General features: G+C 29.2%; 5 protein-coding genes and 1 long non-coding RNA gene across 20 annotated transcripts in view; 3 read left to right on the forward strand and 3 right to left on the reverse strand.

Annotated features, from left to right (window-relative positions):
* The first annotated feature begins 7,578 nt into the window (after positions 1–7,578).
* Positions 7,579–12,326, forward strand: LOC127287703 (mucin-17-like). Of its 14 annotated transcripts, XM_051314765.1 has the most exons (16): positions 7,579–7,869; positions 8,051–8,221; positions 8,294–8,443; positions 8,748–8,888; positions 9,036–9,167; positions 9,305–9,436; positions 9,585–9,725; positions 9,863–9,994; positions 10,140–10,271; positions 10,417–10,548; positions 10,691–10,822; positions 10,968–11,099; positions 11,243–11,374; positions 11,523–11,663; positions 11,806–11,937; positions 12,078–12,326. In XM_051314765.1, the coding sequence occupies exons 1-16, from the start codon at positions 7,794–7,796 to the stop codon at positions 12,110–12,112; spliced, it is 2,043 nt and encodes a 680-aa protein (XP_051170722.1). In that variant the 5' UTR covers positions 7,579–7,793; the 3' UTR covers positions 12,113–12,326. The 14 variants fall into 14 exon arrangements, with proteins under 14 accessions (XP_051170722.1, XP_051170727.1, XP_051170724.1 ...); XM_051314770.1 differs by lacking the exon at positions 10,968–11,099; XM_051314767.1 differs by lacking the exon at positions 10,691–10,822.
* A 2,438-nt stretch (positions 12,327–14,764) lies between these two features.
* LOC127287746 (chondroitin sulfate N-acetylgalactosaminyltransferase 1) lies at positions 14,765–72,429 on the forward strand. Its single transcript, XM_051314841.1, has 10 exons — positions 14,765–14,774; positions 33,765–33,824; positions 50,765–50,814; positions 56,481–56,629; positions 67,520–67,639; positions 69,466–70,129; positions 70,212–70,394; positions 70,554–70,736; positions 70,991–71,138; positions 71,523–72,429. Exons 3-10 carry the CDS (start codon positions 50,780–50,782, stop codon positions 71,799–71,801), a joined length of 1,761 nt encoding a protein of 586 aa, XP_051170798.1. The 5' UTR covers positions 14,765–14,774; positions 33,765–33,824; positions 50,765–50,779; the 3' UTR covers positions 71,802–72,429.
* LOC127287751 (uncharacterized) lies at positions 17,470–18,413 on the forward strand. The gene is made up of 2 exons (XR_007843921.1): positions 17,470–17,918; positions 18,248–18,413. It is a non-coding gene; the product is annotated as an uncharacterized LOC127287751 (long non-coding RNA).
* On the reverse strand, positions 23,368–24,864 carry LOC127287747 (uncharacterized). Its single transcript, XM_051314842.1, has 5 exons — positions 24,746–24,864; positions 24,551–24,616; positions 24,127–24,468; positions 23,848–23,992; positions 23,368–23,741 (listed from the first exon to the last, which is right to left on the reverse strand). The coding sequence occupies exons 1-5, from the start codon at positions 24,780–24,782 to the stop codon at positions 23,603–23,605; spliced, it is 729 nt and encodes a 242-aa protein (XP_051170799.1). The 5' UTR covers positions 24,783–24,864; the 3' UTR covers positions 23,368–23,602.
* A 36,152-nt stretch (positions 72,430–108,581) lies between the features above and the next one.
* LOC127287638 (cytochrome P450 4C1-like) lies at positions 108,582–111,219 on the reverse strand. The gene is made up of 12 exons (XM_051314676.1): positions 111,054–111,219; positions 110,886–110,992; positions 110,686–110,776; positions 110,303–110,488; positions 110,122–110,194; positions 109,908–110,034; positions 109,790–109,844; positions 109,606–109,721; positions 109,456–109,524; positions 109,171–109,348; positions 108,910–109,089; positions 108,582–108,830 (listed from the first exon to the last, which is right to left on the reverse strand). Exons 1-12 carry the CDS (start codon positions 111,217–111,219, stop codon positions 108,628–108,630), a joined length of 1,551 nt encoding a protein of 516 aa, XP_051170633.1. The 3' UTR covers positions 108,582–108,627.
* Positions 111,220–126,207: 14,988 nt separating this feature from the next.
* LOC127287744 (furin-like protease 1) overlaps positions 126,208–129,674 on the reverse strand; it is a 6,122-nt gene continuing 2,655 nt past the window's right edge. For both annotated transcript variants that reach the window (XM_051314839.1, XM_051314840.1), the window contains exon 3: positions 126,208–129,653. In XM_051314839.1, coding sequence (XP_051170796.1) covers positions 126,413–128,776 — 2,364 coding nt within the window. In that variant the 5' untranslated portion in view covers positions 128,777–129,653 and the 3' untranslated portion in view covers positions 126,208–126,412. The remainder of the gene's footprint in view (positions 129,654–129,674) is intronic.

Here is a 129,674-nt window from a genome sequence, read left to right on the forward strand (position 1 = left end):
TTTTCGAGACAATGCTTAAAGAGAATCAAGAAAATTTTGAAGAGAGAAAATGAGCTCGATTGGAAAATGGAAACCATACTGTAATTGAAAAGGATGAAAGGGAAAACAAACAGGAAAACCATGAGAGCGTTAAAGGGAAATAACTGAGTTGAGAGTGGGAGTACAAGAGTAAAGTGAAGGAATAGAGACGTAACGAAGGTAGAGTAAGTTTGGTGCTGAATTTCAATGGGTAGATATCCAATTACGAGGAAGCGAGAGCATGGGCAAAAGTGATCCTTGTGGAGAGGAACGACAACAATAATTAGTTTCTTACACGGTGAAGTAAGACTAGAAGCAAACGAATCTTCAAAGGGCTCAAGAAAGAGAACCTTATTTTCACAATATAACGGAGTTGTAAAGAGATTTCCCTTTTGCGACATAAGAATCAAGTTTCCTCTTCACGTACGCTTTTGTACATAAAGGTTTTCCTGATGCTTTCATTTTTCAGTTAAGACAAGTTCTTCAGATATAAAATAATGGATTTTCTTTAAATAAAATTCAATTTATTTATAAATAAATCTTAAATTTTCATAGTAAATAAATTATTTAGCTTTAAGAGTTTTTAATGTTTTTAAGGAGTGAATAAATTTAATTTTTAAAACTAGTTAGAAAGACCAATGTCCAAAAATATTGGGATAGAAAGAAGGTTTTGTGTAGAGATTTGCTCGAATTCACTCTCTCTCTCGTCGAGTTCGAAGCAATCATGTAATCGTACCCAAGTTTTCCAATTTCGCCACATACAAGGAATAGAATGTCGTTTGCAGAAAAAGCATGAGTTTCATCTTGATTATATTACTTTAGTGTAACCTAGTTTTAAAAAATTTTTAATTATTTTTATTTCAATGACCACTATGAAAATGATCGTTATCACTATAATTTTTTTTATTAAATCATCACTTGTCTCTGTAAATCACAAAAAAATAACTGGTTCTAGTGAGTTGTCACTTGTCATTTTTGTACAAAGCTATTACTTACATCATGTCAGATCTGTTAAAATTCAACTGAAATTGATTTTGAACCAATTGGAAAACTTTCGTTCAATTGTGATTTGTCACATAAAAGGGCCATTTAATGGTAGAGACCGACCCGTGACAATGCTGTGCTTACAAGGATCCAAATCAACAAAAAAAGTGTATCGCGAGCACTGGACTTGAACATTGTTCTTTATGGGGAAAATCTTAAAATAATTCATCTGTCATAGAGAGTTGTCAATTGTCTTTCTTGTACAAAGTCATCATTTGTCTTTATAAATCACGAAAAAAATTACTAGTACCAGTGAGTTGTCATTTGTCTTTTTTATACAAAGTATCCTTTGCTTTCTTACAAAGTTAGACAAGTGATAATTTTGTATATAAAAGACAAGTGACAACTCACTAGTATTAGTTATTTTTTCATGATTCATAAAAAAAAGTGATGACTTTGTACAAAAAAGACAAATGACAACTCTCTGTGACAGATGAATTATTTTGAGATTTTCCCCATAAAGAACAATGTTCAAGTCCAGTTATCGCGATACACTTTTTTTGTTGATTTGGTTCCTTGTAAACACAGCATTGTCACGGGTCAGTGTTGAAATGGCCCTTATGTGACAAATTTCTTCTATTTAAAAAATAATTAAATTTATTTCTTGTACCTTGATTAATAAAAAAAAGTGACAACTTTCTTTGACATACGTATTCAAAGCAATTCGGAGACTTTGCCAGCAAAACGTTTATGTTCTTATTTAATTACCTATCGCTTGCAGATATTATAATAAAGACTGGTTTACTTGTTTGTGATGTGTTAAATAATCACTTTTACCAAGTTGATTTACATATGACTCAAAATGCCTATATATATACAGTAGGTAAACTAAGTGCACCAGATGTTGACTTTTCATAAAATGAGAACTCTCTCTCTTCATTTGTAAGTCGAATGCCAATTTTCATATAAATTGTTTAATCCATGCTGACGTATATTTTAATGTTTCTGTTATATTATAATTTCAAAGAGCAAACAGATTGTGTTACGTTGCATGCTTTTAGTTTGTTGGGAAATTTTATTTTTCTAATAAAAAAAAGTTCTAAGAGTGTAAAAAGATTGAAGTCTGACTAAACTACTTCAGTAGTTTTAGATTTCTTAGAATATAAAAATTTTCTAATTCCGAAACACATCAGAAATGCCTTTTCGTTATAAATAGATAATCCATTTTGCATTAAATTCTGTTGAGGTTATAAAGTTCTTCTCTAATATCTATTCTGTTATGCGGTTGCATTGGTATCCAGACAATTGATTTTCTGCAACTATAGAATCGATTAGCTGGGATATTTTGAGAATGCAGGAATTCGATAAGCTTGAGCTCGAAATGGTGAATGATTTTGTTATTATTAAAGAATGACAATTTTCATTATAGTAGTTATTATTCCTCATATTTAGTATTTAGTCATCAAATCTAAGTATTTTTTAATACAACATTAAACATTTTGTCAAGTGATGAAACGATGAAATAAGATGTAAGTTAGATGCTAACGTGAGACAAATAAATGCAAATCGGCTAATTTTGATAAAACTTATTTGAAACTATTTCCATTTATGTAGTTTCGTGGTTTTTGTTTTTGCTCGTCCTTGTTGTATATATATATATATATATATATAGATCTAGAATTCGCCTCAGTGCTTTCATAGTAGGGAAGTTAAGGCCAAGGAGAGGAACATTGTTTCCGCCTGTGATTGTGGTTGGAACGAAACTTTGTGCATTTAGCCTGTCACTGGCGTTGTAGTATTCTGTACAAGCTAAGAAAATTAATTTCGAATAATAAGTAACATTCTGAGCTGTAAGTCGTCGTCGACTTTATAATTGAAATTCGTCACGTGTGTCATTTGCATAAATAACATTTACTTTTGTTTTGAAATTATTTTTCATATTGCATTTGATGTTTATAAAACAAAATCTTTTTTTTATGTATACATTTATGTTTAAAGAAAAAAAAAAACCCAATTGGCAGGAAAGTGGAGTCTTGCATAAGGTGCTATATTTTCTCTATTATTCAGTATTCAAAGGATGTAACTCACAAACTATTTACGTATTTTGGTGTATTTTCCTGGAAATTTTCAAACTAAATTTTAAAGCTTTTTAACATTTTAGTGCAAAAGCGAACGGGAAATTAAGGCTTTTAGTTACTTGCCAATTGAAGCAACATTTTTACACAGTGTATAACTGTATTTGAAATTGTACGTGAATCGAGAAAATCAGCGGTGAGAGATAAAACGATTTCATCAATTCAGTGGTAATTCGAAAAAAATAAAAAAAATTTTCAAAAAGCAACGACATTCGAATGGAAAATAACATAACGATATTGAGTACACCTGAAAAGGACTGTACATAAAAGTTTAGATGCTTTTTTTTTATATTGATTGGATGTGCTTTCATTTAAAAATTGAGTCAATTTGCCAATTCTCCAATACATATATATATATATGAAAACATATATACAATAGAAATGAAAATTTTTGTCATCGAAAAAAGATTTAACTTTTAATTATTTAAAAACTACTATCAATTTTAATGTCTATGGTTACAATATATATGGTATAGATGAAAATAACGGAAATTCACGTATACAGAGAAGGCGAGCAATGGTAAACAAAATAAGCACCACATTTGCGCTGAACAGAAGCAATAAGCGCGCGAGGATCAATGTTGCCGCAGCAATTCAACCGGCCAGAAGCATTATTCAAATAATACCATCATTTATGCGACCAACGAATTCACTACGAGTACCAAACTCGATCCTGACAAAGAGCAAAAGTTCATCGCACCATTTGCAACCTTTTTTTTCCATTTTACTTTTTGGAATAATCATCTTTTAATCTTAAATAGAAAAAAAAAAATTTCAATTTTACATAGTACATGTGAAATATAATTTATTTATAAATAAATGATAGAGATTAATTAAATTAAAAACAATGTAAAATAATATTTTTCATAACGCGGTGCAAAAAAGAGGCACTTTTTTAGCACGCCGTGCTAAAAAGTGCGTTTTTTTGCACCTTGTCATGAAAAGTATCGTTCGTAACTTGTGTTAATATTTGCAGATTTTTGAAAAAGTGTTTTTTTTGGTACAAGCTGTAGGCAAAGCTTCGCTTCGCCTACAGCTCGTCCCAAAAAAAACACTTTTTCAAAAATCTGCAAATATTCACACTCGTTACGAAATATACTATTAATAAAGAAGATTAAAAAAAAATTTTAAAGCTTTATGAATTCAATGGAAAAGTCAGTTTAAAGGATGAAGCATTGTATTTTTATGAAAATAATTTTCTCTATTATTACTAAAATGTATATATAGTGACCGTTGGTATAGCAAAGAGGGTTATCATCGTTAATAGTTCTTTGTTTTCCTTGTTACCGTCGTTCTTTCATACAATTCATATGATTTCATCGTGTTCAGAGGTGGTGCCCTCGGCACACAAGACGACGTTAACGAAGTGAAAAGGAAGATAAAACATAATGCCCGCGTAATCCGACAAACGTCCGGGGCGTTAAATTCAATGAAAATCAGATTTTCACACTTTTTTGTCTCATAATTTTTCATTTTTATCACGCCAAGTTGCCTAGAGATGCTTCATTTTAATTTTAAAATTCTCCTGAATAAAGAGACGTATTATTTTATTTCAGAGGGAGAAAAAAAAAAAAATTTCAAAAAATATAATATATTCTGACAATTTTTAGTTTAATGAAAATTTAAATTATAATTCTATATTATATGAAGAATAATAATTTTTAGATTTTCATTACTTAGAAATGTCGTATAATATTTGATTTTCTGGAATTTCACAGATGGTGGCCCTTTTTCCGAATTAACGAATTGGACAATCCCTTTAAAGTGCAGGGGGCACTAAAATCAATTGGAAGATATTTCGAAGACTCAGACTGATCGAATCTATAGAGAATCGTTAGTCATGAGTTTTCATTGGATCGAATCCTATTACTTACAGTCTGCTTCAATATTTTAAAGGACTATTTTAGTTGCTTTCAAAATGAAGAGATAACGAAATTTTATAGTTAATTATAGAAAATATAGTTCTCGTGATGAATTTCTTTAGTGTAACAATTATTAATAAAGGTTTACGATTACAATAATCGTCAGCAAACTTTATGGCAAATCTTTGATATTGTTGTATAATATATACAAAAGTCTATATACCTCGATATACATATATACAGCATTGAACAGAATATACCAAAATTATCTTGTATGCATCTTTCTCGAGCAAAATGAGATAAACTTGTCGGGGCGCATAAGTTCTATTTACCAGGAAGTTCTCAACTCCCATAATGATACGACATTGCAATTTCAAACTATAGTTTTCAATAGAAAATGTATACTCAATGCAAAACGTATGTTTCGTACCCAACAGTTTTCTATTGTCCCTGTTTCCAGTTCTATAAATGTAGTTTCCTCCATCGATTTTCAATTTCTGTCTCAATTTGTAGATATTCGATAGAGCAACAAAAAAAAAATATTGCAAAATTCTTCAACTATTTACAAGAATTGACTTTAAATATTAATACTTTAGAATATAAATCTCATTAAGGATGGTAAACAAATTTTAATTGAGATAAAATCATTTTATTAGTAAAATTAATTTCACTTACTGTTGAATAATTATAAATATGTAAATAAATTTATTTCTATGAAAGAAAAATTTATACTTTATCACAAAGTATGGAGATCACGTGGTATGTTTTAATCACGCGATCTACTAGTTTTCATAAAATGTGTGTTGCATTTATATACACTGGCTTGAGTTCTTCACGCTAGATCACGTGTGTAAGCTTCCTTATTCGCTAGCACGTCCAATAAACGGCGCTTTGTACCTTATCGCGGAAACATTGAAAGCCTAAGCGTTAAACGTGCTTAACCACAAGTATATGAAGGGAGAAAATAGAACGTCTCGTTTCACAACTTAATAAAAAGATTTTATAATGAAACGTCAGACTTGCTGTTAACTATACAGTACACTTGTCAGTCAATTTTTTAAATACAATTTTAATTTAATATAATGGTTCTCCATGCAAAATGAAGAATTTTTTTTTTATTAAATTGATGTGCTTACAAGGATCCAAATTGACAAAAAAAGTGTATCGCGAGCACTGGACTTGAATATTATTCTTTATAGGCATTATCTCAAAATAATTTATCTGTCACTGAGAGTTGTCATTTGTCTTTTTTGTACAAAGTCATCACTTGTCTAAATTTGCCAGAAAGCAAAGGATAGTAATAACTTTGTACGAAAAAAGACAAGTGACAACTCACTAGTACCAATTATTATTTTTTTTCGTGATTCATAAAGACAAGTGATGACTTTATTATTTGGAGGACAAGTGACAACTCTGCTACAAATGATCATTAGCAATAAAAATCAGTGATGATTTTATACGAGAAAGACAACTTTCTATGAATAATTTGGAGATATTGACAATTATTTTTATTTCTAAAATATTTACAAAAGTAAAATAATCTGATCCTAAAAGTAGAGAAATATTTTAGTTTTCTAAATTCCATCAGTGGAAAGTAAAGTTCATTTTCCAATTCTCGATGTTCTCTCAGCTGTACAAGAGAGAAGCTTAACTGAACGACCTCGTTAGTGTCAAAGGTACTTATACGTTCGATGCATTTATCCGACGTCAAATAAATAGACGTAACTGCACCAGAGCTTCTACTTTTATATATATATATATAAAGTGTACTATTAGAATGTTAAGCAAAAAAATAAAGATTAAGATGAACCGTTTCTTTGATAATTCCACCAAGACCTTTAATTTTACTTCTAGAAAATAGAGACAAGAAATACCAAATTGCGTATAATTGGTTCTAATTGAATTTGACTTAAAGAACTTTCCAATCTATTTCTTAAGACTTCTTTATTTTTTGATTGAGGAACAAGGTGATAAAAACGACCGCCTTTGCAGTTTCACTTGGGATTAGATTGAGTACGACTGAATCATACTATATATATATATACTTTGTCGAATGCACTATGTTGGTCATTGCTGACGTGTTCGACACGAAAAGGGACTTTCCTTTTTACAGAAAACTTTGTGCAGCAATTAAAAAAAGTCTTTTCTTTATATTACAAATTGAAATCAGAATTTTTGCAATGTTAACAATCTAATATTATCAGTTTGTTGAAAAATTTATTCAATTTACTTTTTTTGGTCTTTTTTTGTTTTAAATATATGTTTCAATTTTTTTAATTCAAAATAAAGAAATATTTAAAAAGCGTATTATATATAAAGATAAATGTTTTAAAAAAAAATAATTTAAAAACTTATTTCTACTTAAATTAAAAAGTTTATTAAAAAAAATTCTTTTGATAAAAATATATTATTAAAAAATTATTCATCTTTCTTCACTTCTTTATGAATAAAATAATGCAAATCATTTAGATTACGTGGAAAAATATTTTTTGTATTACGTGATGTGTTTAAAGCTTTTTGATGTAATCCATTCTGTATAAAATGTCACGTTCATTATATTTTAAAATAAAACAATACTATCAAGTGAGTAATAGGAAAAACAGTTTTTTTTTATGCTTATGAAATATAACAATAATCTTTAATATTATTTTCTTCAACAATACACAGTCATATCAATGAAAAATTTGACAAAATATTTTATAAATATATGATAAGGTATGCATATAAAGTTTCGCGTGCAATTAACAATGTTTCAGTTTAATTCAATATTCGAAACCTTTTTTTTTACTTTTTAATGAAGAATAAAATGTTTGTAAAAGTTGCAATTTTATTAACAGTTTTAATAATTGTTCAATCTGTGCCATTAAAAGGTAAACATTATAACGGTATTAGAATAAATTAAAACTATTCTAATAATAATAATTTTGTAATTTTGTCATACATTTTATTTCTTTCAAAAAATATTGAATATTTAGTAAAAAAAAAAAAAAAAATCAGCTATTACACTTTCTTAAATAAAGCCTGAGAATGAACAATTAAATTTGATTATAGATGGAAAAAATAGCGAAAAGGGAAATTCCCATCAAACATTGCTTAAAAACTCCAAAACAACAAATGAAGAAAATTGTCAGAATAGTCTATTGACAAAAGTGAAAGATTTCTTTAACTGTATAGGTAATTCAATAAAGAATGGATTACAAAAAGTATGCCAATGGATAAAAGGTAAATTATCATTTTACTAATATAATGGAAAACAAATTATAAAAAAATATTAAAATTTTTAATTTTTATAAGAAAAATGCTCCAATTCAACAAGGACAAAAAATAATCAATCAAACAAAAGTAATGACAAAAAGAATATACAGCATAAAGAAAAAGAAACTAAATCTGAAAAGAATCAAAAAGGAACAGCAAATAAAATACATCCTTCCAAATCTGAGAAAAGTAAGAATAAATTTTTATGAGATTCTTTAAAAATTTAATTTCCAAATGAATAATGTAATAATAAACGTACAAAATTATCACTAAAAAGAGTGTGCAATGAAAAACCTAGTAGTCAAGATTCATAAAAGCCACTAAATACAATACTGTTTTATTAATAACAATATTAATATGAAAATCAATTTTAAATTAAATATCTTAGGAAATAAGACAAAATAATTATTCAAAGGATTACAAAAATTTAAAAAAGATGCATATAAATTCCTTATTAGCAATTAACATTATTTTCTTATGCCATCAAATTCAGATGAATCATCTCCGACATCTACAACTATCGAACCTTCTTCAGTTGTTACTGATGCAGCTGCAGGAGACTCTACAACAATCTCTTCTGATGAAAGTGGTACAACAGAAGAAAGTAGTAGTCCACCTTCAGATAAGACCGAAGGTATGGTCTTGTTACATTAATGATATTGTTCAAATCAAGATCAATCATTAATAAAATTTCTAATAAATTAAGAAGAATTAAAATTTAATTAAGCAAATAGATGCGTTATTAGCAATTAACCTTATTTTGTTATGCAATCAAATGCAGATTTGGCTTCAACAACTATCGAACCTTCTGCAGTTAGTACTGATACACCTGCTGAAAAGACTACGACAAACGCTTCTGATAAAAGTGAGACAACAGTAGAAAGTAGTAGTCCAGCTTCAGATAAGACTCAAGGTATGGTTTTGTTAAATTAATTATACTGTTTACATCAACGATTAATTAAATTTCCAATAAATTAAGAATAAATTAAATTCAAGCAAATAGATGCATTATTAGCAATTAAACTTATTTTGTTATGCAATCAAATGCAGATTTGGCTTCAACAACTATCGAACCTTCTGCAGTTAGTACTGATACACCTGCTCAACAGACTACAACAAACGCTTCTGATATAAGTGATACAACAGTAGAGACTAGTAGTCCAGATTCAGATAAGACCCAAGGTAAGGTTTTGTTAAATTAATGATATTGATCAAATCAACATCAATCATTAATTATATTCCCAATAAATTAGGAGAAACAATATTTAAATATATGCAAATAAATGCCTTAGTAACAATTAATCTTATTTTGTGATGCAATAAAATGCAGCTACAGCATCTCCGGCTTCAACAACTATCGAACCTTCTTCAGTTGTTACTGATAGACCTGCACAAAACTCTACATCAACTTCTTCTGATAAAAGTGGTGCAACAGTAGATAGTAGTAGTCCAGTTTCAGAACAGCCCAAAGGTATGGTTTTGTTAAATTAATTATACTATTTACATCAACCATTAATTAAATTTCTAATAAATTAAAAAGAAATTCAATTCAAGCAAATAGATGAATTATAAGTAATTAACATTATTTTGTTATGCAATCAAATGCAGATTCGGCTTCAACAACTATAGAACCTTCTGCAGTTATTACTGACACACCTGCTCAACAGACTACAACAAACGCTTCTGATAAAAGTGAGACATCAGTAGAAAGTAGTACTCCAGCTTTAGATAAGACGCAAGGTATGGTTTTGTTAAATTAATTATATACTGTTTACATCAACATCAACCGTTAATTAAATTTGTCATAAATTAAGAAGAAATTAAATTCAAGCAAATAGATGCATTATTAGCAATTAACAATATTTTGTTATGCAAATAAAATCAGATGCGGCTTCAACAACTATAGAACCTTCTGCAGTTATTACTGATACACCTGCTAAACTGACTACAACAAACGATTCTAATAAAAATGATACAACAGTAGAGACTAGTACTCCAGATTCAGAAGAGACCCAAGGTATAATTTTGTTAAATTAATTATATAGTGTTCAAATCATCATCAATCATTAATTAAATTTCTGTTAAATTAAGAAGAAATTAAATTCAAGCAAATAGATGCGTTATTAGCAATTAACATTATTTTGTTATGCAAATAAAATCAGATGCGGCTTCAACAACTATAGAACCTTCTGCAGTTATGACTGATACACCTGCTCAACTGACTACAACAAACGATTCTAATAAAAATGATACAACAGTAGAGACTAGTACTCCAGATTCAGAAGAGACCCAAGGTATGATTTTGTTAAATTAATTATATACTGTTGAAATCATCATCAACCATTAATTAAATTTCTGTTAAATTAAGAAGAAATTAAATTCAAGCAAGATGCGTTATTAGCAATTAACCTTATTTTGTTATGCAAATAAAATCAGATGCGGCTTCAACAACTATAGAACCTTCTGCAGTTATTACTGATACACCTGCTAAACTGACTACAACAAACGATTCTAATAAAAATGATACAACAGTAGAGACTAGTACTCCAGATTCAGAAGAGACCCAAGGTATGATTTTGTTAAATTAATTATATACTGTTCATATCATCATCAACCATTAATTAAATTTCTGTTAAATTAAGAATAAATTAAATTTAAGCAAATAGATGCATTATTAGCAATTAACAATATTTTGTTATGCAAATAAAATCAGATGCGGCTTCAACAACTATAGAACCTTCTGCAGTTATTACTGATACACCTGCTAAACTGACTACAACAAACGATTCTAATAAAAATGATACAACAGTAGAGACTAGTACTCCAGATTCAGAAGAGACCCAAGGTATGATTTTGTTAAATTAATTATATACTGTTGAAATCATCATCAACCATTAATTAAATTTCTGTTAAATTAAGAAGAAATTAAATTCAAGCAAGATGCGTTATTAGCAATTAACCTTATTTTTGTTATGCAAATAAAATCAGATGCGGATTCAACAACTATAGAACCTTCTGCACTTATAACTGATGCACCTGCTCAACAGACTACAACAAACGCTTCTGATGAAAGTGAGACAACAGTAGAGACTAGTAGTCCAGATGCAGAAAAGACCCAAGGTAAGGTTTTGTTAAATTAATGATTTTGATCAAATCAACATCAATCATTAAGTATATTCCCAATAAATTATGAGACACAATATTTAAATATATGCAAATAAATGTCTTATTAACAATAAATCTTATTTTGTTATGCAATCAAATTCAGATGCATCATCTCCGGCTTTGACAAATATCGATCCTTCTGCAGTTGTTAAAGATGCAATTGCATTAGTCTCTACAACAAACGATTCTAATAAAAATGATACAACAGTAGATAGTAGTAGTCCAAATTCAGAAGATACCCAAGGTATGATTTTGTTAAATTAATTATATACTGTTCAAATCATCATCAACCATTAATTAAATTTCTGTTAAATTAAGAAGAAATTAAATTCAAGCAAGATGCGTTATTAGCAATTAACATTATTTTGTTATGCAAATAAAATCAGATGCGGCTTCAACAACTATAGAACCTTCTGCACTTATAACTGATACACATGCTCAACAGACTACAACAAACGCTTCTGATGAAAGTTTGACAACAGTAGAAAGTAGTAGTCCATATTCAGAAATGCCCACAGGTATGGTTTTGTTAAATTATTGATATTTATGAAATCATCATCAATTGTTAATTATATAAATAATAAATTTAGGGGGAAAGTAAATTTAAATATATGCAATTAATTGTCTTATTAACAATTAACCTTATTTTGATATGCAGATGTACCTTCTGTGGCAGCTGAAGGTGACGCTTAATAGAATACAACAAACGTTTGTACTGCAATATATGTGTTAGTATGAATTAGTAATTCTTTTCTATAAAAGCTGACGATATTGCTTATGATTATCAGTTTTATATTTATTCGCTGATTACTATAAATGCTATAATTTAGAACTATTAGAAATATTGTAGTCTGTATGAATAACTGTAGTCTTTTTTTACTTTTTAATAAATAATTTATTATATTGATAGGATTTTTTATCTCCCTTCTCCTAAATTTCGTTTTATTTTTTACAATTATACAAACAAGATTGCATAAAATTTGTTAGGATGACGTTTCACAATTTAAAATGCACATGTCGCTTAGCAGAAAATGAAGAGTTAGAGGTGAAGAGAAATTGCAAAAAATGAGAGATAAAAAAATATTCAATTGAGAAAAAAGAGTACTCGTTGCTTCGTTACAAATGTATCTACGGTTTACAATTGGGATGTTAACCATCGGCCAGCTGTTACATGATGAACGAATTGTACCAGCCGATACTGACATTTCGACCATGTAATTGCCTTGTACTTTCGTGTTTCCATTATTTTATTCATGATCGAGAAAATTATTCTTAAGGGTGAATTAAATATTTAAAAAATTCATTTAAAAATAAAAAAAAATTTTTTTTGAATAATTGATAATTTGCTTTACGCAATTCTATTTTTAATATGAATACAAACGTCATTGTATTTAAAAGATTAAAATAATAAACGAGAATTTAATTCTCAGTTTTGTATATATAATAGATGTTTTTGTTTAATTTTCAATTTAACAATAAATAAATCATATTCTCATTTCTGACAAACTGAAATTAATAAAACCCTGCAGGGTAGTGCTGATAATTAAAAAAAAAACAAACAAACTGACAGTTACAAGTGGAAACAACAATTTGATTATATTTATAAAATTTTAATTATTGAATATCGATTCATGAAGTATAATTGGAAAATAAAAACAATTAAATAGGTTATTAATTTTTTTTTTTTTTTTTTTTAAATTTTTGCGTCCAATGTCATATTTACATGCAATTGTGGGAATTCGATAATGGTAAATGCGACATAAAAGTTAATCACCCCTCCAATACAAAATTGTAACGAAATAGATGAACGCGGCGTAAAATTTGTCGAAATTTGCACTATCCAAAAAGTCGATTTGGCGTTAAAAGCTTTCCACATCAAGTCATAAACTCTATACAATGTTACGTATTGTGTCGTTAAAAATGTTTTACGCTTTGCTGCCAACGCGACATAGAGAGAAATCCATTAGGAAATTACACTCCACAAAATAATTCCAATATTGCTTTATAACTTTTAAAAATCTTTTCAACTTCTTATATTTAAAAGTGAGATTCAAAAATTCATACAAAAAATAAAATCAATATTTATTAAAGGAAAATAAAAATAGTAAAATTGCTATTAATTATATTAGTTTTTAGTTTCGATTGATGAAAAAAACTATATTAAAAAATGTTGAAATTAGAAAAAAGTTCATTGTATCGTTTTAACAACTCACTTTTAATATATTTAATCATGTAATAATAATTTAAAATAATATTGTTTTGAACCATTTTAGTGATGATTATTATCATCTATTATGTTCTCGAATATTTTCTAAAGCGAAAATTTTTGAGTACTCTTAATTCTGAATTGCTCCTTTTGACGTTGGTGAACGAAAATTTCCGAAGTCATATCCCAATGGATTGCGACGCGCAAACTCTGCGGCTTCATCCCACATTTAAAGCTGTAGGAGAGAGAGAAAGCTTTCGAGGTTGTACAGCGGCCTCGGGGCCGACAGGTTTCTACGGGCCGTGCCACCGGCAACCTCGATCTCTCAAATCGTGATTCGTGTGGCGTAAAAACATGTGCTTGCAAAAGCTTCCTGTGAACAATTCCCAAACAGTGTTTTTTTAATATGAATATATATATATATTTGCCATCTCTAATCCAAATAAACAATTTAAATATCAAAATTTTTTTTAACATTACAAATTTTATTTTAAAAAATTACATTTTTTTTCTATAGAGAAGTGAGTGTTTATAATTAATAAAGGGGAATTTTTTATAATGATGATTATTTGATTCGTTTTTTTAAATTCGTTTTTTGTAACTGAATTTAATTGTGCGTAGAGTATAAATCGTATTAATGTCAGAATAAGATATATAAACTGTCTTCTTGTTCATTCAAGGTTTCTTTATTTATCAATTAGCCTTTTGTAATTGAAAGGGCAAGTTTAAGAGAGAAACTGATAAATTTTTCCATTATCAATTGAATGAAAATGGTGAATTTAATTTTTTCAAGATGAAATCATCAATGTTTTCTCATTGATGCTCACAGACCATGGGTGTGTCTCACAATTATTGAGTGGGTGCAAAAAAATTATTTCACAGATTGTGATTTGTGTGTGGGACTTGTACGAATGAGAGAAATAGAGAACGGAATAAACGAAAATGTAGAGAATGATAAAATCGAAAGTGAACCACGTGCTTTGAGCGGTATTTTAGAATATTTACGTTTTGTTGGATTAATGAGAAAATGCGAATTAAAAGAATGATATTTTTAAAAAAGGATATCCATAAACAGTGTCATTGTGATGAAAGGAACCTGCTTATGCGATCAGGCGAATTGCCAAGCGGACGTAGGAAGTTGTAATCAAGGTTAGTTTAGAAGCTTGACCTAGACCACTACATATAAATTGTCTCATAGTTTTGTTAATTATTTTCAATGTGACAAAACATTTTATTTCTTCTTTTAATAATTATTTGATTATATTTAATTAATAATATTTAAATTAATATTTAATTATTTGATGTTAAATTCTCATTTTAAATTTAATATATTTCTAATTTAAAATAATTTTTCTCCTCGTTTTAATTATCAATCATAAAAGAGAAATTAATCTTCCATAATTGGAAATAATTAAATACGTTAATTACCTTATTCAATACTGTAATAATAATGTCATAATAATAATAATTATTATCTCGTTATAAAATAGTAATTCAATATGGATAAAAAAAAACTTTTTTTTTTATTATAAATTTAAATTGTACATTTTATTCCTGGTAAAATTTACAAAAATATCAAATTAAAAGTAGCCTAAAAAAAAGATAATATATTAAAAAGCGGACTATTCTAATATTACGAAAACTAGAAAGCATTATTTTCTTATCACGTTGGTATTTCTACCTTTGCAGTATAAAGTACAACAATAAAATTTATGACTTTACGTGGGTAATATCTACAAACAGTCATAAAGTGTAAAATCATACTATTTACTGACTTTTATGTTTGTTTGTTTGTCATTATTATGCAAGTGCAACTCGTTTTGTTGAATTATTTCATTACGAGTATTAAATTATTTTTTTTGCTTTTAGAAATTATTTTTTATTAAACGAAATACACAAATAATATTTTTCAAATAAAGTCAATTGACTAAACATTATGAGGAAGAGGGATTAATGAGAATTTAATCAAATGAAATGAAAAAATATGAATTAACAAAGACTTTTAGTTGTAAATGCAATTCTATGATAGTAAAATTTATTGGAGGTAATTCGTAATCAAATTTTTATTTATTTAAATAGAAACCAAAAAAATTTTAATTCACTCAAAAATTTTATGTTTTTTTGAAATGAGATCCAATTATTAATTGATTAAAGTATTAATTATATTTGTTTTTTTTATTTAACGTATGATTGTACTGGATTTAATTAATTTCAATAGCTCAGAAATTCACCAAAGAATATTTATATTTCGAATATATATTCCAAAAATGATAAATCTAATAATTAATTTATTAAAAAATTAATTATTATTTGTTTTTTTAATTTAACGTATGATTGTATTGGCTTTAATTAATTTCAATAGCTCAGAAATTCACCAAAAAATATTTACAAACTGTCCGATGTTTACACTAGCTTGGTCGAACTAGAACTGAATTATCCCATCGAACACCACTGAAAGAAAAAGCAGATTATTTTTTAATAGAACTGTGAAAAAATAAAATGAAGATTTTAAAATAATTAAATAACTAAATAATTATCATAATATACAAAATTATTATTTACTAAATAATCAAAAATATTTATTTATTAAATATTTTTTTCCCTTAAAAAATTTTGTCGAATGCAGTGAAAGAATCATCAGAAAAGGAAGAAAAGCAAATATATGTATATATATACTGAACACACATTCCATCGAGTGGTTGAAATCTGATTGTGACGTAAATTCTCTTCCATAATGGTAAATTTGGCTGTCTCATTGCTCTCAGTAATGTCGTCTCATTATTAAGGAGAACCCTCTCGTCGAGAATCAAGACCAATCCCTTCTCTATTCTCTTCTTCGTCCTGTTTTCGTTTCCATCATACGCCCTCTCTTCCTATCTATATATAGTCTCATGGTACCTCTCGTGCGATATTAAAACGGATGACAGGGGTTCTAAGAGGTATTAAGGGCTGCTGACCTAGAAGAGGGTTAGACAACAAGGGATGCTGAATCCTGAATTTCCTACTTGTCCCTTGCTCTTTGAATTCCATCTCATTCGAGAATTCACAACGATCTTGTACAGATTACCACAAGTGTGATAAACGATGTCTAAATGCTTTATTAATTAAGCTCAAAATTTATGCACCAAATATATCAAACGATTTTTTTTTTAAATTATTCAATTATGTCTTTGTTTCAATTGTTTATTGATTAATATGTGTTGTTTTAAATTCAAAAAAATAGTTCAAGGGAACAATTATGAAAAAAAAATTTCGATATTTGCAAAAGTTGCACACTTTTGAAAAGCAAGATGACGCTGGGCTAATTACGAATTGATGAATTAAAACAGAAAGTTTATTTGCATAATAATAAGAAGTTGAATACATAACGTCACCTGCTTACTAAATTTTAATTAGAATTTCCATTAAGATGAATTTATAATTAATAACTGGTGGAAATACTAATTTAAATTACTAATTCGCTTTAATAATTTTGGAATATGTTAAAATAGTACAATTTCACGAAAGTTAATATTCATTATAAAAAAAATTTTTAAACTTTTTCTTTTTTGTATTGTAATAATTAGGTTTGCATTAAATAAAATACAATACAGTTTGCAATCAAGAAGTTTCTATATTTAATTATGTAAAAACGTTTTGAAAAACATTTTTCGCTAAAAAAATCTTTGTATCTGAAGTTTCATTTATTGCTTTATTAAACTTGAAGCAACAATCACAGAGGAGAAAGTTGGAAAACTTAAAATTGAAATGAAAATATAAATTGATTTCTATTTGTACACGTAGAATGTCAAGAGTAATATTATTTTTTTTTCTCCTCCTTTAAATACAAGAGAAGTATAAAACTTTTCCTTCTTTTGAAATTGCATTCGTTTTTATGAAAGTATAGAAAAATATTAAATAATGCATTATTGTGATAAAGGAGACATGGCAATATCGAACGCTATAGAATTACAAATGCTTTATAAATCGAATTATTTTTTTAAGGGGGGAACACCAGTTGTAACTTTCGAAAAATCAATTTTTTTTTTTGTGCATTTTCTTAAAGTACACATATTTAGAAATGTGTCTGTAAATTTCAAAGTTGATCCGGTGAAAAATAAATGAGATATACAGAACACTGCATCGGCGCGTCCCGTGGCTTCATACAAGGTGGCCAGCCATAACTGACCCTAACGACAGATGGCCTTTTCCTATGATTTAGAAACGGCAACCACTGCGGAAGAGTTATTATATGGTCCAAGAATCGATGACTCTTTGTAACTTGGAAACAAAATTTCTTCTGAACAAAAAAAAGTAAGTTGAAACTTTGAATGCGTTTTTCTCAAAATGACATTTTCCAAGTCGGTGACCACGATTACTCGAATACCATTAAACCGATTTATTTAAAATTTAGTGTGCTTCATTTACACATATAAGTCTAGTTCGTGATCGAAGGATTTTTTTTTTTTATGCAAAACTTTTTTTTATATAGCTGAAAATCGACTGTATTTTTTTAACGAAAATCATACTTTTGACTTTGACAGGTCGCCATTTTGTCAAATTTTTTTTTTTTTTTAAATCCTTCGATCACGAACTAGATAATCTTATAATAAATGTAAATCAATTTCATTTTTGTATTTCAGACGAAGTATACTTGCAGAATGCTGGTCACCGCAATTCGCCTTTTTTCTTAAGACGCCACTTCAATGGCTCATATCTCCAAAAGTTTTTGTTAAAAAAATTTTTTTTTTCTTTTAAATTACAGCTTTTTACATGTACTTTTAACTAATAAATAGTATTCTTTAAAAAGATTCATTGTTCTTTTGGAAAATATTCTTGAAAAAAGCATTATTTTTTGAGTTACAACTGGTGTTCCCCCCTTAAACTATGGTTAACATTCGTTTTATAAAATAAATTTTTTTCAAAACAAGAAATAATATTTACAAAATATATATTATTTGGAAAAATTTTTAAGTACTTTGGAAAGAAAAAGTAAACAAAAAAAAATTAATTTTCATTAATTACAGTGTCCGTTTACTGAGTCTTTTTGGCATTTTCCATGACATGAATGATAAAGAAAACTTTTCAAGAGGATTTTCCAATATCCCATTGTTGGATTTGAGTCTATCCTGTTTGATGGCATTTTCATCTAAAGAACTCAATTCAATGGAAAAGACTTCCATGTTCAGAATGTAAACAGAGATGAGATTCTTTTATATATATATATCCATATATATCTGAAGCCCTAGGACAGTAAACGGAATCAAAAATACGATGCCTTAGATAAGATCACTGGAAAATTCTGACATGGAACTTCAGAAAAATTGTATTCAAGTTTTTCAATTTCGATTCCACTGACATTCGTTGTGTTCTTTTATTTGTTCATAGTATTTTGTGAAAAATATATTTTTGTTTTTCTATTAACTTTTTAATTAAAGTATATAGTATTTTCAAGAGATTAGTTTCAATTATTAGTGGAATATTTATAATTTTTTAATTAAACAAAGACATGTTTTATTCACCTGACAAACTGTATGTATATATATCGTGTGACTGAATTCTATTGAGCGATGTAATCAACTAGATTTGAAGGGAGGTTAAAGGTATCGGTGTGATTTGTCATTTGGATAAACATGACGAATTCACATCCACGATGTTACATGATCGATTAATGCCCAAACGGAAGTTCATTGCGTTTTGACTAGCGATAATGATGTCGACGCGAGTAATGTTGACGCTAATATCAAATAATTAACAGTTTCACAAAGTCAATTCAAATCAGTATAATAATAATTGTATATAATCCATTCATCTACAATGTAGAAAAGAATGCAAAATTTGCATCTATTGTTTTGCACGAAACATTCATTCTTCGATTATTGTTTGTAAAAATGGAAAATTCCCACAAAAAAAATTATTAAATTATTCTCGTAAAGTTCGATAACAAAAAGTGAAATAAAATTTCATTTCAATTCTGTTCGTAAATTCGATATTTTTCTTTTGATGAATTAATACTATGAGTTTGGTTACGATTATATATATATATTTGCTTTATGAAAAATTATTCACTAGAGTCAAAGAGCGGAAGTATTCATCCCCATAACTTGAACGTGGTGACAAAGTGCTTGAAGTGCTTGAAAAGTCACGACTTCCTCTTGCAAGTTTTCACGCTGAGCAAGCGCGTGAGGCGTGAACGAATTCGCAACCATTCATTCACGTACAACTTTTTTTGCAACTTCATTTCCGTATTTTTTTTTTCGTTTTTTATAAGTACTGTTGTATTTTTTGTTTTATTTCACGAGATTGATGTTGACGACTAAGCGCACACAATTTGAATTTGTTTAATTAATTCTAATAGCTCAGAAATTCACCCAAGAAATTTTTTGTTTTGGATATGTCTTCTCTAAATGGAATCCAATGATTAATTAATCAGAGTATTAATCCTGGGATGAGCAATGGGGATCACGAAGTGTTAGTATTAATCAAATACTCATCCTGTACGGAACTTGGAATAATAAGTAAGAAGGAGTGATGATAGAAATTGTCATAAGGAAAACTCCGAAATAAGGATAGTGTATCGTCATAGGATAGAAAGATGTAAAGTAGGAATTAATTGCAACATTCTTTCTTGTCTAAACCCCAAAATTTTGATTGACCTTTACGGTCATCATCAATTGATATGGGAACATATATAAAATTACATGAAAATCACTTTTGAAAATGACAGATACTATTAAATTGCGTAAGTAGCTGTTTCAAACATTTATAGATGTCATTATTGGATACTCAGTAATGTAGTTCTCTATTCAGTTGGGAATTTGTGTTCATCAGGCCTTATTACAAAGTTCATGGTGGAGTCTATACGGCCTCATCGCTCAGAAGTTCTTGCAGGAGTTTCACATTCAAGAAGTTTACGATTATATTGTACATATATATATATACATATACGCAAAGATACTTGCTGTATCTGTCATGCATAGCATGTGTATGCGGTGCGCGCATTCCATAACTACTGTGAAACTTTGTTTACGAGCAGGGTCGACTGGCATTGAGTTTATTGTTCAGAGGGGTTGATACTGACCGGAAGTGTCTACAGAAGTGTGAAGCAGTATTGATTTACCTTCCTATCAGAAACATTCTGAAAAGCGACACATTGAAATGTGAATTTATAATAAGATACTAGAAGCAATTCCAGTAGAATTTCATAGTTCTCTTTCATATTTGGCAAGAATAATTAATTGCATCTAATAATGTGCAAATCCCACAGCTAATTTATCATGTGCTTATGAGATGTGGATTATTGCGTATATGAGATACATTTGGTGGAGGTCGAGATGTGCTGTATTAGCAATTAGAAACCTTCGATATACGTTGCTTTCATGTTTGCTTTACACAACCCTCATCAACGATGATAGACATTTAACGTTTCTATATACACAGTTGCCATTTACTCAGTTTATAATATTTACTCATATATGCAAAGATTTAATTTACCCTTCTAGACTCATTTAATAAATTTTACTGAACTCGTTAGTCCTGATGAAGGAATTTGAAATTAGATATATTTTTAAAATTCTAGGGTTAAACATTTATCAGAAATGATTTAGTGATGATGAATTGTTTCCTAGCACCTATTTTGGCTAGTTCATCCACTGCATCAGTAAATTTAATTCCACTAGACTTGAATAATATTTGAATTTCTCTTTCTGTTGAAGAAGATCAGCTTTTTCTTTTCACCTCGCCAAAGACAAAGCAGAAAGGATTCCTTTCAAAACGAAAACCAGCTTTACTCCTTCTATCCAAGAGTGACATAGAATGTTCCAGTGACATTTATTAACGCATCTCTTTCTCTAACTATTATTGCTATCTCTGATAACCCAGTAACAAAAAAATAATTACCAACTTCACTCTAAATATTAATTAAATATTTAAACAGCCTAGAATTAATTCAAATAATATATGGTTAGAGAGAAAAAAAAAATTCTATTAAGCTCCTTTTTCTTCAATATATTCCTCTTAACGAAAATGTCTATTTACTCATCTAACGAGCTTGAGTCTGCGTTCGTAGTTTGTTTGCGCAACAGTGAGTACCTAAATTCCAGCCCCCAACAATTTCTACATCAGCCGTAAACTTGCTGAATGATGGTACACATCGGGTTAATTCAGAAACCGCGCTTTAATGAACCGAAACGAAGCCAAAGCACAATAGAAACAGGTAACAGTAATGCACGCATCTCGGATTCTGAGTTCTCTTGCTGGAAACACGATTTGCAAAATCCCTGATAATGTTCGATGTCCATTACGATTTGTTATCAGGATTATATAGACACACTTGTTAAATGAAGTACTACCTAATCCATCACATATTAATTCATTAATCAGTTAATACATTTATGGATTATAATCAGTTTATATTAATTCAAACGAAATTTCCCCAAAAAAATTTAATTTCCTATATATAAACAAAAATTTGATAATTCTTGTCCCACTTTTTTTGTATCAGGTAAAATTTTTTTTTTTTTTTTGACACACGGAATATGTAACTGTATATACGAATTCCTATCTGAAATCAGCTATTATCATTCTCCTGCACTATGTTGTTGCCATTCGTTTTCCATCAGGAAATGCTATCGATTTTTACGATGATACCCTTGGATTTTCACAAATAAAATTGCACCATTAGAATTTTTACGATTCTATGCTTCACCCAACTCTGAAAGCTCACGTATCTCATATAAAAAATATATACACACTATGTTATGAACACAATTCCATTATCGAATATCCGTTCATTTCACATGTTTTCCCTTGTGATGTTTTCATTTTGAAACTATTTTTTAATTAGAAATATTTAGTACAAAAAGCAAGTTAATTATAGTGATTTAAAAAAGTTTTGAAAGAAAAAAATTTGCTGTATTGAATTTGGTTTTTCTTTTTTTTTTTTAGCTACATTGTATATATTAAAAAAAAAAAAAGCTGAGATTATAACCTCTTGCAACTAGGCAGGTGCATCCCTTGAAGTTGAGCTTAGGTAATCCTTGGCAAGCTTAAGGCGCGCTTGCAGCTTATGGAGAATTTGCGACAAGGCTAGTAAGTTACGAGGATTCCATAAGAATTAGACCACACCAGTTCTCTGTGGGCTCTTATCTACTTTCCATAAAGCACAAATAATCCAAGGGACAATAATTTTTCAGATAAGACTTATACTTTTTATCACGCTATTTTTTATTGTACGCACTTTAAAATAATATACATTTTTTCATTAATGAAAAAAAAAAATGTTGTAACATTTTAGGAAAAATCTTCCTTTTAATTGAAATCCGATATGAAAATAAATATGTAAACTTTATAACAGATTCTATCATCAATTAACAAATAGGGGGAGAAAAGAATTTCACAATTATTTTTTTTTTTTTTGAGAAACATAATAGGAATACTTTCTGTGGTATGCGAGTCATTAAATTTAGACGTTCGTACTAAATTCGAAACTCGATAAAAAATGAAAAAAAATAAAGAAACAAAAGAATATGGATTCGGTTGCCTGAAATTAATGGTTCAACTTTTCCGTTATTTGCAGAAACATGAGGATATAAATTCGTAATAAAAACTCGTTTCGTTGTGTCCATGAGAGAGCTTTGTTTACACGTATGTGACATATGGCTTAAATGGATCGTAAGTTTGTATATATTCATGGACGACATTGTTTTATACAACATCTATTTATCGTTATTGAAATATTAATTATTTTATATAGTTCCAAAAATTTGAGAAATATGATATTTTATTTATTTCACAAAAAGAAATATAACATTGATAAATAATCATTGATTTAGTCTAGAAATTTAGCAAGTGTTTTAATAGTTCTATTTTTCGCCACGGCGCTAGTAGTCCTTTGGTTCCATGAATTTTTTTCTCGTGTGTATTAATTCAATAAAATTTTCTTTTTTTTCATTATATATTAGAACCATAATGTATAAAATTATAATCTTCAATTAATTTCATTGGAAATTTTGTAGATTTTCACATGGTACATTATATTCTGGAGGGCTTAATAAATGTTTAAAAGCTGTAACTATATTTGGACTATTACATGATTTTAAAGCCCTTAAGAAACAAAATTTAGGCTCAAGATTATCACTGAAATAATATTGTATAATTTTTTTTAGAAAATAAATGGAATTTAAATAAAAGAATAATTATTAATTAATTAATATAAATAATTACATTTTATTTATGTACTTACTCGCAATTACCAAATCGAGGTACCAATCCTGCCAATAAAAAAAAGAATAAAGTATCTTCAGTTTCTACTTTTTGTTCAAGACATTCAAACATTTGTTGTGATATGTTATTTAAACAATTACCGTCATCATGTGTTAGTAGATTTTCTATAATTAAAAATTAAAAACAAAAATTAGTCATATTCTAAAATAAGCTAGAAATTAATTCCAGTAATGAAAAATTATATATATATTAATAACTTTTAATTAAAAAAAAATAATAAAAATGAAAAATTACTTACGATATCTTATTCTTTTAGCAATCTCGGTACAAACGCTTTGCATTAAATTCCACCTATCAAAGGATTTTAATGAAATATTGTCTGGAAAACAATTTTCCAATTCTCTACTAATATTAAACACATTTTGCCATATAATTCTAGCATAATTATTGTCTTCTTCTAATGTATGATTTCTTTTTGTTGGATGAAGTAAGGCAATTACATTGTTAATTTTTTCTTTGTATGCATACAATTTGATGAAAATTTCATTTTCAACCAAACATACTTGATTTAAATTCTTTAATTTTAAATTTAGTACTTCAGCAACAATATCTGATGGACTTTCTTTGAAGTCTAATTGATCTATGCCAAAAATAATTAAATTGAATTTTTTTTAAACTTTTAGTTAATTTCAATTAAAATTTTGAATTTCTAAATCTCTTACCTATTAATTGATGGAATTCATCAGATTTAATAGAATTTGAAACTACTGACTTCGCACATGAAAAAGCTAAATTGAAATAGTTATATTATTTAATTAAGAAATAATAATTTCTATTTTAATACATGGGAATAAATACATGGAAATTAAAAAATAATTATCAATTAAAGTATGAAAAATATTAAAATATGTACTTACAAGTCAATGTCAAGATAAAAAACGGTAATATACGCATTTTTTGTTTAAAAAGTATTATTTAATAAAATAAAATGTCAAATGCGATCAATTTATATAAATAAATTGACTAAAATTTACACGTGTCATTTAAATTGAGAAAAATATTTTAATTTCAAATTAATTTAAATAACAAATAAAAATTTGAATATAAGATGTTGAAATTTTATATTCAAACATTTTATCAGTTTATATTATGTAAATTCTAATACATCAAATTTTTATAATGTTGACAGTACTTAATAATAATTTTATTAATTAATAGTGAAAATTTCTTATCGTTTAAATAAATAGTAAATATTTTATTTACATATTGAATCTAAATTAAATCGATAAATTTTACTTTTATCATAGATAATTCTGAAAACATGGATTTTAGAAAACTTTAAAAATTTTGGTTTATTGATTACGCTATACTTATGGAATCTCATCTAATATTTGCCATTAATATTTTGAAAAAGAGACAAAAAAAAAAAAATAGAAAGAAAATTGAATATTTCATTTTCTCAAACTTTCAGTTAGGTGGAGATAAGCCGACTCGTGGAAAATAAGGAAAACTTAGAGGGAAAGTTGAGGGGGATTATGCAAGCTCGCATTGTGTTAGACCACAGCTTGGAGAGTTTTGCATGATTCAACAACATCGCAGGACGGTCACCAAGCTTTGGCGATGCATACTGCGGGTTCTAAGTTTCGCCAATTTCATTCATAAATCAGCTGGAATTAAACCGCAGTGCGGGGGCAAAATGTCTGATGCGCTTTTCCCTTTAAAATGCATGTGTATTTTGGGTAGTTAAGGGTAGAAAATAGTGAATGTATAAGAGAAATGAGAATGGGGGCGAAAAAATATAGAAGCTTCCGGAAAAAACGACTTCGCCATTAACGTATATATATATATATATATATACGATAGTGGGCACAAACGCAGCGGAATCGTTTCAGGCTCTTCAGAGATCGATTCGTTTGATTTTTCCCTTTGTTTCTATTTTTGCCTGGCTTGCACTATAAAAGCCCGTCGTTCAATTCGCAGCTATTATGCCCACCTCTTTTCTAACTGTCGGTCCGAATTTATCGAGCATCGACGGTTCCACGCGAGAAGATATCGATTTTTCGTGTGTCGGTTCGCTGCGTACGTGTTTTGCAAACGCTTTAAAGAAATATATTACACTGCACTTAACACCCCCTTGAAAAATATATATATATAGAGAGAGAGAGAGAGCCGCTCCTTCATTTCACTTGGGCGCGAGCAACTGCACCTTTAGACGTAAATCGATACCAAAGAGAGAAAACCTTTACTTTACTTTTATAGACTACAATTTTCAAATAATCACAATCATGAAAATTAATTGCCTTTGTTTACATTTATAGATCTCATCTATTTTAAACGAAAACCAAACTAATTTGATTTTATAATTAAAACAGAAGGGGGGAAAAAAAAAACAGTAGAAGCGAAAAGTAATTAATTCATTGTCAATCTCAAATTGTATATTAATTGACGCAACACGAAAATGTACTCTTCATTACTAATTAAGCCGGATGCAAAGTGAGAGCCTTCTCTAATTCGGTTTTATTACGCAGATGATGCAGGAATCATATCAATAAAGGATGAATAATTAATAATAGGGAGGGACTGAAAATATGGATTTTGTTTATTATTAAAATCCATTGAAATGGTTAATGTTCGAATATGGTTAAGTTAGAGATATATATGTTTAAATGAACTATTACTATTCCCTAATTAGATTTTGGTAGACAAGAAAAGAAAGGATAATGTCTAGTAAAAGCAGATTTGGAGAAGACGTATTCGAAACAAAAACTTCATGGGTGGATTTCTGAGCTATTAGAATTAATTAAACCCAGTGCAATCATACATTGAATTAAAATAATAAATGCTGATTAATTCTTCAATAATCATTGAATTTCTTAAAGCATTTTTATCCTTACACCAAATTTTTCGTGATATGTAATTATTTAGTTTTCTGCAATTATAGAGTTTTTGAGCTAGTTTATAAAATTAAATTCATTATTAAATTTTTGTCACTATGAGATTCTTTATACTCTCGAACATTAATGATCACCGCAAAACACGCAACGTAGACTATAATCCAATGTGCTGACATATTATGTTACCGGATTACCTCAACGTCGACAAATTGTTATTGTCCTTAATTCCGGGATTTTATAATTAATTTAATTAAAGGATTTCCATGGCTCAATTGGATATTAATTTTTTTATTTCACATAATAAGTATTTCTTTATGCATTTTTTTTTAATTTGTTAAAGATTTTTCAATTGAGGATTTTTAAACTACTCGTTACGAAGAGAAATTCTGATAAGAGAAATTCAAAAGGGGGTAAACTTGTATAGGTACCACTTGCTATAATGCAGTCTCATTTTCAAGCTTAAGTGCATTTCCTCCCACTTTAATCTTCCTGCATCTTCATCTCACTTCTCGAATGATATACCTTGCTAAAGTGTCAAAGTTTATAGGTGGTAAGTTACTTAAGAGGTTTAACCTGCCCTCCTAAGACTGGTCTGTTAAAGACGATCTATTGTTTCTCAGAATATTTATTGTATAAATTTTCCTTTTGAAAATAAAAAAAAAATCTTTATATGAAAATCAATTTCTAGCTGCAAAACAATCTTTTTCACCATTAGGGGATTTGTGAAAAAAAAGACACCACAAAAATTGCTACCGTAAACTGTGAGAAACGAGATTTCAGAGAAAATGTGTGTGTGTATATATAGTGCTTCCGGTCGATTGGTTGGATGAAAAGCGGATGGGTCCATTTCGAAAATATGGCAGCAGTAATATGACGTAGCACTCAGGCAAATGATCGAAGCGTTTGCTTCGTACATGCACTCTCCCCTTTCGTACACCGCGAATTTTCCAGCTTTTTTTTTTTTTTTCTAGTTTCCCAAATGGACGTTCTGTCATTCTTCAGCGAAAATCGTAAAACAGTTGACTGCATTGCGAGAAACGACAACGATGCATTTTTCAAAAGCACAAACCCCCTACACAATTTTAGCAGCACACAGTCAATAAAGTTTTAAATCGAAATACTTTAGCTTTTAACATTTATTTTGTTCAGCGTCACCTAGAATACATAAATATTGCATTTAAATGTCAAAATTTTACATATGCAATTGCATGAGAGAAAGCATAAAATATTGGAGCCTAGTTGATTTTTTGAAAGAAAAATAAAAGAAATCTGTCAGTGAAAATTCGGCCACATATATCTAAAAAAAAAATCCCCAAATGGTCTGCGGAAATTGCAAAGAGTGCACATTTCATTTTTTTTAAGGTTCATTTTTACATTCTTTTTCATCACGAATACGATTCCATTCTAAAACTTTCAGCTGCGCGTCAAGCTGATTTTACAATGTTTCGCCCCCGTCAAAGGGTACATCGTTGGATGGTTGATACCAATGCAGGCCGTTTATTTCGTTGATCAAAGGCGTCATTCCACATGCTCAACCACATATTCACTTTTACGACTTACCCCACTATAGAATACCCCGACTCGTATCACCATTGCTTTTGCGAATCACGTACTCGACCGCATTTCCGGACACCACCGTATTTTTCCGTGAGGGCCGAAAGCTGCTTGGACTACAAATTTTTTTTGACCTTATTCTTCTTTTATTAGAACATTTGGATATTTTTAAATCAATCCTAACACTCTAGAATTTTTAATAAATATTTGTTAATTTTATTTTGATAAAAAAAAAATTTGAAACCCTCAACAGTTTTGATTAGATGTTCAAAAATTTATTTCGTTCTTTTTTTTAATTCTGCAGCTCTATTCTCCTCGACCACTTAATTTCTACTCTATTCCCGGCCATTTCATTCGCGTTTGGTATCCCAACTCTCTGTTAGGATGCATATTCATTTTATTTCTCCAGCCTCGTTCCAGCCTCATTTATTCTTCCGACTACGAAAGATAAACATTGCGAGGTTTTCACGAGCAGCTGAATCGTCGACGTCTACCAACTTCTTCTCTTTTCTGCATCTTACTTTTTTCACCCATACCATTTTATTTTTTTTTGTTTTCAGCGGAGAATTAAACATGTCCTGTATGTATAATAGTCAACTTAAAAATTTTCCCTCACTTTTTTCTATTTCTAAAGAATGAGAAATAGAATTAAGTGAAAGTAATTTTTCATAATTTATTTTTTTGCATAAATAAAAAGAAATTATTTGGAAAAATAATTTTTTAATAACCGGCTCATAAATCAGGCGATTAAGATATTTTTATTCTTCACTATTGTGAATTTTTTTTTCTTTGCTTCGTAAATTAACATAACAAATCTGAACACAAAAAACTATGCATTCAGAGTGTTTCATTTTTTTTTTTGAGGGTAGTAAAAAATTGTTTTCTAGAAGAAATTTACACCAGGAGGTAAAAAAATAAATATTATTCTAATTTGCAAGTAAAATTATACAAATATAATTGAGGATGCATAATATATGAGTAGAAGCGTAGAATCCATGTATGGTACATGTTATTTGAGAATGCATGGAATGAGCACAAGTGGCCGGGGTTGTTTGGCAAATGAATAGAAAACGTGTGTTCGTGTATTTAAGTGACTGGAAGTTTGCACTTGTAGGAGTGTCAAATTGGCACTTAAGCAAGTACTTACTGATATAATAAAATGCATTACCTTATTCTAAAATTATTGTTAGTAAAATTAATTTAATTTTGTAACTTTATAGAGACATTACAAAAAATTAATGGTTTTTTTGTAAAAATTAGCAAAAGAATTTAACATAATAATTAGAGAAGGTAATTTAATTTCCAATGCAATTGATAATAATTTATCCAGATTTGTCTCAACATTACGAAGACCTGAATTCTAACGGTAACTTATATGTAATAAGTTATATTATTTGGTTGCAAATTCACCATTACTTCTTCTTTTCTTCAATGATTTAGCAAGAGCATCAGCTCTCTCGAGTATTTTAAATAATATCCTAAATTGATTCTTGCAACAAATTTTTCCGCATTACACTTTAAAATATTGTCGGTTATAAAATTGCTTTAAGAAAAGATTTTCTTTAACATACAATTCAACCAAGCTTCCCATACAACCTAGTGAGAGTTTTAAAGCATAAATCTTGGAAAATATGATGTTAGTATAAGAGATAGCAGAAGAACGTGAAGCTCGTATCGAGGCAGTGAATGTAAACACGGGTCTGCACTTACGGAAAGAAATGGTTTGAAGTAAAAAGGGAGGGATTAGGAAAAAAAAGAAGCTATAGGGTCGTGCACGAAGGCGTGGATATTATAGAAACGGATGAATTCCTACCGAGAGAGAGAGAGAATCCTATACACTATGGGATTCCAATTCTTTTGGTTATAAACCGAAGGAATATTCTCGTTCTGATCCGCAAGGAGAAACGTTATCGAAAACAGAATCCACTCTTAGAATTTCGAATCAAACTTGATATATTCATGAGGACCATTAAAGCCAGAAGAGCAAGACATAGATAAGATTCGTGCTTTTTATTCATTTCTAATTCTTTGCCAAAGGGAGTTCAGCATTTTTAAAGGGGGCAAAAAATGTTCTTGGATTTAAAATTTTAAAAATGTATTATGAAAAAATTACAACAAAATGATAATTATTTTGCTAAGTAGCAGTATGATTTTAGAAGCATTAGTGAAATGTTCATAACTTCGAAAGGTTATGGAGAAATAGTTATAAACGTTTTATTTTTTTTGTGTCGCATCGTTTTGGCATCGCAGTCAGGTAATAATGCCAAACAGAATACTTAACGAGGGGTAGAAGACGAAGTTTAAAGTTTAGGACGTCTTTAAGGCCTTCCGTTGTTTACCAGTTAGAGCTGTTATCAACAAGAGGCTATCGAGAAGTTCGGTATTCCGCTTCGGCGAATGGAATACTAACGACTGAGACAAGACCTGCATTGTCGATGAAATCGGAAAGGATCCTCCAGGAAAGTTCCCTAAACGACCATTTCGAAATCTGTTTTCAATTAAGGTCACCTACACCTCCATCCACTTTTCTACACCAGGATATTGCAACCAATCGCAATTTCGTAATTTACCTATACCGGAACATCAGTTTTTCATTTTACCACAAATTCATAAATTATGTATTGAAATTAATTTTCATTCGGGAAATTATTAAACAATTTAGTAATTTTATTTTAATTGTCTTTCAAAAACATTTTTTTTAATTAAAATTCTACTATGTTTAGAATTTTTGATATGAGTGTAAAAAAATGTACACATCCACAGAACGCAAATTTGCAATGAAAATGTATGCTTTCAACATCAACTTGCAGATTTGCATTTGCTTTTGGAGTTATAATTTATTTACCGATAAAAGCATTCACTGCCTAATTAATAATTCACCAGAATGGAAGTAACCCTGAAAAGAGATGAGTGTTGGCAAATCTTATTTGTATCCTTTTAGATCTGTTATAAAATTAAAATAGAACATTGAAAGCAGAAATGGAAATATATCATCCAATTTTTCATAAAGTTATTTTATTAATTTTTTCTAGGCTCACTCTAATGATTTATAATTTATCTCATGTTAAATTCACTTGATATTCACTAACGTTTGGTAGAACATATTTTAGAAGCTTTTTCCACGAATTACAAAATGAAATTGTTAATAAAATAGAATAATATTATGATTATCTTTTTTAGAAAAATGTTCGTTAAATAAAATAAATGGTGTGTGGCAGTATTGCAAATTTTCTGCAATTGGTTTCGAACTTAAGTGAATAAAAATAAATAAAATAACAAGATTAATATTAAAATTGATTATCTTTATTTATAAAAAAATGTTCGTTAAATAAAATAAACGGTGTGTGCAGTTTTGCAAATTTTCTGCAATTGGTTTCGGACTTAAGTGAATAAAAATAAATAAAATGACAAGATTAATATTAAAATTCATTATCTTTATTAGAAAAATTTTCGTTAAATTAAAAAAATTATTTGTGGCAGTTTTGCAAATTTTCTGCAATTGGTGTCGGACTTAAGTGTATAAAAATAAATAAAATAACAAGATTAATATAAAAATTTATTATCTTTATTTAGAAAACTGTTCGTTAAATAAAATAAATGGTGCGTGGCAGTTTTGCAAATTTTCTGCAATTGGTTTCGGACTTAAGTGAATAAAAATAAATAAAATGACAAGATTAATATTAAAATTCATTATCTTTATTAGAAAAATTTTCGTTAAATTAAAAAAATTATTTGTGGCAGTTTTGCAAATTTTCTGCAATTGGTGTCGGACTTAAGTGAATAAAAATAAATAAAATAACAAGATTAATATTAAAATTGATTATCTTTATTTAGAAAAAAATGTTCGTTAAATAAAATAAATGGTGTGTGGCAGTTTTGCAAATTTTCTGCAATTGGTTTCGGACTTAATGTAAATACCGTATTTCCTTTAACCCTATTTTGTGTTGTTACTTTTATTGTAATAAATATACATTTTTGTTAATTTTATTATCATTATTAAAACTAAAAAAATAAGATTTGCATTGTCAAAGTAACAGATAATAAATGTTGACATTTTTTTTGTATTTTATTTACAAAATTAAAAATAGGTTAAATATTATCTTGAAATTAATTTTTCTTTGTACTAAAAAATTTGTAAAATTAACTAAGTTTTAAAACTTGAATCAAATACCCAAAGATTTCGTAACGTCTTGAAGCAACTATGATCTAAGGTTGATGTTGGTGTGGGTTGGGGTTGGAAGAATCATTTGCATAGAAATTAAATGCGGATAAGAGGAAAATTGTACACAGTTCCTTGAACTTTAGAAAACTTTCAAGTAACAAACTGTCTCTGATGCTGAAAAATGAATAAATTAATTACAATCTTATGACTGATTTTACTCATTTTCTTTTGGTTTAATTAGAAACATTTTTTTTTAATCTTTTGTAATTATTTATGATTTTTCTAAACAATTGGAAGATATTTTAATTATGCTAGAATAATTAGGATTTGATTTAGCATTGTATTGTAAAGTGAAATTGACGACAATATTCTCAATTCAAATTTATTGGCTTTGGTTGGACTTTTCAATAGGATAGAAACTTTTGAAGTAACAGAATTCATTGATGGTGAACGAACTGATTTCCATTTTAAAGCAGAGAGACCTCGTCTACGCCTAACCAGACAATTGGACAGTTCCACTTTAATTCGTTATCAGACACCACACACACACACCAGCCTAACTTGCATTTACAGTTTTGGAACAAAAAGCACCGAATATCGTAACAAGCCATTTTCAAAGCTTTCTAACATTTCCTCTCCCCTATCCACCTTGCTTTCTTTCGACAAGCCGGTACTTTTTTTGCATAGATTTTTTTTTACCCAAAAGAGCCAATAGTGAAATGGAAAATTGAGTTTTGTCGCTTAGCCGAGTTCCTTTAGTCCTTTATAACAAAGCGTGAAATATGAAATTGCCACAATATGCAGTAAAACGTAGCGAGAGCAGTACCAAGCCCTTATGCTTCAAACAGCCTTCATAACGATCTCGTTCTAATAATCCTCAAGTTAAAGGACATTGTGCTTGACGCTTTTTCGCAAAGTGTGGGGTTGCTGTGAATTCTCTACTTCCGTTCCGCAGAAACGACTTCTTTTACTTCTTTCGGCTCCAACGACGCGAGATTTTTATGATAGCACCTCGCAAGAAATTTTACGATTTTCTTATGTCTTTGGAGATTTCTTTTTTTTTAATTGTAAATAACCCAAGGGATCGTAAATACTTTAATGAAGACTGATCTTCATCCTATCTCTCACAATCTTACCTTCACTTCACTTTCACTTCATTTTCACTTCACTTTCATTTTCACTTCACTTTCATTTTCACTTCACTTTCACTTTCACTAAATTAAAAGTAAAATAAAAACAAAAGTATCACAGATATGTATTTATATTTTCAACGATGTGATGTGACAGAAAAATAATAAAAACAATGCTTTTGTTTGTTTCAGGAAGAATTGCAAAAATTTGACGCGCAATGAAATATTCAATCATTCACATTTCATTGCGATAGGGGTAAGAATAATCTTCATTTATACTTATTGTCAAATAATATAACATTTATAAATAAAAATATTTTTTTGCCTTCATTTATATTATAAGTTTGTCAAATAATGCAAAATCTCACTTTAGAATCTCAATTGTGAAGTGAGCAAAAGTTGAAATTCTTTTCTCGTTTATCATTTATTATCAAAGTTCTTCCCCGGTTTTATGGAGGACTCTCATGGATCACATAAATATGCGTCACTCTTTACGAAAAATTTTTTGAAAGTAGAACGGAAAACTGTCGAGAATAAGGAAGCATCATGTGGACCATGAGAGAGAGAGAGAGAGGGGGGGGTAGAATTCATTTTTTCCCCTTTTTTTGCTCCACACAAAAGATCAGTTGTAAGGGTTTGTAGTTGAAAGAAACGAATACACACACACAGCCAGTGGACGATGAGAACTTTAAAGAAAAAGAAAGTCTCAGAGAGAAAACTCGTTGACGCTCACTGTCACGGAACTTCAAAGAGAGTCCTTACACCAGTTTCGGAAAATGTAACGCGTTTTGTAACAAACTCCACCTCTTCTCATGGAGAACCTTTTAAAATTGCTAAAATGAAAAACTTTCTGACTTTCAATAGACAATTTTCTAGCCTCAAGTTACAAAGAAAAAGTGGGAGGGAAAAAAAGAGACTTGGAAATATTTTGCTCAAGTTGCGGTATGACAATTTAGATTATGTTTAAGAAAAATTATATTATTCCAATTTGTAATTTATATATATAAAATTATTCACAAAATATAAGGCTACAAATTGTTCAAAAACTTATAGCTAATTTAATTTTTTTTTTAAATAGAAAGATAGTAATTTTTCTAGACTTTTATAAAAAGGAAGCAGAGTCACAATCACAAAACATGTTCAAAAAATGATTTATTTCCGTAAACCATTAAGCATTTTTCCCTGTTTCATTTACCATCTTTTTGTTCGGACAAGAAATATTTCTGCACAAGATGAAGCGAGACTGAAAAAAAAGAGACCTAATCGCCCTAGCCATTCGTCCAACGCTGATGATCTTTTTGTTGGTTAAAAGTTCCTTTTAACGGCACTTAAATTTTTCCCCCCCTACTTTCTGACCTACATTAGTCAAATATTTACTGACTCAGTGAAATATAAAAAGTGGAAAAGTAACCAACAATTTTTTCTTTACTAAACATATCTTCATCTATTGTCACAATCGTAGTGTTTTACAGTTCCATTTTTCGCCGTGGCGCTAGTAGTAGTCTTTTACTTAAAGTTATTACTAATATATGAATAGAATTCAGAATTTTTCTTTCTATCAGAATTTTAATTCCATTTAAAAAAAATAGCAATAAAAAAAAATTACAATTCGTTAAAATGTTTAAAAGCTCTCGAATTTTATAGGAGCAGTAAAATTATTTTTCGTTGCACATAAACTCGTATATAACATTATTAATTTATTATGAGTTGTAAACTAAATTCTCATTAATCGTGAGGCTTTAAATATTTAATCAACGTAATAAAGTCACTACACTAGGAACAAGTGTTGAACATATTACTCTAAAGTTTTGTTTTGCCAAGCTCAATAATTCACAAATATCAATTATCTGTAGACTCGACATAAACTGGCTTATTTAATACCTTGTTAAGCTTCTAACCGACGTAACTTTCAACATAATGAATTACGTAACTCGAACTCATGTTGAAAGTACTAATCAATCAACTCAAAGTGAAATAATCATATTAATAGAATATCATTTTTGTATCGAATAGCCAAAAAAAAAAAACGATTCTGAAATCAATAGATATTTAAATTCATTTTCTGATCAGTTATTTTGTGATTTAATAAAAAGTGTCACAATATTTCCATATCAAAATAATTTTCATTTATTAAAACCCTACTCAATTAAAGTTGATTTCATGATTTTCAGAGTTTCGTTTATATATTTTCTCGTACAATACAACTTTACGTTGAGGTACATTCGCTTCATCGGAGTGCAACTAAAGTTTCATTCGTGCGTAGAGAAGTTTTATTCTGGAGAAGCACTGGCGGCGGTTCACCCTGAGGCAATGAGAAAATTTGAAGGGTAAGAGGCAAGAGGTGAATAAAATGAGGGGCTTCTGGCGAAAGTACCTCGAACCACCATCGAATCCACATATCCGCTTTCGAGTGCTGCATACAAATGTTCGTCGTAGTTCGACAAGTAGTTTGCAGACTATTTTGTCATATTGAGGGACCAAAAAGGAGCAAAAGTATAGAGAGAGAGAGAGAGACTCAAACAGTTCAAAGTTTTCTTCGTTCTTTACATATATTTTTTTTTCACAAAAAGAAACTGAAATTATTTTAATCATGCTTGAAACATGAGAAAAAAATGATTTTTGTTTCATAATTGTGAAAATAAATACAAGGGAATAATTATTTTGAATAAAACATATATTTGCTTTTTCGCATACGTATTTTATCCTTTCGTTCTTAACATATCCTATTTCGAGCGCAAAAGAAAGACGACCTTGCAACATTGTGAAAGTAAAACTAATGGGTACGTCAAGAGAATTCTGTCGCGGAGGGTGCTTGTGTTTACAGCGACATATCGGATCATATTTTATTTTCCAGTTTCCGCTTCGATCATCACCGCCCAACATTCTAGAGTTGCTTCGGAGTTTAAAATGGCTGTTCTTTTTCTAAAAAAAAAAATATATATAAAACTTGCTGAAAATATAAATAATTGCTGACAATTTTATTTTTACAATCTGATAAATCCGAGTCGCTGTACCAAAAAAAAAAATTCTAATTTTATTACATTGCATATTATTTTTGAACTAAATTATCATTTCAGATATGATAAATTAAAAATTAGATAAAATATTTAAAAATCCATTTTTGTGCATTAATACTATTTTGATGTTATAATAAAGTTTCTCAGATAATGGTGAATTATAAATCATTCTAAGAAACTTTTTGAAGAATTCCAAAATTCTCTACTCCGGAAGAACAAGAAGAAGAAGAAGAAGAAGAAGAATGTAAGATGAACTTAACTGGAATCGCAAGGATGTAAAACATTAATGAGTTCTTGCATATTGAAATGTGAGATTATAACGAGAGGTGGAATAAATATTCTAAAGCGTCACGTGCTCGTGCGATCGCGTTGAAAATAAATCTTAACGAGGGCAGATGCAGAATATTAATTACGGAAGGCAGAGTCCGTGCTATTGGATATTCTGTTCTATTCTACCTCCCCTCTCTATCTCACTCCCCTTTTTTCGCCCTTTCCCTATTTCTCCACCACCTCCTGTAGCAAATAATGAATACGACGTGGCAACAGAATGGAAAGCAGGAAAGAGCTTTACGAAGGGCGTAATAGAATAAAATAAAAACCAATATGTGCGCTTCGTGACGAGAGAAGATTTATATGGTAAAATATGATTCTCTTGATGCGAATTCGTTGAAATTGAAAAAATGACTCGGAAAAAGATAGCATAAACAATAAGCGTTGCCTTCTATATATAGTCACAAGGAAAATTTTTTTAAAATGAAATTTAAAAAACTATAATTACAACAGAAATAGATTAACGTTAGATAAGCCTGATTCTAAAAAAATCTACTCTGTACAAAAAAGATTTGAATTGAAGAATGTCTCCCTAAAATTGACTTATACTACTGTGACGCTACTTTGTATTATCCATGCTACAAGTTGCGTATTCATTCACTTATAACCAAGACGAGTTAAAGAAGAAAGCAAATAACCTAGGATTTAATTGGAAATATTGATCAATCCTTGTAAGGAATAATTTAATAGGGGTGCCAATGAGGGTGTTATTTTCTGCAATAGGACAATCGTTTATGTCCGGAGAATTTCTGAAATTTCTTCTTCGAAATTACGAATACTAACAGCGCTATTGAATATTTCGCTACTTAGTGATTTAAAGCTAGATTCACTGTAAAAAAATTTCTAGCTATTGTACAATGAATTTTAGTAACGCCCTAAAACTTTCTGATGATGTCATCAAGGTTGCTTCTAATACTTTTTCTTTCTGCGTAAATTAATCCAGCTCGCTGATTTAGGTTTAATTAATTTCAATAGCTCAGAAATTCACCAAAAAATATTGACAAAATGTCCAATGCGTACACCAATAGCGGAATTACGAATACCAACAGCGCTACGAATATTCCGCTACTTAGTGATTAAAAGCTAGATTCAGTGTAAAAAATTTCTAGCTAATGTACAATGAATTTTTGTAACGTCCTAAAACTTTCTGATGATGTCATCAAGTTTGCTTCTAATACTTTTTCTTTCTGCGTAAATTAATCCTTCTCGCTGATTTGGATTTAATTAATTTCAATAGCTCAGAAATTCACCAAAAAATATTGACAAAATGTCCAATGTGTACACCAATAGCGGAATTACAATACCAACAGCGCTAGGAATATTCCGCTACTTAGTGATTAAAAGCTAGATTCAGTGTAAAAAATTTTCTAGCTAATGTACAATGAATTTTTGTAACGTCCTAAAACTTCCTGATGATGTCATCAAGGTTGCTTCTAATACTTTTTCTTTCTGCGTAAAATAATCCAGCTCGCTGATTTGGGTTTAATTAATTTCAATAGCTCAGAAATTCACCAAAGAATATTGACAAAATGTCCAATGCGTACACCAATAGCGGAATTACGAATACCAACAGCGCTACGAATATTCCGCTACTTAGTGATTAAAAGCTAGATTAAATGTAAAAAATTTTCTAGATAATGTTTAATGAATTTTTGTAACGTCCTAAAACTTCCTGATGATGTCATCAAGGTTGCTTCTAATACTTTTTCTTTCTGCGTAAATCAATCCAAGTCGTTGATCTCCAATGTAACCTTTTGGTCCACAGTCTGCAACTTTTCTAACTCTCCAACAATTCTATTCTCTTTGATGAACGTCTTCTTGTATGGGAAGCTTCCAATTCTTATAAAGATGTCTTCTTTCTTAATGGATCTTGCATCTGCTACCCTTGTGTACTATGTAATTCAAAATTTCATTTTCTAAAAAAGAAATCTCTTTCCTCAAGATTTTTCAATGATTTTTCAATTTCAAAGTCTTCACTTTATCATAATGAACTCACTTGAATTGTTGAGTTGGATCACTATCTATATTACCCATGTACAATAACTGATTTACTTACTACCACTCACTTCTTTACTTTTCTGTTCCGTTTTATGATTGAAAGTGTGGAATAAGAAGACGAAGGAAAAGCTCTGCTCAATATAGGTGTAACCCAGTCTGTACACCGATCCATGAAGATCCCGTGAATTATATTATGAAAAAGAAGACGGTTACGTAGCTTCATGAATAATTCAAAAAAGCTCCTTCCTCCCGGGAAACAAATGAAAAATAATGGAAGCGAAGCGGAAGTTCGCCGATACATTCGCCATTATTTCTCTCGTCCTTTGGAAAAGAAAGCTTCTTCTTTTACTTCTTCTTCTTCTTTTCTTTCAGTTCTTCTTTTTTTTTTCTCTACACCGACCGCTTTATTTGATCGAGCGTAACCAATCGGAGAGAAATCTATTGCCAGTTAAAAATCAACCAAGTTAGAAACAGATGGTAGCATTATTTACCAGTGATGTGGTAAATCGTATTATTGAACATTTAATAAGCTGCGAAATGTGCTTTGAATTTCTTTTGAATTCTTACAAGTCTATTTATATAATAAAAAAAATTGATTTTTAAGTATTATTTTCCGGTTTTATTATAGTTTGAAAAAAAAATTTATATTCACTGGTATTAAAAATTTTATCACAATTGTTTGTCTTATTTGTTTGCAGAACAAGACTACCATAATAAAAGTAAAGTGGCCAATAACTATGCCAAATAATCCTTGAACATTTCTACACTATGAGGACATGAAGAAACACATAAAGGAGTCAGAGGCATATAAATAAAATTCAAATTGGTATTGTTACAAGGGATTCTAATTTGGATTGCAAGTGGTTTTATTATATAATTATAAGCCATGTGAATTGCAGAATTCTGAATGGGAATTCTATTCATGAAGTTCAAAATCGCATTTTGTGGTATGTACCCGCGAAGTAAAGGACAATTTGATAGTCTAAAAGTGTTGGTTATAGTCATAGGTATAGGAGTATGTGCAGTTCTTGTATGTCCAGTCTTATGCGAGAGAACAGGTGCGCTGCATTTGTTTCTCATTTCCATACTATACTGGCAATGTGTACATATATATTCCACAGGATGCGACTTTTACCTAAAATAGTCACGGTATTCTCCTTTTGTTAAAAGAAAATTATCACTGAGCTTTTGACTTAACCTAGTAACTTGAAATGTACATACATTGACGAAAAAAAAACAGTAAATTGAAAATTCTTTAATTTATATCGAGTCTATTGATAACTAATATTTTTTAATTACTAATCCTGAACATTTATTCTAAGAAACTTAAATCTTAGAATTTTTCAAAAAATTCTACTATTCTAAAAATATTCTTCTAGAAAAATAAAATAAAAAGTGATAAAGAGAATGATAATATTTGATTCTAGAAATGAATATAATTTGATCATTTTAAGATACAAGAGCAAATAAAGCGAAATTTGAAATTTATTTTTATTAAGCTTTCAAGATAAGACTGTTCGTTTATGAACGACCATAATGGTAAAGTGCAAAGACTGGTTTCTCATAATGGCAGCACAAAATCGTAACGACTTTTCCCTTTTGTACCAACCATATATAGAAATACTTTTCCTAATGTGACAATAAATTTTTGTACTATTACGCATTTTCCCCATTTACTCTATCATACACATTTAAATATAGATACTTATGTTACATTATTATTAAATTTTAAATTAAAACATGATATAAATTAGAAAAAATAAAAAAAAAACATTATCAGAACAACGGTACAGTAGTTGGAAAAATGTTTTAAGTAATTTTAAATTTATTTTCATAATAATTAAAGATTTTAAGAGAAATTTTTAATTTGTAGATATGAAAATACAAAGACCAAATGTAGTGGTTTTTTTTTTATTTTTATTAAGCGCACTGAAGATAATACCATGTGTATACTATGAAAGATCATAACGATAAAGTATAAAGACTGGTTTCTCAAAATGGTTTGCGCAAAATTATAATGACTCATTTCACCTTTAACGTCTGCTCATAATGCTGCATTTCAAAATGCAATCATGGAAGTATAACATTTTATCTATCTTAATATTATTTTTAATTACACTGCAAATTTTTATTAAAATACCAAAAAAACAAAACAATTTTGTTAATTCAAAATGCTAGAAATTATTTTTCATTTTTTTCAATAATAAATTATTTAGAAGAATTTAGGCTAAAATATGATTTGGATAAATTTTAGTCTCCCATAAAATAAGCTGAGTTTGTCAATCTTGTTTTACTATTTATGTAGATTATAGTGAAATTTTGATAAGCAGAAGTTGCTGAAGCGTTGATGCGACAACGAGTTGTGTTACAGCTCTCGAACAAAATTTCCTCAGCGGTTTGACCGCGTAGAGAATTATTATTATTAACTGAGTTTAACCAACGCAATTACGAGTTGTGTCGTCGTTGCCACTTCGTGCTTGGCTTTTCACCGAGGTTTCCGAGAATTCATGTCGCAGGGGGAAACACACACCGAGGTGCTCGTTAATCGTTTTGTTCAAATTCCTGTTGGAAAGTTTTCATGTCAGGTTTTCCCTCACGAGGCACATTTAGTTTATATTTAATAATTTATACATGACCCGAAAACTTTTCCAACGAATCAGAAATAATTTAAACTACATCTACTCACTCATGAAAAATGTCCAAGGTTAGTCGCTGTACTCAGAATTTATTTAATGAAATACGGGTTTATTTTCTGTATACTTTAATATATATATATATATATCTCAGAAATTCATATTTAAAATCAAAATAATTGAAAATTTACATTTGTCGTTATTCACATTCCAAATGTTCATTCATTAATAAACGAGTAATAAATTGCATTTTTGGAAAATATTTGATAAAATAGGAAAAATACAGTTAATTCGAATAATGCATAACTACCTCATAATCTAGTAGATTCTAATGATTTATACAACGTGGATTTGTATTATCGTACATAATAAATCAAAAACATCATCAACATATAGTGGAGGGTGTGCCGAATATAAATGATAAACAATGCTGACCACATGCTAGCTTTATTCTGTTCAGGATTATTTACCAGATACGCAAATCTAACACATTGTAAACAGGTAAATGCAACTTTTGCAATAATTCTATAACCACAAAACTTCTATTAACTCTGATTAATAAATAACAATTTTCATTATTGAAATCCATTCACAGCATTTTGCTTATTTTAAATAAATATTATTAAATCGTCGCATAAATTGCAAATGAAAATCAAAATACTGGTAATATTTGATAATTCTGATAAGGATGTTAGTGATGGTAATTTTGTGTTGCTTAATTTCTCTTTGGCACACATTGGTTTTAGAAGTTACAACCTGACAGGACTCTGTGAAACGTACCAACATCAGACACGTGTAGAAAATTTACGTAAATTAAATTTCCTGCTTATGATGACACTGTGTCCATTAGACTATATATATAGTTTACAACAAAAACATGATTTCTTTAGTGAATTTAGTCTACAGTGAACAAGCAAAGAGAGAGAGTACAAACAACTAATATTGGCATTTGATACATGGAGCACTTACTATCTGCTATGTACAAAGGACACCTCTTTCATATGAGGAAATGAAAATTACTGTAGCACTCCCATACTAATATTGTCCACTATGCAGTTACAATGAAGTATTTTCTGTTTAGCTTAACTTAATTTTACAAAATTTAATTAATTTTTAAAAATAGATTCCCACCAGATGAATAATGATCATCCATGATATCGTGCAGTTCGTTAAGTTTCTCTAATCTCATTAGTTACTGCTTTTCTGATTAGTTCTTTGAAACTGTTCACAAAATTTTCTACTAATCCCTTTTGTTTTCTGTCTGATAAGCACTCATTCCATCAATAATTGTTGAAAATAAGTATATTCCATCCAACATTAGCTTTTAGATTCTTCAGTTAAAATACTGCTAGACTGAAGTACTTCTCAAACCAAAGATAGATTTTATTTGTATTTTATGGCTAACCTAATAGTTATATAAAATTTATAGCTTTCTGAGAGTTTTTTTTTGTGATAAACTCTTTTAAGTTGCAGCTTTAATGACTGGGTCGTTTTATGAAAAGAATCGATCATGCTCGGTGGATTACCAAGATGATAAATTTTAGTGTTGTTTGATTAGACAGTAGTCTTTAGGTTTATTGTTCAAGACCTTTCTTTATAGATAAACTTCGAAGAGCTGATGATCTTCCTGTAAAGGTATAATCACACGAAACCTATGGTCGTGGAACGTTTAGCCAACGTCGATGAACCTGATGATCTGGACATTTGCCGATTTCCACAATTGCTCTCTGCAATTAGCCTTTAGCCGTAAACAATGATCTCCGAATATTACCGTTTATACTCTGGTGGGAGTCCTCCTTTGATTAGACAAAAAAATAATTTTTAGTCATCGATAAGAATGCAGTGAATGTTCTTCAAAGATTCCTTTGTGTAATGTAATACGCCGCACTTTTCCGAACCAAAGTGGCGCAACATATATAGATAGATCTTGATCTCTCTGTGTATAGGGTCGTATAAGGTCTGGAACTTTACTTAGCGTTAGTCTCAAAGGAGACTAGCGTTATTTTGAATCTCATCCACTTTCCTTGAATCAGCCTTACAAGAATCCAGCCAGACGTTTTCTCATCCTTGGAAAATCCCAATGGGGAATTGACGAGCAGTGTCGAAGATGCCTCGATAAACAGTGAGAATGCAGTGAAATCGCCATTTCCAAAGTTGTCGAGATCGAGTTGGTTGAAGGTTAACAACTGTCAAAGTATTCTCCATAGACCATCCTCTTCGTTGGGGTTTCTAAATAAAACCACTTGAGACAATAGCAATAGTTTTTCAAAATCTTTTACCATAAATAAATTACTAACCTTTTTTTCAATATCACCAGATCTTACTTTTTTTTTTATTGCAAATAGAATGTATTTCGATATATGGAAAAATAGGTAATAATTCGTAGACTTTTTCCTTTTTAAGCTCTTTCCTGGAGAATCGCACGCTGAGAAAGCACGTTGGAATAATGTGCAGCATAATTCGACGATACGTTAAGTTGAGGAAGCAAAAAGAGAAATAAGCTTTGTATGTAAAAGCCCGGTTTACCACTAGAATTGTTACAGTGAAGAGGTAAAAGAGAAAGAGCCACGAGAATATTTCAATGCTTCTTCACAACGGATCAATACAATGGATGCATATAAATGCACCTATAAAATGAGCACCCTTTGGTGTCCAAGTATTGAATATAAATCCGTATCACTATTTGAATTAATTCAAAACCAAAAATAAAAATATCCTAGAAAATTTATTAGTTTTGTTTGCTAAGTCCGGTGATTCAAAACAAATATAAAATTCTTTTTAAATCATCAGCTTTTCATCAGTCTTTCTACTGACTATATTTTACTCGAATTATAATATCTCAATGAAAAAAAAAAATGTAAAATTCATGATACATCCATTTTTTTCTTGACATGAGAAATGTTTCACGGTTAGTATTCCTACTTCTTTAAATTCAGGGTAAGATTTTGATGCCAGTCTCCTGAGAATATACCGGGCAGAAGTTATATACCCTCATGATAAAAAAAAAATAATGAAGAGAGGTAAATCATTGCTGGAAATAATGAGCAGATGAAAATACTTTTGACTGTATGCGAAAACTTAGTATTTTATCTTTGCCAGGCTCAAAACTTTTTTAACGAAAGTTATGTCTCTCAATTTTCAGAAACTATTTTTTAAAGTTGAGGAACAAAAAAAGAGAAATGATATCTCTTGGTATCCTTTGTTCTCTTCAATCCTTTTTTTTGGTCTCTTTGTTCTATACTTTCTACTTGTTGATGTTTTTGCAATTAAACTATTAGTTTGTCAGGTTCATTATAAACTTTTCTTGTGTAAAATTGAACGAGTTACTTATTTTTTGCTCGACAAAAGTAAATTGTGATAAGAAAATTTATAAAAATTATTATAAAAACGAATTTTTTTTTTAAAAAGAGGTAATAAACTGTCATAAATTGTTGCACCTCTTTTCTTTTTAGTGAATATTATATCTTTTTAGATCATTTTCTATATATGTATATATATGTATCCCCAGGTTTGTTTGCTCTCATTTTTCTCGGGAAATCTGAGAATCCTAGCGTGAAGAGGGCATCCCATGCATTAATATTTCACCCATCTTGATGAAAGAGCTCTTCTCTACGCCACGTAGACTTCAAAGGTCGTACACCCAGAAACTCAAAAGAGAAAAGGTGGGGAAACTCATGTTAGACCAGGGAGAGGAATTTTCTCGTGAAAACTGGATACGAATTTCTATCTAGGGTTCATAAAACACAAACAAAAAGAAGAAAACTGCCAAAAAAAAGTGTTTGCATTTTCTTTTTTTTTTAAACCCAAATGCGAGAATAATTTATTTTATTAAATCATTTTACACGAATCCAGAAGTTAAAAAGGTTAGATCCTTGGCATTCGGAATTGTTATTTGCGATAATCCAATAATTTTCTCGTTCAATTTGTTCACAATAATAATAAAACGACACAATAACTTTAGTGTAAATCTTAAATTATAATCGGTGATTCTATTACAATTATTCCATGGGATAATAACGATGTTACAATTATGACCGGTGAATGCAACGAATCGCTTCGCTCTGAGCGAGAAACGTGCGTTTGTCGTCTGCTCAGACATTGACTGAAGGCGCCATCTACAACTTTTCGAAATTCATACCGCGGGATTATTCAAATCATGATGAGCGACATATTTACTTTATTTATCTATTAATTAGATAATAATAAATTTAATCGTTTTTTATTCCATATTTACTAAAAAGAAAAAAATTCAAGGTTATTAATTTGAAAAAAAAAGTTGTAAACATTTACATAAACAATGGAAAATTAATTCAAAGTTGCTTTTCTACTAGGTGCTACTAGGAAATATTCTATGGATATAATAACAGTGTTATCTTCAAGAAGAAAATGATTGTAAACTATAGAATAGTATGAGCTACTTGAGGAAGATCGTTTACATCGAAGAAGAGCCACAAGCTTTGATTTAATAAAGAAAGTTTGTTTTAGCTTTCCATTTCTTGTTCCACAACAAGTTGAGTTTAAAGCACGTTTCTTGTTTCATAAAAGATGCAAAGAGTTTTATATACAGAATTTTCTTCGATATTGTTATTCAAACTGGAGTTATATTACATTTATAATTTCAAATTTAATTTTATCAATTCTACGTTGCAATTGTATGATATTTTGATTTTCGTATCGACTTTCAGTTAGACTTTCATTTCCACTTTGAATTTAACTGAAAATTGAAATTAGAGTCATAATAAAATTACACAATTTTTGTTAAGGACAAAAATTAATAAATGCTAAATAAAAATCTTTAGATTACGTCAAATCAATTTTAACAATAAAATAATTCGTGTCAGGTACACAATCATCTAAAAATGCTATGTAGATCGAATTCTTTTCATATTCCTTTTCCACTATGGCAGAAACGTTTTTCTTGGATCACTTCCAGAATTTAAGAGCCTTGGGTGAATTTAAAAAGACGATTTTCGTCCTTTGTCGGCTAGACACTTTGAGAACGTCGAGTGCCTCGCGAATCAACGAATACGTTTGCTTTTGTCGTGTATGTTTTTCCCCTTTTTTTTTTTATTTTTCCAACAAATATTTCGGGAAATGACAAATTTACTAATATTTTTCCTCTTTTTGAATTGCAGACAATTTTTTTTTTTAGAAATAAAATATTGTAATATTAAATTTTTAGAATTTGAAATTTAATCTCTAAAATTAATTATTCTGATATAGGAAAGATTGAGTCTGATTATTCCAACAATAGTGATATATTTGATATGTCTAATTTCAAAATGTCAGATCATTAATGTGTCTAGACGCCTTCAATGAAAAATGCATCTAAGAATTATAAGCTGAGAAATAATGCAATTTATAATTAAATCAATAAGATCAAATATTAAAAGCTTTTTCCCGATGAAAATAATTTTATCAACTGTGTAAAATAACGTTATTTCATTTACCATCAGACTATGATTACGAATTTGTATTCAGGTTTAAAAATTTTTTTTTAATCGATTTTTATGAACAAAATTTATAGTGAACAACAATTTAATTTCTAAATTTTTTTTTTTTTAACAAGAAAATTCTTTTTTCAATTTATCTTTTTAGTCTTTATGAAAGTGCACTTCTTATGTCGAATTACATGTCTCTGTATAACGTGCTAAAACCCCTGGGAATTTCACGTCACGCGAGTTGGTTAATAATAGAAAAAATCTAAGTAACTCAAGATACAAACACAGTTTCTGTTATAGAAATGAGTTATGAAATATGAAACAGACATGTCATACGACGAGTGCACTCTTTGTTGTTCTCTGATAAATGAAACTTCGGTTCGTGCCATATTGTACTCCAATAAAAAATAAATTTCATTTTTATTATTTTATTATTAATCGATTCTTTGTTATTTTTTTAATATTTTTATTTTTATATATGTTTGTATTCTTTTTTTTATCAGATCTCAGCTACGAAAATACAAAAAAAAGAACTGTTAAATTAAATAAATTAGAAAGGAAAATTTTTAGATTCACTTATTTTTTGTGCGTGAGAAATAAGTTTGCAAATCCTTTAAAAAAGCAATATTTTTCCAAAAGATGAAAATTTATAAGAAGTTTTAGTTTTGAAAACAGGATCAACTAATTAAATTCAACAAATTAAATCTGAGAATATTTAATTTCAATGGGCGAAACATTTTGTGGAATACATTTAGGAAGTTTCACAGCTAACGGATAAACTTTTCTAATATGTGAGTGAAAATTCAACAAACTTCACTCTTGGCAGTTATTTTAATAGTTTTAATATGACTATTGTAGTTTATTTTATGAGAAAAGAAAATAATTTAATAAATTATTTTTTTTTTTCTTGCAAATTCAATAGAAAATAAATAAAAATTTCCAATAAAATTAATAAACTATCTGTAGAATGTTTTTCTAGTTATTGATAAATGAGAATTCGATGTATTAAAGTAAAAATTAAAAAAAAACAAAATATTCTGTGTTTGACACAATAGATACAAGGATTTTCCCTCATAAATCCATCTATAAAGTTTCTAGCTCTCATACAACTGTTCAACTGGGATAACAAGCCGCAGTGATTTTAGCCAAAACACGCTTCATGGTATGTTTCATTGCTGTGATATCGAAAAAATAACAAATCATGATAAAATTCTCTTCTGAGTGGATAAACATTCAGAATTTTGTTTAGCTTTAAAAATATTAGTTTACACATTTTAACGATATCACATAAGCTTATAAGAAATGTTTTATATCACAAAAAACTTTACAACAACTAGTGAGTTTAATTACATTTTCTTTTTTATGTGAAATGTCAAACATTGTGTCTTATAACTCCTATAAAGAAATTCCAATGGCGAAGGCATAAACAATACAAGCACATAAAATATAATTTACGATTTAAAAAAAAAATACGATAGCTTATTTTCAGCGTAAAAAATCACTTTCACAGGATTTACTATCCTGAAAAAGCTGACAGCGGAAATTTACCAAAACAAAAGGTATCCACAATATTTTTTTTTTTTTAATTGATACGTGACATACGGTATTGTACATCCATTTACATTAAAGGACATTCATGTTTATTCATGAATTATTTAAAAAAAATATTTGTCATGATCATGGAGGAAAATATTATAATATCGTTGAGTATTATTCGTGGTATTGTTGAGGAATTTATTTACTAAATAAATTCAGGAATTAAACTTCAGTGATAGGTATAAATGTTTTTTTTTAAATAATCACTATGATTACTAACGGCATTTTTAGTTAGCTATGACCACAAGAATTTTTATAATGAATTTGCTCTTCGTTGGCAAATTTTTTAAAAACTTCAGGATCTAAAAAATTGAAGCATTAGCAAAGAAAACCGCACCAGCCAGACAAAATTCAATTAATATTTCAACTGTCTCAGTGGAGACTCGGCTATATAAATTCGAAAAAGGACTCAAGGATAAGGATAATTTTCGTTCACCTGGTTAGAAAAGTTTAGAGAAGTTAGAATGTTTCATTTGGGAAATGGATATTCTGTTATTAAATTCAATAAGGAAATATTATGCCAAACACATCGAAGTTATTGAAAAAATAAAGAAGAAATTAAAGGAGGATTAATTAAACACGATAGCTCAGAAGTTCACCCAAGAAAATTTTAAAAGTACACTCGATTTTAACAATGAGTAGTAATTTTTCAATTTATAAATATTAATTAAAACCGTTAGCTCAGATTTTCACCAAAGAATATTTTGGAAGTACAATTGATTTTAGCAACGAATCGTAATTTCCAATCTACTTATTTTAATTAAACACAATAGCTCAGAAATTCACCTAAGAAAATTTTAAAAGTACACTCGATTTTAACAAGGAGTCAGAATTTTACAATCTATAAATATTAGCTCAGATGTTCACCAAAAAATATTTTGGAGTACACTCGATAAAGAAGCACTACCAAACAAAATTACAGCACTCTGCAAAATGACAGCAGATTTGAGTCACATTTTACCATAATCTTTTAGTCAATCGATTAAACACAATAGCTCAGAAGTTCAACCAAGAAAATTTTAAAAGTACACTCGATTTTAACAATGAGTCAGAATTTTACAATCTATAAATATTAGCTCAGATGTTCACCAAAAAATATTTTGGAGTACACTCAATAAAGAGGCACTACCAAACAAAATTACAGCACTTCGAAAAATGACTGCAGACTTGAGTCACATTTTACCATAATCTTTTAGTCAATCGATTAAACACAGTAGCTCAGAAATTCACCCAAGAAAATTTTAATAGTACACTCGATTTTAACAAATAGTCAGAATTTTACAATCTATAAATATTAGCTCAGATGTTCACCAAAAAATATTTTGGAGTACACTCGATAAAGAAGCACTACCAAACAAAATTACAGCACTTCGAAAAATGACTGCAGACTTGAGTCACATTCTACCATCATCTTTTAATCAATCAGTTAAACACAATAGCTGAGAAGTACAACCAAGAAAATTTTAAAACGTACACTCAATTTTAGTAATGAGTCATAATATTATTTGGAATCTATAAAGAATTATTTATCATTTTGTTCTTCTTACATAAATATAATGAATACAATACCAATGTGGAATATTCTGTTTGATAATGAAGATAATAACAACTGTCGTATAAAGAGGAGAAGCGACAGAGCGTTAAAACTTGTAACGTGGTATTTTAGAACACTATATAGTATATATCTAGCAGAAAATGTGTGTGTTGATGTTCGTTTGAACTTCGTAGACTAGTAGTAAGAAACGCAATTAAAGTGCTGGCGTGCAGCACGAAACTGGCAAGCTCATAAAACCCCCGAGTGACTTTTCTCGCTTTTTAAACGTTTATCAGGAGAAAGCTACCGCGTAACCCCCTTTGGCGACATTTTTCATCTGCGGTCCATTCGAGTTCAAAACTCTAACCACACTGTATTTCACCATATACAAAACTGAATTATTTAAAATCCTCTTTATTCTTTTCTGAGAGTTTCTTGGCACGACATTGGTCTTTAGGGAGATGAGTATATATTCATTTCGTTTAGTTGTGTTTTTCCAAAAAAAAGTACGGTTTAATTTTTTTTTCTTTCCTTAACAAGTCTAAATAGTATTTTAGAAAAATTTTATCTAAAAAAAATTCTTTTTTTTATTTTTCATTTTATCTATAGGATGTTTTTATTTTATTTACGTATTATTTGTGTTTCAGGTTCAAATTATCCTTATGTCCACAAGCATGGTCTTTTCAAGTATTGCCAAGTAAGCATACAACAGTTTTGACCACAATCATCTCATAGAATTTAATTTTAGAAGTTATTTTTCTTTTAATAATGCACGTTAGGTGAGGGAATATTAAAATTCTGGTGAAAAGTTGATGGTTGACTTTAGTGACACTTTCATTTCTTCCGTGATTTTCTATACCTTCTTTTTCCTTTACCCCAAGAAAAGTTCTAAGACGCTTAAACATCCACAAAGACTTTTGTGCTCACAAACTTATTACGTGTGCTTTGCATTTGTAAAAGCTTTTTACGTAAAATAGAAGCCTTTTACTTTTCCTCTTTTTTTTTTTTGTTAAAGGAATATATCATGTTTTTATATTTCTTTTAAGAAACTGTTGTGATAAAATATAAAGCATTCAATGAATTAGGTAACAGGCAAATAAAATAGAAGTATAAAAAAATCTATAAAAGATTTTTTTATTAAAATTCACAACTGATAAGAAAAAATAAATAAGATGAGAATTGTTAATTATTCGTTGTTTGGGAAAATAATTTCTCTTTTAAAATGTAATTAGTAGGAAAAAATTATTGCACTAAAGTCCAGTTGAAAAGTTAACGAAGGTGCAGTGTAAACAGTGAAGAACGTTGGCAGTTTGCAGTCGCACCTAGGTTTACCTTCATTAGCGATTTCGAAACTCGGTGAATTCTAGGACTCACGCGAGAACGAGTAAATGCGATTTGCCACCAAGTTGTACAAAGGAAAAGCACCAACGAGAATTACGTCGAAAATTTTCGGAGTTTAGTTAAATTGCTGAATTGATTGTCAGAGTTTTTAAAGTTCGCAATAAATTGTCAGTTATGTTTTTGACTGTTCATAGCAGTATACAATATTCTATTTACAATGTGAAAATTGTTATTTATCAGTTGACTTTTGAAAGTTCGGATATTCGTTTGAAATCATATGATGACATCTGACAGGTTTTGATGTTTTAGATATTTGTAGAACGTCTATGGGAGATTTATGATTATGATTAGGATCAGATGTTTCAAAAACTAAGCTGTAAGGAAACTAATATTGTTTATCTAATTTGTTTAACTATAAAATATTTCAGATGATGACCAATTGTTTTTTTTCTTTTGGCATACTTCTTGAGAAGTTCATTCACCAAGGGAACTCGACGACAGAAAGCAGGGATTCTCACGGGGTAGAAAGCACGAAAGCGTGACACGACCCCAGGACTCGACGGTATTTGTAAAGTGAGCCAAGATAGGAGTGAGAGTAGTAGCAAAAGGAAGAGGGTATTCCCATTCCATATACAGCGCAAAGAGCATTACACTTGGGGTATTTTATAAGAGGAAGGTTTGCTCAAAATAGCACCTTAATACTTTATGTCGAGGCTCGTTTCTCACTTCTTAAGCTATATGTATCCTTCCTTTTTTTTTGAGTCATTTCTCCTTTTTATCTCACTTTTACTGCGCGTCATCTTCTCTCAAGTTTCGTGCCCCACTTTTACGACAACGATTATCTAATTGCGTTTTTTTTTTAAAATCTAATTTTTTTTTATTTCATTTATAAAATAGTTGAAGAAAAATTTTCCGCTTATTTTTTTTACGCTTATATTGTTTGAAAAAGTACAATACTGTAAAAGTAGAAAGAATTTTTCGGGAAATTAAGTAATTGGATAGTCATTTAAATAGGAATGGAGCTTAAATTCATTTCAATGCAAATTGCTGTTGTAATTAGATGACTAGAGAAAATTCCTTTTTGTTGTTAATTTCCGTTCTCTAGATGGGGAAGCAAGTCAACAATCAAGTTACGACGACAATTTCGTACAGGTAGAGAGTATCTACTTAAGTACTTAATCGCCCTAGTAGAAACGACATGACATTTCGGCACGTTACTCTCTTTTGCTCTCTTCTTCCTTTTACTTGTTTTGGAGAATTCTCGAGGTAGAAAATTTACGAAGACAGCTTTACGTGCTTTCGATATATATTTACCCCTCTGTTTTATTGAGTAGTAGATGTTTCATGTTGTTTTCAATGTGTAATCTGTTATCGATTATAAAGAATGTCGATTTCTCTCTGGGCTGAATTCCAGAAAGAACATTATCTCCAAAGACGATATTGGCTGCCAATGTGTTAAATTACTTGAAGACATTTTGTAAATTATTTTTGGTTTCATGTAGAAAAAAAGATATATAGTTAATAATATTTTATAAGAATGAAGAAAATTATGATAAAATTTTTGTAAATATGATTTTGCCTTGATTGTACACCCCATGTGTTGTCAAAATGTTCTTGTGAAAGATGTGAGACAGACGGGATTCTGTGGGTGGTTTGCAGATGACAGCAGGTGGGTTTTGGTAGTCCAATGTCTCCTACAGTTTTTATATAACATATGCGAAACGTGATGCTTTCGATCTTAGAGAACTGCACGTAAAAGCACGTGTGCACACCTGTACTCCAACTTTTTCATATCCTTCTGGCGGCTTCAAACGTGTCATGGCGTTTCCTACGTGAGTCGTTTGCCAATTTTTGAAAATTCGATTTGAATCTCAAAAAAAAAAACTGCATCAGCTTTGAAGTCCCAATATGTATGAGATTTACATAACATTTTTAAATGGATCTGTCATCAATGTAGATCGACATCCAATATCTAATGTCAGATATTTAAAACAAAACGTCAAAACATGTGTGAGCGTCAATTACAATACTTTTGTTTAATGAATATTGTTTACCAGGTTGGGTGTATATCAACAACTAAGAAAATGACTTATGACTCTACTTCGAATTAGCCTCGATAACCTCAGTATACAATTCAGAGAGGCTAACGTTTGATATGTAAATCTGGCAATTATGCAGAGTAATTGGGGCAATTACACAATTATTACTGGCTTAGAATCCACCTTGAGGACTATTAATTTCATGACTGTCAAAATGTGTGTACATTAATATTGTTAAGCAGATGCTGTTATGGTGGTTATAGAATTGATCTTGATTTAAAAACACTTGGAAAAAAATTAAAATGAAAAAAGAAGTAAAATTTACATTTTATAAAATACTAAAACAAACCACTAAATCTACTATTCACTAACTATTCAACAAACTGTTTCTTGTTTTCCTTGGAAGAATTATTTCCCACATTCGCTCTTCTTGTTTTCCTCTGAGGTCGGCTACTTGACCACTTTCTCAAAATTTACCGTCCATATTACTCTTAGAATGGATAGCATCCATTTTACTGTTTACAATGTTAATATTTTATTTTAAACTTCAATTTTTATTGTTAGATAAAGAGAATATTCATGAAATAATCTTATAAAATTGAAAGAAAATTAAAAGTACAAAATTAACATTAAGAACTTTTACAACACTAAAATTTTATGTTTCAAATTTACCGAAATATTTCCTAATTTATGGAAACATATTTCAATCGATGAGTACCATTTCAACGATTGTGGGCAGAATTTTGTGAAATCGAGCGTAACGACTTGTCTAAAGATCGTTGCACCCTTTGAATATGTGCGCCGGATATAATGAATTATTCATTCAAGCGAATGCATATATCTACTCTTGTCTCAGTCACATAAACGTTCAAGTAGATAAAGATTCTTTACTACTAAAATTAGGTAGAAATATCAAAAAATATATTTTTAAATATATTTAAGCAATTAGTCTAATTCATAATATATACTGTTATTATGTCACATATAATATAGTGATCTTTAAAATTCAATGAACAACTATAGATATCTTAAAAGCTTCAAGTTTTTCTTGAAGCTTATAGTATTACTTGCATCAGAATTCAGTGGCATTGTATAAGAGTGTTGTGTGTCTACAGGTGTGACGGCAATTTTCAGAAATGATGCCCGTTATCAACCTGGAGTTCAAGCGTGTCCAGACGATTTCCCGAGGGTGTTTATCTCCGATCCGCTTCGGCCTTTTGAATCCTCCCAACCTCCATCCACCATTCCTTTTCCCTCAGGTCAAGATATTTTTCTTTTTCTTCTCATTCTACCCCTCCATCCGTTGCTTTTTATTTTCTTCTCTCTACTACTGCCTGGTTTCTTTACTTTTCTCAACTCACTTCCGTTTCAATTTTCTTGGAATTTTTCACATTCGATCGATTGCACTCTATAGGGTAATTGGCAGCTGCCAATTGAAACTTTTTCAAAAGAGTATTCAGCAGTAACGATATATATATATTCAATTAAAAGTTATTTTTAACTACACTTATTGGAACATTTTCAAAAATCATTTCAAATCAATTGAGAGCAATTACTTTGAATTTATATAAATTACTTATATATATATTTCTTTAAATTTTGTATGTTTGAGATTTACCTTTCCTTAGGTTGAAAACAAACAACAGGACGATGAGAAAGATTGGCTAGAAGCCAAAAGTGGTCCTCACCATCTAAATCAATCATTCCGTCTGAAGTCTTCTAGTAGCATGCTGGATCACGTGCTTTTGGCCCTGATCTTGTAAGGAATCCATTCTGATGAGCTTCACTTCACAGACCACGATCTATGTACAGTAGCTAACTAACTTCTCTATCCTCTTTCGCTATCGGTCATTGCTCTCTTGGAACGCGAGCTACATTCTCAAGACTGTAGATTCAATTCTCATGTCTCTTCATGGATGGAAGTGCATTAGGTACTTGAGAAATCCTATTTTGTCATGTGCCATCAAGTGTCTTTTAGATCTGTCCTACACACACTGTATCCTTGCCAAACATTATTACATCTAAAAGTATATATATATGTGCAGTGAAATAAAGAAAACTAGTAGAAATACTTTCAAAAATAAAAAATTTCATTTATGTTATAATTTGCTGGTGATGTTAACGACTTTAATAGAGAAAATTACATTAAATCTGATTGATCACAATTTGCGTTAGTTTTTATTAAATGGGTAAATTATTAATATTAATTAAACACAATAGCTCAGAAATTCATCCAAGAAAACTTTAAAAGTAAACTCGATGTTAGCAATGCGTAGTAATTTTTTAATTTATAAATATTAATTAAAACCGTTAGCTCAGATGTTCACCAAAAAAATATTTTGGAAGTACAATTGATTTTAGCAACGAATCGTAATTTCCAATCTACTTATTTTAATTAAACACAATAGCTCAGAAATTAACCTAAGAAAATTTTAAAACTACACTCGATTTTAACAATGAGTCAGAATTTTACAATCTATAAATATTAGCTCAGATGTTCACCAAAAAATATTTTGGAGTACACTCGATAAAGAAGCACTTCCAAACAAAATTACAGCACTCTGCAAAATGACAGCAGATTTGAGTCACATTTTACCATAATCTTTTAGTCAATCGATTAAACACAATAGCTCAGAAATTCACCTAAGAAAATTTTAAAACTACACTCGATTTTAACAATGAGTCAGAATTTTACAATCTATAAATATTAGCTCAGATGTTCACCAAAAAATATTTTGGAGTACACTCGATAAAGAAGCACTACCAAACAAAATTACAGCACTTCGAAAAATGACTGCAGACTTGAGTCACATTTTACCATAATCTTTTAGTCAATTGATTAAATACAATAGCTCAGAACTTCACCCAAGAATTTTTGTTCTCGATGTAATTGGTTGCAATTGTAAGATTATAAGACAACAATGTACTTTCTATGTAAATGTGATCGTGTTTACCCAGAAGGGCACATGTTCTCTGATTGCAGGCGACGCAGGGACATAATGTTGCGCGTGCTGGGAGTTCGACTGTTGTCGAGGCTGCTGGTCCTTGTCTGTTCGCTCTCATTGCTGTCACTCCTCTTCCTCAGTCGCTGTGGCTTCAATAATCTCGACACGGACCTCATTGACACTGCTGGTAAGTTAAAATTACAATTCTTAATTAAATTAAAAAAGAATTTTCAAAAGTGCAGGTATTCTTTTTTGTTTCAATATTTAAATTACATTTTTGTTAATAAAAAAAAAAAATTATCACCGTATAATTAAACTTTCTTTTAATGAATCTATTTTAAACTTCTCGTAAAATAATTCTACTTTAGTAGTGTTAAAGTTTGAAAAAAATCGTAAAATAAACTTTACACCTGAAAGTTTTTTTGTCGTCACATCGTAAGAAAGGTGTCAAATGTTCTGGGGGATAAAAAAACTGTATTAACACCGACCCAAGTGGGCGTCAGGCTTATGGTCTCGAGCCGATTCTGAAAATTTAGTTGGAACTCTTCCAGCTTTACGAAAACAGCTGACACAGCTGGGACTTGAATTTCAGGATTCACAGGAAATCCAAGCTTTTCTAGGATGCCGCCGTTTCGCAGGGTCGTCTCATAAATTGTGACACCCTAGTCGAGACGACAGAACGGAAGTAAACAGTGACGTTAAGTAGCTCCGCAACAAGATCTCATGAGAGAGAGAGAGGGTCTCGTATAATTGTCGACGTCATAATTTTGCTTCTATTATTTTCTAGTTTTATTACAAATTCGTTTCTTTATGTGAAAACTTTCTTCTAAATGATATTTTGTTAAAATAATTTATTTCTATTTCTCTTAATACGATTAATAATAGGTTAATTAATAGTAAATCATATTTTTAAATAACGGTAGCAAATTTTGGTGTATGTGAATAATAATTTTATTTATCTAATAAATCCAATGAAAGGAAATAAAAGATTGTTCTTGGTTTAAATTATTCTACATCTCGTAAGTGGATTGGATCTCAAGAAAGACATTTTTTCCAATTATATGAAAAGTTTGAATGTCAGATTTATGATTGGATTATGCGACAAATAAACAAGATTTCAAGGGGAATTAAATATTTGATGTACTGAATTATTTATTAGAATGTTTTTACGTAACATGAAATTTGTTATTTCTATTTCGTATAATAAATGTTTTTAAAAATATAAAAATGCTACATTTTCTCCCAAAAAGAATATGGAGTAAAAAGTAAAGTTTAATAAAATAAAATTTGCAGTTTATTAAAAAAAATAATAATCACAATAGCTCAGAAGTTCGCCCAAGAAGTTTTAGTCAATAAACAATATTAATAGAGGCAAACTCACTCGATAAAGATTTAGATATTTTTATTACTCCTTTGATAATAATAATAATAAATTTAAAAGATTTCCATTAATATCACAATAGTTGACAGTAACCTTAGTAATATTTTTGTATTCTAAGAAAGCGTCGAGAAGCAGTTATGTTTCTAACAGCATGATCGATTGTCTTGGATCCTTAATTGCTTAATCCGGTGTTGGTTATCTTCACAAGTAACTATAACTGATATAACTAGGTGGTAGTACGGGCACTGCGGAACTCCCGCTAAGATAAATGACCAAGGATCAGGACCATATTATTTAACTCGAGAGTTTAATTAATGTTTTGCACCAACCAACTACTCTTTACGTTTAATTTGTACATATTTTTGAATGCATGCAGATGAGAAAATATATGCACTATCTGAATAGACGAGGTTCATTGCAATTATACGCTTCCATTTTTCACATTTTTTTTTATCTCCTCTTTTCTCATTTTAAAACGAGTACATTTTTTTAAAATTCTTTATTTTCATTTTTATTTTTTTTAAATTTTTCTTTTATTCATTTTATTTCTAAATCTACTTATTTTTCCCATTAACAATAATTAATATAAATTCATGAGTAGAAGCAAATTATTTTCGCGAGAAAAAATAAATAATTCAATTATTTTATTAGTGTGTTACCAGTTAAATTTTCTGTTTTGTATTAAATTGTCAAGTGACGATAAAAGTTGATTAGGGAGCTATTCATTGTAGTGATATTAGAGTTGAGCAAATAAAAAAAGCGAGATCGTCTTGTCTCTCGTTTTCATTATGAGATTCCAAATGTGCTCTCTGAATTTATGATCTGCTTGTATTAAGCTTGGAACGTAATATTGCAGCTCAACATATTTCTTCTCTTTCTCTTCAATTAACGTTTTTTTTTTTTTTATTTATGCTGTTGTTCTCACAAATATGAAAAAATATTGATGAGAAAATAATGATGCTTACTTTATGAATGTTCGTACTATTAAAAATTAAATGCAAATGAATATTTTGAAATATTTTAATCACAATAGAACAGAAGTTTATTTAATAATAAAATTTTTATTTAAAAAAAAATTATAAAATGGTTTGTTTAACTATAATACAACAGAAACTCTAATTCAATTTTATTTAAAATAAATAAAAATATTTACATTAAATTGCTTTGGTTTGAAAATATTTTATCCACTCAGTTTCTCCGATATGAGTTTCTCTTGTAACTTGTAAAGTAGCTGCTTGAAATTCATAACCCATGTCATAAGTAGCAATAAAATATTTTCCTCTATTTCAAAAATTCTCTCGGCAAATTCGTAATATCTTGATAAATATGAATATACTTAAAGTAAATTTTTTTAGAGAAAGTTGTTAATAAATATATTTAATTACTATTATTAGAAAAAATTCATAAATTTCAAGAACTATGTGTTTAATAAAAAAAATTTTAAATAAAAAAATGCTGATAGATTTTAACGTATTTTATTTTTTTTTAAATTTATTGTTACTGTAAAGTGATCACGATAAAAGTCAGTTTTTATAATAATTAAATACAATATCTCAGAAGTTTATCCAAGAAGGGAAGAGAGTAAAAAGCGAATATTAATTAATAACTTACCAAGTAATGCACTTAGAGGGAAACTTTTGTTTCCACTTTTTATTAACAAACAATTTTTTGTTAAATATCTAAATTAATAATATGAAATTACAATAGCTCAGAAGTTCACCCAAGAATTCTTAAAATTTTTAAATCTTTTGAATGCAATTAAAATAAAGTATTTATTTTTATTTTTCATAAAACACATTTTGTTGCGGTAGTGTGTATATTGAAATTTTTTTTTATTTTGTATAGTTGTTTTTTCTATAAATTAGAAAAAATAAAATAAAAAATGTTTTCGCCAACGCGTTTCATCGTGAGAGAAAGACAGAGTATCCAATCGAATGTAAACGACGTAAATTTTCAATGGGGCTGCAGGGAATTTTCAAATTAGTCAGTGACTACAGGAATTTTTTGTGCTTTCACGTTGATGAATAAACGCATTTAAAAAAAAAATGTAAAAAAAAACACAAAATAAATAATACAAAAAAGGCAAGGAAAAACATTACTATGGCTCGTCCTGTTTCGATAAACAACAAAGGCAACATTTTCCCATTCCAAGGAAAGTGAACAAATTTTACCTTCTCGTGCCATTGCTTTCCTCTCATGAGATTTCCGGCTCCTGTCGTCGACACCAAAGCAAACCGGAAATTGAAATCGTTCAATTGATGTGAATCAATCCACATTTACTCTTAAAAATTTTTTTACCGGATATTTTATATCTTTCTTATACAAAACTGATTGGAAAAAAAGTATTAATTTTTTAAAATTCAAAATCTATCATTAAGATCAATTAAAATCCTATGAAAATAAGTATAATAATTAATATCACAATTTATACATAGTAATTAATTTTTGAACTTTATTTTATTAGATCTTACTTGATTGATATGTTATAAATCCAAAAAGTACTCACTATGAGATGTATTTTTTAAGATTCGATGCCAATATTGAATGTCCATATCGTTTGCCGTCTCAATAATGCAGGAATGTCAATTCTTCCACACATACAAAGGATGTTGCCCAATATCGAAAATCGATATCTGAAATTTAACATAGGAGAAATTTGATGTAGCTTGGCTAATATTATTATGCTTTGTTAAAATTCTTTTTTTATTTTTATTTGTCTCTTTAAACGTTAATAATAATTTAAAGAAATTTTTCATTTAAACATTAATTTGTAATATTGATTATTATAAATTTTTTAATAACTTGATTAGCATTAATTATTTCTGCATTTTAAATTTCAATTTATTTTGTTCGTTCAGACGATAATAATAAATAGTGAATGATGATCAAAGGGTAATTTCCCTTTTATTCATTATTCAACCGTAGTATACAAATTTTTTATATAATTATAATTTAATAATTCTTCTTTTAATTAATTATTTATTTAATCAAGGCATAAATTTTTTTCTCTTTATTAAAGCAATTTTGTTTTCAAACATTTCTATATATAATTCCTGAAACCAGAAAAATATTTTCCAGGTCACTTGCATAATTTATCTTTCGATTCGGATTGGCTGTTGATAAACTGAAGTTTCAATATTCTGAAATCACTGGTAGGGAAGCGATCGTCGTCTCGAAAGTTTGCAATTTCGTTGCGGTACATCACATCTAGCGGCAATTATACAGGATATTGCTTTAGTTGAACCTATATCAATTTTTGAGATTTATTTTACCAAACATTATCAAATATTTATTGAAATGCGCGTATTAACGGCAAAAAAAAACGTAATAATAAAAATTACAAGTTTTTTTTTAAAACTCATTAAAAGTTAAATCTGTAAATAAACAGGATAGAGGCCTGAATAATTCCCGAATGAAGACTCTTCGTATTCAGCATATGCCACGTAATGAAAATTTAATTAGCGTACAAGGAGAACTTTACAAGGAAAATTATAATTATCTGTTTCATGTTGTACGTGCTTTATATAATAACAAGCTTAAATGAAAAAAATAAAAAAAAATTCCACATACTACTTGTTTCCGAGAGTTTAGAAAAAAATCTCTACTTTCTATTCGTCGATGTTAAAATTATCTAGAATCAAAATTTTTTTAATTTTAATATTGTCAATTAATTCAAAGAAAAAGTAAACTATTTAAAAATTTTGAATCGAAAAAAAGTACAGTTTAAAACTGATTTAGATGTTTTTCTAGTCAAATCAATGACAGACAATAGCTCAGAAATTCACCCAAGAAATATTTGGTGTACATTCGATATAGAAGCACTACCGCCAAAATTACAGCACTCTGAAGACCATCATTGGATTTAGATGGTAGTGAATTAATACAACAACATTAGCTCAGAAGTTCACCCAAGAAGTTTTTTGTAACTACACACGAATCTAGTTTGAGATGAGATTCTGTTTACCTGAAAAAAAAATTAAATTAACTATCAATTTATTTTGTTATATCCTGAGGAATTTAAAAAATGTTCTACTTTTACCTTTACTAATGACTAGAGAAATTTTCGTTCATTGAGAAAGATAAACCTTGGTGAGATTTGCTAAAAAGTGCTATTGGTTTCCAACTGTTTCCTAGACTTTCTTTTTTTGTTCTTCTTTCTTTTTCCGCACCCTTTGTGCAGGAACCGGGAAAAATAGCGTTAGACAATTCAACTCAAGGGTGAAGTTTCTCTAAGAAACTTTCCTATTATTCGAGTAAGAGTACACCTATATCCTCCTTCTACTGCTGCGAAACCCTTTATAAAGGGTATACTGGTAACTTAGACTGAAAATATAGTAGTAGCTAAAGCATCGAAGACATGAAATCGAGCGTAAGAGTTTACGATCAAATTATGCGCGATACATGCAGTGAATATTTGCAAAGTGCGGCGAAACTTGAAGCTACAACGACAGCTGACTGAACTTTTTTTTTTTTTTTTTTTTAACCTTTTACTGCCTTTGAAAGATAAAAGCTCTTGGCTTTTAGTAAAAGTACCCTTTTTTTATACGTTCACCGATCTTATATATCAACTGCTTTGGTTTTTGTGTGGCATTTTTCTCTATTCCTTTAGATTTTATAAAAATTGATAAAGTACAAAAGAAAACGATCGACAAAGAATTTTTAATTAAGAAATATATTTAAAATAGTTGTAAAAATGATTTTTATTAAATTTTTTTTAATTATAAATAAAGTTGACATTAATTATTGAAAAAAAAATTGAAATTTTTATCTTTGGAGATAAATATTTTATATGCAATTTTATGTATAAATAATTTGCAATCTGTATATATTTGCGAATATAAACGGATTTTATTATTTATTATAAAGGTATGCTGTGTGTAATGAATTTTTTTTTTCCTCTCCCCCGTACCATGAAATAGAAGATTTTTCCTTGACATGGATTTTGTTTTTCTGGGATGTAATACTAAAGCCACTGGTAATTTGTAAAGGGTTTAGTGTAGTTAAAATAGCGTTGTGTGATGCTATCAAATCCTCTTTCCTCGTAAAAAGTTCCATCTACTCTCCGGCTCGTAAACCTGCTGGTAGATATAAATTACTTTTAAATGCTTGCGTTTCCTGGTTGGTAGAGGGGTATCGCACGTGGTAATAAATAATGTCACGTGCATGCGAAGCCACATGTCTCGAAGGAAAATTCAGTGCCATCGAGTTTTGGTCCTTTGACCTACACCCTTTTATTCATTCTTATCGCAATTGTTGTATACAATTTCTATTATGAATCGATGAAATCTTTTTATGACTATGATTTAGAATTTAGTATTTTACACTAAATGTTAGAATATTAACTTAATACAGAGAATATACGCGCAAAGACTGGATAGAGAAATAAAATGTACACAAGTATTTTTGGCATGAAAAATAGTATAGGCTTTATTTTGACAACGGGTAAACGAGGACTGGTTTCAAATTACCTGAGTACAGACCTTAGGACCTTCGTTCGGGGATGTACATGAAGTGGGGAGGTCATAAACGGACACTTACAACTTTTCTTGAATTTCACTATTTGTACATAGAAAATAAATATGTCGCAAATATAGTTGTAGTTCCAACACTAAAGATATATTTTTATGGTATAAATACACGAAACATGTTATTTGGTTTAGAGTAATGAATTTGCTAATCGATTTTCCATGTGGTTGTTAGTATGAAGCACCGATCTCAATAAGCGTAATTCAATTTTCAAGTACCGCCATATTGCTTTCTGTAGTGCTATTACTTGATGCGGCAATGCTTCCAATATAATTCTTAGGCACCTGGTTCTGCATATACATGTGGAATTGTTCAGAGAATCAATATCAAATTATCTTATTTGGATAAATGATTTGCTTCTGTTTTTTGCAAAAAGAAAAAGTTGAATTTCAAGGTTTGTGTATAGAAAGAAAATTTGCCTCACCCAAAAATTACATAATCAGCAGAAATGTGAAAGCTCCGTTATTAATTCTCATCGAATGATATTGGTTGATCGTTTTGTTTCAATGTTCATTGGCGCGCATTTAATTAGCGAGTTAATGAATGCGCTCAGCGAAACGAAAAATTACCAGTAAACAACGAGACACTGTATTCTCATCGTTATTTGGAAGTCGATGATGAATGTCTATAATACACAACCCGCACTGTACAAACATGATCATGCTAACACGAATACATTCAGACAAACACTTATATGTCCATATAACGTTATACTGAAAACGTCAGAATTCGAGTCCCTTTCGATTTATTGATAATTCCCCGAGCAAATATCGTAATTGAATTGCGACCCTCTTTCTTTGTTTACATCATATTTTTCTATTACTTTTTTTTGTTTATATTTCAATTTTTGGCCGGATGAAAACAATTTTCTTTTTTGTTTCGATAAACTTTTTTGAATTAAAATTTAAAAATATGTTCGATTATATAACTATTAGTTCTATCATTAAAAAGGGTGTGTCAACTAGAACGACGAAAGAGGACGATGAAAGAGGAACTGGTAATAGAGATATGAAAGAGCTAGTTAAACTCACGTGAGGGTGGAAACCCATGAACGAGTACCGAGTAGCTGGCAAACTTTAGGCCATTTCACTTAGTAGATGGGTATGCAGGTCAACATACTGTGTTCGCCCTTGGGTACACATTTCATGTAGGTTGATACTCATGTCGAAGGCTAAGTGTATGATCAAACAGGAAGGCTATCACAGTTTGTTTGTCCCTAGGATGTAGGATTCAAAGTTCTCTGTAGCGTATCTGCATTATTTGTTGACCCTAACAAGTTTGACAAGGGATAAATAAAATTATTCCCTAAAGCATGACACGTTTCAGTTATACATATATATCAAAGCCTTGAATTAAATTCTCTCTAAAATTATATAATATTCTATAAAATATTTTAAAAAAGGATTTACAATAAATATTATAATGCTATACAATGACATATTTACAAATATGACAATACAAAAGGTGTTTGACAAAAAAAAGTATTTGAAGTTGTTGGAACTACAACTATTATATTTGCGACATATTTATTTTCTATGTACAAATAGTGAAATTCAAGAAAAGTTGTAAGGGTCCGTTTATGACCTCCCCACTTAATGTACATCCCCGAACGAAGGTCCTAAGGTCTGTACTCAGGTAATTTGAAGCCAGTCCTCGTTTACCCGTTGTCAAAATTAAGCCTATACTATTTTACATGCCAAAAATCCTTGTGTACATTTTATTTCTCTATTCAGTCTTTGCGCGTATATTCTTTGTATTAAGTTAATATTCTAACAGAAGTATTGAATAATATCTTTTTAAAAATCTTGGTACTAAATTTAGAAATTTAAATCCATCAGTATAAGCTTCCACACGATCAGATTGCGTCTGATCAAATCCGATCGTAACTACTGTGAGATATATCACACTCGCTTTCTTCAGTAGAAAATGCGTTTATAGTCAGCCGTGCGGTGATTGATTCACTCAATGATTGCCTATAAACTTTTTTTCATCAGTGAAAAACGTCTTTTGCATTCATGTCGCAAGTAACAAAACATTTATCGTTTTAAATAAAAATTTTATTTTCCAAATAATATAAAAAAAAAATAAATAATACCATATTACTTTAAGTATTTTCTTCACAGAAAGTAAAAATATTTCTTGTCACTTGAGACTATAAGTGAGGAAGCTTGTCTGATAAAAGCTAAATGGAGGATGCTTTCGATGTGAATGGATTTACGGACATTTTTATGAATTAGTGTCAAAAAGCATGTCTGGCAGAAAAGAGAGAAAGAGAGAAAAAGAGAAAGAGAGAGTGATACTGGACTTAAGACGCTGGGAAACAGGATGCCCATTAAGCAACGAACAGAGACATTTATTTCACTTACACTCTGTGCGCGAGGGAGAAACGCCACACAATTTATCGTACTTACTAGCCCGATTCTTTACAGGCCGTAAACCCTCTCGTAGTACAATATAGTTTGTACATTGCACAGCATCGTTGAGAAAGAGAGGAAGAGAAAAGTCAAACTCACCAAGCTTGGTAATTGTACAACAACTGTAAACTTTACATTTATTTCTGTTTCATCTTCTGTAACTTAATTAACATTACTTTCATTATTTAGCATAATTTGAAAAAAAACGTTTTTAATTTTTGTCTGTAATATGTTTATTAATTATTATTTTTATCCATTTTACAAATATTGTAACATAGTCACAGTCTTTCCCTTATATACTATAGTTTCCCTTATTCTGTTTATCGTATGTCGCTATAGTCTATTCCGCTTTGACTTGGTTCCTCTCATTATATTTAAATTCAATTGCTTTGCGTCTGTCTTCCGGATCGGTCGTCTCTATTACGCGTTAAGAGTGTTGGAGAGATCGTTATAAACAATTTTAAAACAAAAGTAATCGCAGTGGTTTAGTGCTGTGCACTGGTTACCTGTTTCTCTGTTATTAATTTGAATTAGGTGACATAAGTTGTAAGTTGAATAATTAATAATAATTTATGTGAATGTCTAAACAAAATTACAAATTTATACTTTCCTCGAAATTCAATCCTTTTCCTTTATTCCTTTAATAGTTTATTTATTGGTAAAGCGGGCAACCAATATTATAATATGGAATTCAATAACTATAGTGATGGAGAGGGAAATGGGTGAATCTGTTAACGACAATATTCATTAGGATGGGCTTTCAACATAAAACAATAAGCGAATCTATCGTAAGGATCTGCAGGCACCATGAGAACGTAATCAAGTAGCTTGATTTTCAACAAAGACCTCTACCTGCATCAATCCTCTACAAGTGTTGCAAGATTGTGTCGGTTTCCCATTCATGATGGTCACGGACCAACGTCAGAGCTTCTATATTTAAAACGTATTATAGTCAAAATCAAAATAACAAATTTATCCTATCGACTAGGTTTAATCTGTTTTCTCGAATTATAATTACAAGTAATGAAATAAATAAAAGCTCCTACTTCTAATTCACAAATAGCATGAAAATAAATTCAACATTTTTTTTATTTTGTATTATGGAAAATTGGGTCGGGTAAGAGGAGCCAAAATGGTAAGTTTCTGGGTCATAAAGTTGTTGAGAACGCCGGAGGGAGCATTCGACCGTGTGTAGTGAATATAAAGCTAAATAAAATACCATCCGACAGTGAGTCCATAAAGAAGACGTGCACTGTAAAAGCCAGTTGAATAAAATCACAAAGTTAATATCATATTTATTACATCGACCTAAAAACTTTTATTATTATATAATCTGTGCGTCTCATATATAAAAAAAATATATAAACATCAATTTTTATTTTCTTCAATTAAAATTATTTCAAATCTCTATTGTATATATTGTATATTCAATTTTGAGAATTTGGAAAATGTGGAAATTGTTTCGATATAACGAGGACTTCTGCATTCCTAAAATGTCAAGCGAATCGTTTGACTATTGGAATCCGGGCAATTCATGTTTTCATGCAGCAATGGTCACTGATAACATTCCGCGCGCTTTTACAGCTTTTTAAAGGGAGCGTTCTAGAGATTCTTTAAAGTTGAATTTTTCATATAACAAACAGATTTTTCCTTATTTATTAAAATTGACGCATACTGTATGAATTTAGAATAATTATTTATTGAATTGTAATTTTTTTTTATCGTAAATAACTAGATTGTTTTAATTATTTTTCAGGTCCTGTTACAGCTGCAAATTTAATAGAAGCAAATTTAAGGGAAGAAGAAACTAGACTCGAGGTTGAGAGGCTTACAGCTGAAATTCGAACATTAAAGCTGCAGATCTTGCAGCTTACTGGTAAATAATTTAATTTGTATTCATAATATTTAACAATATTTTAAATAAAATTATATATTTACGATACGTTATTTTAATGTTAAAAGATGAAAATTGTGTTTGAAATCGATTTTAATTAACAGTATCTTGTGGTCTATTTGTGAAGCACTTAATTTTGCAGAGTTCGAAAACGACGTTTTTCTGAGGTCAATGAAAACCGTTTTTCCTTTTCAACCTTCGAGATTAGCAAGCGATCTGTATAGATAAGTCAAGCACGAGGGATTTGTAATTACAGAGTCGGTCCTTCCATCGGTCGATCGATCTTCCTTAATGTCATTTACTCATGCCCAGATAAATCTTCTTCTCTGGGATCAAGGCCGACGTGGTTTCCGGCTGGAGTTACCAACGCGCAGAAATTACCCTTTTGATTATTAAGACGCATTGCTTTGTGACTTTTTCATGTTCTCGTTTAATTATTTTTTCTACAATTTTTATTTGAAAAAATTTTTTTTATGTTAAATTTGAAATTAAATAATACGTTTTTAAAATTATTTAATAAATTTAGTTTTAAAAGTATATAAAAATTCAACTATTTAACCTGCAGTAAAATTGAATTCAGACGTTATTTTTAATTTAATTTTAAGTTTTAATTCAACTCATATAGTTATAAAGACTCAACGACGAACTTAAATCAAATATCGTTATATCATTTACTTAATGGTACTTTCTCGTATAAATTTTAAAGCTATCCTTGCTTGCTTCTAAAAGTTGTAAGTGTCAATATACTGTAATGGGATTTTTATTATTTAAAATTATTTTCATTGAATTTAAAAATTTTTTTTTTGAATAATTATTACTAACGATTTTAATAACAATAGGAATGAAATTATATGAAACATTTTTCATTAAATCAACATAATTGCAAATATTTGATTTATCATTCCCTTTGATTATTTCCATTATCAGAAAACGGTAAATTAATTCTCTAGTACTCTTTTCTATCCTTTCAAATGCATTCTTCCAGAAGAGAACAAAGAACATAAATGTTTGATAACGCAAAAAAGAAAATTGCTGAAACGGTTCAAACTGTGCAGAAAGGCCATTATCACAAGGTGCAAGCGAAAAAAAAGAGGGTTTGAAAAAGAATGTAGAAATGGAATGAGGGGAGGGAGGTTAAAATTTATGTCAGTACGTTACTTGTTGGAGTGCCTTTTGCAACTGGAAGTTTTTATTTGTTTGAAGATTCCTTCGAGTTTAGTGCTTTAAAACCCTTGCACTACCAGTACATATCAGTCGATAAGGATTTAAAGAGAAGAAAATAAAGAGATTTTCAATAGAAATATATGAAACTGAATATAATTAATGCGTGATAAGATAAAAGAAAAACTACTTAAAGAATAATATTTTAATTACCCTAAATTATAGCTTTATTAACATATAATATGTAACCGAATATTGGATATTCGCCAGCAGCATCCCAGCATAATATATTTCGCATAATGTTTAGAGAATTTACTTTATTGTACCTTACTACACGTACCAATGTTTTCAGAGTCGGTTTTTCAACGTTATAATAAAATAATTAACTGCATTTCAATTTATCATGAATGAGAATTTTAATTATAACATTTGACCTAGATATAGGAAATTCGATGTACAAAAATGGAACTTATTTTCAGCAATCAATGTTCATCGCTAACTAGTTACCATGGCAATAACATTTTATTACCTTATCAGTCAGCAACTGTATTAAAATTTTTTATTAAAGAATCACATATTTCCCTTTCAAAACAAATTATTCTGAAAATTTTGAAAAATATTAGAATGCAAATTTTTTACTGTTTCAGGAGGACCACCCGGACATAGTGAAACGTCTTCATTAATAAATGCCAGCGATGTGGGTGATTGTTTGGCAGCACGTCGACAAGTTGAATTTGCAGAGATCACTCAGGGTCTTCCACTAAACAACGAATATGAATTAATAGCATTCAATCATTTTACATTCTCAAGACTTTATCCAGTCGATTTAGGTCTAGGCAAACGTGTTGTTGAAAAACCAATTGGATTTAAAAGAAAAGATTTACTTGAGGCTCTTACCAAAGCAATGGATGCATTAAATAAAAATGTATCATCGCTTTCATTAAGGTATACATTGGAAGATTTCTTAGAAGGTCTCTATAGAATTGAGCCAACTACAGGAACTCAATATGAGATGTACTTTAGGACAAAGAACTTAAATAAAAGTGCTGCACAAGTAACACCTTCGGGATATACTAAAATTACCTTAATGAGGCCTTACGCACCTATTCAATTTGTCTCAACTGAGAGGCAACATGCCAAGGAAAAGGAACTGATTCATATAATTCTACCACTTTCTGGTAGAACAAGTACCTTTCAAAGTTTTATGGACAAATTTGTGAAGATTGGTCTCAAAAATGATAGAAGAGTACATTTAACGGTTGTTTATTTTGGTACTGAAGGCTTATCAGAAGCTAGAGCTATTATGTCAAGGTAATTGGAAATTATTTTTGGTATTTTTTATTAATTTAAAAAATCATTTTTTTATTAGCTAGATGATTTTAAATATGTCTAGGATTTTAATGACTCGTGGTAGTGGTGGGACAAATCAAAATTTGCGACTTTTGGCATTAAATGAAACTTTCTCAAGGGGCAAAGGATTAAGGGTTGGTGCTGAAAGAGCCTGGGAAGGAGAGGGAGATGTTCTTTTGTTCATGTGTGATGTCGATGTTGTATTTAGTGCCAGATTTTTGGACAGGTGAGTCCAAAATTTTTAGAATTAGTGAAACTTTTGTATTCATTTTTTCCAAAAATATAACTTAATTGGAGGAGGAAATGGCTGTCAACATTAATCTGAATTGAAACTTTGAATCGATCGATAATGCTCTGAAATTTGAAACTTGTCCTTCTATCACAGGTGTCGATGGAATACGGCTCCAGGTCGAAAGGTCTATTATCCCATTGTCTTTAGTCTATATAATCCTCACGTTGTGTACACACTTCAGGGTCGCGAAGTGCCGCCTGAAACTGATCAATTGGTTATATCAAGAGACACCGGATTTTGGAGGGATTTCGGATACGGGATGACATGTCAATACAGGTTATATTAACAATGAATACGATAATCTTGATTTTACATCAACCTTAATTTAAATTTTTAAAAAGATTATAAACATCAAATATTTAATTAAAATATATTAAAAGATACAATTTAACAAACGCTAATTTCTTTTTTTCAACAAAATTATAAATTTAAAAACTATTTTTAAAAGAATTTTGTTTGTTCAATTTATTTTTCTCAACGTTTGGATTTGAATCTATTTTTATGCAAGAGATATGTAACAATATTTGCAGATCTGATTTTCTAAGGGTAAGAGGATTTGACGAGGATATTGTCGGATGGGGTGGAGAAGATGTCACTTTATATCGAAAATACGTTAAGAGCAACATCAAGGTCATTAGAGCTACAGATCCGGGGATTTTTCATATTTGGCATCCAAAGGTAATTCTAAAGATGAAGAATCTATTTTTTTATATAAAAATCGAAAAACTAAATAAACCTACTTATGTTTTTAGATAAATTCTTTTAAAAAAATATGCTTTAAAATTTTCTCAGCTTGTAATTCATTTATAATTTTATAGACTCGATATAAAATAAAATTTTTTTTACATAACTATATACTGATGCTACTTACCGAACGTGGACACAGCTTGAAGAGCAATGCTTCACTATCACAAAGAGCTCTTAATTAATATTCATCGTTAGTCAAATCAAAGTCTTTCTTCACCGTCCGTGCTTTAAATATCCCTTCAACTAATTTATTAATAAGAGAATTGTGTGCAAATCTTTATTCTTTTAAAAAACATTTGTGTGAATTTGTTTCAGGTTTGCTCGGGTGGACCTGGTCAACGATTATCAACAGATCAATATCGAGCTTGTATTCGTTCACGAGCATTAAATGAGGCCTCACATGCTCAATTAGGCTTTTTAGCATTTCGTGAAGACATTGCCAGTCAGTCTTTAAATCTAAAATCGTCTTCGACAAAAAAAAAGAAGCCACCATTAAAAAAGGAGAAGAAAAAATTGCCAAAGCAGCAGCACACTAAAATGCAAACTCAAGTGAAAGAGAAAACAGTGGGTAGGACATCCAAGGATCAAACTTGATCCCCTAAAGCCGATCGCCAAGAATTTTGACTGTAAATATTCTGTATAAAGAAAGAAAAGAATCCTTTAAACCTGCAAAGTGTTATCTTTATTCGATGGTTATTTTCAAGGAATATATCAGTTCCGAAAGTATCGAAAAAAACTTAATAGAACCTTTATGAAACAATAACAGTCCAAGGGAGTATTTTACGTTTGTGGATGAAATGAAAAATCTAGTCCTTTGCACGAAATAACAATAATATAGCTGCAAAAGTAACTTTTCAGAAAAAAAAATTAAATGCTTAAGAAATATTAAGACCGGTGTCAAATAAATCCTGTGCCTTCAGTTTTAGCCAATTTGTTCATATAGATTTTGAATAGATAATTTTATTTCAAAATTTCATGTTTATAATTTCTATTTTTTTTAATTTACAATAGCTAAATTTTTATTTTAATTACTTAGATGATTAATGTAAAGAAAAATTATATTCAACGAAAATATCTTGTTCCTAGGACACGGTCTTAATTAAACATTTAAATGAAAAGAAATTTTTTAAACTAGAATTTAGACTGTCACAAATTCCATTTTTAATTTTACTTTTCTAAAATTAAAAAATTTCTATTTTTATAATTATTGTGCATTTATAATGTATATATATATTTATAATTATCATATTTTTTATTATTGTTATTAATAATGTTATTGTTATTATTAATTTTATTATTGTTAATTATTTATTTCGTAATGAAAAAAACAAAAAAAATTTTGTGACAAAATAAAGCTAACTATAAATATAAGTTAGACAAATTATTAGATAATTTTTGTTTGTTGATTTGTTTTATCTGATTGAAATTATCAGAAAGATTTTATTGTGATAAGTCATCATAAACTGTGCTGTGAGAAGTTGATATACATAAAAGTGTGTTGATTTTCTTCAAAATCAAATATTTCGAAATTTTAACGAGAAATATTGTCAGCAAAACGAATTTGGATTGCTCCTTGGAATTGTTGAAATGGACTTGTGATTTCCTTCTGCAATTTAGTGGAAGGACTTTATTATTAAGGCAATTTTTATGACAATTTCTACAGCGAAAATTGTTTATCGAACAAAAAAAAAATTTGGATTTTTACAAAATCACGAGACGAATTTGCTCGAGGTCAATTAGAAATACAATAGTCGATTCAGTGATGATAATCTACCAATAAAAAGAAATCATTTAAGCCACAAAATTACCATTTTTCTATTTTTTACTAAATATCATTTTCAATTTCATAAACTATATTCAAAATTTTTTACTCAAAAACAATACAAAATAGAAAAAAGATAATATTAAAGTTTCTAATCCAAAAAAGACGCATGAAGCATATCACGTGAAAAGACTTTTTCGGAAATAGTGTAATTTTTCAATTAAAATTAATGGATGACATTTCATCGCTGATTCGAATTGTTATTACATTTCATCTCTCAATGATACGTCCGAGGTAATTATTGTACATACAATTGTGAATGGTAATATTAATAATTAATTTTCAAACCATTTTATTTTGTGATTTTTGGAACAAAAAATAATTAAGTATACGTTTTAACTAAGGAAATAGGAACAAGAAAGAACTATTAATTCTGAAAAAGAAGTCTGCACCAATTAGATAATTAGCAGCATTGAAAGTTGTGTAAAATAATACATGTTTCGTTATACAATAAATTTAATGTTATTTTTGAATGATTGAAAGATATGATTCTTTGTTGTATGAAATGTTATGTAAACAAAAATAAAATGATATAAATACACAATTTCATCTTAATGAATTGAGTCAAATTATTATTGTTTTTTTTTTAATAATTTAAAATCTGCAAAACCTTTGATAGCCGAGGCAGATACCTGGAGTAGGTGCTTCGAGATAATTTGGGATCTTACTAAAAACCACACCTTTGGCTGGACAGATCTGCATCATACGGAACTACCGTCAAGCTTTAAACTTCGTAGGTGAAAGTCCCTGTGATCTCTTCCACACGACAATGAGTCTGATGATTTTTCTGGACTATTTCTTTTTTGTTCTTGCGACAGTCTTCTTGGCTTCCTCAAGGAGAGACTTTAGGTCTGACATTTTAGGTGTCTTTGGATGCCTTGTGCCTTCTAACCTTCTCGTCTAACTGTGTCTTGCTATATTGGTGTAACCAAGACATCGATGACACCTGATGACCATAACACTCCTAATTGGGCAGCACATAAACCTAATTTTAATGCCGCGTAATTCCTTTAACCTACCGCCTCTTCTGGGTTGGTTACTACAATCACAAGCTTCATCTCCCGCCTGTTGGATCCTCAGACCATCACCTTCCTGCATCCTGGCTTTAGGAGTTCCTCAACCAATACTTCCTAGACGTCTACTTCTTGGGTAATCGCCTAAATGTTTAACGTGCAAGAACTCCCTGTACAGGTATACAAGCACGGTTCCCCATAAGACACGGGGTCAAGAGTTAATGCCTGACCAGCACCGATGACGCAGCATTTCTTCCAGTCACCTGCCAATTGACAATGCGACCGACCTAAGTCACGATTGCCACTCTTGGTGAGAGCCGGGACCTTTCCAATCCCTGGAAACTCTGCAAGTTTCTAGCCGAGTTGAGTTAATGTAACTCACACACCGAATACGAAAGACGTGTGCACAACGTGCTAACGCACACTAACCCCAAGCGATGTGGGCTGTAACCACTGTCACCACGGATCCATACCCAATGCCTGGCGGAGACCCGAAGGTCTCCTGGGCTCCAGACAGGTCCCGTGGTACCATTCTACTCAGGTATGAGTACCACTTTCCACTATCCGGAGAACCGGAGGCCATACTGGCGGTCGGTTACCGTTTAAATACGACAACATGCACCACATATATGCCAAGACCAACCGGAAGGTAGTGATTTCTGAAAAACTCGGAACTACTTCAGGTCAAGGCAAGCGGCAACACGTGCCAAAGCCACCATCCTATTGGAACATCACGATTGAACCATTCGTCATTTTGGGACGCTTATTGACCAATGTTACACAGGTTTGTTAATTGTTGGCAGCGGCGAGATTGATGCCAGAAAAACTCTAAAGAAAACCTCCTTAGACAATAACAGTTGCAAGTATAACACAGACCACCGTCCTTTACCATTACCATTACAGGAGTTCACTATCATCACCGTGGCTTTTAGGACGCATTCTCAATTATCCGATACGCACGGATCGCATTGAGGACGGACGAACAAATATTTGACTTGCATGAACGCCTCTGCACTGCCAGCCCCTAGCTGGGACTCCGCTTTCGTTCCAGCAGGGGGTATCCTTTAGTCGCCTCTTACGACACGCGGTAACCTAGGGGGGCCCTATTCTGATGCCGGGGCCGCCACGGTGGTACTTCTTGGGTAAGGCAATCCAAGTTGTCGATCTCAACTGTGACCCTCTGATCCACTGACACCATCTAATCTATTCCTTCAACCGTCTTGGTAACTTCCACGATGAAGGTCTTCTTGTTAAAATCATCTCCGATTTTAATCAGAAGGTCTCACTTTTTTTTGTTGTGTTCTTTTTGAGATCTCATAGAAATCCTAAAAGCCCTTTTGATGAACAAAAAAGAAACAAGTGTTTGACCTCACTTGCACCTGAGTTGTTGTGCAAAATTGAACTATATATATTTAAAGTGTCAAGTATGTGGTAAAGGTTTATGTACTTTTTATTCAGTTCGTCTTTAAGAGCTGTCTAGACGCTAGAGAGAAAGGGTTAAAAAGGGTGAACATAGAAGCGAGAAATCAAAGCCCCATCGACCAGTTGAAGTTTTCTATAGGTATGTATATATGTGTTGAATGAATTTCATGTACATGAAATCTCAATGTACCGACCTCTCAGTTTGCGAACAGGCTAAAACTCAGTCAATCCTGAAATTGAGACTTCAAAGGGAACTAGTTCGCTCGACTGATAAATCCTTGAACTTTGTAAAAGGATCTTAAATTTTCTGACCACGGCTCTACTCGCTTATGACTTTATATTCTCCACTCGGTTGAGCCATTTTTAAAAAAGGATTTTCTTCATAATAATACAAAGAGAATACAAGTGAGAAAAATTGAATCCAAATGTAAAGTTCCCCGGAAGGTCACTTTGCAGATTACAATAATAATTTCTAATAGATTTCTTTTGGATTTTTAATTCCCTAGAATTTTATCAAATATTTATTGGAAATTCAAAGAAATTTACAGAGGGGGAATTTTTTTATGTGAGAAAGATGAAGATTTTGAACAGAACTGATTTTTTAATTGTAATTAGAGTTTTGATATAAAAAATTCTCTATTTAAATTTTCCGAGGTGCTAATTTGTTTTCGTAATCCAAGAAGATTATTAACTAATTTAATCGAATCTATGTTTTAAGTAACAGTCACTAAATATTTTAATAATGGTATTGAATTAAATTTTTAAAAAAATTTAAATTATAAAAAATGGTTGATAGGTGAACAAGACATTAGCTTTATGCCAGGAATAGCTGTATTTATTCAAAGCGAAGCCTGGGGCTTGTAAGCTGCCAACTTAGCCAAAGTAACTTTTCCCAGTATTCTGGAAACTTCAATTAACTCTAAAATCCCACTAATTATGATAAATGTTCCTTTTGGACTACACGGACATTGCGTAATGTAAAAAAGACTTAAATACCCTTCACAGTTGAAAATCCTAAATCATAATTGACAATTGCTTCAGAAAATGTTAACCAAGTTTTTTTTTAAAAAAATTTAATTATGATTTTAAAAATTCAAAATTAATTTTAAATACAAATAATTTTAACACTTGGTTTATAATTGAGACTAATATTAGTTTACGTATAATAATTATAATACATCGTCTTTCATCAGAAATGTTTCTATGTCGATGGAAAATGCAATTGGCGATTAACGAACTTTCGTTAATCAGTTTACATACCGTAACACTCTCAGAGGTCAATCGCGTAAGTGTGGTTATATTCCATTCGAGAGCACAGACTATCAAGTTAGTTTCTCATAAACCACGTTTAGTTATACAGCCAAGGTGATAATATAATTTATACTTCGATACAACCTGAATTAATTGCTTCACCCCATCTATATTACAATCACTCTAACATCAAGAATTAATTATTGTTAATGAAAAATACACTGTGAGGTTAAAACAAACAAAAAAAAAATAATATAACAAAAAATTAATTTAAATTTTTACTATACCACTTATAATTCAATTTCAGTTATAAATCATCTTCGGCACATGAAATAAATTACAATTACGTGTAGTAACATCTTAACAACCGTTAATTACCAAAAAGATATTGCGTTGAGATTCCAGAGTTTACCCTTTGGCCTTCCTCCCTTCTATGAGTTTTCTCTCTGCTCCTGAGGGGTTTTATTGGATTTTTTTTTTCTTCACGAAGCTTCCTTTGAAACTCCCTACTGTTAAATGAATATCTCTCCCAACGGACGGCGACTAGATTAAAACTGTAATCGGGAAGATTAATTCAGTAATTTTCCAAAACCTTATCACAAGATTCAACGTAGAAGTAGAATACGAGTCACCAACCTAATTAATGAGCAAACTTCATCTCTTTATTCCCAAACCACTTTGCACTTCGACGAAGTCACTTTCTTACGTTTATATTTTCTTAATATTTTTAAAAGCATTTTCTAACTAACCTTTAATTATCAAATTAATTATTTCATGATAAAAATCACTTTTTCTTTATTCATGTATTCAAAATTTTTTTTTTTTAAATTTTAATTATTTCAAAAATATTATTCCCATCAGTATGATCAGAAACAAATATTTAAAAAGGTCTCTTATACAATAATAACTTTATCACGAATGTGAAATTCATTTTTTTAATAGTTGAATTTTTTTCTTTGTCGCAGATTTAGATGAATATTAATTTTTGTAAAAATATGGAATGGCACCCAATTCCATGAATCTGCATGACTATGAAATGAAATTGAATTTATGATGAAGAAAATCCATTGAAAATTAATAACTAATTTTTTTTTCTGACGAGTTTTATCTAGAAAGTTTTTGCTTATTTTGTGTTGACACATTTTAGGTGAAATGACAAAGTTTTTTTTATAAAAAAATAATTTTAAAATTTGCACATTTTTATATTTAATACAATTTTTTTAAAATAATTTATTATTTAAAATGAAAGTTTTTAAAAAATTCATTTTTATTTAAAAGTAATATTTTTTTTTTGTCTGCAAAATATAAAATATATAAAACTCGTTTTCTCTAGTTGTTAAAAACCACAATTTACTATAACGAATAAATGTGTAGAGAATTTAATTATTCTAGATTCACACTTGTTATAAATGGAATTCATGAATACTTAAGTTTTATAAATGGAAACAAGTAAAGGATAATTTAAATCTAAAAAAAGGGTCATGTTTTTCTACGGTTTTCGTCCAACTTTATATATATATATATATAGTTTACTGCGCTGCACTACAGAAAAATCTTTTACATTTTCATTGAGAAGTCAAATTGTGAAAAGACATATGTAGAGAGCGCGGATGTGTGCCTTTCAAAACTCGAAGAACGTAAAATATGAAAGGGAAGAAAGAACGAATGGGAAATATGTACCATATGCATGAAATCACAATTCAGTCCTTGGAAAATTTTCTCTTCAAATTTAAATAGGATTCGAAAAAGGAATTTTGCGTGAACGTTTATATTAACATAAAATAATATTTTAGACCAAAAAAAAGGAAGAAAAAAAGTTCACAAGAAAGAATCATGGAAAATGTTGTTTGTTTCAATGGATTTTTAAATTATGTGACTATATGACTATTGCTTCTGCTCATACAGAAATTTCAAAACTATATTGTATATTCGTAAAAATTCATTAAATAAAAATGTATAGAAGAAAAAAATATTATGTAACATATACAAAATCTATTTTTTTTCTGTGAACATATTCTGGAGATCTTTGTGCACTATATTTAAGCTCCTTTTGACCTAATTACTTCGAGCTTGTCTACAGTGGTACGCAAAGTAAGTGACCCGCACGTAATTTAAAGTGGAAATGTTCTTATAAAGTACATCAATAATTTAAAAAGTGTATCACATCAAATTACTACTTTACTTAATGCTCTTTTAATTTTTTCAAATATATGATTAAAAATTTATAACGATATTAATAAAAAAAATAAATAAATATTATATCCTCTCAAATTGTTACTGAATTTATGTACCAGATGGTTTTAAACTTTTTTTTCAACTTTGAGGAAAACTGATACATTATACTTCAAAAACTGGTCTTCAATAAATTTCACTATTTTTCTTATTTTATTACTTTTTATATATCCGATACTTTATATTTTCTAAGTATGTGAAAACAACTATTCAAAAGTTTAAAATTCTCCACATGAAACAGAAGTTGGAAAAAAGTTTCCGAGTCACTTTAAAGGAACATTCACACTTTTCTGTGAACTACTTTTTTTTCCTTGATATTACTTTTGTGGCCGTAACAATAACCATTCTGATGTCCTTAGAAAATGTCTAAGCGAGTGGTCGCGATATAAGGATTTTTACTGTATTTTCAATAAGTACGATAGTGTCAGAATAAAATTTCTAGATATTGCAAAAATATTTCATCTCACAGATATAATATATGTACAATAAAATTTCTCTAAGGTTTTTAATTTAGTTTTTTTAATTTCAACGATAGTAATAAGATTTCTTTTTAACTAAGACATGCTTAAAAGTCATAAACCCAGTATCTCTTAAGAAACAATTTTATCTTATAGATTCAATGATCCAACGTTTAATTGAACAGAGTATAAATCATTATGTTATATTAATATAAATTATGAATACACATGGATTAATTAATTTCAATAACTCAGAAATTGACCAAAGACGACTTACAAAATGTCCGAAGTGTACACCAGCATGCTCAAAATTGCACTGCACCTGAGACGATTATTCTTTTAATTAGTTACGAGAACAAATAAATAAAATATAAAGAGAGCAAAAAAAACCCGATCATAAAAAAAATCAATTTTTCTTAGGCAGACTATTTTATTGCAATTTCTTGCACAAAATACACCTAAAAGTGTAGAAAAAAATTGACAGCCCGATCCGAGTAGAGGAACACCATTTTTATGACCATTAAAGCGATTTTCGTCAAAAAAAAATTTTCAAAATAATTCAATTTTTCTTAGGCAGACTATTTTATTGCAATTTCTTGCACAAAATACACCTAAAAGTGTAAAAAAAAATTGACAGCCTGATCCGAGTAGAGGAACACCATTTTTATGACCATTAAAGCGATTTTCGCCAAAAAAAATTTTTCAAAATAGTTCAATTTTTCTTAGACAGACTATTTTATTGCAATTTCTTGCACAAAATACACCTAAAAGTGTAGAAAAAAATTGACAGCCCGATCCGAGTAGAGGAACACCATTTTTATGACCATTAAAGCGATTTTCGTCAAAAAAAATTTTTCAAAATAGTTCAATTTTTCTTAGGCAGACTATTTTATTGCAATTTCTTGCACAAAATACACCTAAAAGTGTAGAAAAAAATTGACAGCCCGATCCGAGTAGAGGAACACCATTTTTATGACCATTAAAGCGATTTTAGTCAAAAAAAAATTTTCAAAATAATTCAATTTTTCTTAGGCAGACTATTTTATTGCAATTTCTTGCACAAAATACACCTAAAAGTGTAGAAAAAAATTGACAGCCCGATCCGAGTAGAGGAACACCATTTTTATGACCATTAAAGCGATTTTCGTCAAAAAAAAATTTTCAAAATAATTCAATTTTTCTTAGGCAGACTATTTTTTTGCAATTTCTTGCACAAAATACACCTAAAAGTGTAGAAAAAAATTGACAGCCCGATCCGAGTAGAGGAACACCATTTTTATGACCATTAAAGCGATTTTCGTCAAAAAAAAATTTTCAAAATAATTCAATTTTTCTTAGGCAGACTATTTTATTGCAATTTCTTGCACAAAATACACCTAAAAGTGTAGAAAAAAATTGACAGCCCGATCCGAGTAGAGGAACACCATTTTTATGACCATTAAAGCGATTTTCGTCAAAAAAAAATTTTCAAAATAATTCAATTTTTCTTAGGCAGACTATTTTATTGCAATTTCTTGCACAAAATACACCTAAAAGTGTAGAAAAAAATTGACAGCTTGATCCGAGTAGAGGAACACCATTTTTATGACCATTAAAGCGATTTTCGTCAAAAAAAAATTTTCAAAATAATTCAATTTTTCTTAGGCAGACTATTTTATTGCAATTTCTTGCACAAAATACACCTAAAAGTGTAGAAAAAAATTGACAGCCCGATCCGAGTAGAGGAACACCTTTTTTATGACCATTAAAGCGATTTTCGTCAAAAAAAAATTTTCAAAATAATTCAATTTTTCTTAGGCAGACTATTTTATTGCAATTTCTTGCACAAAATACACCTAAAAGTGTAGAAAAAAATTGACAGCCCGATCCGAGTAGAGGAACACCATTTTTATGACCATTAAAGCGATTTTCGTCAAAAAAAATTTTTCAAAATAGTTCAATTTTTCTTAGGCAGACTATTTTATTGCAATTTCTTGCACAAAATACACCTAAAAGTGTAGAAAAAAATTGACAGCCCGATCCGAGTAGAGGAACACCATTTTTATGACCATTACAGCGATTTTAGTCAAAAAAAAATTTTCAAAATAATTCAATTTTTCTTAGGCAGACTATTTTATTGCAATTTCTTGCACAAAATACACCTAAAAGTGTAGAAAAAAATTGACAGCCCGATCCGAGTAGAGGAACACCATTTTTATGACCATTAAAGCGATTTTCGTCAAAAAAAAATTTTCAAAATAATTCAATTTTTCTTAGGCAGACTATTTTTTTGCAATTTCTTGCACAAAATACACCTAAAAGTGTAGAAAAAAATTGACAGCCCGATCCGAGTAGAGGAACACCATTTTTATGACCATTAAAGCGATTTTCGTCAAAAAAAAATTTTCAAAATAATTCAATTTTTCTTAGGCAGACTATTTTATTGCAATTTCTTGCACAAAATACACCTAAAAGTGTAGAAAAAAATTGACAGCCCGATCCGAGTAGAGGAACACCATTTTTATGACCATTAAAGCGATTTTCGTCAAAAAAAAATTTTCAAAATAATTCAATTTTTCTTAGGCAGACTATTTTATTGCAATTTCTTGCACAAAATACACCTAAAAGTGTAGAAAAAAATTGACAGCTTGATCCGAGTAGAGGAACACCATTTTTATGACCATTAAAGCGATTTTCGTCAAAAAAAAATTTTCAAAATAATTCAATTTTTCTTAGGCAGACTATTTTATTGCAATTTCTTGCACAAAATACACCTAAAAGTGTAGAAAAAAATTGACAGCCCGATCCGAGTAGAGGAACACCATTTTTATGACCATTAAAGCGATTTTCGTCAAAAAAAAATTTTCAAAATAATTCAATTTTTCTTAGGCAGACTATTTTATTGCAATTTCTTGCACAAAATACACCTAAAAGTGTAAAAAAAAATTGACAGCCTGATCCGAGTAGAGGAACACCATTTTTATGACCATTAAAGCGATTTTCGCCAAAAAAAATTTTTCAAAATAGTTCAATTTTTCTTAGACAGACTATTTTATTGCAATTTCTTGCACAAAATACACCTAAAAGTGTAGAAAAAAATTGACAGCCCGATCCGAGTAGAGGAACACCATTTTTATGACCATTAAAGCGATTTTCGTCAAAAAAAATTTTTCAAAATAGTTCAATTTTTCTTAGGCAGACTATTTTATTGCAATTTCTTGCACAAAATACACCTAAAAGTGTAGAAAAAAATTGACAGCCCGATCCGAGTAGAGGAACACCATTTTTATGACCATTAAAGCGATTTTAGTCAAAAAAAAATTTTCAAAATAATTCAATTTTTCTTAGGCAGACTATTTTATTGCAATTTCTTGCACAAAATACACCTAAAAGTGTAGAAAAAAATTGACAGCCCGATCCGAGTAGAGGAACACCATTTTTATGACCATTAAAGCGATTTTCGTCAAAAAAAATTTTTCAAAATAGTTCAATTTTTCTTAGGCAGACTATTTTATTGCAATTTCTTGCACAAAATACACCTAAAAGTGTAGAAAAAAATTGACAGCCCGATCCGAGTAGAGGAACACCATTTTTATGACCATTAAAGCGATTTTAGTCAAAAAAAAATTTTCAAAATAATTCAATTTTTCTTAGGCAGACTATTTTATTGCAATTTCTTGCACAAAATACACCTAAAAGTGTAGAAAAAAATTGACAGCCCGATCCGAGTAGAGGAACACCATTTTTATGACCATTAAAGCGATTTTCGTCAAAAAAAAATTTTCAAAATAATTCAATTTTTCTTAGGCAGACTATTTTTTTGCAATTTCTTGCACAAAATACACCTAAAAGTGTAGAAAAAAATTGACAGCCCGATCCGAGTAGAGGAACACCATTTTTATGACCATTAAAGCGATTTTCGTCAAAAAAAAATTTTCAAAATAATTCAATTTTTCTTAGGCAGACTATTTTATTGCAATTTCTTGCACAAAATACACCTAAAAGTGTAGAAAAAAATTGACAGCCCGATCCGAGTAGAGGAACACCATTTTTATGACCATTAAAGCGATTTTCGTCAAAAAAAAATTTTCAAAATAATTCAATTTTTCTTAGGCAGACTATTTTATTGCAATTTCTTGCACAAAATACACCTAAAAGTGTAGAAAAAAATTGACAGCTTGATCCGAGTAGAGGAACACCATTTTTATGACCATTAAAGCGATTTTCGTCAAAAAAAAATTTTCAAAATAATTCAATTTTTCTTAGGCAGACTATTTTATTGCAATTTCTTGCACAAAATACACCTAAAAGTGTAGAAAAAAATTGACAGCCCGATCCGAGTAGAGGAACACCTTTTTTATGACCATTAAAGCGATTTTCGTCAAAAAAAAATTTTCAAAATAATTCAATTTTTCTTAGGCAGACTATTTTATTGCAATTTCTTGCACAAAATACACCTAAAAGTGTAGAAAAAAATTGACAGCCCGATCCGAGTAGAGGAACACCATTTTTATGACCATTAAAGCGATTTTCGTCAAAAAAAATTTTTCAAAATAGTTCAATTTTTCTTAGGCAGACTATTTTATTGCAATTTCTTGCACAAAATACACCTAAAAGTGTAGAAAAAAATTGACAGCCCGATCCGAGTAGAGGAACACCATTTTTATGACCATTACAGCGATTTTAGTCAAAAAAAAATTTTCAAAATAATTCAATTTTTCTTAGGCAGACTATTTTATTGCAATTTCTTGCACAAAATACACCTAAAAGTGTAGAAAAAAATTGACAGCCCGATCCGAGTAGAGGAACACCATTTTTATGACCATTAAAGCGATTTTCGTCAAAAAAAAATTTTCAAAATAATTCAATTTTTCTTAGGCAGACTATTTTTTTGCAATTTCTTGCACAAAATACACCTAAAAGTGTAGAAAAAAATTGACAGCCCGATCCGAGTAGAGGAACACCATTTTTATGACCATTAAAGCGATTTTCGTCAAAAAAAAATTTTCAAAATAATTCAATTTTTCTTAGGCAGACTATTTTATTGCAATTTCTTGCACAAAATACACCTAAAAGTGTAGAAAAAAATTGACAGCCCGATCCGAGTAGAGGAACACCATTTTTATGACCATTAAAGCGATTTTCGTCAAAAAAAAATTTTCAAAATAATTCAATTTTTCTTAGGCAGACTATTTTATTGCAATTTCTTGCACAAAATACACCTAAAAGTGTAGAAAAAAATTGACAGCTTGATCCGAGTAGAGGAACACCATTTTTATGACCATTAAAGCGATTTTCGTCAAAAAAAAATTTTCAAAATAATTCAATTTTTCTTAGGCAGACTATTTTATTGCAATTTCTTGCACAAAATACACCTAAAAGTGTAGAAAAAAATTGACAGCCCGATCCGAGTAGAGGAACACCTTTTTTATGACCATTAAAGCGATTTTCGTCAAAAAAAAATTTTCAAAATAATTCAATTTTTCTTAGGCAGACTATTTTATTGCAATTTCTTGCACAAAATACACCTAAAAGTGTAGAAAAAAATTGACAGCCCGATCCGAGTAGAGGAACACCATTTTTATGACCATTAAAGCGATTTTCGTCAAAAAAAAATTTTCAAAATAATTCAATTTTTTTTAGGCAGACTATTTTATTGCAATTTCTTGCACAAAATACACCTAAAAGTGTAGAAAAAAATTGACAGCTTGATCCGAGTAGAGGAACACCATTTTTATGACCATTAAAGCGATTTTCGTCAAAAAAAAATTTTCAAAATAATTCAATTTTTCTTAGGCAGACTATTTTATTGCAATTTCTTGCACAAAATACACCTAAAAGTGTAGAAAAAAATTGACAGCCCGATCCGAGTAGAGGAACACCTTTTTTATGACCATTAAAGCGATTTTCGTCAAAAAAAAATTTTCAAAATAATTCAATTTTTCTTAGGCAGACTATTTTATTGCAATTTCTTGCACAAAATACACCTAAAAGTGTAGAAAAAAATTGACAGCCCGATCCGAGTAGAGGAACACCATTTTTATGACCATTAAAGCGATTTTCGTCAAAAAAAAATTTTCAAAATAATTCAATTTTTCTTAGGCAGACTATTTTATTGCAATTTCTTGCACAAAATACACCTAAAAGTGTAGAAAAAAATTGACAGCCCGATCCGAGTAGAGGAACACCATTTTTATGACCATTAAAGCGATTTTCGTCAAAAAAAATTTTTCAAAATAGTTCAATTTTTCTTAGGCAGACTATTTTATTGCAATTTCTTGCACAAAATACACCTAAAAGTGTAGAAAAAAATTGACAGCCCGATCCGAGTAGAGGAACACCATTTTTATGACCATTAAAGCGATTTTCGTCAAAAAAAAATTTTCAAAATAATTCAATTTTTCTTAGGCAGACTATTTTATTGCAATTTCTTGCACAAAATACACCTAAAAGTGTAGAAAAAAATTGACAGCTTGATCCGAGTAGAGGAACACCATTTTTATGACCATTAAAGCGATTTTCGTCAAAAAAAAATTTTCAAAATAATTCAATTTTTCTTAGGCAGACTATTTTATTGCAATTTCTTGCACAAAATACACCTAAAAGTGTAGAAAAAAATTGACAGCCCGATCCGAGTAGAGGAACACCTTTTTTATGACCATTAAAGCGATTTTCGTCAAAAAAAAATTTTCAAAATAATTCAATTTTTCTTAGGCAGACTATTTTATTGCAATTTCTTGCACAAAATACACCTAAAAGTGTAGAAAAAAATTGACAGCCCGATCCGAGTAGAGGAACACCATTTTTATGACCATTAAAGCGATTTTCGTCAAAAAAAAATTTTCAAAATAATTCAATTTTTCTTAGGCAGACTATTTTATTGCAATTTCTTGCACAAAATACACCTAAAAGTGTAGAAAAAAATTGACAGCCCGATCCGAGTAGAGGAACACCATTTTTATGACCATTAAAGCGATTTTCGTCAAAAAAAAATTTTCAAAATAATTCAATTTTTCTTAGGCAGACTATTTTATTGCAATTTCTTGCACAAAATACACCTAAAAGTGTAGAAAAAAATTGACAGCCCGATCCGAGTAGAGGAACACCATTTTTATGACCATTAAAGCGATTTTCGTCAAAAAAAAATTTTCAAAATAATTCAATTTTTTTTAGGCAGACTATTTTATTGCAATTTCTTGCACAAAATACACCTAAAAGTGTAGAAAAAAATTGACAGCTTGATCCGAGTAGAGGAACACCATTTTTATGACCATTAAAGCGATTTTCGTCAAAAAAAAATTTTCAAAATAATTCAATTTTTCTTAGGCAGACTATTTTATTGCAATTTCTTGAACAAAATACACCTAAAAGTGTTGAAAAAAATTGACAGCCCGATCCGAGTAGAGGAACACCTTTTTTATGACCATTAAAGCGATTTTCGTCAAAAAAAAATTTTCAAAATAATTCAATTTTTCTTAGGCAGACTATTTTATTGCAATTTCTTGCACAAAATACACCTAAAAGTGTAGAAAAAAATTGACAGCCCGATCCGAGTAGAGGAACACCATTTTTATGACCATTAAAGCGATTTTCGTCAAAAAAAAATTTTCAAAATAATTCAATTTTTCTTAGGCAGACTATTTTATTGCAATTTCTTGCACAAAATACACCTAAAAGTGTAGAAAAAAATTGACAGCCCGATCCGAGTAGAGGAACACCATTTTTATGACCATTAAAGCGATTTTCGCCAAAAAAAATTTTTCAAAATAGTTCAATTTTTCTTAGGCAGACTATTTTATTGCAATTTCTTGCACAAAATACACCTAAAAGTGTAGAAAAAAATTGACAGCCCGATCCGAGTAGAGGAACACCATTTTTATGACCATTAAAGCGATTTTCGCCAAAAAAAATTTTTCAAAATAGTTCAATTTTTCTTAGGCAGACTATTTTATTGCAATTTCTTGCACAAAATACACCTAAAAGTGTAGAAAAAAATTGACAGCCCGATCCGAGTAGAGGAACACCATTTTTATGACCATTAAAGCGATTTTCGTCAAAAAAAAATTTTCAAAATAATTCCATTTTTCTTAGGCAGACTATTTTATTGCAATTTCTTGCACAAAATACACCTAAAAGTGTAGAAAAAAATTGACAGCCCGATCCGAGTAGAGGAACACCATTTTTATGACCATTAAAGCGATTTTCGTCAAAAAAAAATTTTCAAAATAATTCAATTTTTCTTAGGCAGACTATTTTATTGCAATTTCTTGGACAAAATACATTTAAAAGTGTAGAAAAAAATTGACAGCCCGATCCGAGTAGAGGATGACCCCTATTATCACCAAAAAAGCAATCATAACATAAAAAATTTTCACGGAAAAATTCAATTTTTCTTAGACTTACAATTTTATTTCACAAAATTCTTTAATTTACTCATAAAAATACGTATGTTTACTAAGTTTGATCCGATTTGGTTAAAATGGTTATATTTTAGAGTGGAGGGGGTAGGATTTTGTAAACGGACATGAGTGAAACCATAAGGGTTCCATTTCGGTTCACTGAGTGAACGTAACCCTCAATAGAAAGAAATAAAGTGAAATCAAAATTTTAGTTTTATAAAGTTTTATATCACAAAATTAGCTACAAGTACATATTTTATAAAGCAATTTGTTATTCTCTTGAGACTAAAACAACGCCGCCCATATTCTGGTAATACTTATAAATAAAGCGATTTTCCAACATTGAATTACTTCATAATTTGTGAACTGTTTAAAATTTAAATTCTCTTTTTCTCATATCTCTAAATTAATTTAGATAATATATCATTTATTTTAAAAACTGAAAATATGTTCTTTAATTAAATTATTTCTTAATTTTATTCTTAATTTCATGAACAGAATAGATATACATAAAAATTCATGTTAAGGGGACTTTCTGGTTTAGAATTTCAAAAAAATCGTTTTTTTTTTTTTGCTTAAAAATGTTCCATAGTATCATAGAATTACTGTCCCAAAACGTTTTTTTAAAAATATGTACAAAAACAAAAGTTATAACAATATTTATGACGGTATGTATTTCAACAACAATCTACAGTTATCTTATTTACATATTTGGTGTTCCTCTTTTATTGATATTAGCTTGAAACATGTTACTCGAGGGTTTTTGGGGTCGCTGATTACGAATTTGATGTCAGTTTTTGAAAATACAAAATGGCGGATCCAATATGGCGGACGAAAAAATAAAAATTCAAACGGATTTCCTTAAAACTTGTTACTCGGGGGTTTTTGGGGTCGCTGATTACGAATTTGATGTCAGTTTTTGAAAATACAAAATGGCGGATCCAATATGGCGGACGAAAAAATAAAAATTCAAGCGGATTTGCTTAAAACTTGTTACTCGGGGGTTTTTGGGGTAGCTGATTACGAATTTGATGTCAGTTTTTGAAAATACAAAATGGCGGATCTAATATGGCGGACAAAGATTAAGAAATTAATTAAATTTAGTTGAAAATGGTTACTTGTGGCCTTTTGAGATTGCTAGTTATGAATATAGGCACAAAACATTAACGTTCTAGGAACGTTTTAATTAATTAAAAAAGTTAATTTTTTATTTTGTAGTCTCCCATATTGGATCCGCCATTTTGTATTTTTAAAAACTGACATCAAATTCGTAATCAGCGACCCCAAAAACCCCCGAGTAGCAAGTTTTAAGCAAATTCGGTTGATTTTTTATTTTTTCGTCCGCCATATTGGATCCGCCATTTTGAATTTTCCAAAACGGACATCAAATTCGTAATCAGCGACCCTAAAAACAGCGGAATACGAAGTTCTGTTGTAATAAAAAGTTGTTTGATATTCATGACTCAATGAACTATGTTATGAAAACTTTGAACGCGTTTTTCTCGAAAACTCATTTTTCAAACTGGTACAGAGCTTTTCTCGAAATCTACCGAACCGATTTTGAAATCCCAAAAATTTTTCGATTCTTTATTTAAAAAACTGGGGCCTAAACCTCTAAAAACTCATATTTCTACCCCCTGTGTTTTTATATGGAGGTAAATTGACCCAAAAACACGGCGTTTATGCGAGTTTTTGAGAAAAATGTACATAAAAAATAAAAAAACCTTTAAAAAAAATCGTTTTTGAGGTTTAGGCCCCAGAATAAATCCTTATGAAGAGATTCCCGTTGGGAACTTGAATTTATGTATTACAGGTTGCCCGGAAACTAACGTACCAAAAAAAAGGTATCTTTTGGAAGACGCCACCTACAGCTATGAAATTGAACTAAATACACTCAAACATATTTTTTAAATTTTCTCTACGCAATGTGCTACAATGTCCAAAAATAGTTTTTACAATTTCTTTAATACTGTTCTTACAATAAAAGTTTTAAAACCTTCCTTTTTTGTCAATTCTAAACCAGAAAGTCCCCTTAAATGTATTGAATAAAGAATGAATTCTTGGGGAAAGATAGTTCAAGGTTTTTTTTAAACTCTATGAAGTTCCTACAGATTCATTTCTTCCTGCCCATTTTGATGTACTGAAATTACTCAAGTTTGCAAGTTTACTGACCTGTTAGGAAATTTATTGAAGATTCTTGGCAATTTACATGAGAGCTACTTTGATAATAGTTTTACCTTTATATTTAAAAGATTTATTTTTCATTAACAGAGAGTACAACCAGCTTTGTATTTTAAAATAATAAAAATAGGTCACTAACATTATAATAAATATTTTAATACAAAAATTTAAAAAAAATAATAATAACAATAATAATAAAATTATATTATCATATTCATCATAAAATTTTCACATAGTACCAAATAAAATTTCATTTAAGGAGATATGAAACGCGTTTCAATCTAATTTAATTAAAAATTGTTCGCTTAATTAAGCCTTGTTATTTACATACAAATTTCACATTTTATCATAATACAATTTACAAAACATATTTCAAATATTTATACATTCATAAAATATTTAATAAAAAAAATCGTTTAGTTATAAAGTATTAAAAAAAAATGTTTTTTAAAATTATTTTTTTAATTTTATATCCATGGAATGAAAGAGTTTAATTATATATGCAAAGACATTTTATTTAGATAAAAGATTTAAGACAATTTATTTTCTTCGTTCTTTAATTGATTTAATCTATTCTGGAAATGTTTCTTACATTTTAGTGGCAAAAAGAAGAGCGATAAAGTTGAAAAAGAAATACGGAAAAAAGGAGAGAGAGAGAGGGGGGGGGGGAGGCGAACACGTGCTGGAATCGCGAGAGAGGATGTAAGTACAATCAGGAAGACAAAGGCCATTGTCTGCAGCTTAGTGTATACAGATGGAGGGTCGAGGAGTTGCTCCCAATCTCATGTATCCACAAATGTCTGTCGCGGACCGTGGAGTGCTCAACGAAATGGGTCAGGATTTCGTTCTTACGTCCCTGGTCTTTTCTTATCCGATTCTTATCTGCAGGATTAAAGTAATAAAGTATCCGAATCGTCACCATAGAAAAAAAAGAATTTCACATAATATTTTTTATGGCAATTTTTTTTTTTTTTGCAACGGAATGAATTTATTGCCACCAAATATTAAAATATTCCCAACTAAACTAAAACAAAAATTGATCCAATAATTGAATTTATTATTTCTTAACTAAATCTAATTTTTAATTAAATTTTAAAAATAATTTAAATTAATTTCGATAAATCAATTTCCATGATTAATAGATATCTCTCTATTTATGGGGTTTAAAACTTGTTACGCATACGATATGAAGCGACAATAGGACACGATAATTCGCACGTTTCGATGAGCGGATTGACATGCAGACTGCAGTAATAGTAGTGGGTGCAATATATTATCCAACTTAGCTTGATTAACGTCTCGAAATACTATGCGTTATTGCAGCGTTGAACGCATTCTGTAGCTCTGGGGCTCTAATGGTTTCAACCCAACCCACTCTCTTCTTTACCTTGCTTGTAATTTCAGTGCAGTGTCTGTCATCGATCCTAGCAAACCTCATTGCCTTCGTGTCCTTGTGGACAACATGGATATGACGTCTGTTTATTGCATATTTCATCCTAACTAGAATTCACCATACACTACTGAGTCCCATAGAATACCCGTCATACAAATAATAATCCTATAGTTATTAAAAATGAAAATTAATTAATTTTATTTGGAAAGTGAATTTTTTTTTTTAATACAAAAACTATAATTTTATAAATGGAAACAAAGGTAATTTATGAGGATTCCCTGAGCGGAGTTCTAAAAGAAACCATATTAAAGGAGAAAATTCCTTAGAGAGAATTAATAGAAGACAAGCCTTTGGTCTCTAAGGCGAACAAAGTTCTTGTTATCCAATTATCGTTTAGGAAACCACTGGCGAGTCATTATGTATTACAAAGATGAGAGATACTACGTAAAAATGTTTTTTTTTCAGAAACTTATCATTCACAATAGATAATAATAAATAATATTTTTATCACTCGGATGATATTTTATAACAAAAAATATGAAGATAACAATCACACCGAGTCAAGGACAACAAAAGAAAAGAAGAAAAAATTTTTTTTTACGTTTCAACAACATCGGTAAAATTAGTTAATAATATTTGTCATTAAATTTAAAAATTGTCTTGCAAAAATGAATTCTATTAGTTACAATAGCTTAGAAATTCACCAAAGAATTATTTGTTCCAAATATATGTTCTAAAAATGAGATCTAATGGTTAATTTATTAAAAAATTAATCCCTATTTGTTTTTAATTTAAAGTATGCTTATATAAGGTTTAATTAATTTCAATAGCTCAGAAATTCACCATTAAATATTATATTCTCTTCTCCAAATAAGATCCAATGATTAATTGATCAGAGTATTAATCACTATTTGTTATTTTAATTTAACGTATGATTGCACTGGGTTTAATTAATTTCAATAGCTCAGAAATTCACCGTTAAATATTATATTGTCTTCTCTTCTCGAAATAGAACTGCACCTGAAACATTTATTTCTTTAATAATAATTAATTACTATTAATTAGTTACAAGAACATATAAATAAAATTTTTATAGATAGAGCAAAAAAAAAGGAAATAAATAAATCGATAACAAAATTTTAGTTAATATCCGTAAAATAATAATGAAAAATAACTTTCTTTTTTTTACAATGAAGCCAATTTTTTATTGAGAACTGGCAAAAGATATTAAATAAATATTTGCTTTTGCCAATACTGCGAATGAAATTGCTGCAGTGACATTTTATTTACTGAGAGTAGAATGAAAATAGTCGCTAGACATTTGATTGCGTATTGCACTCACATTGACGTCAGTTTAAAAACGAATTCTCGACAGAACTACGTTTTACGGTTTATTAAATACATTTTTCAAAACGTTGTCAATTTTTTCTTGTTGCAAAGTAGATTCTCATAAATCAATTCAAAAAAGGATTCTAACAAGAATCGCAAAAGATTATATTTTTTTCCAATGAATATAAAATGAAAAAGACAAACACATTTTTTAAACAATGTTAACAAAAGTAATCATGATTCGTAAATTTCGTCTGTTCAAGGAAGTGAAAAAAAAACTGTCTATTGTATTGTGTGGGAGTATTTAAATTTGCAAACAATGGTTCCTTACACTTGTAGGGGCTATAAAGAATTTTTGTTTCTAAAAATTAAATAAAAGCACATTAAAATTATGTAATTGTGAAACAAAAAATAGTTTCTTTATTCTTATTATTAATTTTCTAGATGAAAAAGATGAGAATATTTTTCTTTTATGTTTTATTAAAGACGTAATTCGTTAGAACTCTATATATATATATATAGTGACTGAGAAAAAATGTAAGAGATATTTTATATTTGAAAAAAAGAAATGATAATCATTTGTTCAAGAGAAAATATATTGTTAGTTTACATATATACTTCTTCAAAAAGAAGGGAAGTTTCAATTTGATGACATTACTTTAAGAGGAACTTTTAGGAGAATGAATGCATTAAACTTGAAATATATTACTATCGTTAATAAACAAAATGTTTGTAAGTCTTAGAATTTTCTTTTCATCTCAAAGTAGAATGGCTTGTAGAAAAAAAAATAGTTATTGACCAATCCTTCCACCGGATAATGACAAGCAAAAGTTTTACCATTTACAATGCACATATCTTTGAGACTGACAACATTGTGAGATGCACCTAGGCCGATAACGTGATACAAAGAAACTAATATTTTCGCAGCATTGCACACGACGGAAAATTGCAAACTAAATGCATTTCAATTACAACATTCATACTACGCACAAAATTTAATCTTATAAAATTTGTTGTTTTTTTTTTGACATTTTCTGATCTTTCTATTTAGCAAAGGACGTTAATGAATTAATGTCATCCGGTAACGTTTTGTTATCATAACCTGATGTTATAAAATGTACAACCAAAAAATATATTTCCAACTTCCGGACATGGAAGTTAAAATGGAAATAATTATAAAACTTTTTTATGAATATTTTATTTTTTTGTATCGTGATTAGAATATATCCGGTTATTATCATTGACACATAACCTAAAAAGTTATAGTCGCGTGTGATTTAATTTAAACACGTGAAATTATAATTCTTTATGTTATTTATAAGAAATATATTTAGATGAGGTAATTGATAATGCTTAAAGAATTCAATTAAACTTTCCTTAAACTTCCGGTTAGGCGATATAATTTGTCGTTACGATATTCTCATGATCATGACAACGAAAGGCGTGTTTACACGGCCACTGGACGGTGTGGAATTTAGCTGAAACTGCGTGAACCGTGACTCCTCTTTTTATATCAAAAAAACAGGGCCGTGTATTCATTTTAATTTAATTTCAATAAATTCAATATACAATATTATAAATGAATTAAATTTTCCCAATTTCTATATTAAATTACAAAACAAATATTGTAAAAAAAATGATGTACGTTAAAATAATACCAAACCAAGATTCATTGTATTAAATTATAGATTTTTTTTAATTTTGATTTTATTTTTAATAATTGAGAAATATATTACAAAACTGATATTTCTGACCCTAATCGAAAAGAAAGATTTCAAAATTTGGCCTTCAATGGTTAAAAAGTAATATCACAATTTTTTACATATACATACCTGATTGACATCGAGAATACCCTTCTCTAGCGCAAAGCTTTCCGCTTCCTGTCTATAGTCTCATTCGGTTAGTCGTTCATCTAAATTTGTTTATTCAACTCCGTTTCCGTATCTGTTGGAACTTTTTGTATGAAATAGCACCTGTAATAAAAGACACTTTATAATGATACTGTAATAACAACGTAATTACTGTAAATTCATTCTATGTTTGGTGTTATTTATTTTTTACAAGATATGAATAAAATTAAAATTAGGTCGAACCAGAAAGAAATTTGAAAAATCTTTTTTTCACAAAAAATAATTTTGATGGTAAATTTAGTAATAAAAAAAAAATATGAAATAAAGCTAAACAATGAAATGTACAAAACTACCAAAATGACTTTAGAGGAAAAATTTACAAGAATTGTCTAGAATGCATAGACCGTAAAACACCATTGCTATTATACGCCTCAAGATTAAATCATCCTTGGGATTCAACTCTTTTAGCTGGACAGTTTTTTCCTTCCAACATTTTTAAGAGATACTCTTCATTTCATCTGTATTTTTCTTTAACCATCTAAATTTATCTCACATATAAAATGCTATCTTTAGGGAATTCGTATTTTTATTTAACTTTTATCATAAATCAAATCTCTACTTGAATTCACGTGTGCGCTTTTCTTCTTCGAGAAAAGAAAACTATTTTACAGGACGAATTTTTCTTTTTCTGAAGTTTTTTTTTTTAAAGTACTATTTTATATTACGTATTTATAAAATTAACTATTTTCTTAAATAACGTTGTAAACTTTGTTTTAGATTTAAGATAAATTCAACCCTTGTATTTTCTATAGAAGACAAAATAGAGTAACAAAATGTCTTATTCTCTCGACGATTGTGTCAAAGTTACGGAATGGAAAGCTATGTTAATTAAGGTGCGCAAAGATAACAAAAAAAAAACAAAAATGTTTACTATTTATTGCAAAACATAATTTACATTTAAATTGAAAATTATAGTAAAATAATTAAATAAATTTATTGTTACTTGAAAGTTAAATATCATTAATTTTACATATCTAAAGTTTCACTTTGAAAAAAAACAAAGAATTAGTTCTCTTTTTAAGACCTCAGAATATACATAAATTCCTTTATTTTTTTTTTGGAAGACTGACTAATTATCCTCGTATTCGCTTATTCTTGATTTTTTTCGCGATCAAGACAACAAAGGAAGTAGCGTTCTTTGGCGAACCGATAAATGTCTCAGATAACGATATTCCCGGAGTTAGAGGAACCCAGCAGGTGTAGGATGGGTTCACGGCTGGGTTCACCCGTGAACCCCCAAAGAGATGATGAGGTGGAGTGGGAGAGGCGGGGGAGTGTAAATCCAATCGCCCACAAGTGGGGGATAGGACAAGGTCAACAAAACTTATAAAACTACTCGCACAAAGTTAAATTCCAACTAAACCGTGATGTGTTGTAAGTCGTGTGTGCATCTATAAAAAAATCGGCGTGTCAATTGTATTTTTTTTTTTTTTATTTTATCGAATATTTCTCTAAAATAGTGAACAGTGATTTCGTGATTGATTTCATTTCTTCGATTTTGAGGAATTTTTTTTGGTGGCAGTTAATCAAATGATGGTGAGTCCTTATATTTAAAACAAAATTTAAAATTAGTCACTTTCTGTTAGAAATATAAAAAAAAAGTTAAAGTTAAAATAAAAGTGCCAAAAGAAATTGAAGCTTCGCGTTTTAAAGACGAGATGGGCGTTACAGTGGCAAGGGAAATGATAGAGATTGGAGGCTAGAATGGGCTGAAAGATAAGTCGACCGATGAGTTTCTTTCGCCGTCAGGACTGGAAAATGCAATTACCGTTCCAGTGGCGAGTCTGATGGAAACTGGATTGAACAAAAATCGCTACTCTTTCTAATTGGGTACGCGATCCTTTTCGTGAACTGTCTAATACAGAAACCTAGTCGAAGAAATAGCACCCAATGAATTGCAATCATTAATTACACATTAGTGAAATCAACCCTCACTAATTACACAAAGAGAACAATTTATTGATGCGAATATTTTTTCAAATTATAATTCTCTAACTTTATTCACCGTAGTTTTATTTATATTTTAGATCTAATTAAATATATTGGAAAATTAATCCACAATTTTTATTTCGTTCCGATTTTAATGGATTTAATTAATTACAATAGCTCAGAAATTCACCCAAGAAAACTGTGTTTCGAATATGTGTGCTGAAAATTAAGTCTGATGATTAATTCATTGAAGAATTAATCCGTATTTGTTATTTTAATCTTGATTTTAATTTAACGCATGATTTACTCGATTTAATTAATTACAATAGCTCAGAAATTCACCCAAGAAAACTGTGTTTCGAATATGTGTACTGAAAATTAAATCTGATGATTAATTCATTGAAGAATTAATCCGAATTTGTTATTTTAATCCCGATTTTAAATTAACGTATGATTTACAGGATTAAATTTACTTCAATAGCTCAGAAATTCACCCAAGAATTAGATCTGATGATTAATTCCTTGAGGAATTAATCCGTATTTGTTATTTTAATCCCGATTTTAATTTAACGTATGATTTACTCGATTTAATTAATTACAATAGCTCAGAAATTCACCCAAGAATTAGATCTGATGATTAATTCATTAAAGAATTAATCAGTATTTGTTATTTTAATCTCGATTTTAATTTAACGTATGATTTACTGGGTTTAAATTATTCCAATAGCTCAGAAATTCACCGTTAAATATTATATTGTCTTCTCCAAATGAGATCCAATGATTAATTGATCAGAGTATTAATCACTATTTGTTATTTTAATTTTACTTATGATTGCACTGAGTTCAATTAATTTAAATAGCTCAGAAATTCATCCAAGAATTATTTGTTCAAATGACTTAAAGGGTTTTTATTCATTCCCAAAAAACGTAGATGATTGATCAAAGTTAATTCCACAACAACATCCCGTGAGATTTTATGGATTATGTCCTGACAATAAAACTAAAACAATTATTGCTCCTAGTTTTCTATTTAATTAATTTATATTTATTAATTTTTTTAAAAATAATTCACTAATTTATATAAATGAAAAGTCACTAAAAAAAACTTTTTTGATTTTGTGTCTTTTCATTAAAAATATACCACCAGAGTCGAATGAAAATTTACTTTTAATTGTTTGAGAAACTTTGCGCCCGAGAATTCTTTGTTAATTTCGTACCGCACGTTTATTGGCGGTCGACCGAAACGAAAAGAAGTCGAGAAGACCAGAGTGAAGAAAAGAATAAAAGAAAACACAAGAAGAGAGAGAGAGAGAGAGAGAGAGAGAAAGAAAGAAGAAAAGTGGCGGAAGAAAGCTTTAAAAGACGTCAGGCACGCGGAGGAAAGTTAAAAGTGGGTCACTGAGCTTTTCACTTGTTTGAAAAAAAATTTTTATTTTTTCTCCAGCAGCTTGTTAAAATAATTGTTTTCTCAGGAGTTTTAATTTGAAGTTTCGTTCCAGACACTCAACTCAGGAAACGTAAATTATTTATATTCATCTTCACAACAGGTGTAGTTGAATTTGTCATGCAAATAAATGTTTGAATAAAACATTTTCAAAAAGAAAAAGGAAAAATGCAACAGGTCATTTGGATACTGAATCCCATTTCTATTTTCATGCAATTAACAATTTTTCCTAAATATATATATACTTTGTTAAAAGATACTTTATTTTTTTACAAGATTCCAAAATATTGTACAACAAAATATACACATTGGAAAAAAGAATAATACCTTTAAAATATATATATTATATTTGAAATGTGATGGGGCTAAAGAAATTTCTGGCAAAAGGCTTTAAAGAATATTTCAACTTGTCTCATGATATAAATTTTTATTTAAAAAGCCCATCTGAAACTTTTCATCCACTTGGCGTATAAACTAAAGCAAGGGCTTCTATAAAATACTTGGAAAAGTACTTTTACGAGTGAAGAGAAGTAAAAAGGATAGGTGGGTGGGGGGGAGGGGAAAAGTGGGTACGAAATACGAATGCAGGGGAAAAGGGTGAATCGAGTAGAGATGGGAAATGAGAGAAAAGAAGTTCCGGCTTCGTTGCGATTCCATCGGCACGAAATTGCTGCCGGAAACTCCATGGTCGAGACTTCGAGCCCGTATCGCACTGCAAAGTAAACCCAATCGATCTTTGGAGAACTCTCGACAAAACACCGCAGTCTTTTTCCAACTTCCCTTGTTTTGTCCTTCTACGTGTCTTTAATCCGCCATGAGCGACATATCTTATTAAAAGTATAAATTTAATAGGAAATTTTTTTTTTAAATTGCAAACTTTTAATTTTATATACCATTAAAAAGAAGCAATTTACTCCTAGAAGGAAAAAAAAATTATTTTTTGTAGTAGAATATTCCAATTCATATATGAACAAATAAATGCACCCTGATTAAGAGAAAGAGAGAGAGAAAAAAATTATTTTTTTAAAAAGATAGACTTATTGGGTGTGAAAATATTCTACGCTACGGATGTTGGTAGATAATTTCCATTTGTAGAATTCTCTCGTTATTTCACTTAATAACCAATAACGAATAGTTCTAATTATAGAGTTTGCACGAGCGTATTGTTAGTGAATTGACGTTGATTTCATATCGCGATGGTTCGAATCTCGTTTCTGCTGTTGATTGCTGCTGGTGCTGCTGCACTGCGCGTTTCAATCCTCGTTTTAGGGGGATAATTCTATCTTCTCCGCCTGTCGAGAGTATATTTCGTTTGCCGGAAGTTCAATGAATTAGCACTGCCGGAAACTCAATATCTTGAAATAATGCGCTCATTCTCCGCCAGGTTGAAATCCAAGATCGTTAACGAATTCGATTTAAAGGTCATTTATTGTGTAGAATTATAGCCCAAAAATTATAATAGATCGTTAAACTTGAGAAAATATTAATTGCATTTGAATTGTTATAATTTAAAAATAAAAAAAGATTATTTTATAATATTAAAATTGACGTTATAACATTAAAAATTGTTCTAGAAATATTCCACTAATTATGTTACATAAAAAGGTGATATAAAAGATAAAGAAGTGACTAAATTATTTTTCCGGTTTCAAATTGTTATAAACGGATATCTCTATTTCCTGAAATATGCTTTTTAGGGCATAAATATATTTCTACATTGTTTTGTTAGTGTAAAGTAAATTGAATACATATATTTATATATTCTGTATTATAAATCAGTTATTAAATAGACTTTATTAATAATTGTGGAAGAGAAGTGTATATATAGATGGCGTCGACGCGTGCTTCCCCTTTCCGAGACTTAACGGGTCACGCTTGTTGGCCACTTTGTTCACTCTGGGTCCTGTATATTTGGTAATTATACCATTATTGCCAACTATCCACAGTAGTTACTATTTTCCATTACCGGTTGGACTGTTCTATTTTCACGTTTTGCCGGACAATAATTACGACCAACTTCCGGAATTTCCGTTTGCAATCTTTCCTTCATGTGATGAGAAGCAATACATGCGCCTCCTTGTGGAAAATCCGAAAATTCAATGTGAAATTGTCTCGAATTTCAAGGATAATTAAAATCAACTTAATGTTTCTGACATTTAGATTATTTCTAGAATTAGATTTTCCAAGTACTTTCAATTTAAAGGCTCCTTTTCCACGCTATATATACTAAACGCTTAATTAATGCTCAACAGCAATTAAAATTAAATTACACTTTCATTTGTAATTATATAAGAACAAGTTTCTTACTACGAGAGTATTCAGTTTTCCATTAGTCTCATATTGGAATTTTGAATAATTCAAAATGATACTTGTAGGGGACAAAATTGCTTCTTTATATATAAATCACCATTGTAAATAGTTTAATTTAATAATTTTTCTATAAAATATTAAAGAAACAAAAATAATGATACATATTTTGATTTTTCTTAACTCATAAAGACGTGACAATAAGATGAATGAAAAATGTCTTTTGCTCGAAGCGTCTCTACAACAATGAAATGGATAACAAGGTACATTCTTTCCAAGTCAAGTAGTAAGTTGCTTGGCAGATTTTTTTTTTATAAAAAAAATATATATATATATAAGCTGGTGGTATTTTGACAAAAAAGGAAGTTCATTGTGGTGTGAATAATGCGCAGGTGAGCCGCGACGAGAGGACCAGGGGTCAGCATTGGCCTCTAGCTATACCCATTGTACAATCCGTACTTTCGTGTCGTCACTTCCGCTCTTATTATTTCGCCTGGCTGTGTCAACCATAGTACTCAGGCTTTTCTCCCTATATAGTGAACTAATAAAGTGCCTTGAACTCACACGACTGGAAAAAAAGAGAGAGAAAGAGATGACCATTTTTATAATATACACACTATATTGCTTCTCTGGATTTATATTCATCCATATCATATTGAAAGAATAAAATTGAATAATTACAAAAAAAAAAGTGTTATAAAGTTAAAATAAATTAGATGCAATTTTGAAGAGGACTGTATTTCTCATTTTATTGAATTCACCGAACTGTAGAAACGATGTTCTAATTAATTTTGCAGAGAATTCAAATTGTAGAACAAATTGTGAATAAATGAGAAAAAATTATATTCACACATTTATACATGACTAACGTTTAATTAAACAAAAATGATTGGCAAAATAAAATATAATTTTAAACTTTATTAATTGGAATATTAATTGCACAATATAATTTTAAATTAAAATACAATTTCAAAATTAATTTTTTTAATTGATTTTTAAACTCATCTAAAAATTGATAGTAGAAATATTTTTCTAATTTAAACTATAAAATTAATTATATAATACAAAAACCTCATCGACAAATTAAGTTCAAAATCAGAATAATTAAAATTATAATAAATCATTATTTCAATTGAACGTTTAATTTACACTGGTTTAAATTAATTACAATAGCTCAGAATTTCACCCAAGAATTATTTGTTCCAAATATTTGTTGTCAAAATGAGTGCGAGTGATTAATTTAATAAAAAATTAATTCTGTTTGTGTTTTTCTTAATTTATTGTATAATTACACACTGGATTTAATTAATTTCAATAGCTCAGAAATTTATCTAATAATTATTTGTTTCAAATATGTGTTGTCAAAATGAGGTCCAGTATGATAAAAAATTAATTCCTATTTGTTTTTTTCTTTTACACTAAAAAGTGGCTAATTTGATTAACAAAAAATTTCATTTTCATGAAATTTTTCATTAGCAAATTACAAAACGTCGAGAATATAACTTTTGAATAAATTATGTTAATTATTCTCATCATGTAATTTAAAATTTTTTAACAAAGGATATTTCATTACATTCAACTGAAAATTTCATTACACTATAATGTATGGCCAGTTTGTATTTGCATATTTTTGCGAGAATTTGATGATTTTTTTTTTCTCTAGAGAAATTATTGTCAATAAAAGAATATTAAAACATTTCACATATATGTATCATATATATCCGTGCACAAATTTTCATGTTCTTTTCATATATACATTTTTATGATTAAAATCGCTATTTGCCTTTCGAGTTTAATTAGTGCATGTAAATTATGAAAAATTAATCTACAGCTATTATTTAAAAAAAAAAAATTTCCCTCTATTAATACAAAAGAAATTGAAGAATCGATGAAATATAATTTAAAATGAACTATTTTTACAGCGATTATTCTTTAGTATTTAATCTACATAGATCATCAATTGTCCTCTTTTTAGTTGCTTTCTCTCCATGGTCGCTGTTTTCCATTTGAATAAATGTTTGTTTTAATTGAATTCGAACTTGTCTCCCTTTGTGAAAAACTGCATTTGTAGGACAATGATTTCACTTTTCTAAAATAATCGTTATAATTTACAGGACATTTTTTATTCTCCTTTTTATTTCAAGGTATTAAATATTAAACAATTTATCACTTTTTCTGTTTTAAATTTTAATAACCAAATCGAGAAATTCAATATAAAAAAATTGATAAAATTAACAATACACTTTGGCATTTACAATTTAATTAATGATAAAATTCATTTTAGAACTGTAACAGGAAATGAACATTCAGTTAATTTAAAAATTCTAAAAATATTCTACAAAATAATTCAATCATTTTATAAAAATAAAAGTAAAAAGGAACTATTTTCATGAAAAGGCTTAATCGTTATCGAATAAGCTTTCTAAAATTCATTTTCCAATGCAAATTTTTAAGTTTAGGTTTTGGTGGATAATTTATATGTCTTTTGAAGACTAAGGGAATGAAGGAAAATTTTATTCACCTCGTATAGGCATCCAACGAACCTTTAAATGTAAATAATAAAAGCAGTCGTAAAGAAAAGAGCGCGAGATCGTAAAATTATTTAAAAAAGAAATACTACATTGAAAAGAAGATTGTAAAAATGCAGAATTATTTGCAAGATTACCTTTAAACTAAAGTTGAAGGTTCTTTAACTCTTCTTAAGGTCAAAAAATAGAGAACGGCAAAAACCAAAAAAAAAAAAGAGAAGAGCAACGTTAAAAGAATGGACGATTTTTCAGCCTCTTGTTCCAAGACTAAAGTGCACTTTTAGAGGTAACTAGGCTTTCCGTTGTCGCAAATAGCTTTTGGGCAAGCGTTCTTAAGAGTTTGCTGGACCATTAAAGAGCAGTGAATCAGATTCCTAAATTATCTGATAACAGAAGGGGAGAAATAAGAAAAAAAGAGATATTAACAATGTTGAAATTAATAGGAATTGAAAATATTTATTTTTGAATGTTTTTGTAGAAACGTGCAATCTCATTGAGCTGAAGGAAGAAATATGACTTGCATTTTCAACGATAAAGTACAAACAAGTCGAAAGGAACTTTTATTACACGAATCACAACTAGTCGTAAGCTTCGCGTTATTTAGAAAGCCGTCCAAGTGCTGCAGTTATCGTTTGGTTTATGGATTAAGAAAACTCTCAAGTTTACGGGAGAAATTATTGTCCTGTGAAAAACTTTCAGGTTCAGTCCACTGGTTCTTGATGAGCAAAGCCCTTTAAGAATGGTCAAGATTATTTCCCTCTACTGGTCTTTATCTACTTTAATCCTTCTTTATCTTTTTATAAAATGAATAATTTTTCACGATCCTTGGAATTTAAATCGTTTCTTTTTTTTATTGATTTATAAGTTTTGAATAAATCTTCACAAAATAAGGTCTTAAGATTAATTTTTTGCAAAATTAATATTTTTTTGTAATTTTAATTTGACTTATGCGGGTACTAGGTTTAATTAATTTAAATAGCTCAGAAATTCACCGTTAAATATTATATTGTCTTCTCCAAATGAGATCCAATGATTAATTGATCAGAGTATTAATCACTATTTGTTTTTTTATTTTAACATATCATTGCACTGAGTTTAATTAATTCAAACAGCTCAGAAATTCACCCAAGAAATATTTGTTCTAATGACCAATAGCCGCGCCTCTGCTGAGTGGTGATGTCTCATCTATGTTGGTTGATTATGCACAGATTTAAAAATCTCTTATGGATGCAATTTTATAACTTGATTTCACTTGGACTTTACTTTACTTTACTTTTGGCAAACTTGCTGGGTTACTCACAGATTATTAAAAATTGAATTTCAAAGAAGTAAACTCCAAGTGAAATGAGATCAAAGTGAAATCAAGTTTCAGAATTACAAGCCAGGTTGGTAAAAGTTGAAAACTAAAATCCAACTCATCTCTCACTAAAATAGAATATTCGTTGGACATTAGAAATATTTTTGGAATGACACAATGGTCTTAAAATTTCTATCTTTCAAATTAAAGTTATTTACAATTCCAGGAAATGTTGGCTAAACATTATAATCGAATTTCTCGGTTCTTCAAACGTTCATCAGAGTCGTGTGCTTGATCCTTTTACGAAAAGGAATTCTAGAATGGTTCAACTATTCGAAATGGTGACATTGATGTTGACCCTCACTGTGGTTTCGTCTCGTTTGCGCTTCTAGAGAATTTCCAAGTACCCAGACCCTTAACTCACTCTTTAAAGTTTATGGACTGCTGTTTACAATGGCCAAACGTAATGACGTCGTGGATTTTATTTTTTAGCCTCTCTTAATTGTTTGTTTTCCACTCTGTAGAAAAGAGTGCTCATAATTGCCATTGAAATAGATGCTCTTGAAGAAAAGAGGGATGGGTGTTATGAAAGCTATGTAAGAGTCTAAAGGAAAATGGAGGAGAATGAGAGAAAGCTTAGGTGGTCCATTTTACGTTTATACATCGTCACTGAAAAAGAAAGTAAAAGGGAGAATTGAATTCAGAAACCACAGTAGCTCGAATCAATACCACTTTTTCTTCTTCTTCTTCTTCTTTCCCCGTTTGTCTCGCCTCAAGAGTATTTCGATTGTTTTATGGCTTCAATCCTCTGTCAATGCTGAATGTAGACTGGAAATTGTATTTTTCCCCTTTTTTCATTTGAAATCGAAGAAGAATTAGATGAATCGATTATCTACCCTCAATCTCAAACTAAAAGCGACACTTTACCCGCTGCATTAACACTTATTTTCTCACTTGTGAAAGAATTCTTTTACAAAAAAAATTTCATCTTGCACTGAAATGTCTCCATTAGAGTTTGCAATTGAATTTCCACAGACTTTTATAAATATTATATTAATATCTTTGTTAAAAAAAATTTTACAACAAAAATATTCTAATCGTCTAAATAGTATTTGCTGTAATTCTTGCGTGCTACCGCAAAACTAAAATTGATAAATTTCAAATACTTCAAATTGTTTATTCAATAATTTTGAATTATCTTGGAATGTAAACTATTTACTAGCTCATATACTGTCTTGTAGTTTACAATTGACTAAATTTCCTGATGAAATATTCAGAATTTCCATGCTCATAAAAGGTTTCATTAATTATTGTTTGGAAGTTCTGTTTATGATGATTTAACAAATTGACAATATGGTTAAAATTATATCAAGAAAAATTACTGATAGAAAAATCAATTAAAATTTTTTATCTAAACTCATGAATGCATGCAACTAAATGAATTTCATTTGCTTAGAGAAATTCGTGGACAATTTTTAGTGGAATATTTAAAAATGGTTTTTAGCGACGCGACATGACAAGTAACTGTACCAAAAAGCATGTGCCGATTATAATCATCCCGAATTGGTAAAGAGGTTTTCCAGGGAGGATGAAAGAGACCGAGGGGGGTTAGTTTTGACTGTAGCGAAGAGAAGGGGGAGATGGACCCGTAGAATATGCGCGACAATTTTCCGTTGGCTTATGTAAATTTTATATGCGCCCGCACTTCAGCCGTTAGGAATATTCTCGCTCTGGCAGCATTTTTCGCTAATACGCCAAGCATCTGCATGAAAATACAGCCTCTGATCCTATGAGTGGTGGTTTTTTTTAAAAATTTAGTGTGCAGTATGAATAAAAATCTCCGTCAAAAAGTGTACGTTCAAAAACGAAGACTAATGGGAGAGAAAAAGCTTCTTTTATCACGAAAACAGAATTTCCCTTTTGAAAATTATTAAGATAAATATTGTTTCATACAATAGGAGATAAGCTATTTGATTTTTTTATCTCCATGATTGAAACAAACAAAATCCTAAAATTAAATTTCAATTTTATATTCTTAAAATTAAAGAAAAATTTTTTAATTCCAATATAGAACATAGGAAAATTGTTTTACATCAAAAATCATATAAACAAATAAAAGTTTTCAGAAAATTGTTTCAAATAAAATGAAGATAGACGTTTCGTTTAGAGAAAACATCATTTGTAAAGTTCTCCTTACATATATATATATATACTAAGAAATAAAAGTTTCCTTCAGAAACTAATTTTTTCAGAAAGAAGAAACTTTATCCAGCAGTGAGATAAAATTATGCTACGGAGAAAAGTCATCTGCAGACATGAAAGTTTATTATCGAAAATTATATTTTCCCATAAAATGAATAATATATTTTAAGATTTGCAATAACAAAATAAAAATCACCTAAATAGTTAGTTAAAAATAAAATATTTTTTTGAAAAAAATCTCTAAGTGGAATTTTCCTTAAATTTTCTTATCAAATTTCTAGTAAAGAATTTCTTAGAGAATTATGTAAAAAAAAAACATTAAGAAAATAAAGGAAATACGTCTTTTATTCATCATAATATAATTTTCACATTCCTATAAAATTTCATAAATATTTTATTAATCTTTTAATAAAAACGAGAAAATTTTTTTTTTACAAATTTACTGAAAATAATTCATCTCCTGTGAAATTAAATTTCTTCTTAAAATAAGGACCTATGATTAATTTCATTTAAAAATTAATGTTTTTTTTTAATTTAACGTATCATTGTATTGTGCTCAGAAATTCACCCAAGAAAATTTATGTTTCGAATATGTGTTCCAAAAATGATAACTAATAATTAATTTATTAAAGAAAATTAATTATTAGTTATTTTATTTTAACGTATGCGTGTACTAGGTTTAATTAATTTTCAATAGCTCAGAAATTCACCGTTAAATATTATATTGTCTTCTCCAAATGAGATCCAATGATTAATTGATCAGAGTATTAATCACTATTTGTTATTTTAATTTAACTTATGATTGCACTAGGTTTAATTAATTTCAATAGCTCAGAAATTCACCATTAAATATTATATTGTCTTCTCCAAATGAGATCCAATGATTAATTGATCAGAGTATTAATCCTTATTTGTTTTTTTAATTTAACACATTATTACATTGGGTTAAATTAATTTAAATAGCTCAGAAATTCACCCAAGAATTATGTCATTGAAAACGGATGCATTTCCGTTTTTTTTTCTTTTTAATAAATTCAACCATTAAATTTTTGAACCAAGTGTAAAAGAATTTTTTTTTAATTTGGAAATTTTGACCAAATAATAAAAGGGAAAGTATTTTGTTATACAGTCAATATATAATTTATACATGTATTGGACAGGAAACTGACTCACGTTTGAGCTATTGTGCATTTATTATTTGTCAGTTTAGCTGTGCCAAGTGCGCTGGCTTATTTCCATGACAAAGGAGTAAAAAGGGTGAGAAATGTAAAAGCGCAGTTAGCGAGTCCGGATGTGTTCATAAGGCCTTGATTTTATTCTAAATATTCACTGACGCGATATAAGCACGCTGCGCTTATATACCTATATATATATCAGCAATTTGTAATCGAGTATAACGGAAATGTTGCAACTAAAAGAGAGTAATTAAACATTTTCTTAAATCTTCTTAATTGATAAATAAAGGGGGAAAAAAAAAAAGTTTAAAATTAAATAGACTTCTGTTAATAAAGTGACGTGTAATTATTTTACGTCAACGAGCTAATTAAATTTTTTGTTATGTCGATTAATAAAGCCCCGCTTTCTATATACATACAAGGGAAGTTAATTAGAAAATTTGAAGAAGAAAAAAATAATATTAAAATACACGTATAGCTTCCTTTGATAAGATTAATGATTTAACGATAAGATTTTAAAGAATAAGTTTCGCTGATTTTATAATGCAATTATATGATATGACAAATCATGATTAATCATTTCTGCAGGCAAATGAATAATTAATTAGCAAATGGGTTATTATCATATTCGAAGTGTTTTATTGCAGTAATAATGAGAAGAAAAATAAAGAATCGAGAAATTATACTAGATTTATCGGATTTGAAACTTGCTAATTAATAATTATACCTGTCTTTTATGGAACGTATATATCAAATTACCGTCTGTCAATCTTGATAAAAAGAAACTTCTCAGGAAGGTTAAATTTGTACTTGCATTTGAATACATACACACACATATATTTATAATTATAACTGTAAAAAATATGGATATCGAGAGGTATTTGGAGAATTCTATTTTCAGTTGATCATACAATTAAAATTGATAATGAACATGTCCGTCAATTACTAAGTGAATTAGAGAACTTTTTCTTTTTTTCATTTATTAAACAATACATAATCGTTCTAATACTAATTCTTTCTAAATATACTTTAATTTAGAATTTAATTTTCAATGTCAACTTTTTGTCACATTTAAATTTGAATAGAAAAAATTTTTATAATAAACATTCAAAGCATAAAAATTTCTTTCTAATTTCAATACTTCATTATTCATAAATATGTTTGACATATTTCTTTATTAACGAATTTTTCTCTTTTTTCAATTCGTACTTTAATTGGATCAGTGGATTGAAGTAAAATATCCATTTGTACTTTAATATCCTCTACCGGCAAAATATTATCCTTTTTAACAATATATTTACGTAAAAAAGTCACAATAATTATTTTCATTGACATCATACCATATACACGACCTATTTAAAAATGATTTGTCAATAAAATTGTTCTATTATTAATCATTTTATTATATAATATAATAATTTAAAGATATACCTATACAATTTCTAGATCCATAACTAAATGGAATATAATCACAAGGATGTTGTTGATTAATTGCATCTGGTAAAAATCTGTCTGGATCAAATTTTAATGGATTTGGCCAAATTTTTTCATCTCGATGAAGAGCAAATATATTAACAACTATACCACAATGTTTTGGTATCAAATATCCATCTATAAATAAACAATGATTTAACAGTTTATTTTTGTACAGCAAAAAAAAAAATATGTTTTATAATTGAAATAAAAATATACCTAAATCAAAATCCTCTGTTGCTTCACGTCCAATAAGTGGTAGTGATGGAAAAAGTCTCAAAGTTTCTTTAATTACTCTTTCTAAGTAAATTAGTTTTTGTAAATCCTCATATTGAACAGGATTACATTCTACATTATCGTCACCATAAATGTTAAAAATTTCTTCATACACTCGATTCTAAATTAATCATCGTGTTAAAAATTTTAAATAATTTACACTTTTTGATTCCATTTATAAATAGTTTTCAATTAATATAATATGATACAAAAAATTAAAATAATTACCTGTACGTCAGGATGAGAAGCAAGCATCAAAAATATAAAACCAAGAGCTCGCGTTGATGTATCATAAGACTGAAAGATTTTAAAAGATTATCAATTTTTTGTTTTAAATTTTTTATCTTTGTTTACTAAATGAAAAAAATTTATAATTACTCCAGTAATGAACGTCAATGCATGTTCACGAAGTTCATCTTTTGAAAATTTACTTTCATTGTCTGCCAATTGTATCATAAATTCCAATGTTGGTTTCACTTTCTTTACGGATGTATCTGTAAAATTCAAAAAAATTCATATCAACGATTTCAATATTCCAAAAATTAATCTAATTAATTAATACCTTCATAGTAATCAACTGAAGTATTTTGCATATGTTTTCTCTTTTTTTCAATAAGCTGAAAAAATTTACAATTGTTAAAAAAAAATTTTTAAATTCTTTATTTAATTAATATAGTTACATTGTCAGTATAATTGTTTATATGTTTTAGACATTTCATTGCAGTCATTCCCATTGGACTGATTAGAAAAGTGATATGTGCATGTAACCATACTTTTTTAATTCTTTCGAAAGCTAACACCATCAATCTAAAAAAAAAGAAATCGAATATGAAATCATTTTTTTATTTTTGATGATTCTACTTTAAACTAATAAAATGAATCTTATCACTGTACCTGTTAATGTTATTTAAATAGTTGTCAACATTATTACTGCTTTCACTTTCCAATGATAGTCCCAAAACACTTTCTACAAAAATAAGCGTAAAGTAATATTTTTAATGCAAGTAAAACAGTTTGCAAAATTTCTGCAGACTGTTTTACTTAGGACATAAAGAAACATAAAAATCCACAATACCAAGAGTATTTAAAAAATTGGTTTTCAATATATAGGGAGACAATTCAAATTCCTGGCATTCTATATTTGTTTCTACAGCTTCTGTTAAAAGAAGTGCATTTTTTTGAAAAATTGACATAAATGATTTGACAATTTGAGTGGATAATGTGGGTTGAAGTATTTTTCGATGTACACGCCATATTTTATCTGCAAAAAAAAAGAATCGAATTTATCACATCTTCAGCAAAATGAAATGAATTTCTACTTTGATTTATTAGCTTCAAATTTTTTGAAAATTATTTAAAACGAAAATAAAAAGAAATAATTAGATAAGAATTAGAAGAAAAATCTTTTTTTTTTCTTTGATAAACTTTGATAAATATTTCACACTTTATAAAACTCACGTTCAGATGTCACCAATCCTTTTCCTAGTCCAAGTTTAAGGATATGATAAATATTATCTTTTTCGACAGTATTGTTATTGCGAAGAACAGTCTTAAAGTAAATAAAGAAAACTTTTTAAAAAAAGACAGTATTTCTGATAAATATGATCAACATTTTATATAAATTGTTAAATTATATACTTTAATTCTAATATTATTACTTTTATTTGTTCTGGATTTTTAATAAAGACCCACATTCTTGGACCAAATGAAATTCTTGTTGGTGAACCATAAAATTTCATGAGTTCTAAAAAATTATTAAAGAGATCTGAAAAAATTAAAAATTTTGTTATTAATTCTTTTAAATTTAGCTTTATAGTGAAACATACATGTATTAGAGCCAAGAAAAATATATCCACTTCCAATTAATGGATAATTTAATGGTCCGGGTATATCAGCTGTTTTTCTGTATAATCTTCTAATTCGCAAAATTTCACAAATTACCAAATATAATACACTTACAGTTATAAAAACAAACACTGATATTAATAACATTTTTATAATTTAAATATTATTTAAAATGAATTTTACAAAAATTGAAGAGAAAATATCAAAAGTGTTCTTAACATCCAATAGGTTTTGCTTATAATGAATATATTCTCACAATAAATAGAAACTGTTTTTATTCATCCTTTATTATGTCACACGTCAAGTAAAAACAACTAATTCTACACGCTTCAAATTAATTTTTTAACATGTACTGGAAATAAATAAATGCTTTGAGATAATATGAATTTAAAATGAGTTTAATAGTTTGATAATTAGTTATTACTGTGATAAGTACACTAAGTACCAAAAAAAGTGTTTTATTTATACTGTAAAAAAGCAAATTGAATGAGTATTATTAAAAAAATAAATATACTTAATCTTGCTAATTTGCAGACTAAAACAATTATAAAATTTTTTGCTTTTCCTACGCATTGTTTGTAAATTATTCTTATTATTATTACTATCAATATGTGAATTCAAGAAATGATTTTTTAAATTCATCTAAGTTAATTTAAAGTTCTTATTCTTGAAATTCGGATTTTTTTTTTATTTCGGTAATTACATTTCTAAGACAAACCCGCATGCAGTTTTTTTGTTTTCTGTCATTTTTTTTTTTCGTCTAAATTCTAATTGTCTTTGAGAAGTGCTCTTATTTGTAGATAATCAACTGTACTTTTTTATTAGTAGGAAAAAAAGATTTCTTTCATTTCAATAATAGTAAATCAGCTACATTTAGATATGAATAATGTTGAGATATAAAACATGTATTGGAGTTTATATAACAAGTGAGAGGAAGCTTTTACAGTTTTTATTATTTTTCTCTAGTAGAGTGAAAAATTCGTGCTCTTCTGTGTCTGCGAACGACTGTAGAGTAGTATTTCTTCTCCCCTTCCATCCTCCACCACCGCCACCCCCTCACTCACCCTTTTTTTTTGTGGTTGATGCAATAAATCTTTTACTGTATGGTGTTTCGTATAGTGCGATCCTTGTGTCGGTTATTCCAGCAGTGGTTTTTGGAGAACAAGGTACATCCCACTCGTGCAACCGACAATGAAAGAACAATTCTTTGTATATAAAATTCTCCAACCCCCTGAAAATAAAAAAAAAAAAATTCAAAGAATTCTTTAAGAATTTTCAATTTTTTTAAATTAATTTAAAATATATTTGAATATGATAAAAATTTATTTTTTCTATTACCAAATAATGATATATTTAGTACTTTTTAAAAAAAAAAATTTTTTATTATTTTTAAATAAATTTTTCCATTTAGTATTTCTATTTTTAACTAAATAATTTTTGCTCGCATTTTATTAAAATTTAAAGTACACATCCATGGATACAAAAATATGAAGGGTATTAAAATTAAAAAAAAAGCAAAGCTAAAAAAAATGACATGACTCTTAAAAAATTACTCCCAAAACTCATTTACCTAAAAGGTTTAAAGCAATATTTTGTAATAATGTTTATAAAAAATTGATATTGAATGTAAAATTGAAAGGTTAATTTTTAATAGCAAAATATACTCACAGAATATGAACATTGTTCATCTTTTTTTTTTCTATAAAAAATTGGAATAAATAATTTCATTAAATATGAGTTATTAATTTTTTTTTTAATTTCAAAAAATTTAATCAGCGAAAAAATAAGGTCGTGAAAAAAAATCGTTCAAATAAAATGAACTGTCATAAAAAGTGAAATTGAAGGACGCACTCAATTAGAATATTATTCTATACGGAGGCTCTGTATACTTTTGCGCAACGTGATGCATTATGCATAATTTTCATCACAACCTTGAAGATGTAAACTAAAGAAATTATGCAGTTAATGTGGAAAAGAAAATAGCATTATTATTAATTTTTTTTAAAGGAAAATTGTACTGGCGTTTAATTAATTTCAATAGCTCAGAAATTCACTCAAAAAAATTTATGTTTCGAATATGTGTTTCAAAAATAAAATTCTAATAATCAATTCTAATATTCAACCTGTTGTGTTATTTAGTTTTACTCACGTAAGTCCGAAACCAATTGCAGAAAATTTGCAAAACTGCCACCCATAATACTTTTTAACTAAAGTTTCTCAAAAAAATCAACTTTAATATGAATCTTATTATTTTATTTATTTTTATGCACTTAAGTCCGAAACCAATTGCAGAAAATTTGCAAAACTGCCACACATAATTTTTTTTATTTAAAAGACATTTTTCTAAATATAGATAATTAATTTTAATATTAATCTTCTTATTTTATTTAATTTGATTTACGTAAGTCCGAAACCAATTGCAGAAAATTTGCAAAACTGCCACACATAATTTTTTTTATTTAAAGAACATTTTTCTAAATATAGATAATTAATTTTAATATTAATCTGTTTATTTTATTTAATTTGATTCACATAAGTCCGAAACCAATTGCAGAAAATTTGCAAAACTGCCTCACATAATTTTTTTATTTAACGAACATTTTTCTAAATATAGATAATTAATTTTAATATTAATCTGCTTATTTTATTTAATTTGATTCACGTAAGTCCGAAACCAATTGCAGAAAATTTGCTAATCTGCCATACATAATTTTTTTTATTTAACGAAAAACTTTCCAGATAAAGATAATCAATTTTAATATTAATCTAGTTAGTTTATTTATTTTTATTAACTTAAGTCCGAAACCAATTGCAGAAAATTTGCTAATCTGCCACACATAATTTTTTTTATTTAAAGAACATTTTTCTAAATATAGATAATTAATTTTAATATTAATCTTCTTATTTTATTTAATTTGATTCACGTAAGTCCGAAACCAATTGCAGAAAATTTGCAAATTGCCTCACATAATTTTTTTTATTTAACGATGATTTTTTTTAATTTAGATAAAAATTAATTTATTAAAAAATTATTTATTTGTTTTTTTAATTTAACGTATTCGGGTACTTGGTTTAATTAATTCCAATAGCTCAGAAATTCACCCAAGAAAATTTATATTTCAAATATCTCTTCTTTGCAATGAGGTCTAATGATTAATTTATTTACTGAGATTCACTCCGAAATGGATCCAATCAAATATATTTTATAGACGTCATTTCTGATCTAGAGTTAATTGATTTTTTGATAAATTAAAAAAATATCGTCTAGTCACTCATGCATTAAATAATTTGTAAGAGTGGTATTAAAATTAATGCATTATTCAAGAAAGGCTTTTTTTCGCGGGAATAATTTTATATGCAAAATAAGTCTGAGCATCTTTTTGTTTTCAAAATCATTTGCAAATATAATGAAATTTTAATGTTCTTTTATATATGTGTTAATTTGGATAATGAGTAATAAAATAAAATTTGCTTTGTTCACAGTTTTACAATACGATAGCGGTGCTATTGCTTCTTTCGCAAAGTAGTGCATCGGCAACGGAATCAACAACACATGTAATCACTCAAACTGCAACTCCACCGATTGCGAGTACGCTTGGCGCACTCTATCGTCAAGCGCGCTCAGACCAATACCATCCCAGTAGATATAGCAATGACAATGCCCCACAGACTTCCGGCATCGTTGGCATTAGGTCGGATGCTATTGAACATCGCGATGCTGCTTACTATGAATCTCGTTGCATCACCTGCGACCCCAACAAATCTGCCACAGCGGATCGAGGGTCAGTAATAATTTTAGTCAGATAATTATTCAATGCTAGTACTTTTTTTTCGAATTTTATTTTATAATTTTTTTGTAATTTGCCATTTATAGAAACTATAATTTGAGATCGAGACAAAGACCTAGATACGATTACTACGAAGATGAACAAGACGATCGAAGATATCGAGATCGTTACGATTATTACGACAGGGCAAGAACACAAAGTACTGATTACGATCGATATGATCCGTATCAACGAACCGATTTATTAAGGCCATTGTACTACAACGACAGGTGAATAATTAATTTTCTATTTGTTTTCCCTTTCAGTTTCTTTGTATTTGGAATTGTAAAGATTAAAAGTGGTAGAAATTAGTAATAGTAATACGTACCTAATTTTATTAAAACAAATATTATTTTCATAAACATTAATCTTTGTTCCTCTATTTAGGTATGACACATCGAATGATCGTTATGGTTATTACGATCGATCATCAGATCGTGCGTACGATCAACGATATTCCTCTGAACGTTCTTATGAACGGCCTTATGATCGTAATTACGATCGTGGAAATGGTTATGACAATTTAGATACACGTTATTTGTCTGATGATCGGTATGATCGTTACAATAATAGACGGCCAACAGACGATCCATACGATTACAAATACGATAGGTATTATCGTTATTACATGAATAAATACGATCGCAATGACCCTTACGAGAGAAGTGGATCGCGTAGACCGTATGATGATCGATACGATAGATATGCAGGAAGAGATCCTGTGAATTCCAGAGGCTACTACTCTTCTGGAGCTTGGGCGCCAGGATATGACAGAGGATATGCAAGTGGTTGGAACTACTCCGGAAGTCGAGATAACTGGAGAGATAGTAACCGAGATCGAGATCGTGACCGAGAAGGGTTAGTTTCTATTTAAATATATATTCAATAAACACTATAATACCACATGATTAGAAAATTATTTTTAAATTTTCTAAAAAATATAACTAAAAATTTCCCATAAGTCAATTTATAGGTTTCTTTAATAATTCCCAGTAATAAATATAATTACTGATCGATAATTTACACAAACCGAGAAAATTATTGTAGTCACTAATTAAAGGAGACTATACAAGTGCTAGAGTCTTTCTCACGAAAGGTCGTTGATTGCGATTTACTGATAGTAATTAAGCGCTTCAAATACGAGCTTCGGGATTACGAGCTACTGCTTGCGAGAACCGAAGACCATTAGAAATAATTAATGGACACAAAAAGAGTAATTAAAAGGTCCCAAAACAGAGCAAGTTCAATTTTCTACCTTTTTGTAATCATTAAATTTTTGTAATTATCCAATAATGTCTAGTAATTTTGTCGATTGGAATCAAATTATTTATTTATGATAATCATTAGGAAATACGTTTTCATTTTTTCAATAGGAAATTAATCATCTTCTGGTTCACTTTAACGACAAATCAGAATTCATCCTCATGTCTAATTGGTGGATCTTCTTTTTGAGGACAAAAATTGCTGACAACGATAGAAAGTTTCTAGTTCACAAATTGAACTCAAAAGAACCTCATGAATATCATAAAAATAAAATTTTCTATTTCTGAAAGAAAAATTAATTTAATAATTTCTTAAAGATTTGAGAATATTTTAATGAATGAACTTTTGAAAATGAAATTATTCGCACAATCGTTTTTTTTTTACCTCACTTAACTATTTGGAATAAAGGCCCGTAATTCATTAAGACTTTAAAGCGTGAAATTTCTAAAGAGATAGCTTCCACGCATTCCTTCTTCACAGTTGGCCAATGTAATTTCAATAACCTCGTGAAGTGAATATATATAACGTTTTAACGACCACTTGACAATTTAACGTCTCTTGTTTTAGGTTCTATCGACCCAGAGATTATTTTTATGACAGTACTGCTGCACCCGGAGGTTCTCGAGGTACCAGCTATCTCTACGATCGACCAGAATCATCAACTAAACCAGATTCAAGTGATCGAGACAAGCCAACAAGTTCACCTTTAACGCAAGATAATAAAAATTACAAAGATTAAAAATGAACTTGTTACATTAGTTATTTCAAAATAATTTTTTCTTGTCGCAGTATAAAACTTTATCAAAATTACAAACTAATGTACAATTTATTCTACGTATTATATAATAAAAATTTGTAAGTTCCACTTTAAAAATTCTCTTCAAAATACTTGGGTGCTATTCTGTATTTTCACCTTCACTTCACTTTCACTATAGTTTCACTATATATATTCACTACACTTTCACTCTACTTTTACTTGCGTAGTGAAAGCGATTGTAAAGTGAAAATATAATGAAAATGGTGAAGAAAGATGAGCTCAATGAAACAAAAAATCCTGTGTCACTGCCACATGTAATTTTTTTTGTAGAATCTACAATATAAATAAAAAAAAAATTTACATAGCAAAAAAAGTGAAAATTAGTTTGTAATTTAAATATTTAGAGATGAAAAAATGATTATTTAGAAATAATTTATATAGATTTTTTTTTAAATAAATTTTTCAACGGAATACATGTTTGTCAATTACCTTTTTTTATAATATTTCATTAAATTTTAATTTTATTAAATTTTTGAAACTGTGAGATACAAGTTGTTCGCTTCAATAGATATGAAAGGTGACGGATTACAACGATTTTTTTTTCGATTTATTCACTAAAAATGCGAGACCATAGAGAGTTAAATTTAAAAAATATATATTTATCATTTTATATGCTGAAATCTGAAAAGTTATTTTTTTTTCTGTACTCGTTTATTTGTATTATAAATCGATTCGCCGATTTGGAGATTCTGCCTGACCAAAACCTCGCTTATCTACTGAAACGGACTATACATATAGATTTGGTCAGACTATATCCATTCTCTGATCTCCCACGCGTTTATTTTCATTAACTCAGTTATCCATGACACATTTGCGCAATTATTGTAATTTATATTATTAATCGTAGAAATTAGTAATTTAGTTTTATACACTCGATTTAATTTAAATTAAGCATTAGTTTATAATTTGATGATAATAATAAATAAGCCGATTCACATTTTTGTGTTAGTGGCTTCAAAACATTTTTTTGTAAAATGAACATTCATGTTTTTTTTTTTTTTTAAGATTCTATAAATATTGTACTGTTTGTGTGTAATTGTACGATTTTAATTTGTAATATAGATACTGAAATTTTGATTTTAATTTTGTAATAATAAATTGAAAATAAATTAGAAAAAAAAATATATTTATTTTCTTCTCTACATGTAAATTTTATTAACTCATTACAGATTTAACGGTGCGAGGATAATAAAAAAAAAATCAACGTTAAATCTTTTCATTCTTATAACTAATTTGAAAAACAAACTCAAATAGACAGAACATCAGTACCTAACTATGAAGCAACTTGATTTCCTGAGGCGATGGGAAAGTTCGATCTCTCTGGAAACTCTTCCAAAACCGCGAGAAACAGTAGAAATTAATCCGGTTACAGTACTAGGTGAATCTAACTTAGTTTGCCAACATAAGTTTCACGTGTACATCCTGAGATGGTTTGATGGGGGGTGAATAAGAGGTGTGGGCGAGAATTAGAGAGAGAGAGAGAGTGAGTGAGGGATAAATTTATGTTTTCACTTAGCCCAACTATTGTATATCGATTAAATGCCTGAACATTTGGCATTTCTGTCTATTCGTAATTTCTCTATTTTAGAGATCAGGTTTCGCGGTCCAATCTGCTTTTTATAAAAAAAACTTCTTCATTCGAAGAAAGTTGAACTAAACTTTAATAAAAGAACAAAAGCTGTAAACCGAAGTCTCATGTCTTGGTGCCGAGATCGCTGTTTTTCTTTTTTTTTTTTTTTATTTCTATTGCTATTTTCTTTATTTTCCACACAACCACCGAAGTTCAATTTCAAAATAAATCATTCTTCCTTCCTGTATAAGAGCGGAAGCGTTTCGTCTAGTTGTTAAGGAGTTTTATTCGCAAGACTGCTTTCTATGTGAGAGATTGTCAATAAGTTTTCATGCTGAAAATAAGATTAGTGAAAGAACATCTCTATTGATTGGCAATAAAACAGATACTCAACAATCTTTAAAAGATAAAAAAAAAATATATTTCTTTAAGAGCATTTGAATCTTCGTGACGTCACAAATCATGGCGCATGACACGCAAACTTCTCAGATATGTGAAAAGCACAATTTTAAATATTTTTTAAAAAAAACCTCTTGGAAAATGTTCAGAATAACATAGACTCTGTCTGTTATGTGCGGAAAATTCAAAATTTTGCGTTTTTTCAAAATATTTGTTTAAAAATTGAATTATTCTTCAATTTTTTAAATAAATAATTATTGTTTTATTGTAAAAAATAATAGAGACATGCTGATTAATTTTATTTGAATTTGTAAGGAATTTTTTCATTTTCCAGGAAAACATTCTATTCAAAAAAATGGAATAAAATTGATTATTCTTAGTCTACTGCAATTTAGTTTCAATTGGTAGGTTTTTTTTAAGGTACTAGGTGCTGTTTTAAGGTAAAAAAAATAATAGAGACATGCTGATTAATTTTATTTGAATTTGTAAGAAATTTTTTCATTTTCCAGGAAAACATTCTATTCAAAAATATGGAATAAAATTGATTATTCTTAGTCTACTGCAATTTAGGTTCAATTAGTAGGTTTTTTTAAAGGTACTAGGTGTTGTTTTAAGGTAAAAAAAATAATAGAGACAGGCTGATTAATTTTATTTTAATTTGTAAGGAATTTTTTCATTTTCCAGGAAAACATTCTATTCAAAAATATGGAATAAAATTGATTATTCTTAGTCTACTGCAATTTAGGTTCAATTGGTAGGTTTTTTTGAAGGTATTAGGTGTTGTTTGAAGGTAAAAAAAATAATAGAGACATGATGATTAATTTTATTTGAATTTGTAAGGAATTTTTTCATTTTCCAGGAAAACATTCTATTCAAAAAAATGGAATAAAATTGATTATTCTTAGTCTACCTTCCAAAAGGTTTTTTTAAAAAATATTCAAAATTGTGTTTTTCACATACCTAGGAAGTTTTCGTGTCATGCGACATGATTTTTGACGTCACGATGGTTCAAATGGTCTTAAAGTAAAATACATAATACTTATAACAAAGAAATCATCATCATGTAAAATTAAATAATACTTTCAATTTATTTTATGAATAATCAATTTTAATTATAGAATTAATTGTTATTTTATTGAATTGACAAACAAGTTCGTTTTTAATTCACTAAAACCAAAATCATTTAAATCAACATGATATACATGTACTATATATCAATTAAAAATAATTGGAACCAGGGAAAATTCAATATTTGAATTAAAAACACTCATCACTTATTTGTCAAAAAATCAAAAATGGACAGTTTTTGTCAAAACAAAAGAATATAAATATCTATCACTAAAAAAAATTATACCGTTAGTATGAAAAACAAAATAGCATTTATTTACTTTTTTTAAAAAAAGAAACATTGTACTGGGTTAAATTAATTTTAATAGCTCAGAAATTCATCCAAGAAAACTTATGTTTCGAATATGTGTACCAAAAATAAGATTTAATAATTAATTTACTAAAAAATTAATTATTTGTTTCTTTAATTTAACATATGATTGTATATTGAGTTTAATTAATTTCAATTGCTCAGAAATTAACCCAAGAAAATTTATGTTTCGAATATGTGTTCCAAAAATGAGATCTAATAATATTAATGTATTAAATCAAACGAAAGTGAGGCAAATAAAATAATAACAATCTGTTACTTTACCTTGACTCGCCTTGACTGGACATTGAAATAACCTTGAAATGACCTTGACTTGACCTTGAAATGACTTTGAATTATCTTGAACTAACCTTGAATGTCCTTGACTTGATTTATCTTGATCTAGAAAGCTGACAATTTTTAGATAATTAAAATTTGTATTATTATGTAAATTATTATTAATTTTTAAAAGAAATTAAAATTTTTGACAAAACGTTCAATTTATTTGAGTTATAAAAAGAAAGAAGTTTCTAAATTCATTTTATTTTTATTGTTGGATACATTTTGGAGAAACCGATCAATCTATTCGTCAGGCGCTGATAAATTGTCTTGTCAAGTAAACTCCACTGAAGACTCAGTTGCTCATTTAATTGCACCATTTACCGAAGGATCGTGATATAGGATAGCTCTCTCTTGTTCTTGAAAAAAAGAAGAAGAAGACTTCCTTGACTTTTTACTGCTTTTCTTTCCATTGCCTGATATTTCTTTTTTTTCCTTTTTTTTTCTTAAGCATTCTTTTCTATCTGCAGAAACGCCTCTGGACCCGAAGATTCATTGTGCTTGTACAGGTTGGGCTTATTCCTGAAGACGGATCGTCTTTCGAGCTAACTTCTCCTTTGGGTACTTTTGCGCCGTCGTCTCACATTTTCTTTATTCCTGAAAAGCAAAAGTTCGACATTTTCTTTCTTTAAAATATACATCGAGTTATTATTTGTCTATATATTCTTCTCTTTTTTTTCTGATAAATTTTTAAAACCCGTTACTTTTTTTTTTAATTTGAAAATTAATTAATTTCTTAATGATGATCTTTTTCTTATTACAGGAAACTATTTTTCAAAACTTTTTCTATGATTTTTATTATAATGAAAAGGAAAATTGATTAATATGAAAATTATTTCAAAGACGATGGAAGAAATTTAAGAACCAACGAGTTTTGATATTTGTTCTTTCAGTCTGTCGAATTTAGCACATTTTATTGCATATATATATATATATATATATATATATATATATATATATATATATATATGAAAAGGGGAAAAAAAAATTTTCTAAAATTTAATATTTTTCACTATCTCGTTTCTCACGTTCACGATGAAAATATACCTACGTATTTCTTCTGCACTTTGTACGCGAGATTCGTTGCTCGTTGGAAAAATATAAGTTTTACTCATGAAAGATGAAACAGAAGTAGAAAAGTTAAGGCGAGAAATATAAAGTTTCAAAGAAGCATGTTGGTTTTTTCGAACCTTTAAAAACCGATTCGAATAACGTTGCAACACATTACGCAGTTTATGTTAAACTTTTTTTTTTTGTTTTTGATTGTTCCTTTTATCTTTTGCACAATGTCAATAATTTTTATTTATTTATTTTTTTTTTAAGAATTTCAACAAAAGAACTAAAGGAAAATTAACTTTTTATGATAGAATTTTTATTTTTATATTCTTTTCTCTTTTTGTTATAATATGCGAGAGGATGAAAATGGAATTTATGAGAATGAATGTTTCACTGAACTAAGGAATAAATGTTTCAGTATATCATAATAATAATTAGCTCCTTGTTGAAAATGATTCATATTAAACTGGAAATATTCACATTCCACTTAATGTTAATTTCAAATTTCATGAATAAGCTACTTAAGCAACTATATATATATTCAACGAACAAGAAACATTAGAGACACGTTCTGCTTTATAATTATTCTAATTTGATAAAAAAAAAAATAAATCTATTGATACAATAAACTACTTTTGGCGAGAATTAAATAAACCTTTGTACAATTCGAACTTCGGACCCCTGGTTATCTAGATGCCTGAAAAATATCCAGAAAAAATCATAAAACTTCAACATTATTAGTTTCAGTGGAATATTTTCATCTTCTGGTTACAAGGACTGTTCACCAAGGATCACTTTCTCTCTCTCTTTTATTCAGAATTTAACAAATCAAATCTAATTTTTAAACTCAATTTAAAAAAAGATCTAAAGCTAATATTTCAAATAAATTACAATTCAATAATTTGTGTCTTCAAAATTCTGTTTCCTTTCTACATGAATTATTACATTAATAATACAAATTTTTATATTTACATACAAATTGAAATTTATGTAAACTTTATCTCGGGGAAATAATTTTTTGATAAAATTATAATAGGGTATTGTTTGGAAAAAAAAAAAATCTTTTCACCCTCAAGCACTTGCATATCAGTCGAGTATACCCAGAATTGTAAAGCTTTGTCCAATATTCAGTGTGCGATAACGAGAATACTGAGAATATGAACAGCAACGATTTGCTCAGAGATTATGTAAAATTTCCTTCTCTAAATTAGAGTCGAGATGTCGATAAACGTAAAGAAGATTAACAAGCATGTTCTTCTTCATAAATCAAAATTATATTTAATATTTTATCTCATATTTATCTAGAATTTAGATAATTTTTAATATTTCCATTATAAATATAATATATAATCAATTAAACAAAAATATTGTGACGGAAAAATCATTCTTGACATTATTTTGAATATTTTGAAATAAACAATTATGTTGATCGACTATCTTAAAATAAGGGTATCGAGTCTGAGGTCAATGGTTCACCCCTGCGACCTTAGATCGATCTAAGCGCCAATATTTAACTAATTGGACGCATTGTCGAAAATCGCCGGTACACGCACTCTTTGTTCGACCGTTCTGAATGTAGTGCGTTTGATAATTGTAGTGTGTTGCAAAGGAATATATTCGACAAATTTTGTAATATCGTCAAATTGTATGTTGCGATGAAGAGTCGATACTCGATCAACTCAAGTAACTGTTTGATGTCTGATTTTTATTTTTGAAAATAAACAAATTTCCTGGAAGTTGCTTGATTTTATTTTTTTAATTTTTTGTGAGAATTCCCCAACGGTTCCTGCTTTCTTTTGCTCGTATAATTATTTGTTAATTTTATTTAAATTAACTAGCGTCCACGTGCTTAAATTTTATTATTTTATTTTTCTTCAAAGAGCCCAGCAACTTTGAACCCGGTCGCGCTGATGAGAATATAATTTTACTTTTTACTTATTTGAACTTGAAACGTATTAAACCCTTTAATTTTGACTGATCAAAAATTATATTCGTCTCAATATTCTGGATATATTTAAAAGAGAGTGAATAAATTTTTATATTGAAAAAAAATAGAATTTATATGTAGTTGATAGATTTAAGAAACCAAGATATTGATATAAAATGCTCAATAATCTCATATTTAGAGAAGGGATTTCTCCCTGGATTTAAGAGCGAGACCCGTTATGTAAAATATGTCCCCATAAATGTTCTCTCTCACTATATTGCGACAAATAGTTTGCAGATAAGAGATTTTCATACTGAAATCAAAATAAAGCTAAAAGAACAAATAATATTTTTTTGCTTTGATCATTTATTTAGAATTTAATTTTCTTTTATGAAATTAAAATTAATCTATATAGTCTTCTATGGAAGAAAATGTAGAAAAAGAAATTTTGATTTAAAAATGGAATTTTATCAAATGAACTCTTGGTAGGAGAATCTTGTATTTCTTTTTCTAGAATGGTGTGTAGTATCACAGGAAATCCTGAAACGAAGGAAACGTCGGGAAGCGACCACAAAGTTTTTCAAGAGCTGATGGGGTAGTTGATTCTTGGCGGAAGAAAAGAACTTTTTCCTGTGCGGTGTACTCGAAATCATGGGAGTAGAGATAGATAAACCAGGAAACATTTTTATCCAACGAAAGGATGAATATTTTCTGTTCTAATTTTTATCATTACTTTAAAGCAAAAGGAACATTTTTTAAATTCACTAAGATATTAACACTGTCACACTTTAAGAAAACTTTTCCTAATTTTTTCAAATATTATTTCTGAGTCATAAATTAAAATTGAAGTCTTCAGTTTGTAATAGATTTGCATATTTTAGGGGGAAAAAAAAGGAAATCAATAAAAAAAAAATACTGTTTCATCGTCTCTGGGTAATATCACTGAAGTTGGACACCTGGGTCCAGGTAAAGCCGCAAAACCATACCAAGAGGACGACGAGTAGTTGCAATAAACTGCAACTTGGATGGAACTTTAAGCCTGGGCTTGAGGTTGCATGTTTCTACAGGACACTCGAGGCTTATTACTCCTTACACTATGTGTTACAAGGAGGTTCAAAAGATACCAACTCAATTACTTAATGTCGTCCTTTAAATTATATCTAATGAGACGAGAATTTCCAATAAAATATAGATTCAAGCTGAGACGAGTCAAAAGTTTTTTATACCTCCAAAAAAAGTAGTATAAATCTCTGAAAATTCAAAATTTTTAATAAAATAGTTTTATATTTTTTTGAATTGCTTCTGCGTTAGTTACAATTTTTTTTTTCATTTCATATTCATTTTTATTCTATGATTGAAATAAACAAAACTGAAACAATAGTTTATCGACCACAAGTTTTGAAACAGTTATAACAAAACATTGACTCGTATTTGTTTTTCACAATTTTCCACGCATCAGCAGTAGTAGTCCTCGTTGTCGATTCCTATACCCATTGTCAAATTTACGATTCGGGTTTGTGTATTCAATTGAAGTGATTTTTTTTTGTACAATTTTTTTTTTTTCATAAACCGCAGTTCAAACTTCAAACGAATTTTTTGAGTAAAGTCCGTTAAATCTGCTTCTACTCGGTTATTCAATTAATCCTTAAAGAGTTATATATATTTTTAAAAATTGTATTCATATTTGAAAAATTAAAAAAAAAATATTCTAAAATTATTTCTTTTTTTTTACGCTAATAATAATAATTTTTAGTTTTTAATATTAAAACAATATTTCGAATACTTCTTTTTATCAGAATAATTTGAATTTTAAATGAAAAATAAAGAAAAGAATTTGTGAAATATTTGCTCAAGTGAGCACAGTATATATTTTATTATTATATAGTCATATGAATTAATGATGCAACAATTGTTAAACTAGACTCAGACTTATATTATTGTTTCCATATAATTGCGTGTATTATACATCATTACGAATATATATCATTTTGATTACAATTAATTAACTATTATAAAATAAAGAAACCATTTTTTATGTTACATGAAGTAATAAATAAATTAAACTATAATCTCTTAAATAATATTTACAAAATTCGAAAACGTTGTCTGAATGTTTTTATTTAACTGGAAAAAGCTAAATAACCATTGAAGCCTTGAATTCTATAATAAAACACGATTTGATAAAAAAAAAATAACGTATCGACAAATAAAATAATTTTTTCCAAATTCCCTGGGGCTTAGTTTAATAAAATGCCCTCGAGTAATAGAAACAAACAAATGTGTGAATTTTTCAAAAATAAACAATATACATATAGAAAAATTAAAAAATAAAATTTTCTCAATAAACGAAAATATATGTACATTGATAAGATGAATTTTTAATTTTACTTCATTTTCCAGTAAATAAAAACAAACCTCATAAAATATTGTCAAGAGACTTACTTCATTTGATATTACTTGAAATTATAAATGGAAATAAAGTAACGAAATAAACATAATAATAAATAAATGATATTCTAATTATTTATAAAATTAAAGTCGTTTTGTAGTTTATTATAACAAGTGCTGTTTAAACTTTCTTAATACAAAACCTATTATCTAATAATATTGACGGAAATTGGTTTTCTTATATAAAGATATCAAGATATGTATAAATATATAGTTTAAAACAAATTTTCTTTTTTTATAAATTATTTTAATTTTTTTAAATAGGCCGTGTTTCTAATCATTCACTATCGGACGCAGAATCATTAGCACCACATTCAGCTTTTGCATTTTGTGAATATGACACTTTACTATAGTCATATGTATGAGGATTGTGTTTTCGTCGGAACCAAAAAACACATAGATAAATTCCAGCGGCAGTTATTGTTGATAAATTAATAATAAAAAATATTGTCATCCAATAAAACCATCTTGTCGCTTGCATTTTCCATGATATTGAACTAAGAACACAATGAAATTCAATTAAACTAGCATCAGCACGACATGTTGTACATTGATTTCCAGATGGTCCTGAACATCTTGCACAAGAATAATGACAAGCAGCACAAACTGAATATCTTTCATCTGAAGCACCATAAGTACCGGCTGGACAATAAAGTACACAACGTCCCTTAGTTAAAAACCAATTTTCCTTACAAACAATACATTCATGTGATGAATTCATAATTTTACAATTTTCACTTGTTTGCTTTTCACTTGTTGGTCTTTGTGTTGAATGTTCTGATTGTGGATAACGATCAATTTTTTGATTTCCAATCCATGAATTGTCTACATTGCCAATGATGTTCTGTTTAACATCCGTTGATGATTCACTAGGTACTTCATATTCGGAGATGGCAATTTGTCCTGGTTTATCGTCAATCTCTACGGCAGTCTCTGTACCATAGAATATCAATTTCCATTCTTCAAGATGATCTAAATATCTTCCATCATTGTGAATTTCCAATGTCCAAATACCATGTGGTTTTTCCCCCCAAGTGTGAACAGACATAAATGGCCATTGATTGAAGCCAGCTTTAGACATATCATGAGGTCTTTTTGCAAGTAAAGTACTTCTTGTACCTTGTGGCGATGTTAAAAATATCTCAAGATTTCCTCTTTTTACAGCTGTCAGAGTCACTTTAGCTTGTACATGCTCCAAAAAATTTACTCCTCTACATTCTTTGACATTCAATTCGAAACTTAATGTTTTTTTAGCCGGTATCTCTTGTCCTACTTGCGGTGCTATTACCTCACAGGTATGTTGTTCGGGTACTGTTCTCCATTTCCTAGCTAGACGCACCATTGCCGAGGCATCCATTAAACCATAACCAAAACTATGACTCACATTACGTCCAATACCATTTGTCACCCAATCCGTTGCATTTAAATTCGCAGGTTTTGCCGTTCGTACAACAATATGCTGCATATCTCTCCATGTTAAATTTCGGTTTGCTTCCAAAACAAGAGCACAAATACCAGCAGCCAATGGTGCTGATGCCGATGTTCCAGTATGACTACTTGTACAATAATGATGCAAATCAGTGGTTATAATTTGTTTTTCAGTTTGTGATCCAGAACTATAAGTTGTCGCCAATGTTGATGAACATTTTTCACTGTACCATGGTACAAAACCATTTTCAGTTGCACTACTTATGGAAAGTGTCCAAATACTATTTGTATAACCATCACAATTACAATTGTCACCATCCTTACCACCATTTCCCGATGCCCAAATAAAAATCGAACCCTTACCATCACGACCCTTTGTTATTCCTTCAATAAATGCTCTTGTTGCTAATTCACCTGGTCCATCAACTGTTTTACCATCATCATCTGGACCCCACGAAGCACTATAAATATCAATATGCTGCGGATTTAAACTTAAAGAACGAGCTTCAACAGCATCCGTCACATCTCCATCGAGCATACGAACACCACCAACCTGCGCACGAAATGCTATTCCAACAGCACAAATTGAATTATTTGCCGTTGCAGCAACTTCACCAGCACATCTTGTTCCATGTCGATTACTATCGCTAAAATCATAACGTGGCATTGGATCCTCATCGTGATTGTTTACATCATAACTAGCTTGCGGATCATAATTATCCTTTAAATCCGGATGATCTTTCTCCAAACCATCATCCAATATTGTTACCACAATACCACGTCCAGTTATTCCCTCAGCCCATGCGTCTTGTACATTCATATCCAATCCCTTTCCACGATTTAAATACCACATTAATGACCATCGTTCATCATTTAAAATAGTTTGCTTTTGATTAGTTGTTATAAAATCTCTTTTTTTTCGTGATTTTATTCTTTGTTGTTCAGCTCTTTTAACACGATTATCATCAATTAATTTTTGATGAATTTCCCTATGTGGCTCAATTGATCTTTTCACCACTAATGGATGATCAAAATGATACCAATCATCAAAAATTTGTCCTAAATTTCGAAATCCATATTCATCGGCAACTTGTTTGGCTACATTTGGACCACCCACAATATGCATAGCCCATTGATTAGAATATGCAACGACAAAAATATCACCAATTGAAAAGAGAACGCTTAAAATGAAAATCCACTTTGTGCACATCATTATTTCACAGCCTCGACAAATAAATGAGGCATCACTGTCACATATAAAGAAAAAAAAATACTAATTTATGTACAAAGATACGAAAATTATTAACTGAATATCGACAATATATTCTTGTTATACATTCATCACTTTTTTTTTTTTTTTTTTAATTAAAAACCCCTACTGATATCCTCTTAATCAAGTATAAACACACACACACACATATTTATATACATATATACTTGATCTACTTTATACACGTCGTCGGATATTTCGAACATACATGCCAATGTTCTCTTCAGCTGTGCAATCAAGCAATTATGAAAGAATTAAAATAGAAGGGGAATCACTACTTTCCTGTATATTTCAATTACGTAATGCATTTACGTAGAACAAACTCATATAGGAAAATTCTTAATAAAAAAAAAAACAAGTTGCTTCGTTTGCAAGTCAACAAAATTTTAAAATACATTTAATTTCCAATCGCTTATTTCTATATTAATCGTTGTAAATTCATAAACATAATTAAAATCTTTTAAAAAATGAAAACAAAAACGAAACAAAAGGGGGAAGTACTATTTTCTCAAAATTCTTTCACTATACAATCTGTAACAAATTATTATTTGCCGCTCTAGACTTTAAAATCTTATTAATTTACATTATCGAACTTTTCATTGATCACAATATCATAATTCTTATTGTCTCTTACTTTATTCTTTTTTTTTCTCTCTCTTTTTTTATTTTCTTCCACTCTTATTGTCACTGTGATTATTTGTACTGAATTTCCTATAGATTCTTTTTGCCAAGTCGTCGTGATTAGTCATCTTGGAAAATTTATCCTCTAACGTTGAGCAATGTTCCATTTGTGAAATTAGTGATTGTCCAAACAATATTGCTGCGATAATAATGTGTTTAT

This window comes from Leptopilina boulardi, unplaced genomic scaffold (assembly GCF_019393585.1).
Source record: "Leptopilina boulardi isolate dan_hultmark-lab unplaced genomic scaffold, ZJU_Lbou_2.1 LbouV2_372, whole genome shotgun sequence".
NCBI lineage: Eukaryota > Metazoa > Arthropoda > Insecta > Hymenoptera > Figitidae > Leptopilina > Leptopilina boulardi.

Coding starts and splice junctions, on each gene's coding strand:
- LOC127287703 (XM_051314765.1), top strand. CDS start 7,794: ATGAAGAATAAAATGTTTGTAAAAGTTGCAATTTTATTAACAGTTTTA. Junction 8,889..9,035: donor ACCTTCAGATAAGACCGAAG/GTATGGTCTTGT, acceptor AATCAAATGCAG/ATTTGGCTTCAACAACTATC. Junction 9,168..9,304: donor AGCTTCAGATAAGACTCAAG/GTATGGTTTTGT, acceptor AATCAAATGCAG/ATTTGGCTTCAACAACTATC.
- LOC127287638 (XM_051314676.1), bottom strand. CDS start 111,219: ATGTTATTAATATCAGTGTTTGTTTTTATAACTGTAAGTGTATTATAT. Junction 110,489..110,685: donor AGGATTGGTGACATCTGAAC/GTGAGTTTTATA, acceptor TTTTTTTTGCAG/ATAAAATATGGCGTGTACAT. Junction 109,349..109,455: donor CTTCTCATCCTGACGTACAG/GTAATTATTTTA, acceptor TGATTAATTTAG/AATCGAGTGTATGAAGAAAT.
- LOC127287747 (XM_051314842.1), bottom strand. CDS start 24,782: ATGCGTATATTACCGTTTTTTATCTTGACATTGACTT. Junction 24,469..24,550: donor TGAATTCCATCAATTAATAG/GTAAGAGATTTA, acceptor TTTTTGGCATAG/ATCAATTAGACTTCAAAGAA. Junction 23,993..24,126: donor TGCTAAAAGAATAAGATATC/GTAAGTAATTTT, acceptor TTTTAATTATAG/AAAATCTACTAACACATGAT.
- LOC127287746 (XM_051314841.1), top strand. CDS start 50,780: ATGTCCACAAGCATGGTCTTTTCAAGTATTGCCAA. Junction 56,630..67,519: donor GGACCTCATTGACACTGCTG/GTAAGTTAAAAT, acceptor ATTATTTTTCAG/GTCCTGTTACAGCTGCAAAT. Junction 70,130..70,211: donor GCTAGAGCTATTATGTCAAG/GTAATTGGAAAT, acceptor AAATATGTCTAG/GATTTTAATGACTCGTGGTA.